The sequence below is a fragment of the Peromyscus maniculatus genome, chromosome 17 (genome assembly GCF_049852395.1).
Source record: "Peromyscus maniculatus bairdii isolate BWxNUB_F1_BW_parent chromosome 17, HU_Pman_BW_mat_3.1, whole genome shotgun sequence".
NCBI lineage: Eukaryota > Metazoa > Chordata > Mammalia > Rodentia > Cricetidae > Peromyscus > Peromyscus maniculatus.
The window spans coordinates 39,457,906-39,602,084 of record NC_134868.1 but is presented as its reverse complement, the minus strand read 5'-3'; the positions used below and the strand labels follow the sequence as shown (position 1 = coordinate 39,602,084).

Genomic DNA, 144,179 nt, shown 5'->3' with positions numbered 1-144,179 from the left:
GCATTTTACTTAAAAGTGAAGTTTGCTTAATATTGACACACTCTAAAAGATATCACTGAAGGGAGGGGGTCTTATTAGGTGACTTGATACTTTCTTCAGGATTTTCTCAGACTAGCAGATCTAAAACTTAGGCCACCATCAACTGGAGAAGTTTTCAGATGTTTGCTGGATCCATCCTATAATGTAAGATCAGGAGGTCTGTGTAGATTTAGATTGCAAACAAGTTTCTAGGTGATGCTGCTGCTGCCACCCAGGGATCACTGAAAACAGCTGCCTTTAGTAGTCTAAACCTCACATAGATGATTCCCTGGTACAAGAGATTTCATTACTGGGCTTGTTAGGCCACAGTGCTTACATAACTGGTGATTATAAAGTGCTGTTATGTATCTTGCAAGGTCACCTTTTTTTTTTTTTTTTTTGGCAGTGCTGGGAATTGAATTTAGGGCTTCACACATGCTGGATAAACACTCTGCCACTGAACTATATTCCTTGCCCCCAGATAGCATTTTCTCTAATTTTGTGCCTTTGTATATTTCAAAGGTATTTGTTAATGCGTTTTTCTTTCGACATGAGACATCTTTAAAAACTGATTTGAACCTAGTTGACCTAAATAAATAGTTGGATCTAAGTGGGATCCGCACTTCACTTTACGTTTACTGTGCTGACTGCTTCCTCTCTTTCTCTTACTTACTCTTCTCACCTTATACTTAATTTTTCCAGTATAATTTCATTCTTAAATAATTGTTTATGATATTTTTTCTTTCATACAACTTTGAAAAGGAATAGGAAATAGACATAAAGTAAAGGGAAAAAGCGTTGATGGATTTAGGGCATTTTATCCAGCGATAGGTTTTGTTTATTTTGAAATAGCTCAGACTCGCTTGAACTCACAATCCTATTGCGTCAACCTCTAAAGAGTGTTGAGATTATAGCTATGCACCAGCATACTCAGCATATGTTCATTGTTGTTTGCTCGTTAAAAACGGAACATAGGCCACAAATCTGTGGATAGATAAATCAAACCGGAACCGTCTTTGTTAAAACCTGTAGTTGATGTCATCCTGTTGTACCTGGTAGGTAGCTTCTTTTTCCTGTCCAGGAGTTTTGTTTGCCATTCTTTTGCCATTCCAGTTTTACAACTTTATATGACCTTTAGTGGCTAGTTCTTACCCATATTTATTGTACAGTTTTGGAATGTAGTTCCTAGTGTACAAATTACCCAAAGTGTAAAAAGTTGTTTGTGAATCTTCATCCTCATAACGTTTTTTCTGGACAACGGCACATGAGCTAGCATGGGCTAGATCCTACTTTGTGTTATGATTGCGCATATCTGGAAAATCTTTTCCCTTGGTGGCAAATTTTCAGATCCCTTGGAAGGGTAAAGCACATCTTTCAGTGCATTTGTGAGTGTTATGATAGAGTATTCTTGTGCCACTGACTGGTGACAGGGAGATACTTTTCTTTGTGGAAGTAACTCTTCCAGGCCCAAAATGGAAATGAAGAATGTAAAAGATTGTGGAAAGGAAAAGCCATCAAATTATAGTTATGTATCACACATACAATTAATACTAAGTATTTCATACCATTATTGATACTCTTTGTGAATGACAGTAAGGCCTGGGCTATTACTACATTTCTCAGTATTTCTAATTCCCAAATTATTTGGCATTTTGCTACAATTTTTCTTTTTTTCTGTTCTTTTTTGAGCCTAGGCTATCCTCAAGCTTGGTATGTAGCCAAGGATGGCTTTGAATTACTGATCATCCTGGTTCCACCTCCCCAGAACTGAGAACAGACATGAGCTACCATGCATGCCTGCCCTGGCATTTTGCTTTTATATGCCAGTCCATTTTTTTATTACCATAGTACATGACTACACTTGCCCAATTGTTTCTTTTTAATTTTATTTTTATGTTTTTAGATCTCGTGGTCACTTCATTAAAATCCTTGAGTAAAATGTAGACAAAATAGTAAATTAGAGTCTAAAATATGTAGTAGCAAAATTTTTTTCAAAAATTGATCTACAACATGTGCTTTAAATATCTTTAAATTTTCATGAATGGTATAACTTGGAGAGAAGAGAAACTCCAGAATTTTCACTAAGTCTCCAAAGTTTGTTTGATATTTCATTAATAAAAAATGGATTTCCTTGAAGAATATATAACATTTTAATAAATAAATTAGTATACTATACATTTTACCATATAATTGGTAGTATTTATTATCCTGACATTAAAATGTAAGTCAAAATTGTCTCATTGCACAATTGCACAAAGCTAATTGTAATAGATCTTTAGGATAGAAACTAATCACAGCTGCTTAATGTTTCCATTGTACATCCAAATTAAGGATTGGTTTGTTGTTGTTGTTGTTGTTGTTGGTGGTGGTGGTGGTGGTGGTGGTGGTGGTGGTGGTGGTGGTGGTTGTGGTGGTGGTTTCGTTTGGTTTTTCGAGACAGGGTTTCTCTGTGTAGCTTTGGGGCCTACCTTGGAACTTGCTCTGTAGACCAGGCTGCCCTCAAACTCACAGACATCTGCCTGCCTCCGCCTCCTGAGTGCTGGGATCAAAAGCATGTGCCACCATGCCCAGCTCCCAAATAAAGGTTTAAATACCCTTGCATGATATTAAGGACTGGACTGGGATGGTATAGTGCTTTAGAATCCAGACTAAGGCAGCAAGCAAGCTAGACCTGAAAATGAACTTGCCAGTTGAGTAGCCTTCAGCAAGTTCCTGAAGCTTTCTTGGTCTGTGTTTTGCCTTCTGATAATGAGAAGGTAAAATGAGTACTAATATACAAAGTACATACACCATGCATAACATGTGCAATAATTTGTACAAAAGTAACAGTACTTAGTGTTTAGTGGCTATGTTGTATGTAAAAACTGCTAAAGCAGGTGCATTTGCTATGTCCTAATATAATTTTATTTCATTAGAAGTTGCTAAATGGTGAGCTAACAGTTGACTCTGACTAGCAGATGAGACTATATGAAGGGAAGAGAAGGTAGGAAAAAATTAAAAAGAAGAAAAGGAATGGAGGGATTTGAGAGATGCAGAACACAAAAATGAGTAAAGAGCATGAATGACATGGACTATAAAGAGTTAATTCTGGGGGAGTTTTTTTAACCATCATTTACTACATCCTATCTTTTTTCTTTTTTAAATAGATGTTCCTTTATTGTTCTTCATGTGTGGACTGAGTCCTGATCATAACTGTATGATACTAGGTACTGTTGCAGAGTGGTAAGTATTTCAGACAATGACTTTGTTACTGTAACTCGGGTTCTGGGATGACTTTTTTAAAAACTTATAGCTGATTGGTTCTCATTTATGAATAGATTTTCAATAGAGGAAGGTATATGAAGAATATACTTAGAAAAGTATATTAGAATACTTTCAAAGTAGATGTTAAATATTTATTGAGTACTATCTTAGTCCATTTAAGCTGCTATAATGTGCCATAAACAGGGTAACTTGTAAACAACAGAAATGTATTTCTCGGCCATTCATGGTGGTGTGTATTTGTAATTAAGTTACTCAAGAGGCTAAAGCAGGAGACTCTTGAGTTCAAGGCCAGCCTTGGTTACATAAAGAGACTCCGTCCTTAAATGTATTTTATGTGTATATATACAATGTATATATATATATATTTTTTTTTTCTTGGTCTGTGTTTTGCCTTCTGATAATGAGAAGGTAAAATGAGTACTAATATACAAAGTACATACACCATGCATAACATGTGCAATAATTTGTACAAAAGTAACAGTACTTATGTATCTATATATGTATATGTATATATATATATATATATATATATATATATATATATATATATATATATATTTCCAACAGTTCTGAGAGCTGTAAAATCCAGAGTTAAAGCAACAACAGATTCCTTGTCATAAATGACATCTTACTATGTCCTCATGGGGTAGAATAGACTTCCCTAGCTCCCTTGGGTGTCTTTTAAATTAGCATTAATCTGGGGCTAGAGAGATAGCTCAGTGGTTACTGATCTTACAGAGAGATGACCTGAGTTTGGTTCTCAACATCCATGTCAGACAGCTCACAACTGCCTGTAACTCCAGTTCCAGGAGGATCTGACACCACCAGGCACCCACACACATACATACACATGATTAAAACAAATCTTTGAAACAGGTAACAGTCTCATTTGATGAAGCCTCTGCTGGCAGACCTTGTCATTTTATAAAGACTACATCTTACTACTGTTATATCAGTGGTTAGGTTCAATATATGAGTTTGGGAGGATACAGTCAGACCACAGGATATATACTTAATTTCATAAGGAATTGTATTTTGCATACGAGATAGAAAAATTGGGTAAAGAAAGGCAAGTAGAGAAGATTGGCCTATTTATAATTAGCATTAATATAAGAAATAACATTCATAAAGTCAAGTCAGTATACTGCTACTGCTTAGGATGTTTGTGGTATGCTAAGAGAGTTTGCCCTCAGACACAGAATAGAAATAGGAGAAGAAAATATTTTACAGCCAAATTTCTTCTTACATTTATTTATTTTGTGTGTGCACAGCACAGTGCATGTGTGAAGGTCATAGGGCAATTTGCAGGAGTCAGCTCTCTTCTTCCACCCAAGGCCCAAACTCAGGTTATCAGACCTAAGTGCCTTTACCTGCCGAGACATCTTTCTGACACTCACTTTATATTTTTAATCAAAAGTAATGTTACAAAGTGATTTTTAAATATTTGATTAATTCTAATGAAATTCACTATCAGGGTGGAAATTAAACTGTTGACGAGTAGAAAAAAGTACTATAAGCACAGAGAGGAATACTCAAATAAATACTTTTAGCTATTGGAAAGGTGGGAGAAAATTGGGGATTTTTTTTCTTTTCTTTTTTTAAAGATTTATTTATTTATTATGTATACAGAAGAGGGCGCCAGATCGCATTACAGATGGTTGTAAGCCACCATGTGGTTGCTGGGAATTGAACTCAGGACCTCTGGAAGAACAGTCAGTGCTCTTAACCTCTGAGCCATCTCTCCAGCCCCCTTTTCTTTTTTTTTTTTTTTTTTTTTAATTTATTTGAAGTGGGAAGTTAAGAGACCATAGTCAGGTCATCATGGGTGGAGCAAATACCACTACATTTCCCCTTTTTTGTCTAAATAAGATTCTAAACCTAATGCAAACTATATACAATAAAAAATGATGATCAAGAATTGTCCAAGAGAAATAACATAAACAAAAAGGTAAAATAGTCTGATAGATTCTAATGGCAATTTAAGTAAAATTTAAAGCATAATCTAAGCTTTATGATCATAATTGTTCTGCATTTAGATATTGAAGAGATCCTCTCTTCCCAAGTTCCAAGTCACATAGGGCCAAGTCTCAAGTTATAAGACTTGAAAGAGAATGAAGAAGGATAGACTCTCAGAAGTTGCTGCAAAGTGATTGAACTTTGTGTGTGTGTGTGTGTGTGTGTGTGTGTGTGTGTGTGTGTGTGTGTGTTTGTTGTGTGTATTCACAAGTGTGGACATGTAAACTCTAGAACAACTTCACATTTATAGTAACGTTTACATTTACATTGTGAGAGAGCATGTAATCCTGGCTATGTGCATATTAAATCTAATGTTCACCCAGATACTTCTTGAATTGGCCAACTAAGATCCAAGTTAAGTAAGAGTATTACTAACAGGTGGATCTTGATGATAGCAGTGTAGGGACATCCTCTGGACCCTTTAGGAAAGCTTGGTTTCCAGTCATTGAAAGACAGTGTACTACCACTCCTTCAGTCCTCCCATTACTAGTTGAACAGACATTTGATAGTCAGTTATTCAGTTCTATGTTAACCTGGAGAATTCTACTTTACACACATGTATTTTGATCTGAGCCTTTTTCCTTTGTCATACAAACCATAATCCTTTTGCTTGTGACCTTGCTGACTAAGGGTCAGTGCAACCTGTCCATAGGAGATCATTGAAAAGCCTCTGCCTCCGCTTTAGTTTATCTTGGCTGCTTTAACAAGATACCACAAATGGGGCAACTCCACAAGAACAGAGATGTTTATAGTTGGTAAATTAGAGAAGTCTTCTCAAGCTGCTGGAAGAAACGGTGTGGTGCGTGATGAGGGACACTTCCTCACTCACACTGTCCCCCTGTGAAAGGTGTAAAGGAGGTCTGAGGATCATTTTGATAAGGGCACTAATCCCATTCAGGAAGGCACATCTGTCAAGACCGAATTATTTCTAAAGATCCCATCTCTGCAGTCTGACATCACTTACAATTTACTGCTAATGTTTAGATCTTGAACCCATCTGGGGTTAATCATGAACACAGTTTAAAGTCCCAGCTTCGTTCCTCCATGTATAGGGAGCTCATTTTCCTGGGATTGTTTGTTTCAAAGATTGCCCTCTAAAATGAGATTGGCATCCTGGTGGAACATCTTATTCCATATGCAGTGAAGGTTTATTTTGGATCTCTTGGTTGTAGTTCATTTGTCTAGACATCTGCCAGGCTCCAAAGAATATGAAATTATGGAAATAAATTAAGAAATAATATGTGTGTATATATATGCATATACATACATTTAATGCAGAAAATAAAGCATTATAAACAAGTAACTCAGGCAAAAAAGAACAGATTCATATTTACTAGAATTAAGATGGTGGCATTACCAGATAAAAGTACTTTTAGGGCCATTGAGATGGTTTAGCCAGTAAAAATGCTTCCTGTGCAAACCTAATTGAACTCAGTTTGATCCTTGGAACTCAGTGTAGAGGAAAAGAACTGGTGCCTGAAAGTTGTCCTCTGACCCCTACATCCATGCTGTGGCACAGATGCACCCACACAACATAGTACATATGTAACATTCACACACAAAAATAATAGTTTTAAAATACTTTTATTTTACTTTTAAAGAAATAACAGTGTTAGGAGGCAGGGAAATCAGGGGTTCAAGTTCATCCTTGGTTACATAAAGAGTTGGAAGCCAGACAGGATAGATAAGACCCAGTTTCAAACAATTTTTTTTAAAGAATCAAGTATGTCTCATATAAATAAATAGTAGTGATGGAAAAATTTTAAGCTCAGCAGTTTGTGGGCAATCTGATTTACTCAAAGATAAAGGCAAATGCTGCTAAGTCTAATGACCTGGGCTTGAGCCTTAGGACCCACATGGTAGAAAGAGAAGAAAGTTAATTTCTGAAATTTGTCCTGTGACCACTACTCATACACCATGGAACTTGTACACACAGACACATACGTGGTGGAGGGTGCAAATAAATAAGTGTAATTTAAATTTCTCAAACATTTGTTACTTTATTTTTGTGTATGTATATGAGGCTGAGTGAGTTTATATGCATTACATGCATGTGCCCTCAGGCCAGAGAGTATAAGGTCTCCCACAACTGGGAGTTAGAGGCAGTTTTGAGCTACCTGACTTAGGTGCTGAGAACCGAACCCTGCTCTTCTATAAGAGTAGTATGTGCTTTTAACTATTTGACCATTTTTCCGGCCCCTGTAATTTAAATTTTTTTAAGAACTCAATCGTATGGCAGATTAAAATCCACTGAAGAAACAGTGAACTAGATTTTGAATATTAATGAAGGGCTTAGAAGGTAGATATTTGAACATAAGTACTTAGATATCATAACAGTTAGTGTACAAATTGCTGGGAATGTCATATAACATTTTTCTTCTAATTACATTTATTTTGTATGTATATATGCGTTCATGTTGTGTCTGTGTGCAATTGTACATACAACATGTGAATTCCAGACTACAGTATATGTGTGGATTCCACAGTACAGCTTATTAAGAGTCAGTGCTCTCTATCCACCATGTGGGACCTAAGGGTTGAACTCAGGTTATCAGTCTCAGGAGCAGATAGCCACCTGCTGAACCATCTCACCAGCCTGTCGTAACTATTAAAAGGTGCAATGCCTTTCAAGAAATCCCATCAAACACTTTACCTAGAACATCATAATATATGTGAAATTTCAGAGATAATATGTTAAAAACTACCAGAGAAAAACACCCACAAATTAGTGACTGTTAGATGGGAAATTGTTAGACTGATTGAAACAAGGTCTTACTATGTAGACAAGACTGTATTGAAGTTTACATCATCCTGTGGAAATGAACCCCACATCCTCACCAAGTGCTGACATGACAGTCATAAAGTGCCACACCAAGCTTGAATATTATTTCTTTTGTTAATTGAATTTTTTCATGCCATATATTCTAATCATGCATTCCCCCTCCCCACACTCCTCTAAGATAAAAGAAAATACAATTTTGACTATAAAACATTCCTGTTCAGAAAAAGAAAAGGACTGGTTTTAAAAACAAGGGAAATTATTTGAAACGTGTAATTGGCAGCTAGAATTTCACAGAAAGCCTTCTTGATCATATGTTGATAGAAGATGGCTTAAAACCTTGAGTGAGCTTTTCACAGCTGTGAAAGTAAAAATGACCAGGAAGTATATTCAAATGGTCAGTCTCCCAAAACATTGTGTTAAAGGCAAACTACAGGTGTATTGATTAGCTTTCCATTGCTGTGATAAACACTGTGACCAAAATCAACTTGTGGAGGAATTGGGTTTTTTCATCTTACAGTTTTTAGTTCATCACTAAGGGAAGCCAAGGCAGGAACCTGGAGATGGGAACTTGAGGCACAGACCATGGAGGAATGCTCTTCATTGGCTTGCTCTCATGGATTGCTCAGTTTGCTTTTTCTTAAGTGCCCCAAGGCCACCTGCCCAAGCATGGCACTGCCCACAGTGGGCTGGGCTTTTCTCTATCAGTCATCAATCAAGAAAATGTCCCACAGACTTGCTCAAAGGCCAGTTTGAAGAAAGATATGATCCATAATGATGGGAAAAGTATAGTGGCAGAAGGGTGAGGCAGCTGTGCATATCACATCCCCAGTCAGGAAGCAGAGATGAATGCTGGTTCTCAACTACTTTCTCCTTTTTTCTTTGTATTTAGCCTGGGTGGTGCTGCCCATATTCAGGGTGGGTCTTCCCTCCTCAGTTGTTAAACCACTTGGAAACATCTTCACATAGTGTTTTTGGGGGTTTTTACTCTTTCTCTTTTGGGGGGCCTGCCACCCAGCTCCCTAATTAATCACACATGGAGGCTTATTGTTAATTATGAATGCCTGGCCTTATCTTGGCTTCTTTCTTGCCAGTTTTCCTTAACTTATTCTGTCTACCTCTTGCCTCTGGGCTTTTCCCATTCTCTTCTTTAAATCTTACTCTGTGGCTTGCTGTGTAGCTGAGTGGCTGGCCCCTGCAGTCTCCACCTTCTCTGGCTGCTAGCTAGATCTCTCCTCCCAGATTTCTCTATATGTTCTCTCTGCCTCACCTATCCTTTTTCCTGCCTTGCTATTGGCCAGCTCTTTATTAGACCATCGGGTGTTTTACACAGGCACAGTAACACAGCTTCACAGAGTTAAACAAAGGCAACATAAAAGTAACACACCTTAAAATAATATTCTACAACACTCACAGACACCCAGAGGTGTCTTTTAGGTGATTCTAAAACCAGTCACATTGACAATAAACATTATCTATCACTACCCATATCTGGCAAGAATGTGTAATAAGAGTTTCAGAAATGAGAACACACATTTTTTGAGAGGAAGATGCCATAAGCATAAATAGATATTAATATTATACACGTGACAAAGTGACTTGCTATAGGAGGAAGCTATCATTAAACAAAATATATGTTTTGTATCATATGATGAACAATTTTTGTGTCGAGGCTTTACAAATCATTAAAAGATTCATTTCTATGTTTAAAAAATAGTAATCGAAGAAAAGGTAGGATGATTCACAGAAAAATAAAACTAAACCAATCTCACAGATAATAAAAGCCAAATTAAAGCCACAAGATTTTGTGTGGTATGATATGACTTGTAATACTGAGGACCAAGTCCAAGGCATTATACATGCTAACCAGTTTCTCTGCCACTAGCTTCATCCCCCAACCTCATGATGTTTGGGGAGGTTTTTTTTTTTTTCTAATCAAAATTTCAGAGGTTAGACCTGATGAAATATGTTTAAGTAATTAAAAAATATTTTCTGATTTCTTTTCTGTAGAAAATTAAAGCAGTTGTGAAGAACAGTTTGAGATAAATGTGTTACTAAGAAGCTAAGAAATCAATACCTAAAAATTAGCTATAATATCAGAATTATGAAGTCATAGACAACTGGGCATGACTAAGTTATTCCAAAAACATATTGGTCAGATTATCAAATATAGGGAGCCAGATATGAGTCGGAAGGAACTTAGGAGCATAAGAGACTGATGTGAAAGGCATCAAGGACTTTGGAAATTGCTTTTTAGGTGGAAATCAGAGTAGACTGAGGATAGTGAGAGGTCGCTAGAGACTAAGGCAAACTTGTCCACTTTGTTTTGTACGTGATCAAATTTGAGTTTGTGTAAATACTGTAGAGGAATAGAATGAAAATGAGGAGAAGAGTTTAGAGTTCAGTAGAAAGATGGTTGAGACAGTGGGATGCAGGAGATGGAGTTTCGTTTCATAATGGAAATTATGAAGTCTAGTTTTAATTTAGCTCTAGCCCTTTGGTATTTAAATTGCTTTAATCTATGGTGGGGTAGCCATGTCCTTCCACAAAGAGCTAAGTGCTAAATACTTTAGTTGTGGGCCGTGAGGGTCTGTAACACTTAGCTATTCTTTTTTTCTTTTTGAAGATTAATTTGTTATGTATGTTTTGTATGCATGTTAAGTGCAGCATGTACATGTAGTGCCAGTGGAGACCAGAGAAGGACATCAGATCCCACAGAACTGGAGTTAAAATTATAAGCTGCTATGTGAGTGCTGGGAAGTGCATCTTCAACAGCAGCAAGCACTCTTAACCACAGAGCCTTCTCTCCGGCGACTCCGACTATATTCTTGTAAGAGGAAACGGATGGCTTTGAGTCTTACTAAAGGAAATCCAGGACTCCTGGGGCTTGTTCAGTTATCTTAGTAAAGACTTAATTAGTGACTATTTTGTTTTTTGAATTATTCTGAATATTAGCTGAAATATTTTGTGGGAGTTGGTTGGGAGTAGTGTTTTAGAGCACTTTCTCATTTATAACTAGTAGTCTTAAGAACTTGTGTTCTTGATTTGTAATGGTTGACTTATAAAAATACAATTAAACTAAATTTTGAGGGAGCTCAACAATGGTTTAGTATCAATTCCCTCAAGTTGTCCTCTGACCTCTATGCAGGTACCGTGGAAAATGTAACATACACCCCACCCCACCCTGACACACATGCACAAACACACACACACACACACACACACACACACACAAATAATAAAGTGTAAAAATAGATCTTGAGGGGTTTAAATCTATAAACCAACTGTTCAACTTTAAGAGTTTCTTTTTTTGTCATCAACTTGTCTGTGAAAAAATATATAAACATTCATTGTACACACAAGATAATGTTCTGTAAAGGAAATATACTGACTTGCCAAGGTCCTGATCCCTGGTTAACTATAGAACTAGAGATAGGCCTGTATTTGACTTCTGTTTGTCTTTACAACACTGCGCGTCTCAGTAGACTGGGGCTGGTCCATAGAAAGGAATCAGGTTTACATTTACAGTTAGTTTTGTGCAGTTCCAGTGGACCAGTCTTCTAACCATGTAACATAGATACTGTTACAGAGAAGTTAGGCACTTTGCTCAGTGTAACATTCTTTGTGGTAAAACCAGAATTCTAATCCATTATTACACTTTGCCTTTCTGACTAACGTTCTGTGTAATCTGCTTAGCATTTGCGTCAGAGCTTTCTTTCTGGAACTGAGTCAGTCTTTGTCACTCCTTGAAAGTCCGAAGCCTGGGCACCCAGTCTCACTTTTCCGTTACGTTTTAAAAGTTCTTTGTACATTTTATTTCTTCTACTCTTATGAGCAACTCCAGTACACCATTAAGTGGAAAAGCAAGTATGCTTATTTTATTCTTACACTTCCAGTTCCTATAGATTTTCAGTAGACTATATATAAAGTTGGGTTATAGATGGTTCTATTCCTGTCTATTAAGCTTTACAAAATTTATAAATGAATTTTTAATTTAACTTTTTTCTGCATCTATTAAAATAACTACTTTATATAATAAAAACATGGACATTTTTCCTACTGTTAAATCATCCTTGCCTTTTGGAGATAAGTTTAGATTATGATGATTTATTAATAGTGTCTTTCAAAATCTGTTTTTATTACTTAATTTTTTAGTAGATTGTCAATTTTTATTTTTTTAGATTGAATTTTAGTAAGTTATATTTCCCAAGAATTTGTTTTATCTAATGCTTAAGTGTATTGACTCAAAGTTGTTCATAATATACACATTTTAAAACCTATATGAATAGATGTTTTATTGTTGAGCAACCTATATTTTAGTTCATTTATTCTTTAGTTCTCCTGTATCTGTTGTTCATTACCTGTTACTGATGTTTTTAGAATTTATTCCGTTTCTTACTCTAATATTTCACCTAGGATAGTCCTAGTACTCGAGAGAACACCTCAGCACAAACCTTTAGGATTGAAACTTTTTCATCTTATCATAGAAAAGTAAACAATGTGTATATAAATATATGTAATACTTACAGTACTACTGTGTAATAGAAATGGCCATGAGTCTGTGATACATAAGTGTAAAAAATGACTTATTAATGTGACTGGTTTATTTGGACTGAACTTGAAGAAATATTTATACAAGAAAGTTGTTAATTGAAAAGTAACAACCTATAGCTTAGCCAATGGATAATATTGAACCCCATTGTTTTCTCGAGTAACATCTTTTGTCAGCTTTAAAATTAGCTTTTTGTGATACTGTCCTAAGCAACAAGAAACAATTAATTTCAGAAACCTTCTTTATTAGTAAATTCTACTAGAAGAATGTTTTTTAAGAAAACATATAACTGAATGTGTAATTTAACTACAATGGCAATATTGAACACTTGGCCCTTCAAGTACGTTCAACCAACCAACCGTTTTATGCCTTATTTGTTGTTAGTAATAAATCATGACTAATTGAGAGGTTTTTATAGTATCAGTTTCTCTAAATTATTCTTCATTTTCATTACTAAGCTGCCAGGTGGAGATGGCCTTTTTTTTTATTGTAGTTGGATATTGTAAAGATATTCTTGTTTGTTTGAGACAGGGTCATACTATGTAGTCCTAGCTGTCCTGAATTGTAGACTAGGCTGGCCTTGAATTCACAGAGCCCTGCCTGCCTCTAAGGTACTCTTTTTAGGAGAAACTAGTTCACTAGAGTTTGCAACTGTGGATGGCTGAAGGAAAGGCTCATTTTCTTGCTGATTTCCTATTCTTAACCTGTTGTTAGAACATTGCAGGTCTCCTAGAGAGCACAGAAAGTAGGTAGACTGAGAGAGCCCCTGTAAACCTTTTATACGCTCTTACCTTTTGTCACTTGTCTGCAGAAATTGATCATCTCATAATTTGCTTTGTGATTGAATGTTTGAACTAAGCAGTTGTCATCAATCAAGCAGCTCGTGAACCATATTACGAAATGGTATAAAAATGCCTAGTCACATAAATTTCTTTGTATGGAAGCACCGGAACTTCCTTTAATAGCTAGTGTGAGTTCTAGTTGGAGAGATAAATGAGTGTTTGAGGGGCTGGAGAGATGGCTCAGCAATTAAGGGCACTTGCTGCTCTTCCAGAGGGCCCAAGTTCAATTCCCAGCACCTACATGGCAGCTCACAACTATCTCTTAACTCTAGTTACAGGGCATCAGATGCCTTCTTCTGACCTCAGTGGACCCTGCATACATGTAATACACATACATGCACACAAGCAAAATACCCATACACATAATATAATAAAATAAAAATTTAAAAAGGAAACATTTATTAAAAAAGAAAAATCTGAAGAGTGTGGATTGGAGGGAGAAGGAGGAGTGGATGGAGAAAAAAGAGAAGTTTCTTCATTAATACTAGGGATGGTCATCAGTAAGCTACATGTGAGACTCATAACTAAAGCTAGAAATTATGATTTAAAGAAAATTGTAGTAAAATGGTATATAGAAAAATGAGCTTTTATAGAATAGAATGTTTAGCAAGAACTTTACCATGTTTATAAAAATCATTGGTGGAAGTTTTTAAGCTTTTTGGGAATGGAGGGAAGTTTTTAAGCTTTTTGGGAATGGAGAGGCTTTCGGCTACTCATTTGTAATCCAGTAAATTACAAGAGAGTGATCTATTGAACATTTTCTTATATAAAATATTTTGAATTGATTCATTTTCTATTTGGGATAACCTGGTAAATTGCAATGGAAACCTGTTGACAGTGTGACTAAGAATATATCGTTACTCAGTTTTCTTTGAGTGCTTTCAGATTACTCCCACATTGTACTGCCATACTTCCATAGATGGGTAAGAAGCATTTCTGTTAATCTTAACTTGGGGTTGATTTTAGGCCACCAACAAAATGGAAGTGAAAGAGAATGATAAGACATGGAGAATGAGCCCAGACAGTGAATCTTCATGGACTACTGATGCAGAAGCCAGTTCTGGGAAGAAATTCACCATTCCAAAGATCAGGAGGACAACTGAGAAAGGTAAAAGCTTATACAAAATGAGAACTTTTGTAAAAACCCTGTTTCTCTGGTTCATTTCTGTTCATTCTGACTATATTAAACTAGATCAAATCAAATCTTCCTTCCCGGATTAAAAAGAAATTATTTCTGCAATATGTTTCCCTGCTACATTAAACATTATTTTGAAAATTCTTAAAAAAAAATCTTCCTTCCCTCAGATACACATGCCTCTGATATGACACAAAATGGAGTACACACAGCTCCCAGTCTTCTCGATAATTACACTAAAACCCCTGGAGTTTCGCGTGTAAAACAAATGTATGCTAGGTTCAAAAAGAACAGAGAAGAAAGACCTGAGGAACCTGAGGCTAGGGAATAGTTAATGATACATTTTCTGGACTTTTTGTTTGTTCCAACCATGATTCCTACCACCTAGAATACCACTTGGCAAAGGCTTTTCCTACAAAAAATTAAATAAAAGTCATATTTTCTTTGCCATGAGACTAAAAGTGAGGCATCTTAGAGAGATGGGAGCTATTAAATACTATACTATTACTATGAAATTCCAGGAATTTGGGTGAGGGGCATGACTACACCTTTGTCATTAAATGTTAAGTAGAGGAAAGAGACGAGCAGGTGCACCTTGCCACCAAATGTGGTGTCAGAAGAAGCCAAGTAGGGCACCTAGACTACAACAAGGTTAGCATTCTCTTTCCTTTACCAGGAGTGACCAAGTAGGGAGCCTCGACTTTCCTGCCATCCTTTGCCTTTCAACATCAGTAGATTCCATACTCCCTAAACCCTGGCCTTCTTACTAGTGCAGAGATGCGGAAAGCAAAATGCAGAGCTTGGTCTTCTACCACATCCAGGCATTCATCCCTCCCACAAACCAGTGGAGGCTGAGAAAGTAGGCCACGTACTTTCCCTGCCTGTGAGCGCATCCTCCAGAGTATTGGTGCATGCCCTATAGAGAACAAGGACTCCAATGCTGCCTTGTGGGATTAGCTGTTCACTTTGACTACCAGCAATTTCCCCAAGCAGCATGGTTTTGGTAAAGACTTGACAAAATACAAGGCTAGATATGCTCTAGAGTCTCATAATAGTACCTAGATGTCCAAGACATAATAAAATCTTTTAATATTGCCACCATTCAGGAAAAGTTCAACTTGAGTGAGAAAAGCTTCTTCATAAAAAAAATTAGTACTCTGAGTACACCGGTTGGGATTATTTGAAAATATTTTACTTTTTAAATTTCTTCACATAGTATATTTTTATCATATTCTTTCCTTCCCCCAAGTCCTCTCAGGTCTCTACCTCCCTATCCATCCATGTTCATGTTCTTTCTCTCCTTCAAAAAAAAAGAAGAAGAAAGGAAAAAAAAATCAACTGAAAAGACAAAAAGCACTAAACCATAACTAAAAAGCACACAAAAACTATGGATCCCATTTTGTGTTGGTAGCTACTCCTGAGCATGTGGCCTGCCCTGTGATGTGATTGATAGACCCAGGTTCATTCCATTGGAGAAACTTGTTTTCTTTCTCCTAGAAGGACCACTTTTAAAGCAGCCATCATAAATATGCTTCACTAAGCAATGACAACCTTGAAACAAATTAAAAAACAGAAAATTGCTTCAAAGAAATAAAGTAGGAAATGAATAGCCAAATAGAAAGCAGATGTGTTGTACATTCTTGGAATCCTAGCAGAGGAATAAAGTTCACAAGTTCAAAGCCTTTCTCTCTACATAGTAATTGAAATAAAAACTCATGCAAAACCTTATAAAACTGCAAGGAGAAATAGACAAATCCACTATTATATTTGAAAATTCAGCACCTCTTCATCAGAGATGGATATATTCAGCAGATGAAAAATCAGTAAGATTGTAATGGAACTCAACACCACCATCAGTTATCTGGATTTAATACATAGCTATACACTAGTCCAGTGATAGTATAGTACACATTCTTCTTAAGCTCACATGAGATACACAAAACACACACACACATCTGTGCCTTAAAATATACCTCATATGAAGCCTATTCTTAGATCAGAATGAGATTTAAAACATTGAAATATCAGAAAAGATAGCTGGAAAATCTTCAAATACTTGAAGATTAAACCAACACTTCTTAAGTAACATAGCTCAAAGACTAAATTACAAATGAAATTTTAAAGCATCTTGAACTAAGTGGAAATGAGAACACAAGATTTGGGGGACACAGTAAAAGCAGTGCTTAGAGGTAAATGCACAGCATTCAATGGATGTATTAGAAAAAGATAAAGATCAACAACTTTGGTTTTGCATTGCTAAGAAGAGTGCCAAGAAGAGAAGTATCACTATAGATCTCATGGACATTATCTTCTTAGTGTGACTAACTCTGTGCCCAGTATTTCATACACTAAATGAAATGTACACTTCTTGAAATACACAGTAAACCAAGACTCACACGAAGAAATAGGCAGGGCCAATGAGATGGCTCTGTAGGTAGAAGCACTTGCCACACAAACTTGACAACTTTAGTTTGCTCCTCAGAAGCCACAGTGGAAGGGAGAGAACCAACTACTCAAAAGTTGTCTTCTCACATCCACATAGAGACATGCCCATTCTCAGATAGATAGGAACATTGTATGCACACAAAAAATAAAAAGGAAATACGCCATCTGTATAAGTCTATATTAGAAATCAAATTAATAGTTATACATCTGCATTGAAAGCACCAAGCCCAATGGGCTCACTGGTGAATATTCTTTATACATTTAGGGAATAAAGTATACCAGTTCTCAGTAATCTCAGTAATCTCTTTAAGAAGATAGAACCAAGCCAAGCATGGTAGCGAATGCCTTTAATATCAGCACTCTAGGTGCAGAAGCAGGCAGATCTCTGAGTTCAAGACCACTTTGGTCTATATAGTAAGACCTTGTCTCAGAAAACAGCAAAAAGTAGAATCAGGAGTCCAGTTCCAGACTATTGGTCCACAAACTCTCTTTAGGCACAAGCCACATTTCCTGGATAAAAGAGCTACCACTCTTAAAAAAAACAAAAACAAAAAAAAAACTTTATAGCAAATGGAAACCACCACAGAAGAACCACAACTAGATACACTGTGGAGAGCCAAGCTCCAATAGATATATATCTACAACACAGCTCCTGCATCTGTGGCTCAGTGAACATCTAAGAAGAAGGTGCAGAAATGTTGTAAAACCCAGAGTACCAGGAAGTCTACTGTGAAACAGTCTCTCACAGAAATGGCTTTATAAACAGAACTGGAAAATTGGTAATATTAATGGACATGTTAACATGGAAGGAGGAAAATTTCAAGGCAATTCCTAGACAAAGAACTACAGGCAGCTAATGACAGATGAGAGACAGAGAATTAGGGCGGAGCCTTTTTTCTGGTTGTTAGTTGAACACTGAAACCATATACACACAACAAAAATGGACTCGGCATGTTGTATTTATATACATTTGAGTCCATCTTTACCCTAATACCAAAACAGGGCAAAAGCATAATTGATCTGTGCTTTGTTTTTATGTAGTCTATTAAAATACTTGCAAACCCCGCAGTGAACATTAGGAAGTTAAATACAACAATGTATGAAAAAATTTCGGGTGAGTGAGATAGCTTTGTGGAGAAAAGCACTTACCACCAAACCTGATGACTTGAGTTCAGTCTCAGAACTCACATGGCAGGAGGGAAGAGCTCACAGCTACAGATCATTCTTTTACCTCCCACACGTGTGCACTTACACAAGTGTGTATGTGTAATTTTAAATATTCATCAGCTTTTACTGTCATCAGTTGGAATGTATCCCTCAGGGATGTAGGGCTAGTTCAACATTAGAAAATGGTACATATGTCAGTATATAAAGAAAAACATGAGTAATGCAATAAGCACAAACTGGTATTTGCAAAAAAAAAAAAAAAAAAAAGCTTGACAATTAGTAAATTAGAAATAGAATGTCCCAACTTTTGGAATACAGGTTTAGTATCCTCATCCTAAATTCTGAAATCCAAAATCCCTTGAAAACCAAACTGTTCCAAAATGCAAAACTTTTTATGATGCCATCATGATGCTTTAACAATTAAGGATTTAGTATTTCAGACTAAAATAAGCGTACTTTTAAATAAGGGTACTTGAGTGATGAAGTCTGTCCAGATACACTAAAATTTGAAAAAGTCAAAAACCTGAAATACTTATTCTCAACTACTGAGAATAAAGGATAGTCAACATGTGTTTGCAAAAAGCCTAATGAATTTGAAACAGTAAAAACTTGAAGCTTAATTTAAACCCTAAGATCAAGTCACAACTGTTTGTTTGTTTTCACCACTTTGATCTAAATACTGAAAGTCAGGCAATTGGAAGGAAAGAAATAAAACTGCTCTTATTCTTAGATGGTATGATTGTGGATGTAAAAAATCCAAAAGAATCAATATTTAATGCTCATAAGCAACTTCAGTGACATGTTGGATTTGAAATTTTAAAAACCCACTAATACCCATTATATTAGTATCTAAAATATAGTACAAGTTCATGGGGAGAAAACTACAATTCTGATTAAAAAAAAACTCTAGAAAAGATTCTAATGGAGAGATACAGGTTCATATGTACAAAGACTTACTATGGCCAAAATTTGTTTTTTCACAGCTAGAATTGTAGATTCATTCCAATCTGTTATCCCAACAACTCTTGTTGAAATCAACAAATTGATTCTCAAGTTAATATGGAGAGGCAGAAGCTCCATAAAGCCAACTTAATAGTGAAGAATAATAGAGTCAGAGGAGTAAAACTACCACCAGATTCCAGTACATACTGTGAAGTTTCAGTACTAAAGGCGGCAGTGTGATGATGGAAGAAGCAGAGACAAATAGATCAGTGTCCCAATAGCCGAGTAGCCTGCACAACTCTTAACTCTTACAGAGGTGCAAAGCATTCAGTGGGGTGAAGATAGTGTTGTCAACAAAGAGTGCTGGAATGACTGGATAGTCACATGCAAAAACCTGAGGATAGAGACAAAGTTAATGTAACTCACAAAAATTGGTTCCAAATATGCCAAACATAGAAACAAAACTATAAAACATAACGCCTGTTGTGCATGGTGGCACATGCCTTTAATCCCATCACTCAGAGACAGAGGCAGGTAGATCTTCTAGTCTATATAATGAGTTCCAGGACAGCCAGAGTGACAGTGTGACCCTGTCTCAAACAAAACAAAAACAGCCTCAGATAGTGTACTGGCTGGTTTTGTGTCAACTTGACACAAGCTAGAGCCATCAGAGGAAGGAGCCTCAGCTGAGGAAATGCCTCCTTGAGACCCAGGTATAAGGTATTTTCTCATTTAGTAATCAATGGGGAGGACCCAGTCCACAGTGGGTGGTGCCATCCCTGGGCTGGTGGTCCTGGGATTCTATAAGAAAGCAAGCTGAGCAAGCCAGGGGAAGCAAGCCAGTATGTAGCTCCCCTCCATGGCCTCCAGGTTCCTGCCCTGTTTGAGTTCCTGTCCTGACTTCCTTCAGTAATTAACAGCAATGTGGAAGTGTAAGCCAAATAAACCCTTTCCTCCCCAGCTTGCTTTTTGTTCATGGTGTTTTGTCACAGCAATAGACACCCTGAGTAAGATAGTTAACTCAAGAGAGAGTCTAGATGACCTTAGATTTAACTGTAACTCAGTTATAGTGCCAAAGGCATAATCAAAGAAAGTGATGATTTAGCTGGACTTAACTAAAATAGAAATGGTGTGCTCTGAGAAGTACTGTCAATGGGATGAAGGACAGGGACCTCCCCAGTTTTACAGGTAGTCCTGGTGCTGGCCTCATGATACAATGTAATGTGACACCCAGTCTGGTTCTGAAATGGGAAAGCTACCTGATTATTTAGAATTTGGTGCCACTTTGCTGATATGTGTGGAAATAGGAAAATTTTGGGAGGTTTTTGCATAGATCCTCTATGTTGAACCTATATCAGTCAGCAGGTGGTACAGATTAGAGTGGAGTTGTAACAAGTACAACAGTGTTGTACTATGTTTTTGAAATCAATGAGATGGAACCGCCTTTGGAATACATTCAGAAGCACCCTGAGGAACTCAAAGGAACCAGAGGGACACTCATGAAAAGCCCTGTTACACTCCATAGCATTCAGTTGTAGACATTTACTTTTCTAGTACCATACTTAAAGCTGTTTTTGTTCCTTTCTTTTTGTCCAAAAGCTGATGTGAAAAGAGTAAGCTGCTATATCGAACCATAGCATTCAAACATTCGACAAGGATCTAACTAGGTCATCAAACAACTACTGATGGGCACATAAAATTGGTCACCTATTTTTCTTTTTTGGTTTTTCGAGACAGGGTTTCTCTGTGTAGCTTTGCGCCTTTCCTAGAACTCACTTGGTAGCCCAGGCTGGCTTTGAACTCACAGAGATCCGCCTGCCTCTGCCTCCCGAGTGCTGGGATTAAAGGTGTGCGCCATCACCGCCCGGCTATCACCTATTTTTCTTATGATTACAAAACTGTCACTACTGATAGCAGCACTATAAAGCTCAGGAAGTTGTAGTGAAGTAGAGGCTTTTTAAGAATGTAAATATTGTTACGTTAATGCTTGAAATAGGGTACTACAGAATTGTGTTGATTTCAGATTTTGGAAGTCAAACCCTTATTTTCAGTCTGTAAAAACATGGATAAGTACCTCAATTCATTTCTGTCATACACCTCAGTAATGATTCAGAAATTGGGTGGCGAGGTTTGTGTATAAACAAGTCCATTGTGTTAAAAAAAATTAACCTTGGTTATAAATTTTGAATTTTATACAAAAAGCTACAGACTTTGATAACTTGTTTACAAAACATATAAGACTGTTAATTCAAGCATGGAAACAAACCTTAAAAGCAATAGTCAGAAAACAGACCAAAAACTGGATCAAACTCCTTAAGAGAAACTTCAGGAAAGATGATAGAAGATAGTGTAAAAAAGATGATTTACTATGCTGGGTGGTGGTGGTGCACATCTTTAATCCCAGCACTCTGGAGGCAGAGGCAGGCAGATCTCTGAGTTCGAGGCCAGTCTGGTCTACAGAGCGAGCTCCAGGACAGGCTCCAAAGCTACACAGAGAAACTATCTCAAACAAACAAACAAAAAAATTAACATCATATATCATTGTGGATATGAAAGTTAAAACAATTAGATACCACTACACACCTAATGGCCAAAATTTAGAACACTAATTGCATCAGATGCTGGGGAGGGTATGGAGCACAGGACCACATTCATTGCTGGTAGGAATACAAAATGTTGCTGCTGTTTTGAAACAGTTTAGCAGTTAAACCATATTCTTGACATTCACCTTATCTTTGCATGGGAAGGGCCTTAAGAAGTGCTAACAGAGCTACCAGGTTTGTGTAATTACTAATAATTATCTACATTGTGGAGTCACTGTGATTTAAGTTAAAGATTAGTAGCCTAAATTCTGGGGCTAACTTATGTCTGTATGTATTAACCATAGATAACTCGAATAGGTATGTACAGAAAAACAAGGCTAATGTTTTCATACATCAAGTGTAGGAGGTCGACATTAACTATAACTGTGGTCCAACCTTAACTATATAAATTGATGACTTCATTTGTTAATGAAGTTTCCAAACTCAGCTATACTCTTGTCATTGTACAGATGGGCAGTGTCATTTTCAACACAAATAACTCTTTCCCTCCTTCTTCATCCTTAGTTTACTTGTCTTCGTGTTTCACCAATACTAGAGAGTATGACTTCATACATGGCACTCTGAAGCAGTGCAGGCTTAATACAAGCTGTGACCTGCAGGTCACATGGCAGTTTGGAGATACAAAACTGGTCCGCAACGAATATCTTGAAAAACAGTTTTCTGCTAAGAGGTAAGTGTGTGTGGCTGAAGTATGTTTGCCATTGTTGGGGTTCTTTTTGTTGCTTTTTGTTTTTTTGTTTTTGTTTTTGTTTTCGAGACAGGGATTCTCTGTGTAGTTTTGGAGCCTATCCTAGATCTCGCTCTGTAGATCACGCTGGCTTCAACCTCACAAAGATCTTCCTGGCTCAGCTTCCCGAGTGCTGGGATTAAAGTCTTGCACTACCACCACCTGGCTGAGATTGTGTTGGTTTTAATGATGGAGTCTTGCTAATTTATTTCTGTCTCTTGAAGGTTAGTATTACTAAGAAAGTGAGCGTAGCTAATTTAGTAAGAGTTACTAAGGAAGGCTAGGGAGATAGCTAAAGTAAAGGTCAAGTGCCTGCTTTGCAGCATCAAGACCAGAATTGGAACCCTAGCACCTGTGTTAAATTCAGGCACAGCAGAGAGCGTGTTTGTAACACCAGCTCAGGGTGGTGGGGGATGCATGTGGGACCCTGAAGCACGCTGACAACCAGCTTAGCCAAAGGGGTGAAGTCTGTTCATTGAGTGGGACCACCTCTAAAACAGTGGTTCTCAACTTGTGGGCCCCAACCCCTTTGGGGGTTGAGCTACCCTTTCACAGGGGTCACCTAAGACCATGGGAAAACACATTATGATTCATAACTAGCAAAATTACAGTCAGGAAGTAGCAATGAAAATGACTTTAAAGTTGGGTGTCACCACAACCTGAGGAACTGTATTAAAGGTCACAGCATTAGGAAGTTTGAGAACAACTGCTCTGCAAGTAAGGTGGAGAGCAACCGAGAAAGATGCCTGATGTCACCTCAGCCATGTGCCGGTATGCACACAAATACATGCATATGCCACACACAGACACACAAAGATTTACTAAGGAAATAATACAGATTATTTCCTTCTCGTAATCTCTTATGATACTAACAATTTTAAGTGACATTTGTTTCATGCAATAATGTAGTCAGATTTCACATGTCCTTTTCTAATTTTATTTTTGTGTGTGAAGTGCACCTGCCTCTGTGTGCAAGTTAGAGGGGAGAGGTAGATTCAGGTAACTACCTGCATCACTGCACCTTTGCTTCTTTTAATTTTTACTGTGTTTTACTTACTTGGTGTAGAAGTCACTTCTTTCCACCATATGAGTCATTAAACTTACTAGCAGCAATGTCTTTACCCAATGAGCCAGCCATCTTACTGGCCCTGTTACTTTTTAAAGAAATATTTATGACAATTTCCTACATATGTACAATACATTTGGATAATGTTTCCCATTCCACTACTTCAGCTCCTCCCAGGCCCCACCACTGTGTTCCACTCCCATCTTCATATTCTCTTTCTTCCTTTTCGTGACCTACTGAGATGTGTTAGTGCTACCAGTATGTGTGTGAGTATAAGACCAGCCACTAGGAGCAAGGGTAATTAATGTACCAGAGGCCAAACCCCTAAAGGAAACTCACTTTCCTCCTTCCCTAGAAGCCATCAACTTACAGGAGCTCCTCAGCTAGAGGAAAGACCTCGTGAGCCCTTCCTCATCCATGCTAGAATTTTGGATGGCTTGATCCTGTGCAGGCAACCAGAGCTGTGAGCTCATGAGTGCAGTGGTTCTGACATGTCCAAAAGATAATAATTTGCAGCATGCCTCCACAACCTCTGTCTTACAGTATTCTGTGATGCTTCCAGAGCCCTGGGGGGAGATGTGATACAGATGTTCTATTTAGGGCTAAGCACTGTGCAATCATTGATTCTCTGCAGTTTGTCCAGTTGTGAGTCCCAGTCTTAACTGCCATCCAGTGCAGCAAGAGACTTTCCTGATGAAAGCTAAGAGCTGCACTAATATATGGGTTTAAAGATAACCATCTAGAAGGCAGTTTGACATTCTGTTGAGTTAGCAGAATGATAGAAGGTTCTAGGTCCTGTGAGTTCCCCAACTACAGGTTCCTGGTACTGTGCATGAGTTCTATCCTGTGAAATGGCTTGAATTCCAACCAGAAAGTGGCTGGTTATGCCACAACATTTGTGCCTCTATTGTACCTTTGGGCACATCTTGCTACTCACTCAATTTTTGTAGCTTTCGGGGTTCACAGCCAATAAGATTGTTGATGATTTTTTTTTCTCTCCCAAGCAGCTTGAGTAAGCACCTTCCAGAGCTATGAAAGCTAGCTAGCAGGGAGAACACTTCCAGATCAGTACTCACGTGAACACAGTTAATCCAGAAAGTCTGGATCTTTCACTGACCTGGATTTTGATGTTTAGGCTAGACTGACTGTCCCCTGAGACCTGTTTGTCTCCACCCACCTACCTGCCGTGTGTGTGTGGGGGGGGGGGGGGGTGTTAGGGATCCGACTCAAGTCATCATGCTTGCAAAGCAAGCACTTTACCCATTGAGCCATCTCTGTCACCTCTTATTTTTTAACCTTCAGTTTTGAGAAGCATACATGAGCTCATTTATTAAGCATCACTTTTTAGTTCCCTTATGCTTATAAATGAGAAATAACAAAGTAATCATAAAACAACACTTGTGTCTTGACTCAATTCTTGTGTTTTAAGATAGGATTTCACGAGCCCAGCCTGCCCTCCTACTTACTATTAATAGGGTGGACCCAGGATCATCCTGCCTCTACCTCCACATGTTGACCCAACATTTGCTTTTGTTTTTTGAAGCTCATGATGGTTGTATTAGCTTAAGAGGAAAAACAACAGTGAAGGCAAGCTGTAAACCTCAGCAGTTGCTGAGAGGAGGAAGACACTCCATTTGAGTTAGGACTCCAAGAAAGTAGGCAAGTTCAACAGTAGAGATCAGGAAGCAGCTGCATGGGGTGGAGCTGGTGCTCTTTAGAGAGAGGGAGATGTTTCGGAGTGTCAGGGCAAGCAATCTTAGGCCTTTAGCCGGCTTCCACAGGATCGATGGGAGGAAACGTGAAAGTTAAGCTTTTGTGAGTTGGAACTCAGGAACATGGCAAGCTCAGCAGTGATGGTCTATAAACTCTCTGAAGAGCAGTTGGCACAAAGGTTAACTTTTTTTTTTTATTTGGTTTTTCGAGACAGGGTTTCTCTGTGTAGCTTTGCGCCTTTCCTGGAACTCACTTGGTAGCCCAGGCTGGCCTCGAACTCACAGAGATCCGCCTGGCTCTGCCTCCCGAGTGCTGGGATTAAAGGCGTGCGCCACCACCGCCCGGCACAAAGGTTAACTTTACCACTCTTCTTTCACAGGCTTCTTTGAGACGATTTTCATTTTACAGCCACTTACTTTTGTTTTTTTTTTTAACAATTTATTTAATTTTATATGCATTGGAATGAAGGTATCAGGTGCCCAGAACTGGAGTTATAGAAAGTTGTGAGCTGACATGTGGATGCTGGGAATTGAACCTGGGTCCTCTGGAAGAACAACAGTCAGTCCTCTTAACCACTGAGCCATCTCTCCAGCCCCTGTTTTGTTTTGTTTCTCACACACATAAAAAAAAAATTGAACACTACTCAGTGGTGCAAGATATTTTAAAGCATTTCTAGTGGCAGACAGTTAACGGGATTTATTATGTTCCTAGGTACTTGTCCAGTTAGACAAAAGCTTGTTTCTCACAGAACTTCACATAACTTAGCCCAGTGTGTTAGTTTGTGTGTCATTCCTCTACTAAACTGTGAAGATGGTATCTGTCTTCCTTGTATGTCCATAGTGTAAAACTGAGCGTGGCAACACAGTTGATGCTTAAATGTTAGTTAAATTTACAAAACTCTTTTAAAAATCTGTGATGCTGGGCAGCAACCTAAAGCTTGGAGTCCCAGGTGGAAAGGAAAAATGAATGAAATGCTTAGCAGAACAGAATGATAGCGCGGAAAGATGAAAAGAAAAAGACTAGTAGCCCTGACTGCCTGTCCCTTCATTTCCCAACACCCCTTTTAGAGAAGTCAATAAGTTTATAATCTGTGGTCTTAAATAAAACAAGTGGCTCCAACAAGATGCCAATCTGCATTCTTACGTACATTGTTTGTACTTCTTAGCCATTAAATTAATAAAGATGTGAATATCCTTCATCTATGAATTTGGACACTCATTGGGCATTTGCATACTTTCTGTTCTAAACATAATATTTCATACCTAAAGAGAAATGTGAATAAATTAGTTTATTGACTTAAAAAGTTTTATGATTTTTTTCTTGAGCCTTAAAAATCAAGTTATAATAAACAAGATATCCAGATAAATATGATATAGTAGATTATAATAAAATATAGGTATACAAATCAGGAGTTGATCTAGGAGCCTTAGAGGTGTTTTGTTTGAAAAAGTTTAGAAATTTGAACTGGACTTCTGGGTACAAGAGTTACTGAATTTAATCCTCGTTTGTTCACATGTGTACCAGCTGAGTCCCCCCCCTTTTTAAGAATTTATAAATATCTTAAATCTATATGAAAGTATATCATTTTAAATATTGTCTGTACTCACCTTGATGCTGTGATTAAATTCTTATGTAAATGTTCATTTTTACATTGTTCATCCCATGGTTAATTTCATCTGTTTTATTAAGGATAGGTTCTAAGGGTAGGTAGAATTATAAGAGTTTAGGAAAATGACAGTGAGAAAGATTGACTTGGGAGGCTCTGAGAAAGAAGCCAATCTGATATGAACAAGGAAACACAGTTTTCCTGGTAATGATAGCTCTCTTGGCATGAGACTACTATTTGGATGACCCAGTGCTAAGGGCATTAGGGCAGAAAAATGGGATAAAACCAGTCCTGATAATAATCTTGAGTTACCTAATAAATTACTCCTGATAAAGACCACCTCATAGCTGAGATTATGAAAAGCCATTTTTTTTTAAATATTTATTTATTATGTATACAGCATATATGACTGCAGGCCAGAAGAGGGCATCAGATCTCGTTACAGATGGTTGTGAGCCACCATATGGTTGCTGGGAATTGAACTCAGGACCTCTAGAAGAGCAGTCAGTGCTCTTAACCTCTGAGCCATCTCTCCAGCCCCGAAAAGCCATTTTTAAGACAGTAAATTGTCTATCCTTGAAGTCCCTACAGTCTCTCAACTGAAACTGAATTTTGTACTGGGAAAAATATACCCCAAGTAAGTTATTCCAAAATATGGCTTTGGTTGAGGGAGGATAACAGACACCTCCCCTCTGTTTTTAGATGGGAGGTTGGGGATAACCTGGCTTGGGACACATTCTTGTAGTTACTGGAGAAATTACACAAAAATGTCAGTATGTTTAGTGTTAGGGTTGTTACCTACTTAAATCAAAGATTACTTTTTTGAAATAGTAGAAAATTAAGATTCAAAAAAAATGTTTTCTGATTGTTATATCATCTCCACAGAGTTCAGCTTTGTAAGTTTAATAAAAGGAATTCATCTTTTTCAGAGTTTGTATGAATATAGGTTTAAAAAGAACAATATTTAACCAAGACTTAAGTTTGCGACAAAGCACAGGTCTGTCACCTTTGATATTTCCTAAAGATATTCTTTTCAATATTTCCTTCCTGATGAATAAACTCAAATTTATACAGTAACACGTTTTGCCAGGCATGGTGTTATACACCTCTCTCTAATCCCAGCGCTCAAGAGGCAAAGTCAAGGAAAATCTCTTGTGAGTTCCAGGACAACCTGGACTACAAATTGAGTTCCAAGACAGCCAGGGCTATTGCACAGAGAAAACCTGTCTTGGAAAAAAAAAAATTTAATGGAGATAGAGAGATGACTCATTTGATAGTGTGCTCCCCCCCCCCATGCGCCCCCAACAGAAATATAAAATCAGGGCATGGCAGCACCCTCTTGTTCTCTACACAGATAGTGAAAGATTTTTAATGCAAGAGAAGAAAAAATGCAGCTCCAAATTAAAATCCAGGTAAAGGTCATTATATATTCAATTTTATGTGATGAAAAAGTCTGAGACTTGTTACTAGGAAACAGAAATCCATAGTCTCAACCATTGTCTGAAGTTCTGCTATGGTTACGAGCTTTTGGAATTCTGAGAGCAAGAGATCTGACCTAGTTATTTAGAAAGATATACTTTACAGTGAGGCTCAGTTGACACTGGCCATTGCTGTACCATTCTTCACTTTAAAAAAATGTATTTGTAGTTCTCTGTTTCCCCCACACACACACAGTTGTATTTTGACTGCGGATAATTTAATTCTTAGTAATGTGCTTTTTGAATGGATATAGACTCCATGGATAAGTATTTAGACCTATTGGAAATGAAGGCATATCACACATTTCATGGATATAGAATGAGATGTAGGAAATGGATGGAATTTTTGGATAGTTCTCTGTGTGAACTGAATAGAAAATGGCATTGTGTGATCACTGGAAAGGGTTTGTGTTGAATGTTGTTTATGAGAAGGGGTAGCTAGATGAATAGACTACTTACTACTTTATAATTCTAGATCATCGTATATAACCTGACCCATCTGTTGCCTCACTCCCCTTGCTTTATTATCACACTGATATATAAGTATATTTAAGATAGTTCAGTGAAGATACACTATGAGACTTGCTTGAAAATCCTGGGTTGGTGAAGTATGTTGTCACCTGGTCATTGACACAAAAAGGCATATAGGCCTCATTGTTGCTGGCATACCATAAGAGGCATCTGACATGGTTAAGATGGCATAGGGAAAAGGTTGAAAGGTTAAATTCAGAATCTGTCCATAGTAAAGAGTTTATGGGGTTGGAGAGATGGCTCAGTCTTACTGATCTTAGGGGACCCAGATTGATTCCCAGCACCCACATGGTGGATCACAACTATCCGTAAGTCCAATTCCATGGAACCTGACACCCTCTTCTGGCTTCCATGGACTCCATTTATGCAAGTGGTACACATATATACATATAAGCAAAACACCCATACATGGAAGAATAAAAAATATTTAAAGAAGCTCATAATACCCTCCCAAGACATCCTCAATATGTATGTTACCCTCCTTGGCAAAGTGTTGCTGGTGCAATTGAGTTTGCAGACCTTGAGATGTAGGGTATCCCATTATCTAGGTGGATCAGATTTAATTGCTTGAGTTCTTTTAAAATGGAATATGATAAAAACATAAATCAGAGAGAAAAGATGAAGGGGCTGGGGAAAGACAGAGGAGGTGAGAGGGTCTTAGCCTGCTTTTGCTGACCTTGAAGATGAAGAAAATGGATTATAAGCCAGGGAATGTACAGGTAATTGCTAGAGGCTGGAAAGGCTTTGAATAATGAGCAGGAAGACAGGATGTCATTCTACTAGTACTAGTGAATTCTGCCAACAAGCAAGGGGGATCCTCCTCTAGAATCTCAGAAACAGGCCAGATATTTGATCTTAACCCAGTAAAACCCATGCTGGACCAAATAGCTGCATAACTGCTGTGAGATAAATCTGTGTTTCCTTACATTTCTTGAAGTTTGTTACAGCAACAGTAGAAAACAAAAACCCTGCTTTATCTCACAGGAGTAGCAAGTTTGTTTCTTAAACTGTTGAATCCTAGTCTCTGACTATATATCATGTACAGTTATGCCTCCCAGTTGTGGTTTTGTTTCCACAGCCACCGTGGTCCAAAACTACTGAACTCAAAATTCCAAAATTGTTATTCATAATTTTAACTTTTCATATTGCTGCATCACAGTGAAGTTTGACACTGTACCACATGCATAATCCTGCCTGGAATGTGAATAATTATTTTGCCCAGTATATCCACATGTTATATATCAACCACCCATGGTCAGTTTGTAGCTTTCTCCAATATCAGATCAACTGAAGTATCATAGTGCTTTTCCCCAAAGGGTAGCAGTGATGAAGCTGCTAATTCAGATATACCAGAGAAAAGCCATAAAGTGCTTCCAGGTGGTAAAACTTACAAAACTAAGTTGTGATTAGTGAGGATTCCAGGGTCTATGATACACATCGTATGTCCTTGAATTAGAAACAAGGAAAAGGTTTTGCTGTCACACCTCAGACTACAAACATAATAGCCAGCAAGCATGATTAAGTTCTTAGAGTATTAAATTACAGAGTTCAGTGGTGGTGGTGGGGATCCTCAGTAGTTAGAATACTTGCAGTGCAAGTGTAAGGATTGGAATGTAGTTCCCCAGAAACCTACAATGTGAGGGGCCCATGGTGGCCTGCCTATAATTCTAGCCTGGGAAGGTGGAGATGGGGATCCCCAAAGTAAGATGGCTAGCAAACCTAGCCATGTCATTGAGTTCTGGGTTTGATTGAGAGACCCTAGCAAATGAAGAAGGTAGAAGAGTGATGGAGGACGTGCATACATACCTACACACATGCAAACATGTATGTCTACATACACAGCAACAGTGGGTAAAAATTACAGGATTTGGCACTGTGTGCAGCTTCAGACATCTGAGATTTCTTGGCATATTTCCCAAGACTTAAAGCAGAAATATTGTATTACACTTCAAGCTGGCTAGATGTTAAGTACTTAATCACTAACAGTCTGATGGCAATTGAGTTCCCTGTCAAGCTTTCCAAAGAACCTCATTTCATTTGTTTTCTAACAAACATATAGTATATAATGCTTTTCTTTTCTCCTTTATGCACACCAAGTACCTAAACAGTTCATATATTCTTTCGTTGCTATATTAAGCTATATTTACCTTATAGGCGATAGATAGATAGATAGATAGATAGATAGATAGATAGATAGATACATACATACATACATACATACATACATACATACATACATACATACACATACATACATACATACATACATACATACATACATACAGCGATCATTTATACAGACCAGTTGCTGTCTACCTACTATGTGCAAATTATCTTATGGCATAGGCCTTCACATGAAGGAAGCACTTGCCCCATATTTGGCTTCAGAGATTTTCAAACAATTTTTGGAAAGACATACAAGATACTAATTTTGTTTCTCCTGGCCATTAGTAACTCTATGCAAACTAGCTTCTTTATGGAGTTTTCTAACTTAAGTCTTTTATTACTGTTTTTTACCTAGTAATTAATAATATAGTAGTGAAAAGAAGAAAAAAGAAAGGCCACAGTGACAGGCCTGCAAGCAGGAGTGCTGCAGATTTCAATGCTTGAGTGCCGGGTTGATTTTGAGCTTTTTATTTCAGAGCTTAAAGTATGTTTAAGGATCAGGCTCTGATACATTTGTTCCTTATTAAGATTGCTGCATAAAAACGTGAGAAAAGTTCTCAGAAAGTTATTAACTCTAAATATTTTTTAATTTTGAGTGTGTGTCTGTGTGCTGTGTGTCTACATGCATGTGTAGAAACTGGAGGACAAATTGAGGTATCTTTGTGTCTTGATCTCGGCCTTATTTTTTGAGCCAGTCTCTTATTGAACCTTGTTATTTCAGCTAGAAAAGCAGGCCAGAAAGTCCACATGATGCACCATCTCCCTATCCCTCCAGCATGATTTACAGGCTTGGGACACCATGTCTGCCATTTATGTGTCTGCTGAGGATCTGGACTAAGGTCCTTATACTTGCCTAGGAACACTTCGCCCACTGAGCCATCTCCCCAGTCTCTTGATTTTGTAATACTCAAGATAGATATAACCTTTAGCTTGGAATCTGTGATAGAGCCCTTGGTGAGTGTCCGTTCTTCATATGCTTACCTGAGTATACATTACTATACACACAAAAGTCTGTTCAGACTCACGGCGTCTTTCATCTCCAGAGGAGACATTGAGACTAAAGTCAGAATGGCTTGCAGTGTCCAAAAGACAGAGAGAAAATTGCTCTGTGAATTTTAGGAATTTCAGACAGGAACAGCTTGCCACATTAGTGCTATATTGAGGACTAAAAAGATCAAGTGAAACTCTTTGCTGACCTTGAGAGATTGGAGAATGTAAAGTAAAGGCCAGGAGTGGTGTAAGAAGACCCCTAGGAAGCAGTCATCCAGACACAACAGGACTGATACACAGATGAACTCACAGAGACTGTGACAGTATACACAAGACATGAACAGATTCAAACCAGACAAAACACGGGCAGTCCCAGCACAGAGAAGGAGAAATGAACACAGAGTACCATCCCTAACAAAGGAGCTATTTGAAATTGATACCTGCTGCGAAAGGGGAATTGAGTTTTTCTCCAGTGCAGTGTGATTGGCTATATTGACTGTACTCACTTATCTTAGAGAGAGAGAAAGAGAATATGAAGTTAGGGAGATAGGGAGGACCTGGGAAGATTTGAGAGAGGGGAAAGAATGTAATAAAAAAAATACATGAAAATATTTTAATTAGAAAAAGAAAGATTCCAGAGTGGCCAGTATATCCCTTCCTCCCCCCGGATTTTACAGCACAGTTGCAAAGCCTGTAGCTCTCTTGACTAGTGTCAGTGCTCAGCAGCTGCCATACTCGGTCCTTCTGGTCCTGAGAACACTGGACCACGCATACCCCTTTCCTTTGTCTTCTTCTAAACACCTTAGGACCTTCCTGGTGGAATGCCCTTTGTTCTCTAAGTTCACTCTTCTCTCCTCATAGCACCTAAACGGAACTTTTATTTCTCAGTTCACAAGATTCAGAGCTGGCTACTGTTTGATATTGTGACATTATCTTAGTGTTTGAATAAGAGCCAGCAATAGTTCTAATACCTGATATTTTTGTTAGCATTTTTACAATCTCAAGGCCTAAAATGTTTTCAAATGTAATTCTGAAAGCATTTGATAAAACTGAAGCATACCCATTACCACAGTTGTGAAACTTCAGAGAAAGCTTTCTAAGACTTTGATTAGCCGAGATTTTATTGTTACATATTTTTCAGTCAGTAAAGCTTGAGATTTTTGTTACATATTTTTCAATCAATAAAATACCTTAAAATGATATCATGTTGTCAAGTATGACATATGCCTATAATCCCAGTACTTGGGAGGTTGAGGCAGGAGTTTCAGGAGTTCAAGGCCAACCTGGGCCACAGAAACCCTAACTCAGGAAAGCTAACCAATAATAGCAATAATACTGTAGTGTTTGCAAACAAGATGATTGATTAAAATGATAATTTGGGCCAACGTGGCCAGCAGTGGCACTGTCAAAAACCCTTCCTCTACAACCTGCATTCTGCCTTTATCACTTACAATGCTGTAAGTGATTGTGCTGTGCTCTTGTCCAGGCTTCATTAACTCATTTACAGAGCAGTAGCAGTGTAAATTCTCTATAATTCGTAAGGACGCTAGGATTTTCAGACAGGTGATAAATGGGAATTGGCCTTAATTTAATGTCACTAGTCACATTAGCCACTAAAAAGAGAGGCTGTCCTTTGAAGGTAGATGTTAATCTCTACTAGCTCTGAGAATTGTAGATGGCACCTTCAGTAGAAAGCTGGTGAGTGTCTGCTGTGTATCCGCCTTCATCAGTCACCTCGGCTGATCTTTGGGATAACTGGCTGCAGCTTCTACAGCAGCACTTGGCGTGCCACTTGGCAGTGAATGCTATGGAGACCTCTTCAACATAATGAAGCAGCTTGTGCCAGCTGCAGAACCCCACAGCTCCCTCATCTCAGCCACCACAGTGCTGTAGTAGCAAGCCTTGTTCTCAGCTGGGCATTGATCTAAGGGAGTGTTGTAACTGTTGACCTTCTATACAGACTACTAAGATTTCTCATCAGCAAAGAGTATTTTCCTTACATAGATGAGTATTCACCAGATTATGAGTTTTTTGTTTTTTTTTTTTTCGAGACACGGTTTCTCTGCGTAGCTTTGCGCCTTTCCTGGAGCTCACTTGGTAGCCCAGGCTGGCCTCGAACTCACAGAGATCCACCTGGCTCTGCCTCCTGAGTGCTGGGATTAAAGGCATGCGCCACCACCGCCCAGCTCAGATTATGAGTTTTTAGTGGTCTTTAAGACCAATTCTTTTGTTTTCACAACTGACTAGTACAAGAGACCTTGCTTCATCCCCTTCCAGCTTACAGCATGCATTCCTTGCTGAGGTTAACTTTTCAGGATTTCCATCTAAAGAGAGGTATGTGATTCTTCCCTTAAAGGCCATTGTAAGATTAATTTAAGTAGGCCTGGGAAGGCCTGAGAAATAGAGAGATGGGAGAATGGCCAAGCTGTAGAATATTCAGAATTCATACATATCTATACATACATTAAATATATACATATACACCTATATATGTATATGTATCAAGTACACCATCCTATGTGATATGCTTCACATAGGACACAGATCATCATAGAAGATACAATTAAAGAATGTTTACAATATTGACATAATTGGTAAAATATAAGAGATACAGCAAATAAATATATGCTTCTGAAGTAAAAAGAACACTGAAGGACTTAATTGGTTAAATAATATTGGACTGCCATAAACTGTGGAGGCCAGTAAAATGAAATATACTTTATTATTCCAGCCCTATGACTGTTACTTTGGCTAAAGTATCAGGTAGCTCAGTGCATTTTGGACCTTATTTTTTAAATGTTTATAACAAGAAAAAGTTGTTAGATATTTGAGAACAAAATGTGTAATAGAGCTTAAGATTTTTGTACTGGCTACATTAGAAGAGTTACCAGAATTGTTGTCCATTCAAGCTATCCATAAACCCTGGGCGTGTAATCTTGAACTTGGTCTTCAGATAGTTCTCGGTCCTGACTTAACCATCCTAGTGTAAGTTGGTACCTCTGACTATTGTCAGCACTTTCTGCTTTCTTTGATAGGCTGAAATAGTTTATCTTTTTGAAAATTCTAGATTAACTATGTACATCGTTTATTTTTACTTAGGTCAGAGATGCGTGAGAATGGAAGATATGGCAGAGAACTGGAAGAACATTTCTGCTTCTTAGCACTTCCTCAGAGTGCTATGGTAGAAATCTACCAGAATGGGCCGAGTACCAGAGCATCCACACTGAAGATACTCGGGAATCCTGTTCTTGGAGTTTATATGTTTAGACATGTTGATGTTGCCCTGAGCTACGCTTATAGTCGAAGCACTACTGTAGAAAGTATTATGATTTTTAAGGTAGGTAGTAGCATAAAACAAATACTAAATATAGGAGCAGTTAAAGTCAGCATGGACATAGTTTAAGTTTAAATGATCTTACATAAAATTCCATAAAATAATTCCTTTGTCATCCTTTGGAATTTTCCCTTGGTTCACTCTTTACCTGACTGTGGCACAGAAAGGCAGCACTCCCCATCATTGTCTTCCCAATACATACTTTCCCTGGATTCCTTGACCCTCCTTTGATTTTTATCATACTGTATGGCACCATAGTAGTTTATGTCCTCTGAACAGCTACAGTGTGATTGTAGCATAAGCTAGGTTTATTGAGCCATTTCTGTGTAATATCATTATACTTATGTCCATTATTTTTAACAAATGTGCCATGCTTATATAAAAATGATAATTTTGAACAAAAAATAGAATAAGATCTCAAAACACAAATTTATGTGTGCAAAAGTATTGTTTAGAGTAAAACATAGCCACAGTTGAAGTACCCACTTAGTATACGATAGAATTTTCATATATTCTTTCTCTCAGATATGATATAACCATTATGATTAGATGAGCAATTATTTTTTTAAGTTTGAAGTGTAGCACATGTGTGCCTCCCACAGAGGCCAGAAGAGGGCATTGTATCCTCTTGAACTGGAGTGACAGCTGCATGGAAGCTACCATGTGGATGCTGGGAACTGAACCTGTTCCTCAAGAGCAGCAAATCTTCTAACAAGCCATTTCTCCAGCTTCTACAGAGTATTTTTAAAGGCTTGCAGAAATGCTATACAATCATTTGTTTTAAAATAATATGAGGCAATCATGCCTGTATCCAAACATGTGGAAGATTTGGGCAAGAGGATCTTGAGTTCAAGACACCCCCCCCCCCAGGCTACACTGAGAGTTCAAAGTTGCTTGAACATCCCCAAACTCAGTCTTAGAGAACCAGCGCGCGCACACACACACACACACACACACACACACACACACACACACACACAGTTGGTAATTAACATGATGTTGTAAAATACACAGATTAAGAAGAGTAACTGATCAGGGAGATAACCCAGTGGGGAATTATCATGCTACACAAGCATACAAAACTGACTTTAGATCCCCAACACCCAAGTGAAATGCTAGATGTGACCACGCACACCTTTAATCCCAGAGCTGTGCAGGAAGCAGAGATAGAAGGGTCAGACTTGCTGGCTACAAGCCTAGCCCCAGTTTCAGTGAAAGACCCTATCTCAAAGGAATAAGTCGTCCTCTGGCCTCCTTATATTTCACGTAGTATGTGCGTACAAATACACAAAACCAGAAATATTCTAGGGGTGTGCTCAGTAGTAGAGTGCTTGTCTACTGTGCATGAAGTCCTGGACTGGAGTCCCAACACTGGAAAAAGAAAAACAGAAGCCAAATGGTGGTGGCACACAACCTTTAATCCCAGCACTCAGGAGGCAGAGGCAGGCAGATCTCTGTGAGTTTGAGGCCAGCCTCGTCTGCAGAGTGAGTTCCAAGACCGTCAGAGCTGTGTAGAGAAATTCTGTCTCAAAAAAGAAAAACAAAACAAAAAGAACTAAAAAGATATGCACTCAATTGTCAGTAATAAAATTTGGGGTTAGTAGCATGGTTTAGGATAGAGTATTTTCCTAACGTGTACATCAGTCCCTAGTGCACACGTGTACACAAACACACACATACACACACCAACACCTTGAGTCTTTCTGGCTCTCCAAAATGTGTTTGGAAAATGATATAAATGTGTAAGAATGTTTTAAAATTTTATTATTTCAGTAAAATACAATAAAATGTACTCTTAGCAGTTCTTAAATACAATCCAATAGCTTCAAATATATTCATATTGTCCAATCATCACCATCCATTTCCTCCAGAACTCATTGCATCTTCAAACCAAAATACTATATACATTAAACAGTTAATACCATACCTTCTCCCTCTAGACCTTGAAAGTCAGCATTCTACTTCTGCTTACAGAAGAGTTTAACTATTGTAAACACCTCAAGTGAGTGAAGTCACTAACTCGATCGCATCACTTAGTGTGTGCTACGTGTTCATCCCTCTTGTCAGGTTTTTCTTTTTATAAAATATATGTACCATATTTACATTTTTATTAATCTTGAATATTTAAACTAGTGGTTCTATAACAGATATACAAATATTTCTTAAAGACCCTTTGGGGCTGGGGAATGCCTCAGTCATTAACATGTTGGCAAGTATGAGGAATTGAGTTTGGATCCCCAGTATGCATGTAAAAGAGAAATGTAGAATATCACACATAATGCAGGCTCTGGGGAAATGGAGGATAACAGGAGGATTCCTTGGGCTTGCTGGGACAGCCAGTCTAACCAAATAAGTGAGCTCCAGATTCAGTGAGAGACCCTGCTCTAAACATAGGGTGGATATTGATTGAGGAAGACATCCGTAATGTGTGCATGCGTGCGCACACACGAACACAAACACAGGTGTGCATATATACTTACCCCACACAAAAAAATCCTGTATTTAAATTTCTTTATTATATTTACTATACCTGTAGTAGTCAGAGGACACCTTGTGAGGATCAGTTATCTCCTTCCACCCTGTGGATCCTATGGAGGCTGTTAGACTTGCCACCAAGCACTTTTACTTGATGGGCCATCTCACTGATCCTTAAGTTTTTTTGTAATATACCCAGACGTGCTATTTCTGGATCAAATGGTAATTCTGATTTATTTAATTTTGAGGAATTACCACATACTGTTTTACTAACAGCATTGGAATGATTTAACTGGCAAGCAATTGAGACCAAGCATAAAACCTTGAACAATTTTATGGTCAAACTAATTCTGAGGAATTGAAAATTAGCTGATTAGAGAGATGATACAGTAGAACAGACAAGGTAGATAAAACACTAAGACCCCAAACCTTGTGCACAGTTTCCTACCAACAGTGCTTAAAGGGTCCAGTTCTTTACATTCTCACCAACATTTCTTTTAATTCTGGCTTCAAGGAATGACGTAGAGAAATTGTTGAGTGAGAAAGGTTGAAAAGTGATGTGACTCTGGCCGCACAAGACGGCTTTACCTTTGTTCATGCAGCTTGATATAAGACTGGCACTGGTCCTCCTGATAAGACTGCCTCTGAAAATAGTAGGCAGAATGTCTCTATCTTGAAACAGTGGGTGTTCCACACCTTGACCTTTTTGCCAAGAATTGGTGTATTCCTAGATACAGATTTTAAGTCAGAGGTATGCATTTTAACAGGTTCTGGTGTGCCATGCCTGGTTGTCCTGAGAGAGGGACACCATTGGTAGTTATCTCCCTCTGGAGTGTGTGTGTGTGTGTATACCAGCATCTTTTCTCACACCCTTGGAAAACCCATGTGTGAGAGCCTTATAAGGCCTCTCCTAGGCTAATAAATCTTGATGTGATTATTCCTGAGTTGAGATTTTGTCATGTATGTAGTTTGATTGTTTATATTTAGCGAATTGCCTATTGGTAATTCATGCTATTTCCTCGAGGGTTTTTTTTCCCTGTTTATTTGCTCAATTTGTGAACAGTACCTGTAGACTAACGCAGGTTAGTCTAGTTTTTAACATTTGTGTTGTTATTTTTAATCTTTATTGTAGAATAATTTTCAATTTAGAGAAAGGTTCCACACACAACAGGGAGTTTCTGTGAGCAGTACATCCAGACTTGCCTGTTCTTATCAGAAAGTTATAAACTACAGCAAATTGGTCAGAACTGAGAACCAAGAGTGGTGTGGAGCTGTTGGCTAAGGCACAGCTTTTAGTCATTTTTGCCAGGTTTATTAAGTTATTTTCAGCTCCAGGATCCTATCTAAGATACCAGTGTTGAGTAACTATTATTTTGAGGTTTGGATGAATGGAATTAGCCTATTGAAAACAATAGTAATGTTACATCAAGTTTGAGTATGAACTAAAAAAAAAAAAACATTTCTTTTTATACATGGGTCTTAGTCTATAATGTATGCATGTATGAATATATAAACATCTGTAAGTGTGAGTACAGAATAACAATTAGAAAAGACACTGAAAAAGGATACCATTGGGTGATGAGGAAGAACTGGATGCAGGCAAAAGGACATGTGAGTCATGAAGAGGATATAAAGCTAATTGTTTTCCTAAGTTTCAACTGTGGTGGTTTATTTTGTTTTTTGGGGTTTTTTTTTTTTTGGTTGTTGCTGTTTTGGTGTGTGTGTGTGTGTGTGTGTGTGTGTGTGTGTGTGTGTGTGTGTGTTTGTGTTTGCATAAAACTGTAAAAGACTGAAAGTGTAAGCCATGTTCTGTGACTTCAGAATGGCTGATCTAGGTTCACTGAGATATAGAATTTGCATCTGGGCTAGTGTGTATTTGAGTAGCTACTTTAATCTATCTGTAATATTTTTACTTGAGTCATTACAGTAAAGTTTTATTTTTAAAAAAATTTAATTACAGAGTTTATATAAAGTGTCTACTTTTTGTGATATTCTTTGTACTTCCAGCTCACCTTTCTCCACTCATTCATGAGTTAGACATTTAGAATTGTATACTTACTTGGTTTACAGTGTGCAGAAGCCTTAAACAATTACATAGTAAACTCGGCATGGTTTTGGTGTTCAGTTCTTGGCTACTGTTCTTCAAAAAGACTTTGTTTTTTGTTTGCTTGTGTTTCTTCCATGATATTTCACACTGTTTTTAATACTTAAATGTTTAACTTGTAACCGGGCGGTGGTGGCGCACACCTTTAATCCCAGCACTCGGGAGGCAGAGCCAGGCAGATCTCTGTGAGTTCAAGGCCAGCCTGGGCTACCGAGTGAGTTCCAGGAAAGGGGCAAAGCTACACAGAGAAACCCTGTCTTGAAATAACAAAAAAAAAAAAAAAAAAAAAAAAAAAGGTTAACTTGTGTAATATACTTTTGTTTATGCATTTTCAGAGGAATTTAATTTTTTCAGTTGTCTTTTTTGTTGAATTATCTGTCTCATTTTGCTCGAATTACACACCATATTTTGGACCTGGTGATACACACCTGTCATCCTAGCACTTGGAAGGTAGAGACAGGAAAGTTATCACAAGTTTGAGTCTAGCCTTGTCTACATAGCATATTTCAGGCTAACCAGAGCTTTACAATGAGGCTATCTCAAAAACCCAAAGCACAAAAACAATTGTATAATCTTTTACTGTCTACAATTACATCACCTGGTCTCTCTCACCATTCTCTCTTTCTAGTTCCAACATTCATATAGTCTTTCATACATACTTTCACAGTAAATTCACTTCTAAAGGTAGATTTTCTGAAATTTGTATTAGAAGTAACTCATCTTAGAGCTTAATTTGGGAAATAAGAGGTATATATAATTACCATGTTAAAATATCACATTTTTTCAAGGGCATGGACTAACAGTTTTATTAATACATCACTATTATAAGCTTGAAGCTTTAAAAGTATTTGGGTGTTGTCTTTTGTTTTTTAGGTTCTCTTTGGGAAAGTAAAGAAAATTCAACCTTGTATGGATAAAAACAAAGTTTCTCTGGATCCTTCTCCTAACTTTGATTGCCACATGTCAAGAAATATGCCTTCTCTGAAAGATACCATTGAGCTACAAGCCTACAATTCAATGGTATGTTAATGCTAGCATTCATTTGATGACTTAAAAGACACATATTTAGTTCAGAAACTATGTTAGGTGCTGTAGACTTAATCCCTAAGTCTTTTGAACAAGGCTTCTCAACGGCATAACTACAATCATTTATATTTCAGAGTCGCTGAAAGTAAATTTTAAATATTTTGCCATTAAAAAACAGGTGATGGTGAATCAGGTGATAGGCACTTTAAGGTAACTTGATTAATAACTCTGTTCTGATATATATCAGAATATTACATCGAGGCCTGAGGAGATGGCTTAGTTGATAAAGTGCTTGCCTTGCAAGTATAAAGACCTGAATTTAATCCCCAGAACCCATGTTTTTAAAAAAATAAATAAATAAAACACAAGTCGATGTAGTGCTGTGTGCGTGTAATCCTAGTGCTAGAGAGGCAGAGAACGAGGGTGCCCAGGGTTCACTGGCCAGCTAGCTTGGTAAATTCTCATCTGTGAGACACCCTGTCTCAAAAGGGGGGCACTGAAGAGTGATACCCAAGGTTGACCTCTGGCCTCCACATTTACATGTTACTGCACACACATGTATACAGCAACAGAATTCACACTAAACCCTATAAATATGGCCAAATATGTATCAATTAAGACGACCTTGAACAACAGTACTGATTCTTTATACTTTGGAAGAAGTCAAAGGAAAGCTTTATGAATTAACCATTAAGTAAAAGAGCAGTTTTTTATTACACTTTAACACTTTGTAGATCTTAATTTACAATAGAATATTGAATTTTTTATTTTATAAGTGAAAATAAGTCTATTAGAAGTATATGCATAAGTTTACATATGGAAAAGTATTAATATTATATGGGACTTGAAATAGGTTTCAGAACATACGCAAAGCATTTTTATAGAAAATACTACTTATTTTAAAACAGTAATATGCTTCTATGAGTATTAGTAGCTTCCAAGTAAAAATATGTGGTGGGATGAAGAAACGGAATTTTATATATCATTAATAAAACTAGGGTTAAAGATGATAGAGGGATGTTACAGTTGTTGTCTTCTCAAAGGAAATATTCATAGACAGTTAAAAGTTTATTTAGCAAGCAAGGCAAGCACCCTAAAGAGAGATGGAACTAGACTGTCTCAGAGCAGGGCAGCAACACTGGGTTCTATGTTGCAGGGTTTTTTTGTTTTGTGACTATTATGAGGTAAGTGCCATTTCATAGGATAATCATACTTCATCAAAATCAAGAGTAAATGGTTTGGAATGAAGCCATGATCCTTCAAGGTGTAGTCCCCTCTGTTATTTCCCACTGTGTGGGAAAGTTCCCTGGTGCCTTAGGTTTTGACATAGAAGGAACAACCTCTGCATCCTTCAGATCATTTAAGCACAAAGCAGAATTTTGACTACCAAGAGGCAGAGCTATGGAGATAACAGGGTTTTTGTTACCTTTTATCTAACTCCTTTTTGAGATTAATCTTAACTCCACTGCAAAGCTGGGGTCAGGATTTTACAATAGTTTTATTTTCTTATGTCTTTCAGGTGTACTTCTATGAATATGATTTCTTTTCAAGGCCAGTAGATAAACCTAGACAGTGTCTTCCATATGCAGTAGTAACAGTAAAATTTATTGGTCAAAAGGCAGGTAATGGACAACTTATGACATCGCTGAGATTCCCATCCACAGGATTTCCTAAGAGGCTTGGTAAGATACATTCTTATTCATCTTATTTAACTGTGCTGGTCTTAAATTCTGAATATTCTAATACATTGTGCATCTCTAACCAAAATAGTTGTTTTATCTGCCTTCTATTTTATATATCTAGGATCATATTACATATTTTTACCTCTTTGTCTTAGTATAGGTTCATGTAATTTTTCTGTATTGATAGCTGTTACAACCATTCATTTTTATGGATGGATGGAGAGTATTGGCTTCTGTGACTACACTATTGTATTGGAAAATTTTAGGTACCCTTACAACATCTTACTCCCCATTGCTATTTTTATAAGGGTCTTGGTGCTAGTGTGCTAGTTTTACTTGGAGTATGTATTAACACTAAGAAGATATAGCTTAAACTACAGGTGATGTCGTGATTTTCTAAAGTGGTTGTATCAGGTGCACGGGGTTATATAATCATTCTATATTTTGGCAATACATAAATTTTTAAAAGTGTCATTTTTAACTAGTCTAATGGTTATTCTATGTTAGATCATTATGATTTTAATTTGTTCCTAATTTTTAGTGATACTAAAGAATCTCTTCATCTTTGCCGGTATTTAGTTCCATTATATTTTCTCATGTTTTGTGTTGCTGTAGTAGATTGCTTCTGATTTTGGCTTTTGTCCAGATGCTAACAAGATTAGGGTCTCATGGTAGATTAATTGGCCGGTTGATTTCTCACTTTGTGTGTGAGTATATGAGGTAAATATATATATTATATAATATATGTGTGTTATATATGTCTGTGAGTATGCCAATACCCCCGCATTATGCATACTGAGGTCAGAGCAGGATGTCCAGTGTCTTTTGTCTATTAGTTCTTCTAATTGCCCCAGCACAGGATCTCTCACTGAACTGAAAGTTCGTCTTACCAGCTATGCTGATAATCCCTCTTGGGATTGCCTGTCACTGCACCCTAATACTGGGGTTAAAGGAGTGCACAACCATTTGTGGGTGCTGGAGATTCAACCCAGGTGCATATGGTTGAAGACTGAGCACTCCTAATCACTGACCCATCTCCTAGCCCCAAGGCACTTCTCTGAAATTTGTGGTCTAATCTTTTATACAAACTTTTAAATTGTGGAGGGTTTTTATGAAAGCTGTTTTTTATATCAGCTATTGGATCTTAGATCATGTAAGTATTAGAACTATTTTCTCTGACTTTGTGATTTTTGTCTTGTATTGTTTAATCTGTGGACAGAAACATGTTATGTGTTTTCTTGAGTCACAGTCTCATTCTACAACCCAAACTAGTCTGGAGCTCTTGTCATATGAAGGTGGCCTGGAATACACAGTGATCCCTCTGTTTTATCCTCTCATCATGCCTTATATGAACTTCCTGATATGAGATTCGTTGTTGTATTAAGATAATTGATGTTAAATCTATCTTATTTATGAATGTTTTGCAAAGTAAATGAAGTTTTTAAAAAGTTGATAGGACCAGGCATAGTGGTACACACTTTTAATCCTAGCATTCAGGAGCAGAGGCACACAGATCTCTGAGTTCCAGGCCAGCCAGGGCTAATAGTGAGACCCTATCTCAAGAAAAGAAAAGGAGAAAAATTAAAAACTTCCTAGGTTTGATTCACCATTTTGGTCTTCCCCTTCCTGGAAATATCAACCACTTTGTTTTCCATTGGCACATCCAGTATATGAAAAAAATCACCTTGCCCACTGGTCTGCATAACACCCCTGTGGTATGTCAGTCAACAGCAGGTACTCTAGAAACTGCCCGGTGCCTTGTAGCTCATGTTTGAGGCTTCCTAGCAGTATCTTCCACAGTACCTGTTTCTTAGAATTTTGGTTGTGTTTAATTGGTTCTACACATTAATTTGTAAAAGGAAAAAAAAGACTTAAATTTTCTAGTCTGTTAACATTTCTTTTCAACATTTTAATTTTGTGATTTTTTTCTACAAATTTCTAAATGTCTTTTCAATAAATACCACTTTACTTTCCTTTTTTAATTGTTTATTTTTATTTTATGTGCATTGGTGTTTTGCCTGCATGTATGCCTGTGTGAGGGTACCAGATTCCCTGAAACTGGAGTTGGGTGCTGGGAATTGGACCTGGGTCCTCTGGAAGAGCAGCCAGTGCTCCCAACCACTTAGCCATCTCTCACTTCACTTTCAATAAATAACTTCACTCTCTCATTATAGAATTGTGTGTGTGTGTGTGTGTGTGTGTGTGTGTGTGTGTACCTGTACCTGTGTGTACACCCATGCCCTGGTTTGCACAGGGAGGTTAGAGGATAACCTCAAGTGTTAGTCCTAGCCTTTCACCCTTTTTGAGACAGTGTCTCTTATCACCACTGTGAGACTATGAGCTTCTGGGAATATTTTGAATCTGCTTCCCATCTTGTTCTTAAAATTTAAGGGGGAAGATCAGTTGTGATATCATTTGTGACATATTTGTAGATGCCCTTTGTCATATTTTTGTTCCTAGATTAATAAAAGTTAGATTTTGTCAAATGCTTTTTATCTCTTGAAATGAACATGTGAATAATCATTTGGTCCTGACAATACCTTATGTGTTCTACTTTGCTTCTTACAATTTTGTTGAAGAATTCTTTCTTTGTATTCATAAGAGCACATTATAGCTTCCTTGAGATGATTTTGTGTGGCTTTAGTATAAAGATAGTGTGATCTCCTGGGATGAGTTGAAGTGTTCTATTTCTTTTTTAAGTTTGTGCAGAATTGCTACTAATTTTTCAACCAGTTTACACTTGTGAAGCCATCAAGTCTGAGTTTTTAAGTAGTGTATTAATTAGTGATTTTCACTTACCTGCAGGTCAATATCACAGCTTCCTAAACTATGTCATGTAATCAAATGTGAGAGTCATGAAAAAATTGGCAACAATAAAAAATTGATGAGCATATAGTGACCAAAAGTTAACTCAGAATCAAACATGTGAGTCCAGGGTTTGTCTGACAATGCTTACCTGTGGTGTATTGTGTAACTTCTTGCTGCTTTAGTTCACACACATATGTGCCTTTTGCACTACACATACCATACACCATTCAGTACCAACACATGCTGCCTGAGACTTTGGCTGAGATTTTGAAGCATAATGGCTCAATTATAGAAAAAAGTTTTTACAGTTTTTCTACTGTCATTCCTCAGCATGTATCAAATTAGTATAGCTTTGGATTCTGCTATGCTAGAATGTATGCTTTTAAAAATTACTGTTGGAGATGATGACATCTATAAATGAATTGAACTTGTAATTAAACCAATTTCCAACAATTTCAGAAATGACTATCAACATAGTCCCATTTTGTACTACATATTTATGGGAAAGAACTTTCTCACCATTGATGATTATAAAATTAACCATCAATTAACTCTTAACTGGAGATACTATTTTAGAGTACCAATCAGCCACCATTTAATTTTCATTTAAAAATATGCCTATCCATGTCATTTGTATACAAATTTGCTTTTATGTAAATTTAATATATGGCAAAATTATGTCAAAGAACTGTTGAAAAGCAAGTTTATTCCTTATTATTGGTAAGTGATTTGTATACCTACTTTATAGCTTTATATCTGGAGTCAAGTGAAAATTTCTCAAGACAAAAATGATCACAATTACTTCTTAAGCTTTCGGCTAAGATCAAGTGTAATGTCTCTTTTTAGCAATTTAATATCTGATATCCTCTATCCAAGAACAGTTGCCAATTGGATGGAGAGGGGACGAGGAAGGTAAATGTAGGAGTAAAAAATCACTAAAAATTAAATACAAAGTGAACAAACCTTTCTATACATTTTTATATATGTAGGAACTTGTTCATTTAATTTTCCTCACATAATACATTAACTTACAGTTCTTTATAATACAGAATTCCTCTAGAGGTTGTTTTATTTCTTTAGGATCAGTAGTAAGTAATTTGAATCTACTGATTAGGGCCTTTTTCTCACATGTTTTGTTTTGTTTTGTTTTGATAAGCTCTTGTTGTTAAGTAAACATTTTTGATACCAAGTGTTTGGATTAAGGATGTTCAGTCTGTGTTACTTCCAAGGATACTTACTATACTATGTCTACAGATTAAGAGTTTATAGTACTTTTTCTCCCTGCTTTAAAATTTTTATAGTTTATTTATGTGTGTGTTGGCATGCATGGCTCACACCTGCAAGTCAGAGGACAAGTTTCAAGAGGTGGTTTCTTCCACAACTGTGTCCTGGGGATTGAACAGGCTATCATCAGGCTTCGTGGCAAACCCCATCCCCCTGAGCCATCTCTTCTGCCCCTCCCCTACTTTTATACCTCATTGTCATTTGCTGCCTTTTTTCTTTTCCCATGGTAAAAGGAAAAGAAGCAAGGTGACAGCAGGTAGAGACCATTTTCCCTCTAGTGTATAGATGCTGCCATGAAATATTGAAGGTTAGTATAAGGAATAATCTGAAAAAGAAATGTTTGCCTATTTAATATTTTCTCTCTATATATTTTTACAACAGGGTAGTTGAGGCCAGCCTCATGCTCAGTAGCTAAGGATGCATGACCTTTAGCTTCTGAGCTTCTTGCCTCTGTCTCCCAAATGCTAGGATTATAAGTGTGTACCCTCACACCTGGTTTTATGCAGTGCTGGAACTTGAACTCAGAACTTCCTGCATGTTAGCTGGTAGCAGATTTACCAACTGAGCTATATCCCCAGCCATCTCTTTTATTATATATTTATTTTTGTGTGTTAATTGCGGGGCATTTACCCACCAACCCCATAGTTCCCCAGAGTTTTCTTGAGTGAGAGCAGAAGGAAATATTATATAGAAGGATTTAGATTGTGGAAATAAACAGAAAATACAGGATAGCCTTGAGAGGGCCTGGAACCTATTCCAACAGGCCCTGACTGTCTCTGCCCCAGGGTATTTATAGAAATGCCAAGGGGTGGAGCAAAAGATCTCCTCCCAGCACAGCCAAGTGCAGACCATCTCAGACACCTGCACTCAGGCCTGTGGTCCAATCATCCTCTCTATGCAGACCTGTTGAGTAAAGCCACAAGGAACCTGAAAATGGGCTCCCACAGTTAATGTACTCACATGTGTGCCAGGCATGTACACAAAGATCATAGGACAACGTGTAGTACTTAGTTTTCTCCTCTCTTGCTCTTCCTCCCTGGTCTTGTCCCAGGGACCAAATTCAGGTCATCAATCTTGATAGCAAGCATTTTTACCCAACGAGCTATCTCACTGTTCTCTCCAGCTTTCTGTTGTAATATTTATAATTTATTTATCAAAATTCACTTCTTAACCAAATAGGGTTTTTTTTTTAAGTTAAATTGCTTACACTATGGTTATATTTTACATTGCAACATTTTATTCCTTATTGATTTGTTACTTATTTTCTTGTCTGTCTACTTTTTGTGCTAAGAACAGATAATCTCCATTGGGCTATTAAAAGAACTCTCAGTTAAAATTATTCATGACATATTTTTGTATTTATGTTTCCACAGAAAGAGCATGTTCTCTGAGTAACTGTACAATTGCCAAAAGAATTGGAAAAGGGAAAGATGCTACAGTCATCTTTGAGCACTTCAGGAAACCTGTCGATCCATTTGTTCAGGAAAATTGTCCATGCAAAGCACTAAATTCCGAGATGGGTCCTTCCAACTCAGATGCTTCTAGTTCTTATGGAAATGTGCAAAATGGAAACAGTTCTCTGTTTGAAGCATACAGTGGACAGATAGATAATTCATCAGAAGTTAGAGATGCTTCTCAAGTACACACACACAATTCAGATCTTTCTTTCATGCCCACTGCTAATGCAGCAAGTGGTAATGGTGACCTGTTTAGTGTGACATATCTTAGAAGTATTTTAAGTAGTATTTCTGCTGTTCTTCCTTCTCAGAGCAGTACTGGCTCAAGTACAGTTATTACTTCAAAACTTATTAAGGACCCAAGACTGATGAAGAGAGAACAAAGCATGAGAAAACAAAATAATTCTGCGGGTTTAAGTGATGTTTTGCCATTTGATCAGAGTGTGGGTCATGGTAATTCAGAAATAAAGCTGACATGTATGCAAGCTAGTTCCATCTCTTCACCTGAAACTGCCCGTGCTGATAATGCTGTTACTAATTATTCAGATGCCACTTGCTTCAGATTCTCGTCTGAAAGTTCACACTATCAGACTCCTGATATGGGCTCAAAGGACTATGATTGTACCGCATCTAGTAAAATTGCTATTACAGAACAACGTAAAGAACAAAACAGTTTTTCCTTCCCTCATTATTTACCAAATGCATTTTCAGATGTTGGGAAACAAAAATACAATGAAGAAAAGGCCCAGAGAGCCCAAAAGGAAAGCAACATCCAAGTTTTAACTGAGCAAAGCAATGAGCCACAGAAATCCTATGAATCAGGAAAAAATACTTATAGTAAAGACTCTCCAAGTCACATGTCTAAGGCATTGTGGTCTTCTGATTTAAACGATATATATAAGGTTGGTCACCAGATGTCTTCACTCTTCCCAGTCCAGAAGACAGGAAACCTAAATGAATACATGCAAAATACTAGAATGATGAAAACCTTCATCAGCCCAGAGGACAGTTCTAAACATGTTGTAAAACAAACTTGGTGGAAAGAAACTGTTGATTATCTTACTAATGAAACTAAAAGTAGCCCAATTGATAATTGCATTACATTGCACCAGGAACACAAAGAAGATGAAAATCTTAATCCTTTAAGGGGAAATTGTGAAAAAAGACCAGTTACTCATAAGTTACAAATGCCCACATCTCCCATATCTACCACAAAGGATAAAAATGAACTAGATGATGCAGCATTGGAATTAGAGTATAATCTTACTCGGAATAAATGGTGCCTTTCACAAACGCATCCTCACTACTCTTTGGAGCACAAAGATAATATTCATACAAATTTTGCCATGGCTCAAGGGCTAATAGAATTGAAAGCAGTACAAAATGATCAGAACTTTATTAACATTATGACTGATGCTTTCCAGGAAGCCAAAGATGTTCCCCTGGCCAGAGAACAACTCATTGATAGAGTTATTTCATCGTCTGCCATTGACGTATCTCTTGACAGTTCAGGTTGCAACATAGTTGGAGAATATATGTATATCCAGAGGGAAAATGAAAATGAGGCGGTGTCATTGTATAACCTTCAAAAAGATTGCAGAGGAAGTTCTCATATTAAAAATGATGTGCAGGACCACAGCCTGTCTTCCGATACAGAGTTGAGCTCTGATCTGAATTTGAAAATTAATTTGCAAGAACAAAAAGATGGTGGAAATCCAAATGAGACTAAAGAGAAAGATAGTGCTGCTTCATCTCCAGAGTACAATACAGATAACATAAATGAGAATGAGAATATAGTTGAAATGAAGGAAACTACGAGTAACACCAAAGGAGAAGTTCTGAATTCTGAAGAATGTTCCACATTGAATGCAGAAAGTGCATCATCAGGTAGTGAAGATAGTATGGCTGCCATAAAACAAAAAGATGCACCAAATGATGGAAGAAGTGTGGAACACTTGGTGTCCACATTTCCAGAAATGGAAGGTTCTTCAGTGTGTGTAGCTTCAAATGCTACAAAACAAGCAGTTGGTACCACTGTTCTTACACTAAGCACAGATTGTGGGGATCATCAAAAACACCAGCTAAACAAAACTTGTTCCTCTGAGATTTCAGATTTACATTTAGTAAAACATGGCATTTCTGATGGTGAAATTGATATTGATAAAGATAAATTACAAGACTTAGACCAGTTAATAAATGAGAATTCAGTTCTTCAAACTTTTGAATTGGGTAGTGAAATTGAAGTAGAACTTGAAGAATGTAATGAAGCTTCTGTGTTGCAAGAAAATATACATAGCCATGGAAATGTTCTTTGTGAAGAATTTGAGTTATATGAGACCCTGAAGTCCCGGATTGATTGGGAAGGCATATTTGGACACAGTTATGAAGAGATGGAAACCTCGAGTTTTGCAAGAAAGGAAGGTACTGATCCACATCATTCTACTGACTGTAATTGTGTTTCTTTCTCTTCACAAAAAGACAAAAGAGAGCTCCACAACCCAGTTTTTCTTCCAGATCTACAAGTAACAATTACAAATTTAATTAGTCTGAGAATCAGACCCACTGATGATTCTTCAGAGTTGAAAGATAATTTTTACAAACATGTAACTGAACCCACAGAATCAGAAGCAGATAAGGAGAAGGCATTTGGATTTGGCATTTATTCCCAACCTTCTGAAGAAAATTCAGGTTGTTCATGTGAAAATAAATTTGGTAATTCAGTGCAAGAATCAGGACATGTGGGCCAATCTGGAATCTCCCATTCTTCTGACTCAAGTCATAATACACATGTGAGTCACATATCTGGAAAACCAGACAGTGATTCTTTGTCTACTCTACCATCGAATGTCACAGTTATCAATGATACGAATAAATGTCCCACAAAATCCAAACCTGACTTCAGTGACGCTAGAAATAAAAAGGACATAGAACCAAGAAGTAGCAAAAGAAGCCTGCATGCATCTTCTAGGGGTCAGAATATATCCCGTAAAGATTTAAGGCAGCATGAAACTCATGAGAAGAGGAGGAAGCCAACAAGTCATGACTCTTTTGAACGTTTTTCTTCCTTATCCCAAGGACGAATTAAAACATTTTCACAGTCAGAGAGGCACATTAGGAATGTACTGAATATTCTAAACAATGAAGCATCTTTATGTAAAAGTAAACATCTGTCCAGAAAACTGGACAAAGCTGTTCTTCACTTAAAAAAAGCTCATAGAAGAGTTCATACATCTTTGCAGCTTATATCTAAAGTGGGGAAAAAGGGAAAGGGCCCATTACCAAAAGCATATGCAATAATATGCAATAATTTCTGGGAAAGTTGTGATCTTCAAGGTGATAGTTGGATGTCTGAAAGAAGATACTCGACTAGGCATTTTTTATCCAAAAGAAGATATGACAGACAGGAAGAGAAAAGATTATTAAGATTCGATTTTGATGAATCATTGGCCCCGGTATCAAAGCACAGATCTTATAGATCAGACAGAGAGAGAATTGCAGAGTGCCTTTCCAGTGAAATAATGTCTGGCCATGTCTCCGGTAGTCTTACCACTTTCCATGTGAGAGAATTTTGTGATGAAGAACAACTTCATGAATCACAGTTACCCCTAGCCTATACCTCCCAGAGTATAAATCAACTAGAACACACTAATAGCATTGGGAGAAATGCAAGCTCTTCTGAACTTGAGCATTTTTCTGAAACCAATGGATATATGCTTTACCCAGATGAAACACTAACTGAAAAAGAGTATCAGACTGATACACGGTTATCTAATAGTGACTCTGCAAAGCTTGAAAACCATTCAACACACAATATTAAGGATATAACAAGAGAAAATAATTCTGAAGATAAAACAGTGGTATGTGAAAGTAATTCAGTGTCTTTAAGTTTCATAAAAGAAAACGTAAGTCATAGTCGAGACAAAAGTTATGATGTAACTTTTAAAGCTAACACTGACATACTTGTTTCAGTTTTAGACTCAAATAAGAAGTGCTTTTTAAATGATGTTATCTGTGAACCAGATAACCTTGTATGTGATGATATTAGAAATGGGGAAACAATTTTTCCTGTAGGAAAGTGTACAGTTCTTACGGAGATCACACCACACATTCCTACAGGAAATACAGCAAACAGAAGGGACACTATTCCTCCATTGTCACCAAGTCTAGTAACAGCTGGTGAGGAAGAATCTTCTATGGGGGGGAATGAACTCTTTCATATAAAGGAGAATGAGGTGGATATTGCTAACCAGTCTAAATTGGATCTAACACCAGTAACTGAAGAAATTTGTAAGAAAAATAAAAAGAAACTATCTTCCAATGATAGTTCTCTGCTCTTAAAAGAGAATGTAAAGGGTCCTTCAAAAACATATGTTGCAAAATACATTGAGGAAGAAAAAATGAGAAAAATTGAGCAAGCAGTTTATGAAAAAATGATTACTGAAGGATCAACTGTAATTGTTGGGTATAAACATCAGAATAAGATCATAAAAGAAGAATCCTACTACTTACCCAAGAAAATAAATAAAAACAACTTGACTGGTTCTCGTCTAGGCATTAAAAATTCTACTTTAGAGACAATTACCTTGAAAAACATTCTTAGTCAGCTTAGTAAAAGACAGAAAGCAGAGCAAATTAAGCAACTTAGTAACTACTCTCCGGCTGACTGTCCCTCCAAACCAACCACTGCAGGAACCAATCATAGGCCTGTTGTCCTTGAGAACTCTGAAGTCACTGCTCCTCCAAAGAAGCCTCTGTCACACATGCAGGAATTACAGGAACATCACTTAGCTAATTACACATCTCGGATGACAGAACTGTCTCAGATTTTACAGAGAGCAGATAAAGCAGCGTCTTTGCAGATTTTAGAAGAAGAGACTAAAGTTTGTCACAATATTCTCCCTTTATTTGTTGAAGCTTTTGAAAGAAAGCAAGAATGTTCACTTGACCAAATCCTGATTTCAAGAAAGCTCTTGGTAGAACAGAACTTGTGGAATAATTGTAGACTTAAATTGAAACCTTGTGCTGTTGATACTTGGGTAGAACTTCAAATGGCAATGGAAACTATCCAGTTCATTGAAAACAAAAGAAGATTCTTAGAAGGTGAACCAACATTCCGAAGCTTACTGTGGTACGATGAGAGCTTGTACAGTGAGCTGCTTCCCAGGCCACGTGGATATCAACTGCAGTCCAGTTTCTATCCTGCTTTTCAAGGACGATTAAAATACAATGCATTCTGTGAGTTACAAAGTTATCATCATCAGTTAGTTGAATCCTTAACAAAAACAAAACAAGAAAAGAATTCATACTATGCATTCTTAAAATACAAACGGCAGATTAATGAATGTGAAGCCATAATGAACCACTATTCTGATTGCTTTGACTTTTGTCTTTCTGTTCCATTTGCCTCTGGAGTTAACTTTGGAGATAGTTTAGGAGACTTGGAAGCCTTAAGAAAAAGTGTGCTGAAGCTGATCAGTATGCATGGGGGCTCTCCTAAAGTCCATTCTTATCCAGGAAAAGAAGACCATTTGTGGATCATTTTAGAAGTGGTGTCTTCAAAGGTTAGTTTTATCAAGAGCAGTGAAGAAATAACTATCAAAATCTGTCTTTATGGTCTGGAACATATATATTTTGATGCTGCAAAAAGTCTCGTATGGAAAGAGAAAAGCCACTCTTTCCCCAAAAAATATTCTAAAAGGAACATAGAAATGGAGGAGATGAATGAATGTGCTTTTTCTAAGTGGAAGAAGATCTATGATGTCTTGTCTAAGGATTTAAACAATGAATTAACTCCAAGTATTGGGCTTGAAGACGATGATATGATTGCTTCCAGACAGTCAGCTATAGTTAGCATGCCAGACTGTAAGCTGAACAAAGCTTGGCTTTCATACCCAGATATTTGTTGTATTAGTGAGATACTGGATCAAGCCAAATCTGCAGACCTAGAGAAGTTACAGGACCTCACTCTCAGATGTACAGTTCACTTAGAAATTTTAAAAAAACACTTCCAGATGCTACAAAAAGATCACATAGATAATATTTTTATCACTGAAGAAAATGTTTTAGATATACTTAACCACAACCTTGGAGCTGTCATTTTAAAGCCTGAAGCTATTGAGATTTATATTGAAGCTGCCATGCTTTCAGAAACCATTCATTTTCTTAAAAATTCAATGGCAAAGAAACTACACAACCAGAGGTTTCGAGGTTTGCTCTGGTTTGATTGGTCTCTCCTTCCTGAGCTTGTTGGCTGCCAAAAAGAAATGGCTTCCTTTTCAGTTGATGACAACCAAACAGATTGCCTTTGGAAAGTGATAGAGACTGCTATTTCTCACCTTAAGAAAGAGCTAGGTGTTATCTGTGACTACAGTGAAGCTGTTAATTGTTCCTATGCTCTACGTTTATTCTCTAGAGAACTTAAGGAACTTTTGGGAATTAAAAGGCTTCTAAATGCGTCTAAGTATTCAATTCCCACATATATTGACTTGGCGCCACATATTGCATCTATAAATTATGGAAACACTGTGGCAGAATTAGAACATAACTACAGCCAGCTTTTTGCATTACTCAAAAATATAATGTCTGTCCCTCAGAAAGATTTCGGGAAAATGGTCCATATTATAAAAGTTCTGAAGACAATTGAACATATGAAGATGATAAATGCTAAAGGTACTAAGTTGTCCGCTCATCTCCTCTTTTTCCAAATGCTGCGTAACAGAAGAAACACTTCCCAACTAAACAGAAAAGAGAAGATGGATACTCCTATTACAGAACCTGAAGAGACAGGAAAGACACCCTCAGCTGCAGAGGGCACAGTAAAAAGCTTTTCAAGTTCCTCTAAAAAACGACCTGTGACTGTGGATAAATGTGAAGTCTCTGAGGGAAAAGGATATACTGATGCTGTTTCCATTTGTAAAAAGCAAAAGGTACAAATGTTTTCAGATCAAACTTGAAAATATTCTTGAAAGCAAGCTTACTCTAGCCAGAAAAGTAGCTTACAGAATAAAAAAGTTGAGGTTAAATGATTCATATTCTCTATAGAATTATATAATTGAGATACCTTGCAAATACATAACTTTCAAAGTTTTATCACTTAGAAAGTATTTCATAGAAGAATAAAAGAAAGTATTTCATAGAAGAATAAATTCTAATATCTAATAAGAGGGCAAGTTCATTATTGGGAATATGAGTTATACCACTCACCAGTTATTTATTGAGTGTTTTCTTAAGACAATGTTGTGAATATTAATAACTAGCTAAAGAAACCTACCTATTTAACCTGTCAGAAGGATAGTGTAGAATTGTTCTTTGAGACAAAGTTTCTCTGTATAACAGCCCTGAATGTCCTGAAATCCACTCCGTAGATCAGGCTGGCCTCGAACTCAAAGAGATCCACCTGTCTCTGCCTTCCGAGTGCTGGGATTAAAGGCATGTGCTACAACCACTTGGCAGATACTTTTAATATGTGATTGTCAAAAAGTTAGAAAAGTATCATATGAATACATTTTTCTCAACATTTATACACTATAAAAAAATAAAAACTTCCCAGAAAACCATAGGATATATGCTCTGTTGTTAACTTATTTAAAGATAAGGGGGCCAAATGTTTTTCTTTATAATATTGAGGTTTGAACCTAGACTTTGCATATGCTAGGCAAGTACTGTATAGAACTGTGCTTTCAGCCAATTTAAATTGGTGGCCAAGAAGAATGAGAGCAGGATTAAGGGAGGTTGTTACTTAGGCACATGCACGGGAGAGGGGGATGGGCTAGTTGTTCCAGATCTTAAATATGGGCCTAAGGAATTTGAACTTTATCCTTACATACTAAAGTGTAATGTCATGTGAAATGTGCTGTTTTTTAGGGTTTTGTTTTGTTTTGTTGGTGATTTGAAAGGTAATGAAATTCTGAGTATAGTTAGAAGTGGTAAGTCAGCCAAGATTAGAAAATGGTGCCATTTCATAGCATAAGAATGGAAAACGTGGGTCTGGAGAGATGGCTTAGTGGTTAAGAGCACTGACTGCTCTTCCAGAGGTCCTGGGTTCAACTCCCAGCAACCACATGGTGGCTCACAACCATTTCTAGTGGGATCTAATGCCCTCTTCTGGCATAAAGTTGTACATGAAGATAAAGCACTCATATACATACATGCATATACATGTACATACATAGGCTGGTTGATAGTGCTAACCCAAAAGTGTTTCAGATTTTGGCATTTTCCAGATTTGGTTATATTTGCATGTGTATAGTCAGGTATCTTGGTAATGGAACCAGAGTCTAAACATGAAATTTATTTTATCAGGTTAGAAAGATGGCTCAGTAGTTAAGAAATGTATTTTATGTTTCATGTATAACACCCAAAGGTAATTTTGTAGTAATTTGAATCTCTGCTTGCAGTAAAAGGTTCCTGATGTAAACATAACAAGAGTGTTGTGCCATAGCTCAAGCTACTAGATTTTTGAAGGCTTTGGGGCATAGAGATTAGGAGCACTCCTCTTATATTTGAGAGATAACTCCTTAGAAAATTGATGGATAGTTGCACATATGTGGTGCCCAGACATACATGAAGGCAAAACACCTGTACACGTAAAAATAAAAACAAAAAGAATTTGTATATGGGCTGTGGAGTTGGCTTAGCAGATGAAAGTACCTGCCCTGCTGCATCTGGCCATCTGTGTTCTACACTCAGGATCCTAAAGGAGAGAACTAACCCCTGCAAGTGGTCCTCTGACCTCCATAAACACATACACTCATACAGGTGTCTGCACACCAAATGGAATGGATTGGAATTTATTTCTAGAAAAGGCAGAGGGGCTTAGTGACTTGTTTACTAACAAGGGAACAGTAAATTGGTCATGGTGCACATGCATCCAATCACAGCACTAGGGAAGTAGATGAAGAGGGATCACAAGACCAACCCGAACTACGTAATAAAGTCCTGTCTCACAAAACATGGAGGGAACAATCATGAATAGACTACAAAATTAGTTTTAAATTTTAAAGTATGGGGGCAAGAAGAATATTGCCAATTTATTTTGAAAGCTGTAAACGTGAACTACTGTAAGTGTAGCGGAGCCACTAGTTTTTGAATGGGTGAATAGATTTACATTATAATGTAGTTTATCATCACTAATGTAAAACATGGATTTTATTTATTTAATAGGTTACCATGAAAGATGAAAGAAATGGACAAAAAACAGTATCCAAGAGTCCAAGGTAGGAGTTGCATCAACCTTTTCATAAAAACTAAGGAAAAATGGGCAAATAATAAAAACAAAAATAACAATTTGTAGTTATATATAAATTATTGAATCATACATGTAGCTTAGAAGACAAAAGTGACAGACATAGAAATTTGTTTCGGATTAAGTAAGGCCTAATGAGTTTGAACTTTGGTCTGTAAGTATTGAAAGCAAATGCCATGTAAAATGGCTGTTTTCAGTGCTATAAAGAATAAGTAGATTCTGAGAACAGATTATTAATGTTAGCTGGAGCTTAGAAATTCTTAAATCAAGAAATCATTTTTTAAATTGCTTAAACTTTTTTAGAAGTACATAAAAGAATAGGGCAAGTGATTAATTTTTAAGTTGTAGGTGTAACATACCAACTAAATTACAAAATTGATTAAAGAGAAATTGCCATCGTACATCAATGGGACATTAATTAAAATGGTGTGTAATTTACAGACATTCATAATACAAACATTCTATTTCATAATGTTTGTATCCTAACAGTGTAAAATAGTATATCTCAAAGGCTATTTCTTTAAGCTGAATGAGTGAACTATAGGAAATTCACTACATTGCTTACGTTTTTATCATTTTCTGCTAAGTAGTGCCAGTGGAGTTACTATCTCTCATTTACCTATGTAAAATTTGGGGTTGCTCACTATCTCCATTTTTTCCATTTAATGAAGGATAATGAGTAGCAAAATATGAAAAGGAAGAGCTAACAGCTTCCTTTCTTCCTTGATTTTTCTCTTTTAAAATAATACTACATTTCTAGAATTCTTTTCATAGCATATGTGATTGAATTATTATAAAGTGACATAAAAATGGACTACTAGAGGGTAATATACAGCAAAGTAATTAGCTTAGGTTTAATAGCTAACTATTTGCTACTTAAAGAGTTAAAACTGTAACTTGACAAAATTGATTCTGCTACAAGATGGACACAGACGGCTGACTTCACAGAAGTGCCTGTCCTCTGAAGGGGTAGACCGTCTAGGCAGCTGCTAGTCTACACAGACAGTCCTCACTGGACATAGGAGAGAGACAAATGACCTGCTCTGGAAACGCAGTTTATATAGCACTAAATGTCAGTGTGGGTTGTCGTTAAAATGCCTTTTAAGGTTATGTTGGTTAAAACATGGGCCTTTTGATTTTCTCAGAGGGAATAGAGACTCTAGGCCAAAGATGAATTCCTCTTACCTCTGGAGAAATAGTGCTACTTTTCCTTTCTCAACATACTTGGGTTCTTCATAGTGCCATAATTACCTAATTAAGACTATAATTAGCCAGGTGGTGACGGCGCATGCTTGGGAAGCAGAGCCAGGCTGATCTCTGAGTTTCAGGCCAGCCTGAGCTATAGAGGGAGTTCCAGGACAGGCTCCAAAGCTACACAGAGAAACCCTGTCTCAAAAAAAAATAAATAAAAATAAAAAAATAAGTAAATAAATAAACTTAGTAAGAATGCCATGTATATTAAATTGGCAAGAAATCTGCAGATCTTTTCTTATTCTCAGAAGATAAGCAAACAAAAATGATGTTTTAATAAGAAAAAGGAGATGGATTGGGTGGTAGGGACCCCCAACTAAGGTAGTTAGACCAAAAGAGATGCAGAAAGGGAAGAGATGACTACTTGTGAGTAATGAAGCTTGCCAGTGGGTTGGAAGTATATATGAACTAGAAGCTATACTGATTAACTAGTAGTAGTTTCCTACTTTTAAAAGCTTTTATTAAAAATTTTTCGAATCACTGAGCTGTCTAACACAATATTGGGAATGTTTTGAAATGTGGAGTATATCATCTTCCAACATGAACCATATCTGAATTCAAAGCAAGAGAGTAAAACTGGAAAGTGTTTTACTTGTATAATCCCAGTGAAATGAGAAAATGTCAATCCTGTGAATTCTTATATAATGAAAATTCAAATGTTTATCTGTTAGAATGTTACAACTATAGCTTTAAAGTTGCTTGAATTTTTGTTATTACTCAATAGGACTACTGCATCTCATCCCAAAGATGAAAACAAAACAGGAACAAATTCATTTGACAGTCTGAAAAGAGACTCTGCATCTCAAGAAATGGTCCAAAGACAGAGCTCAATACCTGGCTCACTTTCACCTTCTGAGAACATACAAGACACTTGCACACCAAAGTCAGAAAGCAAAATAGAGCCAACATTTAGCTCATGTGATGTTTCAGAGTATCTCACTGAACAGCAGGAAAACTTAAATATCATAAAGAAAAGAAATGGGATTTTTAGTGCTGCTGAAACAAATGATAAGGAAGACTGTCCTTTAGTAACTTGTGATGAAAAGGATATAGATGCCACTTGCTCACCTGACAACACACCTGCACAGAAGTTGCATGAAAGCCCTACAGATCACACACAGATCTGTCCTTCAAACATAAGAGCAGGAAATGATGATCCTCTTGTGCCTAATTCATCAGCGCCTATTTCCCATTCTGTGAGGGCCAACCATAGCAATCTTGAAATGAATGACACAGGCTTTAAACATGAAGATAATGAAGTACTAAATTTGTCTATTAAAGATTGTATATATACCAGCTCTCCAGAACCTGTGTGTATCCAGGAGAAAATTCCTGTCCTACAAGTACATAAAACACAGCTTGTAAAAACTGAGTCACCAGAAATGTGTGTAAAAGATGCACCGAATCCCAGTACCACACCATTTGGTTCATATGGGAACTCAGCCCTTGATGTGAATCAAACAGCACAACATACTCTCTCTGAACAGGATGGAGAGAATCCAAAAGTCCTGACTCAGAAAGTTGGTACATCCTGGAACGCACCTCCACAGCCCACACGTACTGCAGTATATAATTCTTCTGAGCATTCATTTGGAACTTCATATCCATACTATGCTTGGTGTTTTTATCAGTACAGCAGCAGCAGTGGCACTGCTGTTACTCACACGTACCAAGGGATGACGACGTACGAGACACCTCTTCCTCCTCCCATGATGAATGCAGTTGCAAGTTCTGTCCAGAACACACATTTTAATCATTCGTACTCTGAACATTTTAGTTATTTTGCTAGGCAGCCGCAAGCAAATGCCTTTGTCCCAGGAAATGGCTATTCTCCATTTCCCATGCCTGTTTCTTACAATTATCAACAACCAGTTTATTCACAGTTTGCATCTCATCAGCTGGTACCACAAGCTGCATATCCTTATCCTCCTAACCCAGGCGTGCTTCCACAAGTTCCTTGGACTTACGGTGAGTTGGAAGTTTCAATGGAAGATTCATTTCTACTTTTGGCTTTACATTTATGTAAAGGTAGTCACAAGGGATGATACATACAGCAGTTTCTGTTGTAGACTTGTAAAATTGTTCATAAACTGAACCGAGTTCAATTTTGTTGTAAGTTGTAATTCTAGTCAGAAAACAGAAAATTGGTGATACCACTAATACATCCTTCAATAACCATCCATAGGGAACAGCTAAATCAATTACAGTCAAATTCATACAGTGATGAAACCATTACAGAAGTTATTCAAGTTTTTAATGACATGATAGTTTTTTACAACTAACCTCACATATGTGAATAATTAATGAGCACAAATACTGAAATATTCCAACATTTTAATCCTGTACTTCCCAGTAGTAATAGTTTATGTGGAGAGTCTTTCTGCATAATCTGGATTTCATATTGTAAAGCTTTATTTTGATAAATGGAAGAAAATAAAAAACAAAGATAGAAAAGGGAAAAACATCAATTATTTGAAGCCACCTTTTCCTTTTCTCAGTTTCTAATACCTTCATATAAGTGAATTAAGTCATTAATCTGAAGGTATTAGTTTACAAAGAACTTGGTTATTTGCCTCTTGAACCTAAGATTGTCTTCTGTATAAAGCACCTGTTTGTAAACTATCACATTAAACCCAAGTTGGGAGGCAGAGGCTAGTTTGTCTCAAAGTTCGTAGAATGCAGTCCATTAGAAAAGGAAGGCCTGGCAGCAGACCGTGCGAGCTGCTCAACCATGTCTGCGGGGCTGGTGCTCCAAAATGCAGGTCTTGGTTACATGTTTCAGATCAAGCAGAATCAAAATACATTTTTAAACTAATTTTGCTGAAGCTAGTTTTACAAAAGCAACCAATATATACAGAATCACAAGCAAATTTCTTTTAAGAAGTTGTTTGAAACCCTGACTAATCCTAAATATTAATAGGTATAAAAGCTTATTTGGGGATACTATCTCTCTCAGTTGGAATGGAAATAATTGAATAGGTCTATTTTTTTTTTCCCTACTGATGTGGAAATCAGGACCTTAAACATCCTTGGCAAGTACTCTTTCCCTGAGCGACATGCCAGCCTGATATAATTCTATTTATAATTTAGAAATCTTAAGCAGGAATGAAGATTTCATGCCTGTAGTCCCAACTCTTGGGAGGTAAAAGCAGAGGAGTCAGGAGTTTCAGTTCAGACTTGGCTGTATGGTGAGGTTGAAGCCTGCCTTTGCCACATGAGACACTCTTACATACGTACATACATACTAAAAGAGAAAGAAATCTGATCATATCAACACTTCTACATTTGAGTTATTGCTGATTCATTAATAAACTATGGAATTGTTAGAGCCCAGGTGAGAACGTTACAGACCACCACACATATAAGGCCAAATTAGAGTTCTTTGGGCTGGCAACCAATAGCGGACTTTCCCAAAAACCTCCCAGCACCAAAGCTCAGGAATACAGCATTCATTACAGACAACAATTGGCAATGGCGTCATTGTCAGGGGCAGTGTCAGGAGACCATTCTAGAATTTGTTTTGACAGAACACATCACTTGTTCTGTTACGCATCTTGGCCATATACAGGATGATGGAAAGTCCCAAATTGGTTGTCCAGGCAGACATAACTCTTCAGAGGAATTAGAGATTAAAAAGTGCTTGAGTGGACCAACGGTCAGAGTGAGATGAAGACAAGGCACTACCGCAGTTACTTCAGAATGTCATTCCAGTTCTTTCTTGGAATACAGAGTTGTTCAAGTCCTGTAGACCCAGCCTCAGCTCCCACCTCTGCTGCCTCCACAGTCAGGTCCCATTGAAGCCGTTGCTATCGGCTTGGTGGTCCCTCTGGTACATTAGAGATACTTTCTGCATTCTTCTATAATGTCAAGAGGCATATATGAGGTAGTAATATAACCTAGGTGCCTTATCCTTCCCTTCCTGCCTGCCCTGCCAAATGAGTTCAAACACGACAGAATGGTTTGCCTGAGAAAGCCTAGAGGGGAGAAAGTGCAGCTGTGCTTTTCTCTTTCTGGTTGATGCCATTGATGCTGCTGTTAGGGAAACACCAAACAGATATGGCAGATTTGTAATTTAGGCATTTCAAGCCAGTGGTGATGGTGGTGACACATATGTTTAATCCCAGCACTCAGGAGGGAGAGGCAGGCAGATATCCTGAGTTCAAAGCCAGCTTGGTCTTCAGAGTGAGTTTCAGGACAGCCAGGGATACACAGAGAAACTCTGTCTCAAAGAAAATTTATTTAGACATTTCAGTTTCTGAAATGGAGACTCTTGATTGTAATTTTCACAAAGGTAGTTATGGTTTGGGCATTCTTATGTTATTAATAGCTAGACCATTTGGAATAGTAAGGAAGGGTCACTGCAGGATCAAGCCCAGCTATGACTCAGAAATCTTACTTATTGCTTCCTTGAGCCAATGAAAAAGAAAACAAATATTAAATATTGTGAAATTACTTCTTAAAACAGAAGACAAATTGCAGTATTGCAAGCTTGTCTTCTAGTTTTCAGTAGTATAAACAGTCTACAGAAGTTACCTGTTACAGTACATGCATACCTAAAAGATGTCAAAATCCCTTTCACACCTCTATTGCTTAGGATGCTTGTGTTTTACACCAGAGAGTGGAACTAATGGACAATACTTGAACCTGTGTGCCAAACATAATTATGTCCTTTATTATATTAATTCTCATGAATACCTGGAATAAAGATGAGGAAACTGTTCACCCACAGAACTTTAGATAACTTCCTCAAGATCCTATGACTGATAAATGGCAGATGTACAATTTGATCTTAACCTCTTTGGCTTTAACTTAATCTCAGACTCTTTCTACTGTACTACTACTTAGCATTAGTCTATATCATTAATATACCTCAAATATTTGTGTTTTTTTATCTTCCAGCTCCATGGCAACAGAACCCATTTCCGCCAAGGCATTAAGAATAAATCTTCCTACTGGAATAAAAGCAATTTAAGTTTTCCCAAGTATTTTTGCCTCTGTATTTTTTACACCTGCGTATTTTCTTACTTTAGTGTTTAGTACTTTTAAATGTATATAAATGTGGGATGTGTAATTATAACAGTGTATCACATAAGATAATGGGAAATTAATTTTTAATATCTGGACTAAGCAAAATTTTGTGCAGTTATAAAGGGGCTTGTTTCAACATTCAATATTATCAGCATTAAGCAGCAATGGCAAAAATCTTTAAAACCAGGGTTTGCTTCTGTTTTCAATACCTGGTTTATGCTGTTTACCTTTTTTTTTTCCTTTCTGAGACAGGGTTTCTCTGTGTAGCCTTGGCTGTCCTGGAACTTGCTCTGTAGACCAGGCTGGCCTCAAACTCAGAGATCTGCCTGGCTCTGCCTCCAGAGTTCTGGGATTAAAGGCGTGCGCCATCACTGCCCGTGTTTTACCATTTTTATTAGGCTTAAAAAGAGGAATTTTTTTTTCATTAGACCAGTTATTTGATAATTCTTGATGCTTTATTCATTTAATTTATAAACTTATATTATGGTGAGCTCCTTTAATTTCATTTACTATATTATTTTTGCTCAAAATGTTTATAAACACAAAAAATAGCTCATGTTTTCATTGTTTGCTTAAGTTGAGGTTAGCATTGAGAGACATTTTTTCACAAGAGGCTCTCTCAATTTCTTGAATATTTGGATGGTTCTTTTAATTTTTTAGCATTTTGCATGTTTACACTTAATTTAACCCATATTGAAGTAATTCAAATCTGCAGAAATATGGTTTCAATGTTGTAGGTACTCTCACCTTCAACATTCTGCACAAGTGAAGTTTTTCTTGGTAGTAATCATTATTACCAAACAAGATGTAGAATGTAGCCATCTTGAACAGTGTCTACACATACATTACCTTTACTCAAGCTCAGCAACCATTTTTGTGTTGGGTTCAGTCAGGTCAACACTGAGAAAACCTTTCTCAACTTGTAGTTTGCCCTGCTGTACAAGAGGCTTTCTGAACCAATGCAAATAGTAGTTCCATTGTTTTCTGCAGTATCGTGCACAAGTCTCCAAAGACCATATATTTCAGTCTTGTTTAATATAGACCAACTCAATTTTCAGTTCAGAAAAAAAACTTGAGACTCCCCCAGAATAAGCCTTTAGAATGGCCATAGAATTCACCTCTTAACCTTTGGCTCAGTAAAATACTTCAAAAATATACCCACTGAATGTACACTGACTTGCTCAGTCTTTTATTTTTGTGTGTTTTTAAAATATGTATGTGTGTGTATGTTGTATGTGCATGCTCACACATGCCATGATATATGTGTAGAGGTCAGAGAACAACTTAGGAGTTTTCATCCACCACATGAGTCCTGGGGGTCAAACTCAGTCATCAGGCTTGGCAGCAAATGCTTTTAACCCACTGAGCCATCTCATCAGCTTTATTTTGTGGTCTTTATCACCAGTTTTTAGGTCAAAAATAGGACAACTGGAAACTAATATCTTACCATGCTTCATGGGGTTTTGATCCAAATAGGTACAGTATGAAAGAGTTTTCAATATAATTTAACTATCTACTGAACAGCCAAGTAGAAAACAATGTGGTAACAGGTGGGATTTAATCGTAAATGTTTCATTTGGATATGTCACTGAAAGACAGTACTTCAAGAATGGCTGTGTAGCACTCAGGAAGTAGAAGCAGACAGCTCTCGGTGAGTTCAAGGCCAGCCACAGCTGCATAGTGAGACTTTGCAAGAAGAGAGAAGTGAAGAGAGGAAGGAAAGAAGATGGCCAGGCACTGGTGGTCCATGTCTTTAATCCCAGCACTTGGGAGGCAGAGGCAGGAAGCCAGCCTGGTCTACAGAGCAAGTTTCAGGACAGCCAAGGCTTCATAGAAACCCTGCCTTAAAAAAAAGAAAATGCCAGTAAGATGGATCCATGAGTGAAGGCACCTGCTGCCAAACCTGACAGTTTGATCCCTGGGATTCACATTTGGCAGGAGAGAACCTCATCCTTCAAGTTGTCCTCTGACATCCACACCCATGCTCTGTCACACCGATACCTACACAAAGAGATGGACAAGTAAAAATTAATTGAAATTTTCAAACACTCCAGAAAAGATGCTAACATGAGAATGGCTTGATTAAAGTAAAAATTAAAACTTAACATTCAATTTAGTCAGCATTCAAGTTGGGAACAAGTTGCTTATTTAATGTTTTGTATTGCTACTCAACAATATGATGGGCATTTGGGACAACTGGTAAAACATTTCTGGATCTAAATATACCTACAATCTATGAGGTGGGGGCAGGCATGCAATCACCAACCATTATAGTGAGATAGTATGGTGTGGATACTAATACTTGGTATTACAGGTCTTGGGGAGGATTAAAACTTCATCCTGGTAGACTTGGGGATGTTTCTAAGAGTGATGCCAACCTAAGCTGAACCTTTAACAGTATGTTATGTTACACAAAGAGAAGGTCTTCATATAGAAAGGGGTGCATTGGAGTATTTTATAGTTAAAAGCATTCTACTGATGTCACATGGAAAGGTAAAAAAGACCTGCAGAAAGACTGCAGTACCCCAGGAGTGAAAAAGATGTACAGACAGATCTCACAATACTCGTAGTTCTTCCAGTAGAACTATTGACTCCCCCCCCCCTCTGGGATTGGGATTGGGATTGAACCTAGGGCCCTATATATGCTAAGAATGTGCTACACATCTAGCTTTTGTGATTTTTGTAAGTGTGGCAAAGCTCACCCAAGTTAATTCATTTTTAAGTATACAGTTGGGGTTGGGGATTTAGCTCAGTGGTAGAGTGCTCGCCTAGTAAGCGCAAGGCCCTGGGTTCAGTCCTTAGCTCCGAATTAAAAAAAAAAAAAGTACAAGTACATGTTACTGTGCAACCAGTCTCCCAGATTTTTTTCAGGTTGCCAAACTACACCCATTAACTTCCCATTCACCCCATAACCCTCAGCAGATAATATGCTACTTTTTGATTTGTCCATATTGGAATGTAAGTGAAATACTTTGTCCTTTTCTTTAAAAAAAAAAAAATTTATTATGTATATAGAAGAGGGTGCCAGATCTCATTACAGATGATTGTGAGCCACCATGCGGTTGCTGGGAATTGAACTCAGGACCTCTGGAAGAGCAGTCAGTGCTCTTAACCTCTGAGCCATTTCTCCAGCCCTCCTTTGTCCTTTTCTATATGACTGTCTTATTTCACTGAATATAATGTCCTCAGGTTCATCTGTATATGTAGCATATCAGTTTTCTGTGGGGTGCACATACACAAGTGTAGAGGTCAGAGGTTAATACCAAGTGTCTTATTTAAATGTTTTTCACACTATTTTTGAGACTGGGACTTTAACTGAACCTTGAACTCAATGTTTGCACTAAACTGGCTGGCCAGAAAGTCCCCAGAATCCTACCTCTACTCCATTAGTGCTGGGATGACACACACACACGGGCCAACACACCTGACTTGACGTGGGTGCCGGAAATGCAGACACTCAGGTTCTCATGCTCGTACTGCTGCAAGCCCCTTCCTGACTGAACCATGTCCCCTCACTCTGAGAACTGACTGAAGCGATATGCTGATGTGCACATACACTCACTTGATTTCCCAGCCATCCTTTGACACACATTTGTGTGGCTCTAGCTTCTGGCTGTTGTACGTAATCCTACCACACGAACATGACTACAAATACCTACTCAAGACCAAGCTTTCAGTTCTTAGGCTTATATTTCAAAAGTAGTATACTGAGTTGAATGGAATTCGATTTTGAATTTTTCAAGGAAATACCATAACTATTCCATACAGGCTGCCACGTTTTATATTCCTCTTGGCAGTGAGCAAGGGTTCCAATTTCTTTATATTCTGTCCAATTGTTTTGCTTTTTACATTTTTTATTAGATAAACGCATTTTATGTGTTTTGCCTGCATGTATGAAAATTTTAACATCCTTCATTTTGAGTTTGTGTGATATTTCCTTCATGATAATGCATCTTTAACTGGTCCCCCACAATGACTAAACAAAACAAGAGCTAATAAACTCACACAGGTGATCTAGGCATAGAAAATGAAAAAGCTCTGTCCCTCCCTTTCTTCCCCGCCCCTGCAAAAAAAAGAAAATGAAAAAGGCACAAGAAAAATAATTTCATGTCAAGTGGGAGATCAGAAGAGTTTAACTAATAATGGAGAGTGGCCAGAAATCGGAAAAGCACAGAGAAACAGGTAATAAATACAGAGGAAAAGAAAGGCGTAGAGCTCCAACTCTAAACAGGTGAATGAGGTGATTCACAGTTCTAGCCATCGGAGAAACCCATAATCCTCCAAGCCTTAAATCCAGTGGGGGCATTTGGTGTTACAGCCACTTGTGTGGCAGGCTGGCATTGGTGAAGAAGTCCACTGCTTTGCTTCTAAAGTTAGTGCTGTAGGCAAGCACCATCTGGAGAAGGGGCCCACTTTTTAAGCTGAACTACGTACCTGGGGGGAAAAAATCACAAGTCAGGCATCGTGGTGTCCCAGTGGATGGGAGACAGTCACCAGAGGCAGCTGTGGAGGCAAAGATCACTGGGTGCAGCAGACTACAGAGGGCAGGTAGCAGGGAGTCAACCCTTTGGAGTATCTGGTGGTGTGTGTTCGTCATCTGCATATTCCAGCAAACGGCGGATGCTCTAAGTCTGTATCCGCAAACCACTGCTTGGCTTCCAGAGCTGCGTCCATACCACAGCCGTTGGTTTATTACTGTTCAGAACTGAGACCTCAGAGTCCAGGTCCCATGGATCGGAGCCTTCCCCTTTCTCCAGTGAGGTTTCCTGTGAGGGCGGTTGGATGGTCCAAGTGCTCGGACCAGCAGGCAGAGCGCTGGGTACTCCATTATCCCTCTTGATTTAGAATTCGGTGCCATTGCTTTCTAATACACTCAGAAGACTTGAGCATGCATGTTCTCTGCCCCCCACACTGGGGAACCTCTAGCCTGAGTGGCAGCCTGCCTAGCCTATAGGCTACAAAGCACATCGGGCCCGCAGAAAGCTTCAATGTGAACCCTGATGCTATGTACTCATGACCAGTCCAGCTCTCAGCCCACATACAGCACCGACAGGAGAACAAACAGGAACTACAACAAGCATCCATATACAAAACACCGCCACCAACCCAAAACTGCAGACACCAGGTTGGACCAGAGAGAGGCCTCTCCATCAGCGTTCGCTCTCCTTTCTCTCTCCCCCTTCCCCCTTCATGTCTCTCCTTCACCTCGAATTTTGAGTATTGTTTTTAAATCTCTTTTTATTTTTTGTTGCTCTTAAGTATTTTTCCTTGTCATCAGATTTTTATGCCTTTTCCCCCCTTCCTCACACTTCTTTTCCTGAATCTTGCTTCTTCTCTCCTTACCACGCTCATATTTCCTTTGCACTTTTCTATAGTTATGGGTAGTGCAGTAGTCTTTATTCTACTGCATTTTTATATCTGGTTTGTAAACCAGAACAGATTATGTTCTTTAGCGGAAGAAAAAGCCAGGGCTGGGTGGCTCAGTGGTTAAGAGCACTGGCTGTTCTTCCAGAGGACCCGGGTTTGGCAGCTTACTGTCTGTAATTCCTAAACCTTGAAAAAGGAGGAGGAAAAAAGAAGACAATGTAGGGTAAAAACAGAGCAAGGCCAAGCTGGCCTGCCAAAATAACCTCACACGTTAGACATGATGGGATAAACAGGAAGTGAGAGCTGGGTGGAGAGGAAGTGAGCTGGGTGGAGAGGAAGTGAGAGCTGGGTGGAGAGGAAGTGAGAGCTGGGTGGAGAGGAAGTGAGAGCTGGGTGGAGAGGAAGTGAGAGCTGGGTGGAGAGGAAGTGAGAGCTATGTGGAGAGGAAGTGAGAGCTGGGTGGAGAGGAAGTGAGCTGGGTGGAGAGGAAGTGAGAGCTGGGTGGAGAGGAAGTAAGAGCTGAGTGGAGAAGAAGGGAGAGCTGGGTGGAGAGGAAGTGAGAGCTGGGTGGAAAGGAAGGGAGAGCTGGATGGAGAGGAAGTGAGAGCTGGGTGGAAAGGAAGGGAGAGCTGGATGGAGAGGAAGGGAGAGCTGGGTGGAGAGGAAGGGAGAGCTGGATTGAGAGGAAGGGAGAGCTGGGTGGAGAAGAAGTGAGAGTTGGGTGGAGACATGGGACATGAAACTTAACAAGTCTGATTTGTTGGTTCTTGTCTGGATTCTGTTAAGGTCCTTCCCTGCCATTCTGTGATGGTTGGTTCTGTTCCCTTCTCTGGATGTTTCCTTGATTCTTCAGATTATCAGTCCACAGACAGTGCTTTTTGGTTTTTCCTAGGTTATATTTTTTGTTATTTTTGGTTAACTGATTTTTATTTTTTAATTTTAACTTTTTTATGTATGGGTGTTTTGTCTGGAAGAATGTATGTGCACCACATGCATGGCTGGTGTTCTGAGGTGACCAGGAGAGGGTGTCAGATTCCCTGGAACTGGAATTACAGATGGTTATGCACTACCATGTGATTCTTGTAACAAAACAAAGGTCCTCTGCAAAAATAGCAAGTGCTCTTAACTGCTGAGCCATCTCTCCAGCCACAGATACAACATATTTAGATCATATCTGCCCACCACTACCTCTTTCCAATTCCCTTTATTGCCCCTGCCTCATATTGCTCCCAATTTCATGTCTTCTTTTTTTCCCTTTCGTTTATAATAACACCAAATTTCATTAGTTCTACCCACGTACCCAGTATAGGGCTATCCACTGATTATGGACCACTTTCCGTAAGCCGTGTTTCCAAAGGAGTAACTCTCCCTCTGTAGCTAACAACTCTTCTAAGGCTCCGGCTCCACCCCAAGCCATATGGAATTTTGACTGGCTCAATCTTTGTGCAAAGTCTTCCACAAGCAACCACAGCTGCTATGAGTTGATGTGTGTGACAGCCATGTTATGTCTAGAAGTCAGAATATTACAGCTCTTCTCCCAATCTGCCAGCTCTTACATCCTTTTCTGTCCTGTGATGGGCTCTGAGACTTGAATGGGTTGAGGCTGATAGAGATTTCTCTACAGCTGAGCACTCACAGTTACTCATACTCGGAAATTTGATGAGTTATGAGTCTCAGCATTACTACTAGCCACTGCAAAAAGAAGCTTCTCTGACTAACGTTAAGAGCAACACAAACTGATAAGTATAAACTTAAGTCTTTAAAAGGCAGTTGGATAACATGACCATTTAGCAAAATAGTAGGTTCCCTTCTAAGGTATATGATCTCCCCAGTCATTAGTTTCTAGTATCCTATCAGAAAGGAGATGTTTACCTCTTTAACCCTTATGCCACTGTTGCCTCCCTGAGCACATCTTGCCAAGAAGAAAATTGGTATTGTAGAACGTAGGGTCCAATGACGAACGAGACCATCGATAATCTCCCCCCCCCCCGTACTGTTCCTTTCAGCATTACAGAAGCCTGCCAACTGGGGGAGTTTTCTGGTCAGTTGAGGTTGGTTTTTCTACGTCCTGTGTCCAAAGCGAGTCTTATGGTGGACAACTGTTCTGGTTTCATTCTGTTGCAGTGGTAAAACATTCTGGCCAAAAGCAAAGGATGTATCTGGCTTATGCTTCCATGTTACATTATTGAAGGAAGTCAGAGCAAGAACTCAAACAGGAACTTGCCCCAAACACCATGAAGTAACGTTGTTTGTTGGCTGACTCATTCCCAACCCCATGCTTGGCTAACTTTCTCATACAACCTACGACCACCTGCTGTACACAGTAGGCTGAGCCCTCCTACGTCAATTAATAATCAAGGCAATCCTCCATACCTGGGTGGGTTTATTTGTGTTCCCTATTCTATTCCACTGTTCTACATGTCTGTCTCTGTGCCAGTACCATGCTGTCTTTGTTCCTACAGCTCTGTAATAAAATTTAAGTCAAGTCTCTGATATTTCCAGCAGTGTTCTTTCTGTGGTCTTTTGTGTTTCTATATGAGCTTTCAGTTTTTTTTTTCTAGTTCTATAAAGAATTTCAGAATTTTGATGGGTATGACGTTGGCTCTGTAGATTACATTGGTAATATAGCCACTTGACAATATGAATTCTGTCAATCCAAGAGCATAGGAAGTCTTTCCATTGTCTGGTATCTCCTGTAATTTCTTTGGTCAGTGTGTTGAAGTTTGCATTGGAGAGGTTTCGCTTCCTTGATTAGGTTTCTTCCTTTATTCTTTTTCAAGCTATTGTGAATAGGATTTTGTTTCTATTTTTTTCTCAAAAACAAACAAAACAAACAAAAAAAAACAACTTGTTATTGGTCTATATGGAGAACTACTTTTTTTTGTATGTTGATTTTGTAACCTAAAATTTGGCTGAAAATGTTTACTAGACTGAAGAGTTTTCTAGTCGAGTCTGTAGAGTCTTTTAAGTGTCAAATCATGCCATCTGAAAATGGAGATGATTGGACTTCTTCCTTTCCTGTGTTTCTGACCCTTATGTCTTTTCCTGTCTTGCTGTTCTGGCGAAGACTTTGAGCATCACATTGAACAAGAGTGGAGAGAACAATTACCCTTGTCATGTTCTGATTTTAGAGGAGATGCTCTCCTTTTCCTTCATTTAGTATAATGTGAACCATAGGTCTGTTGTATATGGTTTTTATTATCCCAAGGTATAGTCTAGCTGTTCCTAATTCCTCCAGATCTTTTAGCATGAAAGGGTGGTGTTAGTTAGGGTCTCTATTGCTATGATAAAGCACCATAACCAAAATCAACTTGGGAAGTAAAGGGCTTATTAGATTTTACCAATTGTAGTCTGTTATCCGGGGAAATCAGGGCAGGAACCTGAGGGCAGGAACTGATGCAGAGGCCATGGAGGAGTGCTGCTCACTGGCTTGCTCCCTATGACTTGCTCTGCTTGCTTTTTAATAGTTCACAAGACACACAAACACCCACACCACCAACACCACCACCAACACCCACCACCCACCACCCACCACCCACCACCCACCACCCACCACCACCACCACACCACAGTGAGCCAGGCCCTCCTACATCAATCATCCATTAAGAAAATACACCACAGGTCGATCTGATGGCAGCATTTTCTCAACTGAAGAGTGTGATGATGTATTGTGTCCCCCAATAAAATTTATCTGAGGATCAGAGGAAAAAGCCAACCACTCTAAGTAAACATAGAAGTCAGGCAATGGTAGCACATACCTTTAATCTTATCACTTGGGAGGCAGGGATCTGTCTGGATCTCTGTGAGTTCAAGGCCACACTGGGGAACAGAGCCAAGCATGGTGACACATGCCTTTAATCCCACACTAACCATAGAGGTCTGGAGGTCTGTACAGACAGGAAGTGACAGAGCTGGGCAGGAAGAGGAAGTGATATAGTTGGGCTGAGAGAGCCAATGAGAAAACAGAACAGAAAGGCATATAGGTGTGAGTAGACAGGAAGTAGCTCTCTTTGGAAGCTGCGGAGTTGGTGAGGTGAGGTTAGCTGTGGGCTTTTCCTATATCTCTGATCTCTCAGGTTTTCACCCCTATATCTGGCTCCGTGGTTTTTATTTGATAAGACCAGTTAGCAATTTGTCTACAGAAGAGAAACCTTGTCTCAAAAACTAAAAATAGAAAAAGAAAAGAAAAAGAAATCTGATGAGTGTTGGAGGAGATGTAAAAAAAGGGGAGCCCTATTCACTGCCTGGGGGAGGCACAAATTAATAAAGACATTATGGAAGCCTGTTGGAAAGTTCCTCAAAAGAATAGAACAGAACTACCACATGATTCATCTAGACCAATCCTGGGCATGTACACAGAGAACTCCATACCCTTCCACAGAGATATTTACACCCCCATGTTTATTGCTGCTCTATTCACTATAGACAGGAAATGGAACCAACCTAATTGCCCATCAACAGATGATGGATAATGAAAATCTGCAACATAAATAAAATGGAATACTTCTCAGCTCTAAAGAAAAATGAAATCACCAAATTTGCAGGAAAACGGAGTTAGCATGTATAATATGGAGGTCATACAACTTCAAAGAGCCAAAGTGCACAGTCTCACTCACACAGCCCCTAACCTATAATATATATATATACCTACCTACATAAACAAATGTATACGTGGCTATAGTACAACAGGTAGAAAAAACAAGAAAGAGCTAAGCATCAGAGCATGAGCAAGGGCTGAATGCAGGCACAGGGCATGGAGTTCCAATTATAAAGCTAATGTTTTTCTCGTTTTAATTCTGCCATGGATTTTTCAGTTTCATTTTGCTTTGGTTTTTGTGGATACATGCATAAAAATATAATTGATAGTGGAAGTATAAAATCTAACTCGAATCTCTGCAGCTTCAGCCTGGCTGCTGTGACTGTGTAGAGGTTCCTTGAGATGTATAAACTTCTGAAGGTCTGGATACTCTCACAGCATAATGTTTTTTGTTTTTTTAATTTGCAAGTTCTTTACAATAAAGTTTTAATTAATAAGATAAAATAAAACAGTGTGTGAAATACTAGGAACATATATCAAAGCAGTTTATAAATCTAAGAAAGTGAAAAAACACTGTGTTATAATTTATTGGCCATTTGCACTCATTTTGATTAATGTCTATTCATTAATTTTATTAATGTCGGCCGGGCGGTGGTGGCGCACGCCTGTAATCCCAGCACTCGGGAGGCAGAGGCAGGCGGATCTCTGTGAGTTCGAGGCCAGCCTGGTCTACAAAGTGAGTTCCAGGAAAGGCACAAAACTACACAGAGAAACCCTGTCTCGAAAAACCAAAAAAAAAAAAAAAAATTATTAATGTCATATTCCTATCATTTGCCCATTTTTAATGGAAATATTTATTTTTGAAGCTATTTATTTATTATTTATTCTAATTATCAATCCCTTGTCAGATATATGAATGGGGGGCGCTGTGTGTGGTTTGGGGAACCAAACACAGTGCTCCTGCCGCTAGGCTAGCTAGCGCCTTACCACATCCCATGCTTGTGTATCATCCCTGTTTGTGAATCCTCTCTCGTCTATGAGATGGAGGGTAGTATTTCCTTCACGGGGTTCTTGAAGGATGGAGTAGAAACATGCAAAAGGTGTAGTGTGCAAGAGCGTGCTCTGAAAGCGCTCTTCGCCTCCTAGAAGGTCTTCACTTCCTAGATGCAGTGGCAAGAGGGAGGGGCTCTTCCGCTCCAGGGCGGGAGGCATCTGTGAGTGAGCACAGAGACTGCAAAGAGCGGGATCGAACTCAGCACGTGAAGGAAGCCAGTTGGCAGAGAGGCTGGAAGGCCTTCTTCCCCTCGGGGCTTCCTCCAACCCACAGAGCCAGGGTGGGAAAAGCCTGCCACGGTCTCCCCAGGGAGAGCAGAGGGCGCTCTGCCAATGGCTCCTGAACCCCGAGGGCCAGCGCCTTGGGAATGGTTTCCCTTTCTTAGACCTCTTCCCTGACCGCCTGGGCGTCCTTTTTTCTCTTTTCTCCGAAGCCTTCTCCATCCTCACTGCCTCGCAGCCAGCTCCAACGCGGAAGCTGCCTGCTCTCTTAGCCTTACCTCGGCTTCCCCGTTTCCCTCCTGCTCAAAAGTGCCGAGGTCTGCACCTCACCTGCCCTCTTGTTTTTCTCTCAAACTCTGCTGAACAGCTTCCCGCGCCTCCGTCGGTTTTCAAATTCTTTTATTAATAAGACAAAGAACCGCTGGGCGGTGGTGGCGCACGCCTTTAATCCCAGCACTGGGGAGGCAGAGGCAGGCGGATTTCTGTGAGTTCGAGGCCAGCCTGGGCTACAGAGTGAGTTCCAGGACAGCCAGGACTGTTACACAGAGAAACCCTGTCTCAAAAACCTAAAAGGACAAAGAACCCATTAAAAGGAAGCCTGAGTTCCCTGGTAATACCCACACTTCACAAGAAAGACATCAGTGTGGCGTGGCATGACTATAAAACACAACACGGCAGGAAGCTCGCAAGGTCCATCTTGTGGCACACAGTGAGAACTGTCTGGGGTGGGGAGAGGGGGAGGGCAGCGTTTCTCTCTCCTCTACGTACTACTTAGTAAACCATTTGAGAAGTTATATTTTAACAGGCTCTCCTACTGCCTCCAGCATTCACTCATGTCACACACTTGTTTTCAAGGACCTCCTTCCCTGACCTCCACGGGGTTCCCATTTCTCCTCAGGTCGCATTCTTTGATCTCCAGGAATTCAGGAAAGAATTCTCATTCCACGCTGAGCTTTTCAGGCTTAGGCAAAGCCATCCTTCTTTAAACCTGTATGGTCTAGGGCTGGAGGGATGGCTCAGAGGTTAAGAGCGTTGGCTGTTCTTCCATGGGTCATGAGTTCAATTCCCAGCAACTACATGGTGGCTCAAAACCATCTATAAAGAGATGTGGTGCCCTCTTCAGGCCTGCAGGTGTACACTCTGGCAGAGTATTATATACATAATAAAGAAACAAGTCTTTAAAAAAAAGTTTCATAAACCTGTGTGGTCTAACCTCAGGGACTACAGTCATTGTTAGTTTTACACACATACACAACACACACACCCCTTTCCCCTTCTTCAGGCACCTTCAAAGGGATTTGCCTGGGGAGAAAGTTCAGGGTTCAGTTCAGATGATATCCTTTTGATGCAATCACTCTCTAAAAGAAATAAGAAGATTCAGTCCCAGCGGCGGCCCACAGAGGTAGACAGGCCCGGCGGCAGAGACAAGCAGACACAGGTAGGCCTGCGGCGGGGGCGGGTGGAGGTAGACGGGCCCAGCGGCGGCAGCCGACAGGGATATTCAGGCCCGGCGGCAGCCGGCAGAGTCATTCAGGCCCAGCGGCGGCCCACAGAGGTAGACAGGCCCGGTGGCAGAGACAAGCAGACGCAGGTAGGCCTGCAGCGGCGGCCCGCGGAGGTAGAAGGGCCCAGCAACAGCCCGCTGAGGTAGACGGGCCCAGCGGCGACAGCCTACAGGGATATTCAGGCCCGGCAGCAGCCGGCAGAGACATTCAATCCCAGCGGCGGCCCACAGAGGTAGACAGGCCCGGCGGCAGAGACAAGCAGACGCAGGTAGGCCTGCGGCGGGGGCCGGTGGAGGTAGACGGGCCCAGCGGCGGCAGCTGACAGGGATATTCAGACCCAGCGGCAGCCGGCAGAGACATTCAGGCCCAGCGGCGGCCCACAGAAGTAGACGGGCCCAGCAGCGGCCCGCTGAGGTAAACGGGCCCGGCGGCAGCGGCCGACAGGGACATTCAGGCCCGGCAGCAGCCGGCAGAGACATTCAGGCCCAGCGGCGGCCCACAGAGGTAGACAGGCCCGGCGGCAGAGACAAGCAGACGCAGGTAGGCCTGCGGCGGCGGCCCGCGGAGGTAGACGGGCCCAGCAGCAGCCCGCTGAGGTAGACGGGCCCAGCGGCGGCAGCCGACAGAGACATTCAGGCCCGGCGGCAGCTGCCAGAGACATTCAGGCCCAGCGGCGGTCCACGGAGGTAGACAGGCCCGGCGGCGGAGACAAGCAGACACAGGTAGGCCTGTGGCGGCGGCCTGTGGAGGAAGACGGGCCCAGCGGCAGCCCGCTGAGGTAGACGTGCAGCGGCCGACAGGGACATTCAGGCCCGGTGGCGGCCCCCAGAGGCAGACAGACCCAGCGGCATCTGACAGGGACATACAGGCCCGGCAGCGGACCACAGAGGTAAACAGGCCCAGGGACAGAGACAAGCAGACACAGCTTGGAACAGGGACGCCCCTAACCCCAACATCTGGGGAAGAAGCTATCTCCGTGGGTCAGAACCAGAACGAATCTGAACACTCCGTCTGAGGACAACCCAGGGCCCAGCTGCTGATCCTGTGAAACCCAACAACTTGGAGGTGTTGGTGAGACTACCCTGCTCAGCTGAAACCCATCTGGGAGAGGATTCAGATGCCTACAGTTTAAAGTCTGAAGAAACAAGATCAGCTGAGGAGTTGACAAATGAACAAAAAGTGACCTGAGAACACAGAAGAAGGCGCTACCCAGACACCAAACCAGATCACCAGAATCATAAGTATATAATTCACCGATCGAAATCAGCTGCCCCTGAAGAAATAGCCCAAAAGCACCAATTTAACCAAGAACCCCTACTAAACCAAGACTAAAAATTAGAACAAGAGAGGCACTCTCAGACACAGACACCACCTGCACCTCACAGAGGAAGAGATGAGTAGGCGCCAGTGCAAAAATACAGGCAACAATATAAAGACCTATATGGCAACATCAGAACCTAGTGATTCTACACCTGCAAGACCAAAACATACCATGACAGAAGAAACAGAAGAAATCAACCCTAAAAATGACATTAAGAAGATGATAGAGGCCCTTAAAGAAGAAATAAAACATTCCCTCAATGAGGAAATAAAAACTTTCCTTAAAGAGGAATTGAAAAACTACCTTAAAGAGGAAATAAAAACTTTCCTTAAAGAGGAAATAAAAAACTCCCTTAAAGAGGAAATAAAAACTTCCCTTAAAGAGGAAATGAAAAACTCCATTAAAGAGGAAATAAAAAACTCCCTTAAAGAAATGGAAGAAAAAACGAACAAAAAATGGGAAGAAATCAAAGAAAGCCAAGAAAAAGCAATTAAAGAGATGAAAGAAACATTCCAAGATCTGAAAAATGAATTTGAGACAATAAAGAAAACACATGCTGAGGGAATGCTGGAAATAGAAATCCTGACAAAACGAACAGGAACTACAGAAACAAGCATAACCAACCGATTGCAAGAGATGGAACAGAGAATCTCTGACACTGAAGACACGATAGAGAAAATAGATTCGTCAGTCAAAGAAAACAATAAAGACAAAAAAGTCCTAACACAAAACGTCCAGGAAATTTGGGACACCATGAAAAGACCAAACCTAAGAATAATAGGGATAGAAGAAGGAGAAGAATACCAACTCAAAGGCACAGAAAATATATTCAACAAAATCATAGAAGAAAACTTTCCTAACCTAAAGAAAGAAATACCTATGAAGATACAAGAAGCTTACAGAACACCGAATAGGCTGGATCCAAAAAAAAAGTCCCCTCGCCACATAATAATCAAAACACTAAACACACAGAATAAAGAAAAAATATTAAGAGCTGCAAAGGAAAAGGACCAAGTAACATATAAAGGCAAACCCATCAGAATAACACCAGACTACTCAATAGAGACTATGAAAGATAGAAGATCATGGACAAACCTCATGCAGACACTAAGAGACCATGGATGCCAACCCAGACTATTATACCCAGCAAAACTCTTAATCACCATAGGCGGAGTAAACAAAATATTCCAGGATAAAACCAGATTTAATCAATACCTGTCCACAAACCCAGCCTTACAGAAAGCACTAGAAGGGAAAATTCAACCCAAAAAAGCTAAACACATCCATGAAAAATCAAGCAATAGATAATCCTACACCAACATACACCACAGAAGGACAACACAACACAACCAAAAAAATAACAGGAATTAACAATCACTGGTCATTAATATCCATCAATATCAATGGTCTCAACTCACCTATAAAAAGACACAGGCTAACAGAATGGATTAGAAAACAGGACCCATCCATATGCTGCATACAAGAAACACACCTTAACTCCAAAGACAGACACTACCTCCGAGTAAAGGGCTGGGAAAAGGTTTTCCAAGCAAATGGACCTAAGAAACAAGCTGGTGTAGCTATCCTAATATCTAATAAAATAGACTTCAAACTAAAATCAATCAAAAGAGACCAGGATGGACATTACATATTCATCACAGGAAAAATCCACCAAGATGAAGTCTCGATTCTAAACATTTATGCTCCAAATACAAAAGCACCCACATTCATAAAAGAAACACTACTAAAGTTTAAAACGCACATCAAACCCCACACATTAGTAGTGGGAGATTTTAACACACCACTCTCACCAAAAGATAGATCTACCAGACTGAAACTTAACAAAGAAATAAAGGACCTAACAGATGTTATGACTCAAATGGACCTAATAGATATCTACAGAATATTCCATCCTAACACAAAAGAATATACCTTCTTCTCAGCACCCCATGGAACCTTCTCAAAAATTGACCACATGCTTGGACACAAAACAAATCTCAACAGATACAAAAAAATTGGAATAACCCCCTGTATTTTATCAGACCACCAAGCCTTAAAGTTAGAACTCAATAACAACAAAAATTATAGAAAACCCACAAACTCATGGAAACTGAATAATACCCACCTGAAACATCAATGGGTCAAGGAAGAAATAAAGACAGAAATTAAAGAGTTCCTAGAATTCAATGAAAATGAAAGTACAACATACCCAAACTTATGGGACACTATGAAAGCAGTGCTAAGAGGAAAATTCATAGCTCTAAATGCACACATAAAGAAGATGGAGCAATCCCATACCAATGAATTAACAGCACAACTGAAAGCTCTAGAACAAAAAGAAACAAACTCACCCAGGAGAAATAGACGCCAGGAAATAATCAAATTGAGGGCTGAAATCAACGAAATAGAAAACAAGAGAACAATACAAAAAATCAATGAAACAAAGAGTTGGTTCTTTGAAAAAATCAACAAGATAGACAAACCACTAGCCAAATTAACCAAAAGGCAAAGAGAGAACACCCAAATTCACAAAATCAGAAATGAAAAGGGAGACATAACAACAGACAATGAGGAAATCCAGAGAATCATCAGATCATACTTCAAAAACCTGTACTCCACAAAAATGGAAAACCAGGAAGAAATGGACAATTTTCTGGATAAATACCAAATACCAAAATTAAATCAAGACCAGATAAACCATTTAAATAGACCAATAACCCCTAAAGAAATAGAAACAGTCATTAAAAGTCTCCCAACTAAAAAAAGCCCAGGACCAGATGGTTTCAGTGCAGAATTCTACCTGACTTTCAAAGAAGAACTAATACCAATCCTCTTCAAAGTGTTCCACACAATAGAAACAGAAGGAACACTACCAAACTCTTTTTATGAGGCTACAATTACCCTGATACCCAAACCACACAAAGATGTGACAAAGAAAGAGAACTACAGACCAATCTCCCTCATGAACATTGATGCAAAAATACTCAACAAAATATTGGCAAACCGAATCCAAGAATACATCAAAACAATCATCCATCATGACCAAGTAGGATTCATCCCAGGGATGCAAGGATGGTTCAACATACGGAAATCAGTCAATGTAATACACCATATAAACAAAGTGAAAGAAAAAAACCACATGATCATTTCCCTAGATGCTGAAAAAGCCTTTGACAAAATCCAACACCCCTTCATGATAAAGGTCTTAGAAAGAATAGGAATACAAGGAACATTTCTAAACATAATAAAAGCAATTTATAGCAAGCCAACAGCAAACATCAAATTAAATGGAGAGAAACTCAAAGCGATACCACTAAATTCAGGAACAAGACAAGGCTGTCCACTCTCCCCATATTTATTCAATATAGTACTAGAAGTTCTAGCTAGAGCAATAAGACAACAAAAGGAGATCAAAGGGATACAAATTGGCAAGGAAGAAGTCAAACTTTCACTATTTGCAGATGATATGATAGTATACATAAGTGACCCCAAAAACTCTACCAGGGAACTTCTACAGCTGATAAACTCCTTCAGTAAAGTGGCAGGATACAAGATCAACTCAAAAAAATCAGTAGCCCTCCTATACACAAATGATAAAAGGGCTGAGAAAGAAGTCAGAGAAACATCACCCTTTACAATAGCCACAAATAATATAAAATACCTTGGGATAACACTAACTAAACAAGTGAAAGACCTTTTTGATAAGAACTTTAAATCTCTAAAGAAAGAAATTGAAGAAGATATCAGAAAATGGAAGGATCTCCCATGCTCATGGATAGGTAGGATTAACATAGTAAAAATGGCAATCTTACCAAAAGCAATCTACAGATTCAATGCAATCCCCATCAAAATCCCAACACAATTCTTCACAGACTTGGAAAGAAAAATACTCAACTTTATATGGAAAAACAAAAGACCCAGGATAGCTAAAAGAATCCTATACGATAAAGCAACCCTTGGAGGCATCACCATCCCGGACCTCAAACTCTACTATAGAGCTATAGTAATAAAAACAGCTTGGTACTGGTATAAAAACCGACATACGGACCAATGGAATCGAATTGAAGACCCTGACATTAATCCAAGCACATATGAACACCTGGTTTTTGACAAAGGAGCCAAAACTATACAATGGAACAAAGAAAGTATCTTCAACAAATGGTGCTGGCATAACTGGATGTCAATATGTAAAAGATTACAAATAGATCCATATCTGTCACCATGCACAAAACTCAAGTCCAAGTGGATCAAAGACCTAAACATAAATCCAGTTACACTAAACTTAATAGAAAAGAAGATAGGAAGCACTCTTGAACGCATTGGCACTGGAGACCATTTCCTAAATAAAACACCGACAGCACAGACCCTGAGCACAACCATTAATAAATGGGACCTCTCAAAACTGAGAAGCTTTTGCAGGGCAAAAGACACAGTCAATAAGACAAAAAGACAGCCAACAGATTGGGAAAAGATCTTCACCAACCCCACATCTGACAGAGGATTGATCTCCACAATATATAAAGAACTCAAGAAACTAGACATCAAAGCACTGAACAGTCCAATTAAAAAATGGGCTAAAGAGCTAAACAGAGAATTCACAAAACAAGAACTACAAATGGCTGAAAGACATTTAAAGAAATGCTCAACATCCTTAATCATCAGAGAAATGCAAATCAAAACGACTCTGAGATACCACCTTACACCTGTTAGAATGGCTAAGATAAAAAACACCAATGACAACCAATGTTGGAGAGGATGTGGAGCAAAGGGAACACTCCTCCACTGTTGGTGGGAATGTAAACTTGTACAACCACTATGGAAATCAGTATGGCGGTTTCTCAGAAAATTAGGAATCAAACTACCTCAAGACCCAGCCATCCCACTCTTGGGCATATACCCAAAGAATGCTGATACATACCATAAAGATACATGCTCAGCTATGTTCATAGCAGCATTATTTGTAATAGCCAGAACCTGGAAACAACCTAGATGCCCATCAACGGAAGAATGGATGAAAAAAATGTGGTACATATACACAATGGAGTACTACTCAGCAGAGAAAAACAATGAAAGCATGAAATTTGCAGGCAAATGGATGGAACTAGAAAAAATCATCCTGAGTGAGGTAACCCAAACCCAGAAAGACAGTTATGGTATGTACTCACTCATTGGTGGATTCTAGATATAAAATGAACAATCAGACCACAACCCATAGAACCATAGAGGCTATATATATAGCATGGAGGTCCCTAGGACGACTGTGGCATATAATAAATTTCAGTTTTACTCAATTATTGAAAAAAAATAGCCAAATGAATGGAAACACATGAACTATGAACCAAAGACTGAGGGGCTCCCAGCTGGATCAGGCCCTCTGAATAGGTGAGACAGTTGATTGGCTTGATCAGTTTGGGAGGCATCTAGGCAGTGGGACCAAGTCCTGTGCTCATTCCATGAGTTGGCTGTTTGAAACCAGGAACTTATGCAGGGACACTTGGCTCAGTCTGGGAGGAAGGGACTGGACCTCCCTGGACTGAGTCTACCAAGTCGATCACAGTCCTCGGGGGAGGACTTGTCCTGGAGGAGGTGGGAATGGAGGGTGGGCTGGGGGTAAGGGGAGGGCGTGGGAGGGGGGAGAATAGGGGAACCCATGGCTGATATGTAGAACTGAATGGTATTGTAAAATAAAAAATATACATCAAAAAAAAAAAAAAAAAAAAAAAGAAATAAGAAAAATAATAAATTACTGAACTACTCAGCATACACTGTTTACTGTATTTCAGCTTTGAGCCAGGTGTGGTAGCATATGCCTGTAATCCCAGAATCCGGGAGGTGGAGACAGGAGGATTAGTTCAAGGTCATTCTCAGTTATAGAGCAAGTAGCTAACCTGGAATACAAGCAACCTTGTCTTTAGAAAATAATAATAATAAAATAAAATATATCGGGCTGGAGAGATGGCTCAGAGGTTAAGAGCACTGGCTGCTCTTCCAGAGGTCCTGAGTTCAATTCCCAGCAGAGTTCAATTCCCAGCAACCACATGGTGGCTCACAACCATCTGTAATGAGATCTGGTGCCCTCTTCTGACCTGCAGGTGTATATGCAGACAGAACACTGTACATAATAAATGCCGGTTGTGGTGGCCCACGCTGATAGGATTTGCTGAAGGAGGCAGAGGCAGGAGGATCTCGAGTTTGAGGCCAGCCTGGGCTACACATTTTTAAAAAGAGTTGGGGATTTAGCTCCGTGGTAGAGCGCTTGCCTAGCAAGAGCAAGGCCCTGGGTTTGGTCCTCAGCTCTGGGGAAAAAAAAAAATCAAGGCCTGCAGAGATGGTCCAGGGGGAAAAGGTGCCTCCAAGGCTTGCAACTTGAGTACAATGCCCAGGCTCCAGCTAGAGCTAGAGAGAACCCACTCCGCAAAGTTGTTCTCTGACTTCCAAACGTGCGCCATGACACGGGCCACCCCTTCGCAACATTAAATAAACATTCATTTACTCTCCACAACTGACAAAGACTGTGCTCATTTATTCCAACGGACGACAAAGCTGCAGCTTGAGGCAGTTTGGGGATTTGCCCCATGCTGAGACAGGGGCAAAACCGACTCAGGAACCCCTGCCTCTTGATACAGGATGCTGTTTACCACGTGAGTTCAGCAGCTGCTGAACACACTTCAGGCAGAGGATGCACGGTCATTTAGCGCCGCTTCACAAGGTCTCAGTGGCTAGCCTCTGCTATATAAAGAAATCACAGCCAAAGTCTCATAGTTACAGCAAAGAATGTCGAGCTGGAATGGCCACAGATAATTCTTAAAAATCATTTTATGGGTTGGAGAATTTAGCTAAGGGGTTAAGGAAAGCCCGGCGGCGGCAGAATACACTTTTAAATCCCAGCACTCCGGGGGCAGAGGCAGGAGGATCTCTGAGTCCGAGCCTGGTGGTCTACAGAGCGAGTTCCAGGACAGCCAAAGCTACCCACAGAGAAACTCTATGTAGAAAAATCAAAAAAGAAAGAAAGAAAAAAAAGGTTAAAAGGTTTTCTACTCTTGCAGATGCCCGGGGTTAGCACCCATTTTAGGCAACGCCACCCAACTCCAGCTCCAGGAGATCCAACACTCTCTTCTGATCTCCCTTAGGCCCTGTACACAGGGGACAGAGACATAAATATAAACAAATCCTTTTTTTACAATTATTTTATCTTTCTGATGCAGACAAGAAAGGGTCCGAGATTTTGGAGCCTCGCAGCTAAATTAGTGCTAAGAGTAGACATGAACTCAATCACTATCTAGCGCCTGTTCTTGGAGTGCATTGAAATGTTGAGGAAAAAGCCCAAGAAGCTTCCCAATTCCAAGTGCAGAGAAGGGGGTCCCAGGAGGCGAGGCCGGGATTCCCAGAGGGCGGGAGCGGGAAGGATGCTGGCTGGCCCCGCCCCCGAGAGAGGGGGCGGGGGGTGGAGCCCTCGGAACCGTTTCTCCGCCGAGCCGCGCGAGGGCGCTGCCCGTCTCCTCGCGCGCCCAGCCCGGCGGCGGCGCCGCACCGCCCCCCCCCCCCCGTCTTGTTTCCCCCGGCGGAAATGCCGGGGCGATGACGGAAACCCGGAGGGAGGGAAGAGACAGAGCGAGAGAGCCCGGGCCAGAGCGCGGAGAGGCCTGCGGGCAGCGGGCGGGTGCCGTCGGGCCGGAGCCTCCCCGGAGCCGCGCCGCGCTCCGCGCTCCGAGCCGAGAGCCCTTCGCCGCGCCCCGGGGCGCGTGGCCCGGGCCGGGCCGGGCGGGGCGGGAGCTCCCGGAGGAGGCCGCGGCCCGCAGCTGCCCGCTGGGCTTGGGCGGGGCGCGGGCTGCGCGCTCCGCGGCGGCTCGGTGGTCCCGCCGGGGGCCGGCGGCGGGGGAGGCGGCGGCGGCGGCGGCGGGGACGCGCGGCACGCCGCCATGGACGACAAGGCGTTCACCAAGGAGCTGGACCAGTGGGTGGAGCAGCTGAACGAGTGTAAGCAGCTGAACGAGAACCAAGTGCGGACGCTGTGCGAGAAGGTAGGCGGCCCCGCCGCGGCGGCGGAGGAGGAGGAGACGGAGGAGGAGACCGAGGCCCCCCCCCCCCCGGGCGCCTGGAGGAGGGGGAGCGGGTGCGGGGACCACCCCTCCCCCCGGAGAGCAGGCAGCTGCAGATCCCCCCCCCCTCCCGCCCCCCAAATCCACGGACAACTCTCCTGAAAGTCGTTAACACGGAGACTTGGTTAGCGTGGGATTGTTCGCGGGTGAACCGGGGTGCGGGGGTGGGGCTGGGGGGCTCCCGTCGCACCCCACGGGGTGCACGAAAGCTTTTGTTTGCAGGCTAGGGGGCGTGATGGCAGGCGGACCTGAATCCAGCCCCGGCCGGCTTGGGTGGAGGCAGGTGGTGGTGGTGGCGGCGGCGGTGGCGGTGGTGGCGGTGGCGGTGGTGGCTGGTCTGGGTGCTGAGCGGCTCTCGGGAGAGGGATGGTTTCTTTTTCAGGAAGAAGGCAGCAGGTGTTGAGTTTGGAAACCGGGTTTCCTGGCACCAAGATGACTGGGAGGTGTCCTGTTTATAAGGCGCCCCATGACAGAAAGTTACTTCCATTTTTACCGCCTGTGTCCGCCTCCCCCTCCCCTCCCAATCCCCGGTAGCGTGCAGGTGATGGATTGATTTGGGTAAACGCTCCTTGATCGTGTTTTCTTACCTTTCAGAAATCCGCATCCATTGATGTATTAACCGCTGGGATTTTTAAAGTCTTATTTTTTCATTCCCCCTTTATATTACGGACTAAATTCCTTCCCTGTATTTTCCTGTTAAAAAGGCCCACGAAAGAGTTATTTCAAGCTGTAATCTATATTTTTCTTAGAAGCCGGGATACTACCAAAGGATTTTGTCTGTCTGTCTTGTAAGCACTCTCCACTTAAGGGTGGGAAGTAATAGCCCATGGTGTGTTTTTCAGGAGTTCGGTGTGGTCCAAGGCCTTTCTATATAGAATAACTACTTAGCACAAGAGACTTTCTTTCTTCAAATACAACTGTGAAGAAAATGGTGTTTCCGCCAGTGAAACTGTTTGCCTCTAGCCTCAGTGAAATTTTATTTTTCTTGTGTGATAACCTGTAATTTCATAAGTCCTCAAAATTAACCCTTTAGATGATCTCTCTCAAGCTCGAGCATCACTGAACTGTCCAGTTTGGAAATTGGCTGAGTCAGTCGGCCTTTTTGTAATCGAGACATCCAAAACTGGAGGTGCAAACCAAGAGCCGGCTGAGTCAGTCCAGTGTGTGCCTATGACGTTCTGATAATTTTAGGGTACGTCCTTGCAGAAGGTTGTCCCGCTGCCGGGAAGTATCACGCTTGAGTCTTAAATTTTCAGGAAGCTTTCTGGATCTGTTAAAAAAGATTTTTTTTTTTTTTCCTTTTTTAACTTCGGCGTCTCAATAAATTGGATTACCAGTTCGTAGCCCCATCCGTGTATTTAAGCTGACACCTTAGGCTGTGAGCCAGTGGGTTTCCTTTGCATATCTGCGCTCATTCACAGAGTGTCACCCATCACTTGGTCCTCTGACCCACAGGATGGAGTTGCCAGTGGGAAAAATAGTTGACTTCACAGCCCTCTTCCAGCATCTCTGCGGTGTGTGTGTGTGTGTGTGTGTGTGTGTGTGTGTGTGCGCGCGCGCATGTGCGTGTGTTCGTTTCCAGTTCCCATTTTGTAATAGGTTTAAATATTTATTAATTTTTAATTATATGTCTGTGTGCTAAGTGCTGATGCCTGAGGAAGCCAGAGGCGTCAGAGCCCCTGGATCTGGCTGGTGGTGAGCTGCCTGATGGTGTCCTGGGAACTCACCGCATTCAGGTCCTCTGTAAAAACAGTCCAGGTTCTTACCTGCTGAGCCATCTGGCCATCCCGTTTTAAGTTCAGCCTATCAGAATTCATCCCTGCTCCACAGCTTGCTGGCTTCCGGTTCCTGCACTTCTCATGCCTTATCTGAGGCAGGGATGACACTTAACAATCTTGTGGATGAAAGCTATCAAGAGGCTCCTCAGACAGTCCTCAGACTCCTGACAGGAGGAGAGCGCTCAGGGAACGCCAAGAGAGTGGGAGAGGATACCTAAGTTTTTCATCTCCTTTCAGGTGTCGCTCCCCTGGCTTTGGGAAAGATGTGATAATATATATGTTAATGAGGCGTCTGGTGATCGTACTTCAAAGGAGATTTTGTGTCTAGTGGCCCTAACCAAAACTTGGTGTGTTTCTCTTTATCTTCAGCACACAAATTAGCGGGTTTTACAGCAATGTTGTAAACTAAGCAGCTTTACTTCCCAGTTGGTCTCGTGAATACTCTACCCTTCCAGAGCAAGAATGCAATAATGTAGGAAGGATGTAACAGAAGTCAAACATTATACAGATCACCTGTGTTTAATTCCTTGGGCTAGTTTTTTAGGCTTGTCGTTTTTAATTTCCTTTTCCTGTATGTGTGTATGTATGATGTGTTTGTGAGTGCCCATGGCGGGGTGGGGGTTTGTCAGAGAACAACTTTGTAGAGAAGGGCCTCTCCTTACACTTTATATGAGTTCTGGGGATCAAATTGGAGTCTCAGGTTTGAGCATCACACACCTTTACCTGCTGAGCAATTTCTCGGACTAAAAGTTAATGTTTTTATAAAGAACGGGTCTCAGTATGTAGTCCTGCTGCCCTGGGACTCTTATGTAGACCAGGCTGACCTCAAACTCTGCCTGCCCCTGCCTCCTGGGTGCTGGGAATAAAGGTGTGCACCACCATGCTTAGCCCATCAAGTATTTTAATGACGTGCATTTTAGATGTTTTGTAGAAAGTGACATTGTAAGCTGTTTTCCCCTAGAAATTAAATTCCTGTCCGAATTCAGCTTGTCTGAAACTGAAGCAGCTGAAGTCGAGACCAGAGTGGTCCTGTAAGCCCGTAGAGGCCTGTACTGGGGCGGCGGTGGTAAGACTCCTCCTAGTGTCCGTGGGTGAATAGCGGCCAGTGGGGAGCACAGAAGACACACGTCTGCCCCTGAAGTTCATTTCTGCCGCTGTGTCTCTGAGACGACAGAGTCACCGTGCTCACCTAGGGTAGCAGTCCAGGCTGTGACGCTAACTGGACTCTGCTGTGGGCACACATTCTGCTTCTGGACGGCAGTGTGCACAGCACTTTTAAAGATGGCGTGCCGGGGAGCTGCTCTGCTCTGTCCAGAACGTTCTGTGACTAGAACTATATTTAACTCTCGTCTTGGGAAGAGTAAAAAAAAAATATTTTTGACCCGTTAAGCTTTATTTTATAACTGAAGAATGTTTGGGATGATAGTGGGGAGGGGGGAGGGGGGAGCTGCTTCCTGTGTTAATCCTTAATCAGAAAACCTGAGGCGAGTGTAGAAATACGTGGAAGTTGTAGTGGGGCTGGAGAAGTGGCCCCGCCGTTAAAGGCTAGGCTCACAACCAAAACCATAAGAAGTCCATGTAAATTCTCTATTGAATTGATGGTTCTGTTTCATGGCTTGGCTTCAAAGCCTTGACATAAGCAGACATTGAAGATTTAAGTCTACAATGGGAAAGAGCATACACTTGACTTGTGAGGCCGAATTGTGTCACCAAGGGTTAGATCCTCGTGGACATAGACTATGTGAATTGAGATAATTGGTTACTCTGCATACAACTCTAAACAAAAATAAAAGTGGTTTTAACTGGGTGTGGTGCTCACACCTTTAATTCCAGCACTCTGGAGGCAGAGGTCAGCTTGGTCTCTGTAATGAGTTCCGAGACAGCCAGGCTACATGAAACCAACCCTGTCTCCCAACCAAAAAAACCAAGGTGGTTTTAAGTGCTAAAACCCCTGAGTGGCTACATAGTGAAACCGTCTCAAGAAACAAAAAAGACAAACAAAAAGATGTAACTGGTATATTCATTTTACTTCGGTTTTTTTCCTGGGGTCAGGGTCTCTCTACGTAGCTCTGGCTGGCCTGAAACTTGCTGTGGTTGACCTCAGACTTTGGGGACTCCACCTGCTTCTGCCTCCCTGAGCACAGAGAGGACAGTGTGAGACACTGTGCCCTGTGGTAAATTTAGTTCAAAGTTTTATTTGAACAGGATCTGAACTGCAGGGATGTAGAAAATGTTTCTGACTGTACCAAAGAATGACATGGTCACCGCGGACTGTGAAGTTAAGCTCCAGTGTGCTGACTGAGCAGATCAGCATTTTCCAGCCCATCTAAGCCACTGTCCTTAAACTGGCAGGTGAAGAAATTCACATGAGACCAGCACAGACCAGTGACTAGAAAGTGGACTTTGTAAAATCAGGTGATTGCTTGACTTTGTTTGTGATGTGTAAAATATATCTAAGTAGATAACAGTATTTACATTATAAAAAAAATTTGTTTTCATTGAATAGTTTTATATGCAGTGTGTAACTTTTGTTTAAATCTTCCCTTAGTTTTTGTCGTTTGTTTTGGGTTGGTTTTGTAGTACCAGGGATCCAACAGACTAGATTGCCCATCATTGAGACAGTCTGATGGGCTTGGTAAATGAAACCAAATACCAGAAAGAGAATGATGTTAGAATCACAAGAAATTCACGTCTCTGTTGAGGAAATTTTAGTTGTTTTGAATTGATTTTCTTTTACATTCTTAAGTAAGTGTAATGAAATATAAACCTAGTCTAGGTAGTTGAAAGTAACTTAAATGAGGGCTGGAGAGATGGCTCAACGGTTAAGAGCACTGACTGCTCTTGCAGAGACCAGGGTTTATTCCCAAAACCCACATGTCAACTTATAACTGTAGCTCCGGTCCCAGGGGATCCAGTGCCCTTTTCTGGGTACCAGGCACACGTGGTGCATAGACATGCAGGCAAAACACCCATAAACATAAAGTAACAAATCTTGAAAAAAAATTGTTTCAAGTAACTTATATGAAAACACCCTTTTTTTTCTTGCATTGTTATTAGCGATCAAATGTTACCTTTCCCTAACATTACTTTTCAAGTCTGTTGGTGTTGGCGGTCATACTAACCCTAGGAAGGAGGTCTGTAAATATAGATTGCTCACTTTCTAGGAAGGGAAAGCTCGAGGTTGGACTTGGTTTGTATCTTTTGTAATTTATAATAATCTCTCATCCTTGTTTTTTTATATTCTACAAATTTATTTGGATGTAGGGGCTGTGTGTGTGTGTGTGTGTGTGTGTGTGTCTGTGTGTGTGTGTGTGTAAGACTCAAATATGGTGGCTCACAGCAGCCGCTAACTGTAACTGTAGTTGCAAAGGAAGGCTCTGACGCCCTCTTCTGGCCTCCTAGGCACCTGCATTCACATGCACATACCCCCCACCCCCACACACAAATAAAAACACAAGTTTTTTTTTTTTTTTTTAAGTTTAGTAAAATTACTTAGAACACTCTCCACTTTTGATACAAGCTGTAACATTCAGTAATATACCGGAAGGATTCTGAGAACTCCCTAAAAGTTGTTAACAGTCACAATTATAATTTTTTTTTTTTTTTTTTTTTTTGCTATAACTGGAAAAGATAAATTAGGACTAGTCAACATAGAAGAGAGATGTAGGGCAGAGTCCAAAAGGGCCTGGTATTTAGAACCTGTTGCACAAATCCTAATTGGTCTTATAATAAAAACCCAGAGTTAGATATCAGGGTGAAAGCTGAAAGATCAGAGAAGCAGAGCAAATCACAGCCAACAACTCTTACCTCACCAACTCCTCAGCCTGAGAGAGAGAGTTCCTGTCTCCTCCCGCCTTGTATTCCTTTCTCTGCCCAGCCATATCACTTCCTGTCTCAACCTTCCTAGTGCTGGGATTAAGGTGTGTTTAACCACTGTCTGGCTGTTTCTCTTTTAGACTGGGTTAATCTTGTGTACCCCAGTGTGGACTTGAACTCACAGACACCCAGACTCTGCCTCCAGAATGCTATTATTAAAGGTGTGCTCCACCACTGCCTGGCCTCTATGTTTAATCTAGTGGCTAGTTCTGTCCTCTGATCTTCAGGCAAATTTGATTTGTTCAAAAGATCACCACAAGAACCCTCCTTTGCTGCACTCACCCAGAGCCCTCAAGTCACTTTGTTAGCCTTGGCCTGTCAGAGTCCCCAGGTAGGGACACAAAGCACTCATACGTGTAAAATCTGCACTTGAGGTAAAGTCAGGACGGTTGAGGATCAAGAGTTGAATGTTGGCTTAGGCTCCCTGTCCAAGGGAGAGGAGAGAGAGGAAGGCAGTGAGGGCGGGGGAAGAGGGAGAAGGGAGGCTCTTGACCGGTGCCTGCCTTTCAGTCCTTCAGTGTGGCAGCTGGGATGGCTTCATCCTCATAACCACCTTCATCATCCCTGACGTGCATCTGCTTTTTTAAGTGATCTCAGTCAGCTTATTCATGTTGCTAAGTTCCCAGCTGTGCATTTAGAGTCGCCAGTGGTGGCAGGAACCTATTCCAGTAGTTGAATTTTATTTCTAGCTACTTTCTTTTCTTTTTATTTTTCTTCCCCCCCCCCCTCGGTGTCATCATTGTTCACTTTTGAAATCTGCATGTTTGCATGTACGTCTGTATGTATGCATGTTCAAGTGTGTGAGTGTGGGCAGGTGTGCATAAGCCACATGCTTGTGGAGGTCACAGTACAATCCCAAGTGTAGTCCTTAGCTCAGCCTTGTTTATACCGGGTTAGGCCCCGCAGCTTTGGGGAATCCGCCTCCCATCCTGCTGCAGGAGCCTGCTGCTCTCAGGAGATGCACTGCAGGTCCAGCTTTGCATGGGCTCTAGGACTCCGCACCTAGGCCATTCGTTGTGCTTGAGTTCCCCAGCCTTCGCTGGCTGTTGAATGTCTAGTTCTATGAAGTGTCTTAATTGCTGGGAGACAGGTCACGTGTTGCAGAGTGAATGTTGGTGATGTAACAGCTCTCACGTTTGCCCGAGGCACACTTCAGTGCTGGTGGCTACGTGGTGAGCATAGCTGAACTTGAAAAACACAGTTGTGGTTTGTGAACTTGATAACAGTTGTGCATTGACCATTCACAGGCTTTAAAGAAGTGACATCATTTGTCATTAATCATGATAAAAACATGTTTTGTCACATGATTGACAGACGCGTAGTAAAAATGTGTATTTGAATTGCTCACAGAATACTGATAACACTGGGAGATGGTTCAGTGGGCAAAGTACTTGTCATGAGGACCTGAGTTTGGACCCCCCAACACCCATGTAAAAAGCCAGACACGGGGAGCTGGAGATAGACTCTTAGGGGCTTGTCTGGCTAGCCAGTCTAGCCTGATAGGAGGGCTCCGGGTTCTGAGAGTCCTTGTCTGAGAAACTAACATAGAGAACACCTGATGTCAATCTCTGGCTTCCACACTCACCTGGCTCATCCAAAAATACTGTAGTAACTGTACACACACACACACACACACACACACACACACACACACACACGGGAGTACTTATATAGTGTGTATGCACTTGAATGTGTACCACAGTAAGTGTTTGGGGGAGTCGGAGAACCGTGTGGGTCCCAGGACTAGAACTCAGGTCATCAAATTTTACCCATCTGTTACCCACTGGCCCTCCCTAGTAACCGACATTCAAACCATGTTGTTGAAGGCCTAATGTTAACCATGGATATGGAAATACATGTGTTAAAATTGTGTCCAATGAGCCGGACATGGTGGTTCACACTTTTAGTCCTAGCACTTGGGAGGCAGAATGTGGGCATGTACATCCATGCCTTGCTATAAATGTATTTGTATGTGATAATTTAAGCCTTGGTCTCTGTCCATATGGAATGGAGGAGTATTTGTGGTATTTTGTTTACATTAAAGCAGGACCAGAGGTTTAACATCCTAAAACATTTTACATTTATCTTGGTCTGTGTACATAGCCATAACTTGCTTTTTAATGAGTATGATTTTATTCTTAGTATGCCTTCAGAGCTTACCCTTGCTTGGCATGTAGACAGTTGATGATGTTTAACTCAAAGAGTTAATTTCCTTGTTTTAAAGGAGGGGAGGGTTGGGCCAAAGCTGAATTGGTAGAGTGTTTACCCAGCATGCACCTGGCCCTGGGTTCAGTCTCCAGCACCTCATGTTGGAGGCAGAAGGATCAGAAGTTTAAGGTTATTCTCAACTATAATGAGTTGGAACCTAACCTGTCTTTTAATAAATACCAAACCCCCAAAAGAAGAAATGCTAAGTCATGCAGTTAAGCCTATTAACGGTGAAGAAAGAGAGGCACTGTGCTAACATTAACTTTGAAGTTTTCGATTGTGCTGGTCTTGATGTGTAGCCAAGGTTGGCTGAGAGCTCCAGATCCTGCTGCTTCAGCCTACTGGGTGCTGGGCAAAGCAGGTGTGTGCTACCATGTTAGCAGCCTTGTGGGATTTTTTAAATTGATTTTTAGATTGGTTTTATTTTTACGTGTATGAGTATTGTGCCTGTATGTATGTCTGTACTACATGTATGTCTAGTCCCTGTAGAGGTCACAAAAGGCCGTTGGATCCCCTGGAACTGGAGATACAGACGGTTGTGAATCACCATGTAGGTGTTGGGAAGTGAACCCAGGTCCCCACTGATCCATCTCTTTAGCGCTGCTGTAGACTGTTAGAACATCATATAAGACTGTTTTGGGGATTGCCTGTTCCGCGTTTTGCTTTCTGTGAATTTGCCCAGAGGTAGAGATGTACACTGTAGCAGATGTGTAGAGGGGAAACATCATAGCCTTCCGGTAATGTTATGGCAGTGGGCCACCTGTTGGCAGAGGGGGTGTGACAGACTTGAATACGCAGTAGACCCAAGACTATTTCTTAAATGGTAGAAAAAGGCAGTGAATGGCTGGCATATTGAATAGTGTTTGCAGTAGTAATTCTGGCTACCAAGTCATATCTCTACCAACTGTGGTCTTTTTGGTTTTTGGAGACAGGGATTGTCTGGTTGGCTGTCCTAGAGCTTACTCTGTAGCCCAGGCTGACGTCAAACTCAAGAGATCCGCCTGGCTATGCTTCCTGAGTGCTGGGATTAAAGGCGTGCGCCGCCGCCGCCGCCGCCGCCGCCGCCGCCGCCGCCGCCGCCACCACCACCTGGCCCCAACTGTGGTCTTAAACCACAGTCTACACTACAGCTTTAAATTTAGTCTTATCTGTGTCTCAGAAGTAATCAACTTTCTGTTGCTACATCATAGTAAAAACTGGAGAATTACATTCTTAGAACTGCTGATGACTTTTTGTGCATACGTTAGGAGTCCATGCATAATTCTCAGGTGTTTGTACTATAATTCTGCAGTGTTTTTACTAGATGGAATAACTGCATCAGTCTAAGACTGCCTACCTGACTTGTTAAGTTAGAATAAACCCTCAGTTAACGGTGTGCACGCGCACTAACCCTCACAAGTGCTTTCATTAGTGTGGTAATGAGAACATATTTTATTACACAAGTAAGAATCAGCCCTCAGAGCAGTTCAGTTGGGGGAAGAAGAAAAAACAAAACCGGTTGTTTTTACTTTATACATGGGAAAGACAGGAGTTGATGCTTTAGAGACGCAGGCCCCTGGATACCTCATCCAGCAGGTATGAAGACCTTAGGTCATGCGTACATTAACCCTGGGAAGAGAGCCTTTGCTTCCTTTCTTTCTAACTAATCACAGGCCAGTAGAGGGAAAGAATCGGCTCCACTGTCCGCAGCTCCCGGGGAGCCCCTGGCCTGTCTCAGCAGCTTTTGTTGGAAGATTTGAATGAAAAGAATCTTGCAGAAATAAGAGGCTAGCTCTCCAGTCAGAATCAGCCTAAAAAATTTAGAGCACTGTACACAGATCACTGCTGATGGAATAGAGTTGTCACTGCTTAGAGCTACTTCAAAATAAAAGGATGAGGTAGGGATGTGGCTCAGTGGGAGACCACGTGTCTGGCATATTCAATAACTGGGCTCTTTGGATCCTTGGCCAGCAAGAGGGGAGGCAGCTGGGTGTATCCAACTGGCTTAGGTCAGACTGAGGGTACAGTAACTTGGTTTACAGTGGTTTTCAACTGTTAACCCCCTTTGATTGATTGGGTGGAAGGTGCATGCCGCAACATGACAGCCACAGCATGACAGCCATGTAGAGGTGGGGACAGCTTTCAGGGGTCAGCTCTCTCCTTCCCCTGTGTGATCAGGGGATGGAATCATCATCAGGCTTGGAGGCAAGTGCTTCAGCCCGCCGAGGCATGGCTCGAGCTCCCAGTTTTTAGTCTTACTGCAGTTTTGTCTTTCCAGTCAGGATCCTCCTAAGTCAGTACTGTGGATCACTGCTGTAGGATACTGAGTTGCTAGAGAGAAGTGTGGAGTTAGTAGTCTTTAGAGAAAATGGAACCCTGTGAGCCAGGCAGCCCTGGGCAAGTGGAGGAAGGGGCTCAGAAAGGAGTGTGAGGTCGTCCTCTGCTAAAAGTGAGTTGGAATGTAGCTGGCAGTGATCTTACTAATCACTTCCTAGTCCGCCGTTCTAGTTGGGTGGCAGGAGTGGGTAGCTCTTGAAAGGCCTCTGTTGATTGCTTTTCTCATTCTTACTGCACTCTGCTACGCTGCTTCCTGTGCTTAGCATGCACCAATGCTTGGGCTTTGTCTGCCCGACTAGCTGTGAGCACTGCAGTCTGTGGTGGGCAGCAGCAGTTTGACAGCAGCCTGCTTTTTCTGGCTGTAGAAAGTACTCTAGTTCCTGTCCGGTCTGATGCCGCCTTGCAGCATATCCAGCAATGGTTTGGTTTTGTTTTTAAGCTTTTTTTTATTACACAGATGATCACGTGGTTTTGTGACTTGGCTTTTTCACTCATATATCAAACACGAATTAAAAATTATTATTATTATTATTAAAAATTAGTGTTCCAGGGCTGGAGAGATGGCTCAGCAGTTAAGAGCACTAACTGCTCTTCCAGAGGACCTGAGTTCAATTCCCAGCAACCACAACTCACAACCATCTGTAATGAGATCTGGCGCCCTCTTCTGGCCTGCAGGGATACGTGCAGACAGAACACTGTATACAGAATAAATAAATCTAAAAAAAAAAAAATTAGTGTTCCATTGTCTGGACAGACTATGCTTATTTTCGTAAGTGTCTAGAAGAGAAGTTCCCTTTTCCAATAGTGTAGTGTTAACTAGTGGTTAGTTTGTCAAATACAACAGAAAGCCCAAAGCAGTAGAGGTTTAAACGGAGTAGGAGTTGGTTGTTCCTATGACTGAAAACCCCAGGATTGAAGGATGCTTTGGACCATGATCACGTTAAGCGCTTGTTTTACCAGTGAGCTTCACATCAGACCCCAAGAGTCAGGCTTTTGCTCCTGAAAACATACAGAACTGGCAGTGCAGCTCAGTAGGTAGAGTGCTTGCCTAGCATGCACAAAGCCCTGGGTTCAGTCTACAACACTGTATAAATACAGAACATGAGGTACATGTTTATAACCCAAGCGTTTGGGAGGTAGAGGCAGGAGGATCATCTGTTACATAGCAAATTTTAGGCTAACTTTGGCTGCATGAGACCCCCATCTGAAAAAAAAAAACAATCTGAATTTTAAAACTTTGAACAAATAGAACTTACGTTATGAATGCAAAAATAACCGAAAATTTACTGGTATTTATTTATCACATCAGTAAGGCAGTAGGTGATAACAGGGGTCACGGCCAGATGAGTACTTACACTGTAACTTGAAAGAGCTTCCTGGGGCTGGAGGGATGGCTGCTCCCAATTGTGAGAGCCAGAGTTCGTTCAGATTGTGGCATCCATGCTACAGGCTCGGAGTCATGGGCACCTGTCATTAGCTCTGCGGGAGCTGACCATGTCTGCAGGCCTCTAGGCACACACACACGTTCATATGCACTCACACAGACAAAAGGAATAGGAATACATGCTTTTAAAAAGGAAAGCACTTCCTTGGCAAAGGCAGGCTACTAAAACCCTCCTCCAAAGTCTCCTAGCTGGGGTGGTAATCCGAACACTTGGAGAGGTTAGGCAGAACCAGCTCCATCAAGTTTAGGCCAGCCTGGACCACGTGGGTCATTGTTTTGAGGTAGGATTTAACCAAGGAAAGGGTCTCCTCACTAAAACCAAGGCTGCTCTGGAGCACATTGAGTGGGTGCTCTGTTGGGCACACGCTGAGTAGATTATGGAGGAAGAGAAATGGTGTCATCTCTGGATGGAAGATCCAGGAGAGTTTGCGAGTATCGAACTAGACCTAAACAGTAACAAATTAACCCTAAATGTGTGTTCATGCTTAATGAGATACTAAGAAATATTGGCTGGGGTGTGGCTCATTGGTAGATTGAGTACTTTTTAGTGTGTGTGAGACTCTGGGTTAGGTCTTTAGCAACACAACACACACACACACACACAGACATACAGGAAAGGAACTTAAAACATGAAAGTATTAGACTCGACTTTAAAAATCCTAGCATTGTGTCAACTAAAAATTACCATGGACTATAGTCGCCCATTGCTTGAATGCTTATGTTATGTTCTGAGAAGTTCATCATTAGGCAATTTTACCATAGGAATGAGAAATGCAGATATGCAAGGCTGCTGTGGGCAGAATTCAGCATACTGTTTTACACAGTTTTTTAAAGTACCACAGGAATACCCTAACAAAAAAAAGTACATGAACAGTAACTTATATTACAGCCACAGTGTATATGAAATTGCATGCGCTATACTTTCTATACATCTGGTCACACAGTAGATTTGATTTTTGTACCAGCATTACTTCAAAACATAAGTAACACATTAATCATGTTAGAACAGCTCTGACACTGTCATCCCTGTAGTATAAGGTTGGCCATGACGTCATTAGGACGGTAATGACTCTATCTAGCAGCAGCAGCAACATAAGTCAGTAGAAGCCATCATGAAACATGGGAAAATTAATCTGAGCAAGTAGTGAGTTACATATTCGTTATGGAAATAAATGTTTTTGTAGCAGGAATCTTAAAAGTTCTTATTAATAAAAACAAACCTGGAGCCAGGTACTGGGGTGAACGCTGGAAGATCAGAGAAGCAGACAAGCCACAGCTACCTCACCTCCCTAATTCCTCAGCTGATCCTGTTTCCTCAGACTGGAAGCCTCTGTGTCCTCATCCGAATGGATCTCAGCTGAACAGCTTCTCAAAAACCTAAAAGCTTAACCGACTCTAGTTCCTGATTTTCTCGCCTTATATACCTTTCTGCTTCCTGCCATCGCTTCCTGGAATTAAAGGCGTGAGTCACCATGCCTGGCTGTTTCTAGTGTGACTTTGAACTCACAGAGATCCAGATGGATCTCTGCCTCTGGAATGCTAGGATTAAAGGTGTGTTTGCCACCATTTTCTGGCCTCTATGTCTGTCTAGTGGCTGCTCTGTTCTCTGACCCCATTAAGGTACACAATATATTGGGGGACACTATCACCACAGGTTTTTGTTTAGTTTAGTGTGGGGTTTTTTTAGGAATGGCTTGTTGGTTTTTCGAGACAGGGTTTCTCTGTATAACTGCCCTGGCTGTCCTGGAACTCAACTTGTAGACCAGGCTGGCCTGGAACTCAAAGAGATCCACCTGCTTCTGCCTCTGGAGTGATGGGATTAAAGGTGTGCGCCGCCACTGCCCGACTGGTTTAGGGCTTTTTGAGATAAATCTTACTGCGTACGTATGGCTGGCTAGAGCTGGCTGTTTAGACCTGGCTAGTCTGGAACACATACATGTGGCTCCCACACAAAAGTGGAGCTTTTGTTACCCTCAGCTGTTGTTTCTGAGTCTGTCTGATCCTCCACTGTCCTGAATGCTTAGGAGTCTTAGTCTGCTTTCTACCTGTCTCTTCTGGACATGAGGATAAGTGAAGTCATGCATCATATGACCATTTGTTTCTGGCTTCTTTGACTTAAAGCATAGTATTGTCAAAATCATAGCACATACCAGTGCAGTTTTGTTTTTGTTGTTGATTTTTTGTTTTTGTTGGTTTTTTTTTATAATGTATAAAGTGTTCTTTCTGCATGTGTGCCTGCCCGCCAGAAGAGGGCACAGATCTTATTATAGATGGTTGTGAGCCACCATGTTTTTGCTGGGAATTGAACTCAGGACCTCTGGAAGAACAGCCACTGCCCTTAACCTCTGAGCCATCTCTCCAGCCCGTTGTTGTTGTTGTTTTGTGGTTGGTTATTGCTCTCAATCTGGTTTGGTATGCTGTGTTATATCAATTCATGACTTAATGTGCATTTGAGTACTTTGTACTTTTTTGCCTGTTAACCCCTGCTGTACCTCCGGAGGACCCGAGTTCAGTTCCCAGTGCTCGTGTCTGGCACCTCACAACTACCTGTAACTCCAGCTCCAAGGGATCTGATGCCTCTTCTGGTTTCCAGACACAAATAAATAAAAGTAAAAATAAATCTTTTGAGCAAAAGAATAATGTCGCATGGATAAGTGAGACACTTTAATTTCGATTCCTGCCAGCACAACGTCGAGTCCGAGTCGGCGGCGTCCTTGTAGACGTGTCATTGCCGGTCTTTGCTTTTGTAGCCATTAGTGGGGGGGTCTCTTTGTGGGGGTGTGTAGCTCTGCCTGTCCTGGAACTCACTCTGTAGCCCAGGCTGGCCTCGAACTCACAGAGATCCGCCTGCCGCTGCCTCCCGAGTGCTGGGATTAAAGGCGAGCACCACCACTGCCCGGCTGGGTTATTTTATTTTTATAAGGCATACTTCCAAGTGATTTTCCTGATTTTCCTTCAGTAAGTAAGAAATGCTGTTAAATGTGTAACTGAATCTTGTTAATTGTTGGTTTTCCTTTTCCAACAGGCTAAGGAAATTCTAACAAAAGAATCAAATGTACAAGAGGTTCGCTGTCCTGTTACTGTCTGTGGAGATGTGCATGGCCAATTCCATGACCTTATGGAACTCTTCAGAATTGGTGGAAAATCACCAGATACAAACTATCTATTCATGGGTGACTACGTAGACAGAGGTTATTATTCTGTGGAGACTGTGACTCTTCTTGTAGCATTAAAGGTATGAGTAAGCATTAAAGGAGTAGCTTCAAATCAGGCCAAAGGCAAGGATGTTAGTGTTTCGTGTGTCCTCTGTTTAATTTCGGGTCTGTTTGGCTGAAATAATAGTTGGCTTTACATCTTTTAAAGAGAGATAAAGTGCATTAAACTAGCATCACTTCAGATAAATGTGTACCTCATTTGGGTCATCCATAACTGAACTCCGGGAATTATATTTAAGTACTTACTACCCTTCAGGTGGAATCATTAAGCTGTTGTTCATGCCATGAAAAGTCCATTGTTCTTGACTTCCTGTTCTCCCTGCCCTGCACTCAGCGCTTCCCACTTGAGCCTCGGGAAGCTCACCCTTTCCCCCGCCTGCTTGTTCTGCCACATGAAATCTCCTTTAGCTCCTCTGTGTTCTGTGTTGTGTTCCTCTGTTCCCAAAGTCTTCGTTAATTCCTTCATCAGTAGAGTCGAACTCATTAAACTCTGTGTCTCTCCTCTGTAGTCTGTTCTTAATTTACCTGCTTGTAGATCATAGCAAAAACTTCTCACCACAGAGAATATTTTTATTCATTGCTCTAGACTTTGCACTTCTTTCTTTATCAAGTTCCACACAAGATTACTCCAGCCACTTCCTCCATGTGCCTCCTGCCCAGACTCAACAAATGCCCGGGAGTTTTGGATTTCAGAGAATTTACATGTTCACAGTGAGATGGGTGTCTATAGGGACCCAAGTCTAAGCATAAAATCCATTTGTTTCATTTATGTCCTTAAATTTAAGTTAGTTTACAGATAGACAGAAGAACTATTGAAAGAAGTGAATTTGAGGTTAGAACTAACAGAATACTGTGAGACAGGACCGTACCACAAGTTTCTTTTCCTTTCTTCCAGGTGCGCTATCCAGAGCGCATTACAATATTGCGAGGAAATCATGAAAGCCGGCAGATCACCCAAGTGTACGGCTTTTACGATGAATGTCTACGAAAGTATGGAAATGCCAACGTCTGGAAATACTTTACAGATCTCTTTGATTATCTTCCACTTACAGCTTTAGTAGATGGACAGGTGTGTATGTGTGTAACTGTGTCTTACAGAAGGAGGTTAAACGTGGGGAAATATTTACTATTGGGAACTCGGGATCTGTACTTACAAGTTATGTTTAACTTTCTGACTCTGTTTGTTTGTTTAAAATGGTGCTGGGGGTTGAACCTGGGGGCCCAGTGTCTGGTGAATGCTAGGCAAGTGCCCTGCCACTGAGCCACATCCCCATGCTTTGGTTAGTCTGGTTTTTTGGGGGTGGGTAGGGAGGGCATATGCGTGTTTTGGAGGCAGTCTCACTAAGCTGCCCAGGCTCAGACTCAGCGAGCCCAGCATAGCTTGATAGTGTAATTCTCTTGCCTTAGGCTCCAAGTTGCTGGGACACCAAGCCCTGCTTTCCCTGGCCTAGAAGTCTTCTGGCCAAAGAAGATATGTGCCAGTGTTAGGCTAGTGTAAATAAATGCCTGTCTTTGGGTTTAATAGGAATTAGTAACACAAGATGTTTTTGGAAATTGTGTCCATATTACACTGTCTCCTGGTTCTCATTAGTAACTTCATTCTTGTGTATTTCCACTGTAAGTACAAGTACCATATTGTGTAACTTGTTTATCAAAGGGTACTCTGTTTCCACCATATTGAGGCATACGTAAGACATTATACAGGTTTCCTGTTTCAGTGTTTAGAGGCTTCATGGTGAGCTGATTCAAATCCATATATAAAACATACAGTAAGCCGGGTGATGGTGGCGCACGCCTTTAATCCCAGCACTTGGGAGGCAGAGCCAGGCGGATCTCTGTGAGTTCGAGGCCAGCCTGGACTACCAAGTGAGCTCCAGGAAAGGCGCAGAGCTACGCAGAGAAACCCTGTCTCGAAAAACCAAAAAAAAAAAAACAAAAAACAAAAAAACAAAAAAAAAAAAACATACAGTAAGACCCTGCAGTTTTAAATGATAAAAGCCCAGTGCCCTTGAAGGTGTAATAGATACTCTTTGGCTTGCTGGTTTGAATAAATTTGATAACAATCCACATTTTCCCAGCCGTGATTTTGGATACTGCAATAATTAAAATGATAATCCTTGGCCTGTACTTGCTAACTTTAATGAAAGCCTAAATTTGTAAGGTGTTAAATTTTAATTAAAATTTAAATTTTTCAAGCAAGTCTTTATTAGCCTTTAAGTAATGAACAAACTATTTTAGAAAGATAGTGTTAATAGTAGTGATAGTGTGTCTGATTTTGAAATGTGGAATACACATTGGTACAGCTCCTAATGTATTTCTCACACCAACCAGCATTCCCCAGACTCCTCGGTCTTTGCCAGCACACATACCCCATATGACAGGTCATCGTTTATGAAGTGGAAGACATGAACACCTCAGAAGTCCAGTAGAAAACCAAATAGCTATACAGAGTCAGAGTCCTGGAAGGGGGTGACAAGCTTAGGAGATATATTTTCTTACATATATGATAGATTTATATATATAATGATGGTTTTTTTTTTTTTAAATTTACACTGACTATGCTTCATTAGGGAAAGGGCTGGATACAGTCATGTAGACCTATAACCCTAGCATCCAAGAGTTTCAGGCAGAATTGATGAATTCTAAGCCAGCCTGGGCTACATACATAGCATGACCCTGTCAGTCAATAAATAAGAAACTGTTCACTAAAATTTTCATTATTCTCTTTGATTCAGTCTTCAGAGGGTAATCCTGAGAAAAGTTTCTAAACACACTTGTCAGTTTATGTCAGAAGTCCCAGCAGTTCACTGCCTATAGTAAAAGGAACTGCAGACTACCGGGGAGGCCAATGGGTAAACATTTTCTTCTTAATTTATAGACAGATGAAGTACTTGTTTTGCAAGCACATAGACTGGAGCTCAGATCCCAGCACCCAGGGAGGGCACGGTGCCCACCTGTGACCTCTCTCCCAGTGATGGCATTCCCAGAGCCAGCTGCCTAGCCAAATAAGCAGACTCTGGCTTCAAGTACCTGCCCCAGTAATGGAGAGTGATGAAGGAAGACATGCAATACCCACCTTGGGTCTTGCACATACGTGTGCACCCACTAACATGTAGACCTGCATATGTGTGCATACTGCATACAGTTAACAGGAAGAGGGGTGTGCAGGAGAGATGATTGAGTGAATACAGCATAAGGAGAGACAAACTCCCCAAAGTTGTCCCTCCCCTCTATTAGATGTGCCCCTACACACATCACACACACACACACACACACACACACACACACACACACACACACACACTAAAAGTAATTGAAGATGACAGACTGTATAGAAAATAACCTGCCAATGTGGTAACGTACTCAGGAAAACCAAAAACCCATTGTAATCAGTGGCAGGAGTCAGTAGGATGCTGATGTTTGACAGAAACACGGTTTTATACATCAGGAGTACTGGGCAGAAGACAGTGACTGGTGAGGAGGGTGAAGATCGTATTTATCAACAGCACTGAATAAAACGCCTGTGGGGTGAGGCGGCTGCACTGCTCAGTGGTAGAGCATGCAGAAGGCCCCCACACCCCCAGGACCACAAGTGAAGAAAGAAAGCCCCTGTACCCCGGTACTGCAGAGGCTGCTGCTGCTGGCGATCTGACTCTGCTTTGCACTGCAGTTAACAAGTTTTTCAGTTTTTTCTGTTTTTTGGGCGGCAGGGGCAGGGTGCTGGGAGGGGAGCTGTCAGGGCTAACATTTACAACCACTACTTACTCTTCATTAATTTAGCAACTATAAAAATATATATATATTTTCTTCTCAATTTATAAACAGATATTCTGCCTCCATGGTGGCCTCTCTCCATCCATAGATACACTGGATCATATAAGAGCCCTGGATCGTTTACAAGAAGTTCCACATGAGGTAAATTTGGCGGTTTTAACAAAAAAAATATAATCACATGTGGTAAGGCTAAGCATAACTGTTAATAATTCATAATGCATATCTGTTCTCCTTGACCAGGGCCCAATGTGTGATCTCTTATGGTCAGATCCAGATGACCGTGGCGGATGGGGTATTTCACCACGTGGTGCTGGCTACACCTTTGGACAGGATATTTCTGAAACATTTAACCATGCCAACGGTCTCACACTGGTGTCTCGCGCTCACCAGCTTGTAATGGAAGTATGTACTTTTCCTGCAGAATTACCTTTAATCTCATGGTGTGTGCATCTATAATAAGGCTTCATGACTTGGGATGTAGGAAATATATCCTCATTACCAAATGAAGGAGGAATCTGAATTTACTTTTGGAAGTAAGGAAGCTGCTACCTTCCCAGAGCAAAATTATCATTCAGTTTTTAAATTGAGACATAAAAGTTGTGAAAATAGTACCACAAGTTTTTTTTTTATATTCTTTGCTCAAATTCCTAAAGTGTAAGTATCTTAAGCGTATGTATCTGCTCTCCTCCTTCCCCCCCCCCCCACGCTTTACTCTCTTCTCATGTTTGAACAGCCCTGACAAATGCTCCTTACCCCCAAATCTCCAGGTACATTTTGCTAAAGCCATTATCTATTGTAATAAGTATTTCAGTCAGAACGTTTCCATTGGTATACTCCTACCTAACAAAGTTTAACTTTTGTAGTGTATATAACAGTCCAGGTTACAAGTAATTGTTCAGATTTTATGTGCTCTTGATGTTTTGAAATGACCAAAGTTTTGTTTTATAAGAAATAGCTTTCTAAATCTGGGCATGTTGGGTGCTTGCATTCCCAATATTTAGGAGGCCAAAGCAGGGGGGTCATAAGTTTCAGGCCAGCCTAGGAGATATAAGGAGACACTCTTAAATAAAGTCCCCTTGGTGTAGAGGCTGGTGGTTCAGCAGTTAAGGGCACAATCTGCTCTTCCAGAGAGAGACTCCTCAGTAGAGACTTAGCTAATGTTCCTTATGGTTATGGCGTTATCCCATGCATGCTTGAGATGCAGACTGTAGAGTGATGTGTCCTTAGTGCTTTGTATCCAGGAGGTTGAAGTCTGTCCCACTGCTGCTTATAGTGACTGGTCACTTAGTTGCAAGCAGCTCCCGTTGTATTGTCACTACTAAAGAGATAAAAGAGAGCATAGTCCCTCTAAACCAGCAAGGAATGCCTTTAAGAGGGTGGAAACAAACTTCACCAGCCCAGAACAGGCAAGGAGTGGTGTAGGAGCGTGAATAAGAACGACATTAAACCTGATTATAGGCGGTGGTGGCGCACGCCTTTAATCCCAGCACTCGGGAGGCAGAGCCAGGCGGATCGCTGTGAATTCGAGGCCAGCCTGGGCTACCAAGTGAGTCCCAGGAAAGGCACAAAGCTACACAGAGAAACCCTGTCTCGAAAAAACAAAAACAAAAACAAAACAAACAAAAAACCTGATTATAATTGTATAATCATAAATGTCAATGGTGACTGGATATATTTTTTTAATGTAACGACTAAGACTTTTGCTTTCCTAAAAGTCAGAGACTCCAAATTAGAAGATAATCAAATTTCAGTTATTATTTGACACAAAACTAAAACATACTTAACATCACAAATTAAAGGATGAAAATAGTATGCTGTGAACCAAATAGATAATTACCAAACACAGCCTGTGAGGTGAGTGAGAGGTTCTGGTGCAGGTGACCTTTAGAGATTATCAAAGTCATTGCTGATGAGCATTGGCTCAGCTCTCCAGAAGAGCTTACTCAAGTGCGGTTTGCCTAATGCTACCTTCAAGATGGATATAGCAAACTTTGGAAGCCAGGTACTTTCTGTCCTGTCTCAGCACTTGGGAGGCTAGGGCAATTGTAAATTTGAGACCACTATGACCTAAATAGCAAGATTCTTTCTCAAAAAAGAAAAAAAGAAAACCAAAAAATGCACGCACACACACACAATAAATAAATAGCACTTGGCAGAGTTTATGAGGGAAAATGGGGAGATTACCATATTGGTCTGAGAAGTTCAGTGTAGCCCTAAGCCAGGACCCTAAGTATAGGTTAAGAAAAGCTCCATGGTTACTAAGAAGTAGAATAGTAATCTGGGACCTAAGAGTTGTACAGTATTCTGAGCAGGTGCATAACCTGTTAGATCATAGAGGTGACTTGACTACATAGCCACGGAAGTCCTTAGGTTCTGAGCTCTGAGTCAAGACTGAACTTGGTAATGAAACAGTGACCTCCTTACTGTTGCAGGGTTATAACTGGTGCCATGATCGGAATGTGGTTACCATTTTTAGTGCACCCAATTACTGCTACCGCTGTGGAAACCAGGCTGCTATCATGGAATTAGATGACACTTTAAAATATTCTTTGTAAGTAACATTACATCGTCATTGTATGTCGTCACTTTTAGAGGGGAAAGTAACTATTGAACAACAGAGTTGGGGGCTGGAGAGATGGCTCAGCGGCTCAGGGCACTTGCTACAGTCATGAGGACTGGAGGTCAGGTCCCACAAATACCTGTAACTCCAGCTCCAAGGGGTCCAGCACCCTCTTCTCTATAGATACGTGTACATGTGTACACATACACTGAGTCATATACACATACGCTCACATGAATAAAAATCGTTTAGAATGAAAAACACTAAAGAGTTCTGTTTGAGATGATAGAACATGATATGTGTAAACCCTCTTCCCCAAACATTTAACTTGAGAATTGTTTTCGTTTGATGTGCTGTACATGCAACCACGGCCTCATACATGCCAGTTCATTGCTGTGCCATTGAGCTACATGCCCAGCCCAGAAAAATATGATTTACACTTTATTGACATTTTCCCAAGAGCTTACAGGTAATAGGAAAACATTTAACCTTTTAACTTAAGAGACCTTAAGCCAGGCGTGGTAATGCACATATTTGATCCTAGCACTCAGGAGGCAGAGTTTTAGACCAGTCTGGTTTAAGTAGTGAATTCCAGGACAGCCAGGACTACAAATACCCTCAGAAAAACAAATTAACAAGAACCCAGACAGAGAAACCTGTCCATTATGACTATTAGAGACTTGCATTCCTCTCCTTACCCCCACATTACTCTAACAGAAACTACTGCAGGGGATGGGGGAGATAGTTTGGTGGTTAAGAGGACAGGCTGCCCTTAAGAGGATGCAAGTTTAATTCCCAGCATCTCCATGGCAGCTCACAGCCATCTGTAATTCCAGTTCTAAAAGGTCCCTCTTTGAGCACTGGCACTCATAGCACAAAATTAAAACTTATCTTAAAAAGTTTAAAGTAGCCGGGCGGTGGTGGCACACACCTTTAATTCCAGCACTTGGGAGGCAGAGACAGGCAGACCTCTGTGAGTTCGAGGCCAGCCTGGTCTACAAAGTGAGTTCCAGGAAAGCCACAGAACTACACAGGGAAACCCTGTCTCGAGAAAAAAAAGTTTCAAGTAATAAAACTTGTACTACTGGAGGATGGGGCCCCGTAGTTCCCTATTTACCTAGCATACATGAAGCCCTGGGTTCAAGCCCAGCACTATGTAAACTGGCCATGGTGATGCAGATCTAGAATACCAGTATTCAAGGTTCAAGGCTAATCTGGGATACAGGACACCTTATTTCAAAAAACCAAAAAAAAAAAAAATTGTACATAAATAAAACATTTGCTGTGCATGCTAACACATGCTTGCCTAAGATCCTAGCACTTACGAGGTAGAGGCAGGGAGACCAGGCCTTACTGTGAGTTTGGGGCTACTCTAGGCTACATGAAACCTTGTCTCAACAGCAACAAAAATTGAAAGTAAAATACTCCCCTGACAGTTGTGAAGTCTGTGTCTGCCTATGGTTACATCCTTTCAGGACTGCTTGGAGAAGAAAAATACAAGTGGGGCTGATCTCAAGACCACAGAGTTGGTTCAGAATATGAAAATGAACCAGAAAAAGTAAATAACCGGTGGTTTTAACAGACAGAAAAAGCACTTGATAAAATTCAATGTTCTTTAAAGTAAGTCAGCAAACTTCACAGAGGAAGCTTGCTGTGCCTGAAGACAGGTACACTCACCCCGGTTTAACATGATGGAGAGGATCCTAAGGCCCTTCAAATGATAATAGTGTCACGAGTCTTTTCCACCGTGTTGTCTAAATTTTCCCCATAGCTCTGTGCAGTGAAGCGATTGATCACCTGTAGTGAGGTGCTCAGGGTCATTCCAGCCACGTGGAAGGCAGTAGTAGCAGGAGACAAAAAGGAGGGCTTTGTCTGTTCAGTGTCTTCCTGGCTCACTTGCTGACTCATTTTCTTTGTCATTTAAGTCTTCAGTTTGACCCAGCACCTCGTCGTGGAGAGCCTCATGTGACCCGGCGTACCCCAGACTACTTCCTATAACTTCCTCCCCAGGACCTTTCTTTGTATGTGGAAGTATACCTGGCTTTTTAAAATATATATATATATTTAAAAACAAGTTATCTATGTGTTTCTGTAACAAATTGTGATATGTCTTGACATTATAAACTACATCATGGACCAAACGTGCCATACTAATGATGAGCGTTTAGCACACTTTGAGACTGAACTTATTACACTGTGTTCTAGATCAGTCTGCCTGCTGTGTTGTAGGAACCATTCTTCTTGGCTGGTTAAGCAAAAGGGGTCACTGACTGCTTCATCTCCTCTGTGCTTGGAAATTTAGTTACAGTGTTTAACTGGCATGGATTAATAGAGTCGGAGTTTTATTTTTATGATTTCACAGCTGACTTCCACTAATTCATTACCCTTTATTTTATTGAAATGTATAACTAACTGAAGAAGAGATTCTTGGGAGTATGTTGTCATAACATTAAAGAGATTTCCTTTCATTTGATCTAAATTAGTGTTTGATGTTGATCTGCATATTTCTGTATATTTGTCCTGACAGTGCTTGCATCCTGTTTGGTGTACTGAAAAAATAAACTTTGCAATGTAAACAAGAATATTCTAACTGTGATACGCATTTAATGGAAGCATTGCCATTTTAAAACTTGATACAAATACCTAAGACTGTGGTTGGTTGGTTTTCATTTCCTTTTGGCTTTTGAGGTGATCTGGTATAGTCTAGATGACCCTGACCCCTTGGTTCTCCTGCCTCTACCTCCCAAGTGCTAGGACTAGGTGTGGGGCACCTTGCCAAGTCACAAATCTCTGGTGTGTAATGAAAATAAGCAGCTATACTGACAGAATTTACATGGTGAGTTTAGGGGCTGGGGATTAACTCTGGTAGGGTACTCCAGGCCTTAGATTCAATTCCAGGATATGCGTGCACGCGCGCGTGCACACTCACGCACGTGCATAAACACACACACACACACACACACACACACACACACGTTTATAGTTTACATTTAGAAGCAGAACAAAGTCAAATATTTGCTGATAACTTTTAGACCATTAAAAAGCCAATTTTTACATTTCTAAACATTTCACTGAGTGATTTGTATTCATAATTTTTAAGTACAAAATTTGGATTGTCTGCTTTAATAACTCTAGACTAAACAAGAAACTTGAAAGGCCAAGATGGGTTGTCTCCTTTGACCTAGAAATAGGAATAAATTGATCTGAGTTTAGTAGTGATACTATTCCAAGGTCATAAATACCAACTCTAGAGAGATTATAAGACAGACACCAGGCTGGGTGGTGGTGGCTCATGCCTTTAATCCCAGAACTCCGGAGGCAGAGCCAGGTGGATCACTGTGAGTTTGAGGCCAGCCTGGGCTACAGAGTGAGTTCCAGGAAAGGCTCAAAGCTACACAGAGAAACCCTGTCTTGAAAAACCCAAAAAAAAAAAAGACACCGAAAGCAAAGACTTGGGTAGTTTGGAAATTGAAAGATAAGAAATATGGGGGCTGGAATGTAGCTCAGTAGAGTTTGCCAGGCATAAAGAAACCCCAGGTTCAATCCTACCGCTTTATAAACTGGGTGCAGTAGCTTAGGCCTGTAATCCCAGCACTTAGGATGGGGGCCAGGAGGATGAGGAGAATTCAAGGTCACCCAGGGCTACATGACACCCTGTCACCAAATATTAAAGATTAAGACAGACTCTAAGGGTATCAGTGCATACAAAAACAGCTCACACTCCAAATGTACCTACCAACAATGGTCTTGTTTACTGTAATTTCAACATGTTCCCTGAAGTTTATGTGTCAAAAACTTCATCCCTGGATTTAAGTCAAAATTACATAGGATCAACATTCATACTTGAAGATTTTGAAAGACTGTGGTAAGGTGGATTCAAGAAGCAGAAATCAATTCTTATATAAGCTAGGGGATGGTTGGTTGGTTGGTTGGTTGAATTTAAGATGGTCTAACTCAAATTCCAGGAGGCATGTGCCACCATGCCTGGCTGAAGCCTGGTATCAGATGTCTGTCTTACTATATCCTTTTTACCTTGTTCTCACTTTGGTACACTGGAAGATGACATAGTCCACAAACCACTACATACAAAGCAGTCCTCTTCCATGTATGTAGTAAGCTCCTATGAACAAGAGGAGCTCAAGGTACAGCATGGCTTTAATGTGAACACTGGTGTGAGGTCACGAGTAACGACTTCAGGACAACAGGTAGTGTGGCTTCTTTACTGGCTGCTCTGTTCTTTCTCTTCCACATTAAGTACAGTGTCCACAGTTATTCCTATGTCCTCCAGTGACAAGCCTCCCTCCGCTTCCAGAGGCCTTCTGGGAAAGGAAGTGGAAAGGCTGTATAGGGATTTGTGGTACCCAATTTTCATCATCCAGTCAAATAAGACCTAGAAGAAAAAAGGCTTTGGTATCAGACAAAAGGTTCTTCCAGAATCTTTCTCACTGTGACATTGTACAGCTCTGTCACTCTGAAATTATGTCCCAAGAAATGAAAAGTAATTTCTACATCTTGCAAAGAAATTTTTAGACTTTAAGGAAGAGCAGTATGTCATGAACTTGAAGATCTGAATGACCTTAAGTGCCTCTGTTACACAGGTTAGGCCTACTAGCACGGTAGTGACAGCCTCGTCCATGAATAGGGAATGGAAAAGTCAGTGGAACAGAAAACATTTGGATCCAAATCACAAAGCAGCTTTGTGGAAATTGATATATTTGGGCCCCTGAGACAAGGCCCAACTTACTGTAGGCCATTCCTGTAACTACTCATAAAGATTACCATATACACACATACACACTGGGTTCAAAGTCCAGTACCACAAAAAAAAAAAATTAATCATGATAGTTTTCAATCCAATGCCCGGCGGTGGTGGGGCACGCCTTTAATCCCAGCACTTGTGAGGCAGAGCCAGGCAGATCTCTGTGAGTTCAAGGCCAGCCTGGTCTACAGAGTGAGTTCCAGGACAGGTGCCAAAACTACACAGAGAAACCCTGTCTCAAAAAAAAAAAAGAAAGAAAATTCAAATCCATTTGAAAACACATTTGCCTCAAAACATGAAATATTAAAGCATGTTTTGCTTCAGAAAGAAAATAAGCTGGATGAATTTCCATACAGCTGTAGTCCCTGCTACTAAGAGCTGAGGCTGGAGGACTTCTGGAGCCAAAAGTTACTGGGTTTGAGACCAACCCAGGCAACAGCAAGATCTTGTATCTCAACAACAAAAAACATAAATGACAATGTTCCAAGGGAATCTAAGTATCAATGTAACCCATGCCTTGAATTGCTAGTCACCAAGGCAAGAGTCCACTGCTGGTCTAGATAATCTGGATGTCATGATTTTATTTAAGACCTTTTTAGAAGGATGGGAATTGAACCCAGGTCTCTTGGACACACTGAGCACCCACTCTGCCACGAAGTTTACACTTCCAACATTACATCTTTCTGCCGGGCCGTGGTGGCGCACGCCTCTTAACACCTGGGAGGCAGAGGCAGGTGGATCTCTGTGAGTTCGAGGCCAGCCTGGCCTATAAAGTGAGTTCCAGAATAGCCTGTCTTGAAAAACAAACAAAACCCCAAACCTCTTTCTGTTGGTGGTTTTGAGTCAGGGTCTCACTAACTGGCTCCAAACTCGCAATCCTGCCAGGTGTCATAGCCATAACCCCTGGGGGGGAAGGATTACACTCAAGTTCTACCTGCAGCCCCCAAATATGACTTTTTAAAATCAGCTGCGAGGAGTGGTGGCATGTGCCAGTAATCCGAGCTTTGGGAGGCTGACACAGACTGAGTTCTAGGCCAACCTCAAATACACCGTGAGTTATAGGCTCCCTGGGCTTCAAAACACTGCTTCACTCACCAACTACAATGCAATTAAACAACCAACAAAACACAGCTCGGTCAGAGAACGCCTGCCTGAAGCCTATCCTGTCGTGGAAGAACCTTTGTGTTCACTGTGAAGATGTGTCATTCTGATTGGTTTAATAAAAAGCTCAACAGCCAATAGCTAGGCGGGATTTTCAGGCACACAGGACGCTCGCTGGAAAGAAGTGGGGAGTTGCAGCCAGAGAGAAGCAGCATGGACAGCACAGAGTAAAGGTAATAAAGCCAGGAGACAAAAAGTAGATTGATAAAATGGGTTCATTTAAGTTGTAAGAGCTAGTTAGTAACAAGCCTAAGGGCCGGGCGGTGGTGGCGCACGCCTTTAATCCCAGCACTTGGGAGGCAGAGGTAGGCGGATCTCTGTGAGTTCGAGGCCAGCCTGGACTACCAAGTGAGTGTCAGGAAAGGCGCAAAGCTACACAGAGAAACCCTGTCTCGAAAAACCAAAAAAAAAAAAAAAAAAAAAAAAAAAGTAACAAGCCTAAGCTACCAGCTGAGCCTTTATTACTAATAAGTCTCAGTTGTTTATTTGGGAGCTGGCTGGCAGAACAGAGAAAGACTAGCTACATTATCCTTAACACTAAAAAAAAAAAAAAAAAAAAAAAAAAAGGGGAAAAACAACAAAATATAAATGTAGAGATCACACTTCAAAGAAATTATCAAACCTTATGCAATGCAGAATATCCATATTATCTATGTGGTAACAGATCCCACTGCATCTGAACACACTATTGACCAATTTGATAAGTAACTATTTCTAAATAGTTTCTAAATTTCTAAATTGATTTCCTTACCTGTGAATTCCAAGACTTGAAAAATCTCCTCCTCAAAACTCGCCCACTTGGGCAGCGAAGGGCAACAGTAACTACCTGGGGAATACAAATACTCAGGTAAGCCACAGTGGTCACCCAGACCTGCAATCCACACGGGAAACTGAGTCAAGAAGATGGCACCCTTGAGATCAGCCTGAGCAACAAAGCAAGACCCTAGCTCAAGACCAGAAGTCCAGATAGGAACTCCAGTCTGGCCTGGGGATGTGGCTCAGCTCATATACAAAGCCCTGGGTTCAATACCCATCCCACATACACAAGGGTGGCTCACAAGCCAGTTGCCGGCACTGTGAAGGTGGAGCTCAAGATGTTATGCGCCTACACAGGAAGCTGGAGGCCATCCTAGACTACAGGAAGCTCCACCTCACAAAATGTTTTTAAGTGGACTGAAGAGATGGTTCAGTAGTTAAGTGCACTGGCTGCTCTTCCCGAGGACCCAGGTTCAATTCCCAGCACCACTATAGCCACCAGCAACCTCTGTAACTCCAGTTCCTGGGGATATGATCCCCTCTTCTGACCTCCATGTGGTGCACAGACATACATGCAGATAAAACACTCATCCATATCGAATAAATCTAACAGAAAATTATTTTTAAAGGGGCTGGAAAGCATGCACTGCTCTTGCAGCAGAGAACCTGGGTTCAGTTCCCAACATGTACATCAGGGACTCAAAACATCCTGCAACTCCATTCTAGGGGATCCAACGAACATCTCGGCCTCCATGGACATCTGCACACGAGGGCCACATAAACTCATGCAGGCACATACACATAAAAAATAGATATTTTCCTCCTGGAGATTCAGTATCTGGATTGCTGTCTTTAATTGTCTTTTCCCTGTGAATAACTTTCAGATTTTCCTAAGATATACAAAGTACCAAACTTAAATGTTACAAAACTGAGTCTCTCTTAACTACATGGCTGAGGAATCTAATGGACGCTGACCTTCACAAGGTGGGACACTGGCAGTTCCCTTTCTGGGCATTTTCCCAATAACTTGACGGCTCTAAAGACACGCGGTCCACCTGTATCAATCACCTATAACTAAGAAGACATGCGGTCCACCTGCATCCATCACCTAGAGCTAAGACAGCCAACAGCAGAGGCCAAGACAGGCTCCCGCCATGGCCAGGCAGGTGGGGTATCCGTCCCAGCCCAGGCACGGTGAACCACTCTTTAAATGCACAAGAGCTGCCGTTTCATCTCCAGGGGAGACTGGTGTGAGGGTGTCTGCCTGTCTCAATGCTTGTCCGTAGTAAGCAGCTCACTCATTAAAACAGTGGGTGCTTAAAAGACAGCTCAGCAGACTGCCTCCCAAAGCGGCACTCAGCCGAGCCTCGGATACCATCCTCAGAAGACATGACTCCAGGGCAGCCACAAGGAACCTGCTCTTCTCTCTAAACCAGGGGTAGGTAAGACTGAGCCTTGGATGCTATCCTCAGAAGACATGACTCCAGGGCAGCTACAAGGAACCTGCTCTTCTCTCTAAACCCAGGTAGGTGGGACTTAACCTGCCTATGACATCAAAGGAACTGGAGAATGAGAGAAACATACCTCTGCAGCTGTTTCTGAGGGTTCTTCAGGTAAATCAGGAACCTAAAGAAATATGAGGATTAGTGGAAAGAAAGTAAAAACCTCTCCAAGAAGTGGGCACTCTCAGGAAGAGCCCCGTTCAGTAGGTTACATGCATCTAGTTTTAAGAGAAGGCTTCTTATATATACACATCTATCAGACATTTATAGTGAGGCCTGGTCTGGTGGCTCAATTAAAGGTGTTTGCTGCCCAACCTGACTGGGGTTTGATTCCTAGTACCCACATGGTGGAAAAAAAGAACCAACTCCTGCAAAGTTATCTCTGACTGCCGCACATGCATATACATATTCACACATGGTAAAGTACTACTAGTTTTTTTTTTTTTTTTTTTTGGTATTTTGAGACAGGGTTTATTTGTGTAGCTTTTGAGCCTGTCCTGGAACTAGCTCTGTAGACCAGGCTGGCCTCAAACAGAGATCCACCTGGCTCTGCCTCTCGAGTGCTAGAATTAAAGGCGTGCGCCGCCGCCGCCGCCGCCGCCGCCGCCGCCGCCGCCGCCGCCGCCACCACCTGGCTACTACTGTAATTCTTACAAAAGTTTTTTAAAGCTTACAATAGAGCTGGGTGTGGTGGCACACACCTTTAATCCCAGCACTGACAGGCAATCAGATCTCAGTGAGTTCGAGGCCAGCCTGGTCTACAGAGTGAGTTCCAGGACAGCCAAGGCTGCACAGAGAAACCCTGTCTTGAAAACACAAAAAAAAAAGAGTTGCCGTGGTTATCGTGTCTCTTCACAGCAATAAAACATTGACTAAGACACTGGCTGACAACCTGGGTTCAATCCCCAGGGAAATGGATTCTCATAGGCTGTACACTCAGATCTTCACACTCTCATGTACACTCACATACACTAAATAAATGGTTTTTATGTTTGTTTTTTAGATTTTTTTTTATTATGTATACAGAGTTCTGCATGTATGTTTACCTGCATGCCAGAAGGGGGCACCAGATCTCATTACAAATGGTTGTGAGCCACCATGTGGTTGCTGGGAATTGAACTCAGGACCTCTGGAAGAACAGCCAGTGCTCTTAACCCCTGAGCCATCTCTCCAGCCCCAGTAAATTCTTCCGAAAAAAAGAAGAGAGTGAGTTCACACTGGGCAAGGCAGCCTAGCATACACCAGACCCTGTAATCAACTGCCAGCATGCTTCCCTAAAATATTTCTTTTAAGATGTTCAAGGATTGCCGGGTGATGGTGGCGCACGCCTTTAATCCCAGCACTCAGGAGGCAGAGCCAGGCGGATCGCTGTGAGTTCGAGGCCAGCCTGGGCTACCAAGTGAGCTCCAGGAAAGGCGCAAAGCTACACAGAGAAACCCTGTCTCGAAAAACCAAAAAAAAAAAAAAAAAGATGTTCAAGGATATTATGTAAAAATGCACTATGTGAAGAAACAAGAAAAGCCTTGGGTTGTAGTACAGGCTGTCGTCCCGGCACCTGGGAGACAGAGGCATAATGCCTTGCCGTTATGCCCAGAGTTACTTAGAGACACTGATTAAAACTTCTGTAAATAAGCCATGTAGAAAATGAGCTCGCTTATACCTGAGCCCTATCCCAGTATCTCAATACATTCATGAAAATACCCTAAAATCTGAAATACTTCTGATCCCAGGCATTTCAAGTGAGGGTATTCAACCTCTAGAAGTTACTGACCACTCAAAAGACCCACACAGCAAAGTCTTCAAACACCAAAAGGAATGCTTCCCTTCGTGAACACTATCCTTATCATCTCTACAAAACCAAATGATTCTCTTAACTCAGTATCACTTATCTTCTAGCTCTCCTCTAAATTTGGTTCAGATTTTTGTTATTAAACAGGACCAAGGATCCGTACAGCTTTTCCTCTGCAAGGAGGTGAGAAGACACCACCCTCCTCCGCTTCCCCTAGTAGCCACCTCTCCAAAGAACACACTCTGGCCATGCGGTGACCACACTCAGTGAGTGCTCTGGACGAACCTCCTTCTTGGCGGGCTGCTGAGCAGGTGCTGAGATCTCAGTTAAAAGCTTGGGCAAGTTGCGTCTTCTTGCCGCTTCTCTGTTTGCCGTTTCCAAAGACACCTGACTCAAATTTTCAAGCACCGAATCTTCGTCTCCCTGGTCAAAAACAACCGAAAAATTCTAAAGAGGCATGTTCTGTCGACTAGATGCTATTTAAAATGGTTACTTTTTTAACTCTGATAGTCATTTTTAGATCCAGAAAACTGAAGCATAATCATTTCTTTGAACAAGAAAACAGGAGGCCTAATGAGCTCCAGGATCTACCGTTACCGTCATGCCATCCCTAGGCCCCAGAGGACAGGAACCGGCAAGGCCCTGCTCATCTTGTTTCTGGTTTGTGTTCTGACACAGATCTTGCTAGGTAGCCATGACAGGCCTGCCGCTCTCATGGAATCCAGACTGGCCTTGAACTTCAGCAGGCCCGGCCTCTGCCTCAGACGTGTCCCATCTCTGGCTAAACAACAAGGCTCTCCACAGACAGAAACAAGGAAAAGCCTTTCTCCCTCTCAACAACGGAAGCGAGACAGTGCAGGTGATGTGCCGTGCGGACACAAGGTGGGGTGTGCGGACACAAGGTGGGGCGTGCGGACACAAGGTGGGGCGTGCGGACACAAGGTGGGCTGTGCAGCTCTTTCCCTGAATCAACCCCACCCCCATAGGAGGAGGCCCGAGGCTTGTCCTAGGACCCAGGGAACAGTAGAGTCTCAGATGCACAAGGTCCCTCCTGGGAGTGACAGAATCGGACTGCTGCTGGGGAGAGGCTCTTCTGACAGCAGTCTGCAGATGTGCAGGAAGGCCCAGGGGTAGGGCTCTTTAGAGGCAGGGTCACCCATGGGCTTTTGAGTGATGCAGCTGCCTTTACTCCTGTGAGTATCCGCTCACCTACACGCCTGGAAACTCACTGGCACACCACACTAGACTGGGATGGGATCATTTCCTTGGTCAGTCACTCATGCCCTATCTTGAGTAAATAGGCACTTGTTTTAGTCTCCCCAAGGAAGTCACATGACTACGTGTATGTAAAGGAATGTCTTAGTATGTGACTTCAAAACATCCACAACTAAAAATAATCATAGTATTTGGTTCTATTAAAAATCAGGTTTTCTAATTCAGATTCAACCTACACGGTAACTCATCACTCTAAAAGGCAAAGTATTCTAGGAAGTGCAACACTTTATACTCTACACTACCATCTGCCACAACACTTTGTACTCTACACTACCATCTGCCACAACACTTTGTACTCTACACTACCATCTACCACAACACTTTGTACTCTACACTACCATCTACTGCAATGCTCTAGACTCTACACTACCATCTACTGCAATGCTCTAGACTCTACACTACCATCTACTGCAATGCTCTAGACTCTACACTACCATCTACCACAACACTTTGTACTCTACACTACCATCTGCCACAACACTTTGTACTCTACACTACCATCTGCCACAACACTTTGTACTCTACACTACCATCTGCCACAACACTTTGTACTCTACACTATCATCTACTGCAATGCTCTAGACTCTACACTACCATCTACTGCAATGCTCTATTCTTTACACTATCATCTACCGCAACACTTTATACTCTACACTACCATCTACCACAACACTTTATACTCTACACTATCATCTACTGCAATGCTCTATACTTTACACTATCATCTACCGCAACACTTTATATTTTACACTATCATCTACTGCAACACTTCATACTTTACACTACCATCTACTGCAATGGTTCCACTCATCACTTAGTGTTATAGAATATTATTTTAAGGTGTATTACTTTTATTTATGTTGTAATGTTCAACTCTGTGAAGCTGTGTTACTGTGCCTGTCTAACACATTTGATGGTCTAATAAAGAACTGAACGGCCAATAGCAAGGCAGGAGAAAGGATAGGCAGGGCTGGCAGGCAGAGAAAGAATACATAGGAAGAGAAAGAGAAGAGCCAGAGGAAGAGGAGGACATCAGGGGCCAGCCACCCAGCTACACAACCAGCAATGGAGTAAGAAAGGTATACAGAAATAGAGAAAGGTGGGGCTGGAGAGATGGCTCAGCAGTTAAGAGCACTAGCTGTTCTTCCAGAGGTCCTGAGTTCAATTCCCAGCAACCACATGGCGGCTCACAACCATTTGTAATGAGATCTGGTGCCCTCTTCTGGCCTGCAGGCATACATGCAGACAGAACACTGTATACATAATAAATAAATAAATCTAGAAAGAAAGGGAGAGGAAGGGAGGGAGGGAGGGAGAGGGAGAAGGAGAGAGAGAGAGAGAGAGAGAGAGAGAGAGAAGAGAAGAGAAGAGAAGAGAAGAGAAGAGAAGAGAAGAGAAGAGAAGAGAAGAGAAGAAAAGAAAAGAAAGAGAAAGCTAAAAGCCCAGAGGCAAAAGACAGACAGGTTAATTTAAGAAAAGCTGGCAAGAAACAAGCCAAGTTAAAGCTGGGCATTTATAATTAAGAATAAGCCTCTGTGTGTGACTTATTTGGAAGCTGGTTGGCAGGCCCCCAAAAGAGCAAATACCAACAATACCACCTAGATACAACACCTCCACAGGATTAGTAAAGCCCACCTCCCAGTGTGTCTCTCTGAGAACAATTCCATTACATAAAAGGTTCTGATCTAGAAAATGGATCCTAATGGATCAAGAACATGATGACTTTTTGGGGAGTGTGGAAAGATGGGAGTGGGGTTGAAGTGGAGGAAACAGGTCACCGGGAACATGTCCTTAAAGCTCTATCTTGACCTGACTGACTTCCACGTGTACACCCTCTGCCTTCTGGTCTCCACGCTACAGTGCTCTGCTCTGTTCTCCAAGCCCTCCAGCCACAGTGGACTAACCTCTGTGAAACTGAACAAAAATAACTCTGTAAATTGTTCTCTAAAGCATTTTAAACACAAAGATACAAAAGCAACTAACATACCTCACTAAAACTTTCTCCTCAGCAACATAATTTAATGCGGAAGTTTCTTTTTCAATTTTTATTTATTCTTCTCTCACACAGTACATCCTGACGGCAGCGTCCCCTCCCTCCATGCCTCCCAGTTCCTCCCACCCCCATCTTCCCCCAGAAAAGAGCAGGCATCCCAGGATATCAACCAAACACTAATGCCGAGTTTTCAAATACAGGCTCAGTAACTCCTTTATTCACCTACTAACCTTTTAAGAACCTTTTTCCACTGGGCAGTGGTGGCACACACCTTTAATTCCAGCTCTCTTTGAGTTGGAGGCCAGCCTGGTCTACAGAGAGAGTTCCAGGACACCCAGGGCTACACAGAAAAACCCTGTCTCAAAAAATCGAAAAACAACAGAGAGAGAGAGAGGGAGAGAGAGAGGGAGGGAGGGAGGGAGGGAGGGAGGGAGGGAGGTGGAGGGGGGAACCCTTTTCATAGAATTAAAATATTCACCACTAGTGGAGTTGAATCACCCTTCCTTTATCAAGAAAACTGTGTGAGAAGAACATGGGAACGGGGATGGAGATTGTAATGCCAAAGCAGTTCACTAGTCAAGCCCAGGCTTCTTCATTATAAACTGAACACATCCAACACGACTCTAACACCACGATTCTCACACTCTTTGATGGTCCCCAAGCCCTAAAATAGCCGCACCACCAGTTTACCCTGCTCCTGGATCTCCGCTGACACCACTAATCATTTCATAACAGCAGGAGTACTACTGACTAAGTCCTTTGTGACCACTGAAGAGACCTGTCAGGCTGAAAGCAGCCTGTTGGACGGGGCAGAGTGGTGCATGGTGGTGCACACCTGTGCTCTCAGCTCCTCAAGAAGCTTGGCTCACAACCATCTTTAACTCCAGTTCCAGGGGAGCCAATGCCCTCTTCTGGCCTCTGTGGGCACAAGCTATGCATGTAGTATACAGAATACAGGCAGGCAAAGCACCCATACAAATAAAATAATGAAATGAAAAATAGGTTAGGTGGAAAAGTGACACAAAGCCCATTTGATGTCCTCTGGCCTCATCACGGGTCCACATGCCATACATGCACCCACATACACAGGAAATCACTGCACAGCACAGTGGCATGGAACGCTGGCCAGCTTGGCTATCAGTGTTACTTATTACCTGCCCTTGACTGTTTGAGGGCATACTGGCCACTGTGAACCAACAAAGAACTGGCTCTGTACATCAGCACCCTGGTCACCTTTCCTGCACCCTTTTCTTGACAAGATCATGGAAGATGCAGCATAAGCAGGAAACACAAAACAAAAGGCACAAAAATAGTGGCATTAACATAAAATATGTCACCAGGACTCTAAACCGTAAAGCCTTTTCTCTGTAGAAATAGTTAACCTGTTAAACCCCCATTACCAAATAAAAAAATAAGTATCAATGCCAATGGCTTCAAAAACAGAACCCAGCATGATGAACACAATGTGAGTTTGGGGCTGGAGAGATGATTCGGCCCAAGAGAGCACTTGCTGCTGTTACGGACGACACAGGTTTGGCTCCCAGCACACACATGAAGGCTAACAACCATGTACTCCAGTTTCAGAGACTCTGACTCGCTCTTCTGAGTACACATGCATATATGCAAGCAAAATACTCATGCACATAAAATAAAAATAAATCAATTTTTAATGTGAGTTTAATACTCTGGATATTGGATATTTTACTTAAGCAAAGATCAGAAGTTCCTCAGAACAGTGTTATTCAATAGTTTTCTCAAACAATACATTATCACAGGTACAAAAAAAAAAAAATCACTTAACCACTTCACACACAAATGCACTAAATAAAAACTCATAGAGAGTCAAGCATTGCGGTGCATGTCTAGAATCCAGCAGTTAAGGGGTAGAGGCAGGAGAAGAGCTAAGTCTGAAGTCAGCGAAGGCTACAAAACGAGCTCAAGGCTGGCCTGAGTGAGACCCCGACTCAAAACCCTACCAAATACAACACTCACACACACACACACACACACACACACACACACACACACACACACACACACACAATACATAAAAGGAAACCTGAGCACAAATATGGGGCTTGGCAATATGTCTAAAAGGAAACACAGGACTGGAAGATGTCTCAGTGAGAAAGCACTTGCTGCCCCTGAGGACTCAAGTGTAGATTCCTGGCACCATGTACAAAAAAGGTGGGGTGATACAGACTAGAATCCCAGTGCCGGGGTGACCCAAGTGGTTCAGGGCCCCGACTTGTCCAGCCAGTGTAGCTGAAATTATGGGCTCCAGGTTCAGTGAGAAACTGTATCAGTGCTGTGGGATAGTCTGTATGTCAAATTACTCTGATTGGTCAATAAATAAAACACTGATTGGCCAGTAGCTAGTCAGGAAGTATAGGTGGGACTAACAGAGAGGAGAAAAGAAAGAACAGGAAGGCGGAAGGAAACTGCCAGCCACCGCCATAACAAGCAGCATGTGAAGATGCCAGTAAGCCACGAGCCACGTGGCAAGGTATAGATTTATGGAAATAGATTAATTTAAGCTATAAGAACAGTCAGCAAGAAGCCTGCCATGGCCATACAGTTTGTAAGCAATATAAGTCTCTGTGTTTACTTGGTTGGGTCTGAGCGGCTGTGGGACTGGCGGGTGACAAAGATTTGTCCTGACTGTGGGCAAGGCAGGAAAAACTCTAGCTACATATCTCCAAAGCAAAGTGGAGGGGAGGAGGAAGACATCCATCTGGCATTGAACTCTAGCATCTCTCTCCTCCTCTCTCTCTCTCTCTCTCTCTCTCTCTCTCTCTCTCTCTCTCTCTCACACACACACACACACACACACACACACACACACACACACACACAGGAAACATATAATAGGACTCAAAATATAAAACCAGTGTTTTCTAACCTCAAGTCTGTGGCCAGTAGTTAATTTCCAGGTTTCACCCGTCATTTGATAAAAGCGTTCTTCTAGTTTTTTCAATTTCATTTCCTGCTGAGGTTTTAAAACATTCTGTATATATCTGCTGGCCTGTTTAAGAGAAAAAGTGTTATTACTATACATTAATGTTTCTACACATTCCCATTGTCGATGAAGTTACAAATCAGAACAAGGTGTGAAAGGTGTGGTGGTGTGAATGGGAATGGCCCCCAGAGGCTCATATATTTGAATGCTTAGGCATTAGGGCGCGGGACTATTAGGAGGTGTGGCCTTATTGGAGGAAGTGTGTCACTGGGGATGGGCTTTGAGCGATTCAGAAGCCCAAGCCAGGCCCAGACTCTCTCTCTTCCTGCTGCCTACAGATCCGGATGTAGAACTCTCAGCTCCCTCTACAGCACCATGTCTGCCTCAGGCTGCCATGCTTTCCCACCATGAGGACAATGGACGAAACCTGTGACCTGTAAGCCAGCCCCAGTTAGATTTCCTTTATAAGAGTTGCTGTGGTCATGGTGTCTCTTCACAACAGTAACCCTAAGACAGAATCATATATTTGAATATTTAGTCACTCTAAGAGGTGTGGCCTCACTGGAGGTGGCGTGTTAGTGGGGGTAGGCGTTGAGGCATCAAAAGCCCATGCCAGGCCCCACATCTCTCACTCTGCCTGCTACCCGAGGATCAAGATATAAAACTCTCAGCTACTTCTCCAGCACCACACCTACCTGACACCATGTTCCTGCTATGCTGATCATGGACTGAGCCTCTGCAACTGTAAGCAAGCCCCCAATTCAACGCTTTCTTTTATAAGAGTTGCCTTGGTTAGAGTGTCTCTTCACAGCAACAGAACAGTGACCAAGACTCAGATATAACAACAACAACAAAAAATTACACATGGCCGGGCGGTGGTGGCGCACGCCTTTAATCCCAGCACTCGGGAGGCAGAGCCAGGCGGATCTCTGTGAGTTCGAGGCCAGCCTGGGCTACCAAGTGAGCTCCAGGAAAGGCGCAAAGCTACGCAGAGAAACCCTGTCTCGAAAATCAAAAAAAAAAAAAAAAAAAAAAAATTACACATGTAAAACAACGATGTTCTAGGCGCGGTGGCACACACCTTTGATCTCAGCACTCAGGCTGCTGAAACTCAGTTCAGGGGGATCCTGAGATTGGGGACATCATTGGCTTCAACAGTGGTCATGGCAAACACAACTGTCAGTGGGTAAAGGTCCCTGCCACCATGCCTGACCACCGCCGAGTTCAAACCCTGGGGCCCACAGAGTGGAAGGAGAGAACCAACTCTATGCACACACGTCACACACATCAATGAACATGGTAATCCCAGCAGGAAGGGAGGGAGCGGAGGCAGGAGACTAGCATCCAAGGTCAGCCTACACAATGAGACCTTGTGATTTTACGCCATGTGAGTTAGACATCAGTAACCATCCAGACACAGCGAGACGGCGCCCAGGAGTCCTGAGGGCCAGCCTTACCTGCTCACCCTGGGCCTCCTGCTGCTTCGTCCTCGCCAGTCTTTGTCTTTTCTCATTCTCTTCTTCTCCTTCTGATACCAAAACATCAAAGGACTTTCTTATTCTCAAGTATCAAAGAATCAAATACTTTTTCTCTAAGAATAGTCTATAGGTTTCAACATTCTGAAAGACATTAGCACTACCTAATTTTTTCAAATAATGAAAATAAGGTACATTCATTCAACCAGTAAAAATGAAGACATTTGCATATGAACTATAATAAAAGCTCTGTTCTGAAACAATTCACTAACTTATATTTTTATATAACAAATTCCCTTTTCTGGAGACAGGGTCTCTCTGCGTAGCCCTGGCTGGCCTAGAACTGGGAATCCTCCGGCCTTAGCAGCAGCATGTATCACCACACCCAGCTAAACAGTTTTGTTTTTTTTTTTTTTTGGTTTTTCGAGACAGGGTTTCTCTGTGTAGCTTTGCGCCTTTCCTGGAGCTCACTTGGTAGCCCAGGCTGGCCTTGAACTCACAGAGATCCACCTGGCTCTGCCTCCCGAGTGCTGGGATTAAAGGCGAGCGCCACCACCGCCCGGCCCAGCTAAACAGTTTTAATATCACATATTAGGAAGCATCAGCCTTCAGTGAAGAGGAGGCCAATAACCTGCCAACCCATAAATGAGCCACATGACTCACACTCAAATAATGCAAACAAACCGTTTTCAAGGGCAGGAACCATCAAGGGCACATTTCATAAACAGCAGACCTCAGGGGCTTGCCAAGCAAGCAACATACTTTCATTTTTTTATTTGATTTTTTTTTGGAGTGCTAAGGACTGAAACTGTTCATGCTTCTATAACTGAGGTTCACAACAAGCTCTGAAAATACAACTCACATAAAATTGCTAATGGAAACTACAATGTTCTTGTTTAATTTCCAAATTGAGTCAGCTGAAGTATAAGAGATCAAAGCAGAGAAAATACCAACTATGATCGGCAATCCCCAAAGCATCCATGTTGTCATATATTATTGGGTTGAATAATCTTTTGCAATTACGTTTTTTTGCCTGGTTAATGTGAAAAGGCTATAAATTTATACCATTCGTTATATTTATTTATATTTTAAAAGCAATAAACTACAGAGGCTGAGGGTGTAACCTGGTTAGTAGACACACACACAGGCTTGCCTAGCACACACACACAGGGCTCTGAGCTAGATCCCCGGCACCACACACTCCCAGGCTTGTTGGTGCATGCTTGTGATCTCAGCCGTCAGGAGGTGGAGGCAGGAGGATCAGAAATTCAAAGTCATCTTCAGCTATACATATAGTATGTACCAAGCCAGCTTGGGTTATAGGACACCCCATCTTAAAAAACAAAAACAAATCCATTACTGGGTGTGGGAGCCCGTTCTCGGGTTCCTCGTGGCTTTACCCAGCAGGTCCGCATAGAGAATGATCAGGACCACGGGTCTGAGTGCAGGTGTCTGAGATGGTCTGCACTTGGCTGTGCTGGGGGATGAGGTCTTTTGCTCCACCCCTTGGCGTCTCTATAAAAACCCTGGGCCAGAGACAGTAGGGGCCTGTTGGAATAGGTTCCAGGACCTCTTAAGGCTATCCTTTATTTTCTGTTTCTCTCCGCTATAAATCCTTCTATCTAATATTTCCGGCTGCTCGCACTCAAGAAAACTCTGGGGAACTGTTGGGGTGGTAGGTAAATGCCCCACAACTGGGAAGCTGTTGTTAATTACATTTAAAAAACAGATGTTAGTTTTAAAGTAATCTGTTACAAGGCCAAGTGCAATACAGTTTTGCTGTTGGTGGTGTTTGGTTTTATTTTTAATTTTGTGTATGAGTGTTCTGTCTACATGTATGTCTGTGTACCACATACGTGCAGTGCCCATGGAGGCCAGAAAAGGGTGTCAGAACCCCAGGAGCTAGAGTTACAGACAGTTATGAGACACCATGTGGATGCTAGGAATAGAGTAGTCAGTGCTCTTAACCACTGAGCTATCTCTATCCCACGGCGTTTAGTGCGCCTAAGGCTGGTAAGGTAGTTCAGTGGGTAAAGACACTGCCAAACCTCATGACCTTAGTTCCACCCCTGGAACCCACAGGGCTCCCACTTGAGATTACACATCATAAATTAATGGTCAAGGGCTGGCGAGATGGCTCAGCGGTTAAGAGCGCTGACTCTTAACCGGGTAGTGGTAGCGCACACCTTTAGTCCCAGCACCCAGGAGGCAGTCAGGCAGATCTCTGTGAGTTCGAGGCCAGCCTAGGCTACAGAGTGAGTTCCAGGACAGGGACCAAAGCTACACAAGAGAAACCCTGTCTCGAAAATACAAAAAAAAAAAAGAAAGAAAGAAAGAAAGCACTGACTGCTCTTCTAGCGGTTCTGAGTTCAATTCCCAGTAACCACATGGAGGCTCACAACCATCTATAGTGGGATCTGATGCCCTCTTCTGGATTAAAGATGTACATGCAGATAGAGCACTCATATACAGAAAATAAATTTAAAAAAATAAACAAAATAAATTAATGGTCAAACAGTTTTTATTATTGAATAAACAAAAGAAAAAAATTTGAGTAGAAAAGGTTACTTTTTTTTTTAGTGAATAAAAAATGTAAAGGTAACACACGTAATAAACATACCTTTCCGGTGAACTTGGGGAGGTGGCTTAAATGAGTTAATCCAGGAGGTGGCCACAGAAATGACTAACGTCAGCAGGGCAAGCAGCAGGAATATCCGGCCACTCAACAAAACGAGATCTTTAATTCCTTAGAAAGAAAAATTGAAACAAGACATTTTTCTTTAGAAGAAAAATTCTCCCTCTCCTTGCTACTAATAAGAAATGAGAGATTGTTTGCTCTAGAAAGAATGCTAAATGATGCAAGTGTCCTGACTGTTTTCCTAAGTCTACTGGGGCACTAGAATTCAGCCTGACCTTCACGACCACAACAAACACAAACTAATTCTACAAGAAACATCCTGTGTTAGGAAGACAGTGTTCAGCTGTATTAGAAATGTTATGAGTATTAATAATGCCCAAGATTTGGTTTCCTTATAAATAAGATTGAGAGTAGTATCTTGTCTAATTCCAGTTCTATTCTAAATAGTCATTCCCAAAAAAGATATTAATTTTTTTTTTCAAGAATGTGTTATTTGGGGCACTCGGAGTAGAGGCAGAGTGCACCCCTCCATGCACACGAGGTCCGAGGACAACTTGCAAGACTCAGCTCTCCCTCTCCTGCACGTGGGTTCCAGGACTCCAACTCCGGGCATCAAGCTTGGCAGTAAGCACCATTACTAATGGAGCAGTCCTGCTGGCCCGAAACGTCTATTGGCTTATTTACTTATTTGGTACTGGGCCTTAGCCGCCAGCCTTCTAAGAATACTTCTCTCTACTGAGCTATACACTCCTGCCTAGCCCCTGAAACGCCAAATTCTTTCTCAGGATTGAATTGTGCCAATGTGTGTTTCTCTAGTTCCCAGCACTTCCTCATTTACACGTAAAACTACTACTCACACGTTTACTCTGGCGGGAAGGTAATAATTCAGTACTTCTTACACTGTTCTGAGAGCCCAGGCAAAGAGCCAATTGTCAAAATGTTAAGAGCACCAGCCAAGTGTGGAAGCGCACACCTTTAATCCCAGCACTTGGAAGGCAGAGGCAGGTGGATCTCTTTGTGTGTTCCAGGCCAACCTGGTCTACAGAGCGAGATCCAGAACAGGCACCAAAATTACACAGAGAAACCCTGTCTCAAAGAAAGAAAAAAAAAAAAAGCCAAACAAACAAAACAAAACAAAGTAAGAGCATCAGTCTGTCACACAATCTGTTAAATGCTGAGGGAAGAGATACACAGTAGGATCAAAATTTATCCTGAGTTTTTAGAAGGTTGTTGTTCCTTTGTTTTGTTTTGTTTGGCCCTGAAACCTCATTCCAGAATGGTTTTATTTTTTATTTTTAAAGCTTGGCACGCACAGAAGAACCATCTTACTCATATGATTAGGTCTAGGTCTGAGTGGTCCTTTAACTGAAGGTTATTTTTGGTTTTTTTTTTTAATACTTTATTTTTATTCTGTGTGCATTGATATTTTGCCTACATGTGTGTCTGTAAGGGTGTCGGATCCCCTGGAACTGGAGTTACAGAAAGTTGCGAGATGCCATAGGGCTGCTGGGAATTGAACCCGGATCCTCTGGAAGAGCAGCCAGTGCTCTTAACCACTGAGCCATCTCCCCAGCCCCAACTGAAGAGTATTTAAAGAAGGAATTACATAGTTAAGAACATCACTAGCCATTAGGTGTGCTCCTCTGGCAACCTGATTAGCACCGCAGCTGTTGCACTGGGAGATGGAATTGCTAACACAGACTTAAACACTGTTACCAGATCAAGAACCCCAGCGGGGGGGAGAGTGTGCAAAAGTAAACCACTGCCACTGCACAGCAAAGGAGGCCAGAGTGGAATGTCCCAAAGCACGAGCTGCCGCCAGAAGGCCAGGTGCATTTTCTCCAACTCTTGGCTTAGTTTTCGTAAACGCTGTGATAAGGTCTAGGAACAGAAACACAAATCTGATGTGGTCTCTACCCTCAAGTGCCCTGAGGTCAGCGCTGAAGGGAAGCAGCTCTCTTGCAATCCTAAATGACCTTCCCACTGACTAGTGATTCAAATATGAGCGCCAAGTGAGAGATTCTACATTAGCAGAGTAAGGCCAAGAGCGGATGATCTTTGCAATGATGAGTGTGAATTCTTGCTGCCGTTGTTGAAATAAAAGTCGTGTTGGGCCAGCAAGAGGACTCTGGATAAAAGTGCTTGGTTCCCCAAAGGCTGAGGGGCTCCCAGCTGGATCAGGCCCTCTGAATAGGTGAGACAGTTGATTGGCTTGATCAGTTTGGGAGGCATCTAGGCAGTGGGACCAAGTCCTGTGCTCATTCCATGAGTTGGCTGTTTGAAACCAGGCACTTATGCAGGGACACTTGGCTTAGTCTGGGAGGAAGGGACTGGACCTCCCTGGACTGAGTCTACCAAGTTGATCACAGTCCTCGGGGGAGGACTTGTCCTGGAGGAGGTGGGAATGGAGGGTGGGCTGGGGGTAAGGGGAGGGCGTGGGAGGGGGGAGAATAGGGGAACCCATGGCTGATATGTAGAACTGAATGGTATTGTAAAATAAAAAATATATATCACAAAAAAAAAAAAAAAAAAAAAAAAAAAAAAAAGTGCTTGGTTCCCAAGTCCGACAATCTGGATTACTTTTGATTCCTCGGAACCCACATAGAGGTTGAAGGAGAATCCTGACTTCCAAAAGTGGCCCTCTGGGGCTGGAGAGATGGCTCAGTGGTTAAGAACACTGGCTGCTCCTCCCGAGGACCCTGGTAGCACCCACATGGCAGCTCACAACTGACTGTAACTCCAGTTCCAGGGTATCTGACACCCTCACACAGACATATGTGTAGGCAAAACGCCAATGCACATAAAATAAATCATTTTTTAAAAAAAAGTTGTCCTCTGACCTCCATGCACCCATGCTGGCACCCACATCAACATACACACAAAGTATTTAAAAAAAAAAAAAAAAAAAGGCTTGAAAAGTTTTGTTATACTCCAATATAACTTTTTTTTCCCCTTTGGTTTTTCAAGACAGGGTTTCTCTGTGTTAACAGTCTTGACTGTCCTGAAATTCTCACTGTAGACCATAACTATTTTTTGGGGGGGGTGTTTTTTTTTCCCCAAAAAACAGGGTTTCTCTGTGCAGCTTTTGGAGCCTATCCTGGAACTCAATCTGTAGACCAGGCTGGCCTCGAACTCACAGAGATCCACCTGCCTCTGCTTCCCAAGTGCAGGGATTAAAGGCATGCGCCACCACCGCCCAGCAACCATAACTGTTTTATCTACAGAAACCCCTAACTTGTCTCACTGTTTTCTACTATAGGTTCCTTCCAAAACATTCTCCACACAGAATCTACAATGACCCTTTACAAAACTCTGGGTAAGCCAAGCATGGTGTCTGGCGGGGGTCATCTCCGTACCCGGGGTCGAGAGGCGTGCTTCAAGCTGCAGGTCAACATAAGCTGGTTTAAGACTCTGTCACACACACACACAAAGAAAAATCACAACAAAACCACCTCTAAGAAGCCACTTCTCCTCAGCAGATGACCATACCCTCAAAGGTAGAGGAAGGACTTTAATTATACTGTGAACTTAAAAGTTTCCCCAAAGCAGCTCCCCTTTCATTGCATATTGATTAGCTGACTTCTTCTTCTTCTTCTTCTTCTTCTTCTTCTTCTTCTTCTTCTTCTTCTTCTTCTTCTTCTTCTTCTTCTTCTTCTTCTTTCCTCCCCTCCTCCTCCTCCTCTTCTTCTTCTTTGGTTTTTTGAGATAGGGTTTCTCTGTGTAGCTTTGCGCCTTTCCTGGAACTCACGATGCAGATCAGGGTAGGCTGGGTTCGAACTCAGAGATCCGCCTGCCTCTGCCTCCCGAGTGCTGGGATTAAAGGCGTGCGCCACAGACTGTAGAGTGGTTGGAATGTTGTAGGTCCAGAACCTAACCACAAATTATCTTAGGCTATCTTCAGCCCCCTAAATAGCCACTCACTGCCCACCTCTATGCCTGACCTAACGTCCTGTAACTAACACAGGGAACCACTAGCTTCCACCAGTGCAAAAGCTCGGCGGCCATGTGGACAGCACCTGAGGCCTCTGGGAGGTTTCCCTACACGTTGCAATAACCCATCTCCCTGATGTACCAACCCAGAGTCCAAGTGTTTTATGACGTTATTTTGTTACTGCAAAAAAAACTTTATGGAACCGTGGAGCACAGAATTTGAGGTACCCTAAATCTGTGTTCCCAGACCACGGACATTCATATTTGATTCCCCTCTGGGGTGAGATCTGTTTTTTGGTTTTGTTGGGGTTTTTTGTTTGTTTTACGCTAACAGTACCTACAAGTCCTTCCGGCAGCAGTGGAGATGGAGACTGCATACAGACTTAGAGTAAGGATTCAATAAATCTATTTGGGGACTCTACCATTCCTTGATCTTGCTGTCACCAAGGCCTTCCAGGCGATGGCTCCTCAGGTTCAAGGCTCAGTCTCAATGCTCGGGAGGCCCCCGGGCTATCGGCTTATTTGCGTCCGTCTCTCATCACGCCTTTCGAGTACAACAGTTGGTTTCTGTCCACACGCTTCTCATTCCCAAGTAGACCTTGGCCGGAGCCCGAGCGAACTTTTCCCGCGAAACGGAGGTGACGCCGGAAGACGGGCGGGCGCGGTGGACTCTGGGAGTTGTAGTCAAAGCCGCACGGAGGCGCCATGGCCAGAAAGGCACGGCCCCCACCGCTCAGGTGAAAAGACCCCAGGCCGGGAGACGCCGAGGCCGGGAGACAACACTTACCGAGACTCGGAATCCCGCGCCGGAGCTCCAGACACAACAGAGGGAGAGCGGAGAGCAAGAAAATGCCCACGACGCCACGAGACGCCATGGCGCCCAGGACCCGCCAGGCGCAGTGCCCGCCCCTTCCGGCCGTGCCTTCCGGTGAGGCTGGCGCGGAGTCCCCGCGCCGTGAGTGATCGTGGGGCCCGGATCTTAGGTCCTAGGGCTACGGCGTGGGCCCGGCGAGCTCAGCCCCCTCCGGGGTCAGCCCCATCGTCCTGGCCTCAGAAGGGGGCGGTCCGAGGAGGCGCCCGTCCTGTGGTGATGGTCGGGATGGCCGTGGATGAATGGCCCGGGGGGTCTAGGAGATGGCGCTTAGAGGAGTGAAATGGCGGGAAGGAGCAGTTGGTGCTTCGGGGCCTCGGGGCGACTAGCGTTTGGTCCCCTGGCTCCCTAGTGAGTAAGCATTTTCACACCCTTCCCAGGTCCCGCGGGCCCGATGCCGAGTGCCTGCCGCCCGCCCCACACCCGCGTAGGATACCCTGGACCTGCTCCCCGAGACTCAGTTTGCCCACGCGTGTGGTGTCACTGTTGTGACTTCACCACCTGGGCCGCACAGTTCTGTGACGTCATGGTCACCCCATGGCAACTGGGCAGCTCAGGGCTGGAAGAGCTCCCCCACACACACAAGATACCCAACTGTGCACATCCCAGATCTTCCAGTCGCTCTTCCGTGTAGCTCAAGTAACAACATGTATCATGCCCCCACCATTTGCCCGGTTCTCTGGAGCTCAGAGGTGGAAGTATGTGGAAGTTACTGGATCTGCCCTGGACAAACTCAGCTCTGGGACAGATGCCCCGTATATGATGTCTGGTGCCATGTTAGGCACGTGTGTATACAGTGCTACAGAACCACATTCTGCTTGGTGGCGAAGTGTTTCCTGAGGAAGTAATGCCTAGCTTGTGGTGGTAGTTAGGAATTTAGACTGGTGTATGCCTATAATCCCCGCACTAGGGAGTCTGAGGCCAACTTGGTCTACATTGTTCTAGGCCAAATAGGCAGACATGTTGAGGCATTGTCCAAAAAAAAAAAAAAGAATGGAATGAATAAATTTGGGAGACAGGATTCAAAAAGAAAACACGAGATTTCAAGTTTAGGAAACAATGCAAAGGTGCTCTGGTGGCTAAAATATTGCTGAGGTTTAAAGTTTGAATGGAAGTATACAGAGGGAGCTAGGCATGGTAGCATACTCCTTTAATCCCAGCACTTGGGAGGCAGAGGCAGGTGGATCTCTGTGAGTTCAAGGTCAGCCTGGTCTACAGAGTGGTTCCAGGACAGCCAGGGCTATAGAAAAAAGTGTACAAAGGAGAGGAAGACCTTGGAACAGACACCCCGAAGTGGGGTGTCTTCATCAAATCCCTCCCCTCAGGGATCAGGGAAGCCCAAAGAAGAGGAGGCAGAAAAAGTGTAAGAGCCAGGGCATGGAGAACACCAAGAAAACAAGGTTTTCTAAATCAACAAGATCAGTGCACATAGGAATTCAGAGGCTAAGGCAGCATGCACAGGACCTGCACAGGTCTGCACCAGATGGGGTCCTAGAGCCCAAAGAAGTGGACACATCTCACATCTCCATCCCTAACCCAGAAACAATCTCCATTTGATAACCCCTTGCAAATAAAAATTTAGTTTTCTCCAAGGGAGTCTCACTGGGAAAACAAGCTACTCTCCAGGGTAGCCTGCATGCCCTTCGGTAGGAAAAAGAAAGAAAATCAGCTCAACGGCATCTTTGGAGGTTCTTTGTCTAATGTGTCGGGGCTTTTTTTTTTTAACTTTATTTATTTTTTCTTACCTCTTTTTACACTACAAGTCCTTTGTGTATATATTATGGCTTCCAGTTTACTGTTTTTATGGAATTCCCAAGGGTGCAAACATGGGTCTCTGTTTCTTGTGCCTTCTCTTGGGCTCTTTTCCTTTTGTTTCTTTGTTTTGTCCTGTGCCAATATGTTTATTTTAGTTTTGTTATCCCTTAGAAGCCTGTCTTCTGTTGAGAGACAGAAAGGGATGGATCCGGATGGGATGAGAGGTGGGGAGGAATAGAGGAAGGGGAAACTGGATATATTATGTGAGGGGGAAAAAAAAACATTTCAATAAAAGGAAAAAACTCTTGAAAAAAGAAATGTAGCCGGGCGGTGGTGGCGCACGCCTTTAATCCCAGCACTCGGGAGGCAGAGCCAGGCGGATCTCTGTGAGTTCGAGGCCAGCCTGGACTACCAAGTGAGTCCCAGGAAAGGCGCAAAGCTACACAGAGAAACCCTGTCTCGAAAAACCAAAAAAAAAAAAAAAAAAAAAAAAGAAAAAAGAAATGTACAAAGGCAAATTGGATCTAGGCCCACTGAAGATTGCTTTGTAAATAGGCAATGAATTTTATTGCTGAGTGTGGTAGTTTGTAGCTATTATCTCAGCGCAGGAGGCTGAGGCAGGAGGATTGTGACTGGTTCCAGGCCAGCCTGTACACAGTGAGATCCTGTGTCAAAATAAATAATAACAACAAAAAATTTTAACCTCAAAGAGCTCAGACTGAGAGCACAGCCTCGAGTCAATAAGGAAAAGGAGGTCATTTGAAGTCTAACAACTGCTGACTCATTCATATGTTCCCACAGCTGTCTGCTTTGATTCCACAGGAAGACACAGGAATCCCTTCAGTTCTTACCAGCTTCATTTTGCTATGCATTCCTTCTTTTTGTTTTTCCCTTCTTAACTTCCTGTGTTACCAATTTAATCTATTGATGACTCCATTATGCCTTACTTTGAACTATACAGTACGCGTTTCCAGCCCGGCAAGCTAGCTCAATGGGTAACACCTGAGTTCAATCCAGAACCCACAGTGGAAGGGAGAGAAACAACTCAAAGTTGTCCTCTGACCGCCACATGCACACACACAGGAGTCTGAGTTCCCAGCATAGACAACCAGCATTTACCAAATTTGTTGGCTGTGAACTCCCATCACTATAATTGCCGCAAAAAGACCACAGTGGTAACCTTTGCACTAAGCCACGTAGTTCTTAATGTAGGCAAATGTAACAGTAGTCTGACACGTTCTCATCAGTACTTCCAAAAAAAAGTTAAAGGTGATTTTTATAGATTCTTAAGGTTTGGGTGACTGACATTTTCAAGATGGAGCTCTGGTCATTACATAGTTCGTGGTATCAGTTTTTGAGCAATAAGGTAAAGAGATAGAAGTCAGATTTCCTACTCCCTTTTGGGTTGTTGCAGATTGAATCCAGGCCTGTGCATCCCCAGCTCTGTTTGTTTTGATGAGAACAGGGATTTGGGGATTTGGCCAATTGAGTTCAGTCTCTCACTGTTGGAAAAGGAAGCTGTTTTTGTGAGCAATCGACCCTTCAGATAAATGAGTTTTCAGGAAGTTCCTAAGTTCACCGTGAAGATCTGTACTGATTTATAGTCTCTGGTAGGGAAAGATTTCCTGGAACAAACACTAAAGCTACAGTGCTTGATGAAGAAATCTTTAATCTTAGCGGTGATGACTAAGTTATAGGCTACAGCTATAATAAAATCTTATGAAACACCTTAATTGTAGTATATGTGGAGAGGTTCTTTTTTCTATTGCTGGGAAATCAACCCAAGGACCTCATTCGTCCTCTTCACACACTTTAATTGATATGGTGGCATGTGCCACCACATCTGGCCAGGCAACACATTTTAAGTTTACATAATTTACATATTAAACCAGGCCTGGGTGTGCAGACTTACAGTTCCAACTACTCTGGAGGTTGAGGCAGGAGGATTGAAAGTTCAAGATCTACCTGGCTACAGACAAAACTCAAGACCAGACCCTGTCTCAAAAAAATTTAGCCCATAATCACAACACTTGGGAGATGGAAGAAGGAGGCTCAGGAGTTCAGAGTCATCTTCATGCACATGAGTTCTAGGCCAGCCTGCCCCATGAGAGCGTGTCTGAAATGCATTCTGTTTTTAAATGATATATTACAGTAGGTGTGTGTGCTATGGAAGTCAGAGGACAACCGGTAGGAGCTGGTTTTCTTTTTCTACCATGTGAGTCCCAGGAATTCAACTCAGGTTGTCAGGAGTTGACAACAGTCCTCTCTATCCACTAAGCCACCTCACCAGCCAGCTTTTAATTTTTTTTTAATAACCGAGGATGCAATTCAGTGGTAGAGTACTTGCTCAGCATATACAAGGCCCTAGGTTCAATCCCTAATACTGCAAAAAGAACAAAAAAAATTAAATAGTTGGACATAGTGATGCATGTTTATAAACCCAGCTTTTAAAAGACTAAGACAGGACTGCATAAGTTCAAAGCCACCTGGAATACATAGTATGTTCCAGGTCAGCCTGAGTTATAAATCTCTGTATTAAATTATATATATACTCCAGACTTAGTGGTTCACACCTTTAATCCCAGCACTCAGAAGGCAGAAACAGGCAGATCTCTGTGAATTCAAGACATCCTGGTCTACAGAGTTGAGTTCCAGGACAGCCAGGCTACATAGTGAGACCCTGTCTTCAAAAAAACAACATACATACATGCTGTCTTAGGGTTTCTATTGCTGTGAAGAGATATTATGACCACAACAACTCTTACAAAGGGAAACATTTAATTGAGGATGCTGCTTACAGATCAGAGGTGTAGCTAGAGTTTTCCTGCCTTGCCCACAGTCAGGACAAATCTTTGTCACCCGCCAGTCCCACAGCCGCTCAGACCCAACCAAATAAACACAGACACTTATATTGCTTACAAACTGTATGGCCGTGGCAGGCTTCTTGCTAACTGTTCTTATAGCTTAAATTAATCCATTTCCATAAATCTATACCTTGCCACGTGGCTGGTGGCTTACCAGCGTCTTCACATGCTGCTGGTCATGGCGGCATCTGGCAGTGTCTCTCTGCCTCAGCCTTCCACTTCCCAGAATTCTCCTCTCTCCTTGTCCCACCTACTTCCTGCCTGGCCACTGGCCAATCAGTGTTTTATTTATTGACCAATCAGAGCAATTTGACATATAGACCATCCCACAGCACAGAGGTTTAGTCCATTATTATGGTGGGGCATGGTGGTGTACCGGCAGATGTGGTGCTAGAGAAGGAGCTGAGAGTCTTACATCTTGATCCGAAGGCAGCAGAAGGAGTCTGTCCACACTGGGCAGATCTTGAGGATAGGAGACCTCAAAGCCCACCCCCATAGTGACACACCTCCAACAAGGCCACACCTACTCCAACAAAAGCCACACCTCCTAATAGTGCCACTCCCTATGGGGGTCATTTTCTTTCAAACACCACACATGCATAAATATTTATTTGTATATGAAACCCTAGGTTCAGGGCCTAACACAACATAAACTAAGTATGATGGCACACCTGTAATTCTAGAACCTGGGGGCCCATGGTCATCCTTTGCTACATCCTTCCAGACAATATATTTTTTACTTGTTTCAAGTTTTATTCATTTATTTTTTAAGGTATTTTCTCTTCCCTTTCCTCTCCCCTTCAAGCCCTCCCATATAACCCTCCTTGCTCTCTTTCAAAACCATGGCCTCTTTTATCATTAATTGTTGTTATAGGCATATATATACATATATGAATATATAGGTATTATGTATATGTATTTAGGAAAACACACATATGGGTGTGTGTTTGTGTGGATATGTGTTCCTAAATACATAAGTAAAATCTCATAAGTATATCTGTATAGTATTACTTGTATGTATGTTTTCAGAGCTAGCTGATCATTTGGTTTGAAGAATCAGTTGGTTTGCTCTTCCCTGGGGAAGACTATTTCTCCCACTCTCGGCATACCTTAGTTATTTGTGTAGGGTTGAAGTCTCATTCATGAGTTTTATTTAAATGCGGCCTGCGTCATATGTATTAAGTGTTTCTAAATTATTTTTACAAACTAGAAGTTTTGTATTAAAAAAAACAATCAGGGGGCTAGGAAATGGCCAAATGGGTAAGAACGCTTGCTCTGCCCAAATGATGACCTGAGTTAGAATCTCCAGCATGCATATAAAAAGCCAGGCATGAGCACACATGCTTGTATTCCCAGCATTGAGGAACAATAACAAGCCGGTCAGCTAGCTCAAATGGTGACCTTCTGCTTCAGTGAGGGACCCTGTCTTAAAGAAATAAGAACAGAGAGGCACAGAGGAAGACATCCTGTCCTGCTCTGGCCACCGCCTACATGCACAAATCCCTGTATACCCTGTGCATGTACTGCACACAACCAACTAGTTTGTGTTAAATTTTTAAACTGTTTGTTTGTTTGATTTTGTTGTTGTTGTTCTTTGTTTGTTTTCGAGACAGGGTTTCTCTGTGTAGCCTTGGTTGTCCTGGAACTCACTCGGAGATTCAAGTGCAGGGATTAAAGGTGTGCACCACCACCACCACCACCACCACCACCACCACCACCACCACCACCACCACCACCACCACCACCACCACCACCACCTGGCTGTTTACTTGTTTTTTTCAATTACACTCGAAGCTGACTTGGAACCACTTCACGGTCCATGTTGGCTTCAAACTCATGTCAATCCTCCTGTGTTGGCCTCTCAAGTAAGTATTGAAATTACAGGCATTATAGCCTGATGCAGGAGATTCAATCACACTGTGAACCCCGAGTTTGCATTTGCGTTAAATAAATAAAATCAACCTTGGCTCAGGGAGTGGAGCCAGCAGCTAGATGACTAATTGATTAGCCACAGAGAGTCCGGTGGAGCCAGGAATATGGGTAAAGAGACACAGGGAAGGAGTAGTTTCTTTGTGGTTTGGGACGAGTGAAGAAATGCATCTTGCTGGGTTTCCAGCCAAAAAGCAAGGTCAGCTGGTGGCTTCTCTGATCCAGCATGTTTTCACCCCTACATCTGATTCCAAGTCTTTATTGGTGAATAGAACAACAGAGACATAGTTTAAACCTACACATCTCACCACAGCTGAGCCAGTGCCAGCAGGACTGGTAGTCCCCCAGGCCACAGGCTGAGTGGTCAGTGGGGTGCTGACTGTGGGGCCATGGGGCTGCAGACGATAATTAAAGTGTAAGCAGATTCATGTGCAGCTGCTAAGCTGACAGAAAAACATCATTAGCCACTATGTTTGACTTACTTCCTGTTAATTATTAACACTTTTGTGTAGCAGGGACACACACAAAGAGAACAACTCCTAGGCATTGGTTCTCTCCATTAACCATGAGGGTGTCAGGGTGGAATCAGGTTTGGTGGTAACCAGCTTTACTCATTGTAAAGTACCATTTCAGTGGTCCTTGTTTTACTACTAACAAGAAAGAAAAAAAAAAAAAAAGCTGATTTCTGGGTAAGATTGGAGAGAGAAGCATGAATCAATGTTTGCTTATAGTCTCACTAACAGTAACAAAAAAGCCCAAGGCCTATAGGGTGTTCTGAGTTACATGGGACACATCAGAGAAAGTCATTCCAGAATGTAATTCAGGTTCTGTGGTATCAGAGAGGCTCAGCCCCTATGAACTGAACCTTGAACAGCCTAGCAGAAGCAGATTTATTGATTGTGGCACGAAGGTGGCTTTTTGGGTAAAACAAGTTCCTCATACCAAAACCCCTGATCTAATGTTCCGTGAAGGAAAACATCACCCCTGTAACTTTAGTCCTTACTGTGCACTGTTTGCCGTACCCAATAATCCAAGAGCTCCAGGTGTGCCAGGAGAGTCTCGTGACCAAAGGCATGCCAAGGCTATAAAACTCCTTCAGAAAAACAACTCTCTCAGTTATAGAAAACAATCACTGTTTTCTACAATGATTTCTTCAAGGTCTAAGAGCCTCCAATAAACTATCACAATCTGATGTTTACTAATATTTTTCCTTCTACAAGGACTAGATTCAGTGACTGTCCTATTTTTTCCTTCTACAAAGCCCACAAAAATACAGCCAGGCAGTGGTGGCGCACGCCTTTAATCCCAGCACTTGGGAGGCACAGGCAGGCGGATCTCTGTGAATTTGAGGCTAGGCCAGTCTGCAGAGTGAGTTCCAGGACAACTAGAGCTGTTACACAAAGAAACCTTGTCTTGAAATGCCCACCCTTCCTGCAAAACAACAACAACAACAATAAAAAACCAACCAAAATAATAATAATAAAAACCAAAAAAAAACCCCACAAAACCCAGAGCCTTGTAAAATTGTTCTCTGTGTAACAGCTCTGGCTGTCCTGAAACTCACTCTGTAGCCCAGGCTGGCCGGCCTCAAACTCACAGAGATCCGCCTGCCTCTGCCTCCTGAGTGCTGGTATTAAAGGCGTGCGCCACCACACTGGCTGAACCACTAGTTCTAAACTGGTAAGTGATATTTGTTGAGTGAATGTTAATATACATGTATAATATGAAGGTACATCATTCCCAGGAGGACAAAGGAAGCGTGGGAAAGAGCAAGAAATCAAACCTGAAGCTCGATCTCTTTTAGAATCAACATTATTAATTCCATTCATGAGAGCCGAGCAGGGTTAAGACCTCTTAACCCTGTTGAATTGGGATTGATTTGCGGGAGGGGCACATTCCAACCACCATACCACATGGTTTCGGTGGCACACCTTCAAACCTCAGCAATGTAGCCATACAAAATAAAGCCTACTTTTATTTATTTATTTTGGGGCCGGATGATATTATGCAGTTAAAGATAACTTTGAACTTGTGATCTTGCTCCGTCTTTTTAATGCTGAATTGCAGGCAGGTGTGTGCCTCGGTATTTGTCTATTTTAGCCTTGGGTGTATTACATTTGATTCCATTTAGTAGTTGTCACCATAGGCTTGAAACTGATAGGTTTTTTTGTTTGTTTTTTAATTCTTAGAACTGTAATACTTTAAAAAGTTGTGCCAGGCGGTGGTGGCGCACACCTGTAATCCCAGCACTCGGGAGGCAGAGGCAGGTGGATCTCTGTGAATTCGAGGCCAGCCTGGTCTACAGAGCTAGTCCAGGACAGGCTCCAAAGCTACAGAGTAACCCTGTCTTGAAACACCAAAAAAAAAAAAAAAAAAAAAAAAAATGTTGTTGTGGGGCTGGAGAGATGGCTCATTGGTTAAGAGCACTGACTGCTCTTCCAGAGGACCCGGGTTCAATTCTAGCACCCACATGACGGTTCACAATCTCCAGTCCCGGAGGATCTGATGCCCTCTTCTAACCTCTGCAGGCACTGCACGTAAGTGGTGCACAGACAGTCATCCAAGCAAAATGCCCGAATACATAAATGCAAAGGTTAAAAAAGAAAAAAAAAAAAAAACTCTGCCTGGGAATACTGGGTGCTATAGGCTTAAAAAAAAAAGAAAAAGAAAAAAACTAAAAAGTTCTCATGGCCATTTTTTTCTTCACAGTCATATTCCTCTTCCAGTTATTTTGATACATTTTTGGTAATCCACATTCAGTCACTGTGACGGTTTGAGGGTTCATGTCCCTTTAGAACTCCTCTGCAGGAACCTAATCCAATATGACAGTACTTAGAGGTAGGCTTTCAGCATTGGTTAAACTCCGAGTGCTCCGCCCACATAAAAGGGATTAGCATTGTTACAAAAGAGATCCAAAGGAGTATCCTTGTGTTAGTCAGAGTGCCCTAGAGGAACAGAACCGAGAGAAGGAAGTGGACGTCACTGAGGGGATTGTTAAGTCTATTTGCATGGTACAGGCTGCCTAGTCACACAGGCCTGTCTGCACGCTGAGAGCCCCATAGCGACTCAGTCCACAAGGCTGGATGCCTGGGCAGTCCAGTCCAACAGCCGCAGTGGATGCATTCACCAGCTACAAGCAAAGGTACACAAGCAAGCAGCAAGGCTTTCCCCCCAGAGCCCTTCACATCTGAACCTCACCAGAAGGCACTCCCCACTCCGAGGGAGAGTCTTCATCCAGTTAATCCTTCCTGGAGGCACCCTCAGAGATCCTTGTCTCTTAGTTGATACCAAGTCCAATCAAGTTGACAGCCAAGATGAACTCTAACCCTAGCCTCCATCCCTACACTCTGTCCCCTTCAACGTTCACTATGTAAGAATACCGCAACAAAGTGCCGTCCTAAGAGCCTTGATCACATTTTCTTTGTCTGGGGGGGGGGGTGTATGTGTAGGGAGAGCCTCAGAAGTGCTGGAAAAACAGTCTACTGCTGAGCTCTCTCTTCTACCCCTTTAAATTTCGAAACAGAGTCTCACTAAGTTGGGGGAATGGAGAAGGTCCTGAATAAATGAAGTTCTGAATGAATGTGTATTGCTGTCATGGGCACGCTCACGTCAAGTACCCTAGCCTCGGACCCATGAAAAATGGCAAAGCCATTGGGGCTCAGCGGGAAATGGCAAGGCCTTCTCTTTGAGCCCATATGTGGATGTTAACAGTGTGTACAGGAAATGTCCACCCCAGATATTTATGGCTTGAAGATTGCTCCCTTACGGAGGCTGCTGAGATTAGCTTAGCCTGTCTCCTTGGACCAATTGGTTACCATAAATCTGCCTCCTTGTTTATATGTATATAATAACTTCATCCCTCGTTCAGCTGGATGCAATAATCCTGCATCTCTGTATAATAAACACGCTGTGCTTCTGGGTGCTGTGGCTTCTCCAACAGAAAGACCAGTCCACCCAGTTCCCAGCTTTTCGGGGTGTCTGTTTGTCTTTTCTGCATACCCGTGCCTCCCCAGTCAGGTCCATCCCTGGAGCCATGCTGGACACAGCAAAGTTGCTTAGGCCTGCCTTGAATTTGTTCTGTAACCCAGTCAGGTCTTAACTTCATTTTTTTATTTTTGTTTTTTATTGTTTTGGTTTTTGAGACAGGGTTTCTCTGTGTAGACCTGGCTGTCCTGGAACTAGCTCTGTAGACCAGGCTGTCCTTGAATTCGCAGAGACCTGCCTGGCTCTGCCCAGATTGCTGGCATTAAAGGTGTGCGCCACCATCGCTTGGCATCTTTATTTTAAATCACAGGTGTGTGTGTGTGTGTGTGTGTGTGTGTGTGTGTGTGTGTGTGTGTGTGTATGTGTGTGTGTATCAGAATGTGAACATAAGTGTGGGTGCTCCGGGAGGTTAGAAATGTCAGATCTCCTAGTGCTGTAATTTCAGGCTGTTGTGAGCTACCTGATGTGACTTCTGGAATTGAAGTAGGGTTCTTTTAACCACTAAGCCATCTCCCAGCCTTTTGTGGTTGAGAGAAGGTCTCACTGTGTAGCATCAGCTGGTTGGAAACTCATGGCCTCAAATTCAAAGAGATCTGCCTGCCTTTACCCTGAAAGTGCTGGGATTAAATGTGTGGGACACACACCAGGATTTTAATTTTTTTAATTTAATTTTATATTAATGTGTATGGGTGTTTTGCCTGCAATTATGTCTGTGTGCCACTTTTGTGCCTAGTGCCTGTGGAAGCCAGAAGAGGGTGTCGGATCCCCTGGAACTGGAGTTATAGACAGTTGTGAACCTCCATGTGGGTGCTGGGAATTGAACCCAGGTCCTCTGGAAGGGCCACCAGTACTCTTAACCACTGAGACAGCTCTCAAGCACCTAGCTTCAGCATTTAAAAAAAATATTTGTTCAATATTTCTATTCAAATTTCAAATAATAAAAACACCCAACATAAAATAACATCTACATGCTCTAAAAATTGGAAAAGGAAACACAGAAGAAAGAAAATCATCAGGAAAGAGCCAAAAGGGCACATTTGGGTAGAGGTACACATTACCAAGCCTGGTGACCTAAGCTTGACCCTGGAACCCGCATGGTAGAAGTAGAAAACAAACTGCAAACATTGTCCTCTGACCTCCACGTGTGTATTGCACACACACACACTTAATAAATAAATGTAATTTAAAGATTAAAAAAAATCTACAAATGACTGTTGGGGAATATTATTTGAAGGTGTGTTACTTTTGTTTATGTTGTATTTGTTTAACTCTGTGAAGCTGTGTTACTCTGTCTGTCTAAAACACCTAATGGTCTAATAAAGAACTGAACGGCCAATAGCAAGGCAGGAGAAAGGATAGGCGGGGCTGGCAGGCAGAGAGAATATATAGGAGGAGAAATCTGGGAGAGGAGAGATCTAGGAGCCAGAGAAGGAGGAGGACATCAAGGGCCGGCCACCCAGCTACACAAGCAGCAATGGAGTAAGAAATCATGAAAAGTATGCAGAAATAGAGAGAGGTAAAAGCCCAAAGG

The 144,179-nt window shown here is 41.3% G+C and overlaps 3 protein-coding genes across 10 annotated transcripts in view; 2 read left to right on the top strand and 1 right to left on the bottom strand.

The window, feature by feature from the left end:
- The window catches only part of Tex15 (testis expressed 15, meiosis and synapsis associated), a 71,703-nt gene extending 8,013 nt beyond the window's left edge, over window positions 1–63,690 (top strand). For 2 of the 6 annotated variants that reach the window (XM_006973946.4, XM_015992790.3), the window contains exons 2-11: window positions 3,165–3,240; window positions 14,438–14,579; window positions 22,268–22,433; window positions 35,140–35,377; window positions 40,827–40,973; window positions 42,499–42,661; window positions 48,127–55,136; window positions 57,373–57,425; window positions 59,430–60,673; window positions 63,605–63,690. In XM_006973946.4, the coding sequence (XP_006974008.2) occupies window positions 14,450–14,579; window positions 22,268–22,433; window positions 35,140–35,377; window positions 40,827–40,973; window positions 42,499–42,661; window positions 48,127–55,136; window positions 57,373–57,425; window positions 59,430–60,673; window positions 63,605–63,642 (9,189 nt within the window). In that variant the 5' untranslated portion in view covers window positions 3,165–3,240; window positions 14,438–14,449 and the 3' untranslated portion in view covers window positions 63,643–63,690. Of the gene's footprint in view, window positions 1–3,164; window positions 3,241–11,746; window positions 11,945–14,437; window positions 14,580–22,267; window positions 22,434–35,139; window positions 35,378–40,826; window positions 40,974–42,498; window positions 42,662–48,126; window positions 55,137–57,372; window positions 57,426–59,429; window positions 60,674–63,604 lie in introns of those variants that run through there. The other 4 variants (XM_042262589.2, XM_076553531.1, XM_042262587.2 and 1 more) reach the window with 4 other exon arrangements.
- Window positions 63,691–85,327: 21,637 nt separating this feature from the next.
- On the top strand, window positions 85,328–109,590 carry Ppp2cb (protein phosphatase 2 catalytic subunit beta). The gene is made up of 7 exons (XM_006973979.4): window positions 85,328–85,759; window positions 100,485–100,694; window positions 101,570–101,743; window positions 104,500–104,589; window positions 104,689–104,850; window positions 106,881–106,999; window positions 108,934–109,590. The coding sequence occupies exons 1-7, from the start codon at window positions 85,658–85,660 to the stop codon at window positions 109,004–109,006; spliced, it is 930 nt and encodes a 309-aa protein (XP_006974041.3). The 5' UTR covers window positions 85,328–85,657; the 3' UTR covers window positions 109,007–109,590.
- Window positions 109,591–110,737: 1,147 nt separating this feature from the next.
- Ubxn8 (UBX domain protein 8) lies at window positions 110,738–132,639 on the bottom strand. 3 transcript variants are annotated; one of them, XM_006973947.4, is made up of 8 exons: window positions 132,033–132,639; window positions 127,298–127,423; window positions 124,660–124,730; window positions 123,146–123,268; window positions 117,261–117,398; window positions 115,269–115,310; window positions 113,680–113,754; window positions 110,738–111,398 (listed from the first exon to the last, which is right to left on the bottom strand). In XM_006973947.4, exons 1-8 carry the CDS (start codon window positions 132,118–132,120, stop codon window positions 111,228–111,230), a joined length of 834 nt encoding a protein of 277 aa, XP_006974009.1. In that variant the 5' UTR covers window positions 132,121–132,639; the 3' UTR covers window positions 110,738–111,227. The 3 variants fall into 3 exon arrangements, with proteins under 3 accessions (XP_006974009.1, XP_076409645.1, XP_042118847.1); XM_076553530.1 differs by lacking the exon at window positions 132,033–132,639 and adding an exon at window positions 131,583–131,637; XM_042262913.2 differs by lacking the exon at window positions 117,261–117,398 and having other exon boundaries at window positions 132,033–132,575.
- Between the last annotated feature and the right edge of the window lie 11,540 nt (window positions 132,640–144,179).

What these genes read in the sequence shown, in the direction of transcription:
- Ppp2cb (XM_006973979.4), top strand. Translation starts at nt 85,658, where the DNA reads ATGGACGACAAGGCGTTCACCAAGGAGCTGGACCAGTGGGTGGAGCAG. An exon ending in CAGCTTTAGTAGATGGACAG is followed by an intron (nt 101,744 to 104,499) that starts GTGTGTATGTGT and finishes ATTTATAAACAG; the next exon opens with ATATTCTGCCTCCATGGTGG. An exon ending in GACACTTTAAAATATTCTTT is followed by an intron (nt 107,000 to 108,933) that starts GTAAGTAACATT and finishes TTGTCATTTAAG; the next exon opens with TCTTCAGTTTGACCCAGCAC.
- Ubxn8 (XM_006973947.4), bottom strand. Translation starts at nt 132,120, where the DNA reads ATGGCGTCTCGTGGCGTCGTGGGCATTTTCTTGCTCTCCGCTCTCCCT. An exon ending in AGGAGGCCCAGGGTGAGCAG is followed by an intron (nt 123,269 to 124,659) that starts GTAAGGCTGGCC and finishes TCTCTTAAACAG; the next exon opens with GCCAGCAGATATATACAGAA. An exon ending in CTACTGGCCACAGACTTGAG is followed by an intron (nt 117,399 to 123,145) that starts GTTAGAAAACAC and finishes GTTTTTGACCAG; the next exon opens with GGAGACGAAGATTCGGTGCT.